At 47.5% G+C, this 144179-nt stretch overlaps 2 protein-coding genes across 6 annotated transcripts; both read right to left on the bottom strand.

Annotated features, from left to right (window-relative positions):
- Positions 1-81: 81 nt before the first annotated feature.
- Positions 82-21620, bottom strand: Fam83d (family with sequence similarity 83 member D). 2 transcript variants are annotated; one of them, XM_026383347.2, is made up of 4 exons: positions 21132-21620; positions 8252-8419; positions 3196-3320; positions 82-1069 (listed from the first exon to the last, which is right to left on the bottom strand). In XM_026383347.2, exons 1-4 carry the CDS (start codon positions 21606-21608, stop codon positions 82-84), a joined length of 1758 nt encoding a protein of 585 aa, XP_026239132.2. In that variant the 5' UTR covers positions 21609-21620. The 2 variants fall into 2 exon arrangements, with proteins under 2 accessions (XP_026239132.2, XP_077656410.1); XM_077800284.1 differs by lacking the exon at positions 82-1069 and having other exon boundaries at positions 3265-3320; positions 8248-8419; positions 21132-21608.
- Positions 21621-24188: 2568 nt separating this feature from the next.
- Positions 24189-126990, bottom strand: Ppp1r16b (protein phosphatase 1 regulatory subunit 16B). 4 transcript variants are annotated; one of them, XM_026383291.2, is made up of 11 exons: positions 126946-126990; positions 98162-98509; positions 51371-51441; positions 45982-46127; positions 41148-41251; positions 39181-39305; positions 37586-37711; positions 36825-36900; positions 36005-36134; positions 35745-35913; positions 24189-28830 (listed from the first exon to the last, which is right to left on the bottom strand). In XM_026383291.2, exons 2-11 carry the CDS (start codon positions 98409-98411, stop codon positions 28321-28323), a joined length of 1707 nt encoding a protein of 568 aa, XP_026239076.1. In that variant the 5' UTR covers positions 98412-98509; positions 126946-126990; the 3' UTR covers positions 24189-28320. The 4 variants fall into 4 exon arrangements, with proteins under 4 accessions (XP_026239076.1, XP_026239073.1, XP_026239072.1 ...); XM_026383288.2 differs by lacking the exon at positions 126946-126990 and adding an exon at positions 126728-126846; XM_026383287.2 differs by lacking the exon at positions 126946-126990 and adding an exon at positions 126306-126406.
- Between the last annotated feature and the right edge of the window lie 17189 nt (positions 126991-144179).

Genomic DNA, 144179 nt, shown 5'->3' with positions numbered 1-144179 from the left:
AGTGAAAGAGAGACAGTCAGGGGCGTGTGATGATTTTAAAGCAGGAAGCTCTGGCCATACCCAGCTGGAGTCACACTGAAGTCACTGATAAGAGGGATAAAGTGCTAAATCTCTAATAGCAACCAAATTAACTGATGCTCTGGTGAAATTCCCAGGACTGATGCTAAGGTAGTTCTCAGAAAGGACCGTTCTCCTCGACAGCATGGCCAGCATGTGGTTGAGCCGGGACCTCACGCCAGCCAAGTGCAACTGCCGCTCTTTATTCAGGTTTCTGAAGGAGTCCCGCAGGCACAGCTCCAGGTGAGGGGTGCCCAGGTACTTGGTGTGTCCAGTACTGAGGGGGTCGGTGGCTCTGAGGGAAGCATGGGAGCCGATGGAGCTGGCCACCGAGCCCTGGGAAGACGTGGAGGAGGAAGACTTCAAACTGGAAGACCTCGACACAGACATTTTTGATACTGGGGACCCTTCTTCAGACTGAGTTCCCTGAGAAAAGATCCCGCTCTCATCCGAGTCAGTCTGTGTGGTGGTCGACTTGGTCCACACCACCGTCTGGGAGGTCGCCACCCTGGTGGCCACAGTGGTTTGGGTCCCGGCACACAGGGTGCTGCTGCTGGTTTGTGTCCCCACCTCCCTCACGCTCACCGAGGGCGTCTCCTCTTCCGGCTCTGTCTGGGTGGCGACATCAACAGCCTTTCTGTCCCCCAGAATGTCCCTGTGGCTATGGAAGTGACCCTCCTCGCTGACAGTGGAGGACTTGGAGTCCTGTCGCTTGGTCTCTGCCTCACTCTCCAGGGGCGCCCCCAAGCCCAGGTCTGTCTTCCTGGGTGAACTTGATAGCCTGGCCAGCCGCAGGCGCAGCAGGTTGCCCAGCGTGAGCTCTTTGGACTGTGGTTTGCGGTCAGCAAGGTGGTCAAACTTGCCACTGATCCGGAAGTGGGACAGGAGCTTGGGGCTGATGGGCTTTGATTGCGCGTACAGGATGCGGAACTCCAGATCAAAGCATTCGACCACTTGGCCAGACAGAATGACCAAGTTGCTGCTGTTTAATTTGCCATCTGTCCATGTGAAGCTGAAGGGATGAAAACCAACAACGGAAGCAGGTAAGTGTGGAATTTCAGTTCACTTACTATCAACCTGATAAAGCCCAGGTATCCTGCCATGTAAGTCACAGCTGTGGTGGTAACACACATACCATTTAGTGTGAATTCACCAGCCTTCACATTTCCATATAATAGATACGTGTGTCACCAAAAACTAAGAAAGCCAACGGTTAACCTACACAATCCTTAGCTTCTAAGTTTTAAAAACTAGAAAGGATTCTGAAATATTTGGGCCAGTACCCTCATTTTAGAGGCAAAGAAACCTGCTAGAGATGACATAGTGGAGAGGTGGTGGCAGATTCTAGACTGGGCTCAGCCCTAAGGAATCAGTCACCAGTGCCGGTTCCGTACTACCTCTTTCCCTTTCACAAAGGGAAATAATTTGTTAGTTTAACCGGAATTCTAGTACTCCAAACACGTTTAGAGCTATTGGTGGCCACGTGCCCCTGCCTGTCCAGCACCCCTTCCCATTCCTCTGGAAAAAGAGCCCATGCCCAGCCCTGTCTCAAAAGGCTTTGAGCATGTGTCCTCTACATTCTCAGTGGGGGTGGGTGTTCCAGGCTGGCCGGATTGTACGGTCCCCTTGGATTCATCCAGGGTGGGCACGTGACCCTACCAGTGCAGTGAGTTTCAGAGTGCTGAGAGAGGAAGTCAGCTACGGAAGACCATGGAAATAAGCTGGGATCTTTGCCTTCAAAGGGAGAGCCTGCTTGGGAATAGAGATCAGCCAGGGAAAAGCACAACCAGGAGACAACATTCTGATAAGTGTCCAGCCAGGTCAGGAGGAGCTGAGAGCCACTGCCCCTTTCCACACCTCCTGTTGTGTGAGCTGAGAAGTTTCATTCTGCATAAAGCAGCTTGAGTTAGCTTCTGACATTTTAGTCACCCCACTGATAGACTTGTACCAGAAGTAGGGTGCTTTAATGAGATCATAAAACATCCTATCAGCCCTGCCTCTTGCAACCAAGAACATTGCTTAATGCACACACTGCAGAGAACTTCCTTCAAAGCCTAAGAAGGAAGATTATTTTGAAAACCCTCAATGAGATAATGTAAACCAAGTGTCTACCCAACACCAGGATGACAGTATGACCTAACAAATGGAGCTGTCATCATCATTGGTGGTACCTTATTTCATTGGAAGAGGGCAGTTTTTATATTTTGAGATTTTTAGAACAGCCAAAAACCACTTGAAGCTAAGTTTTGTTGGCATGGAGAAATTCTTCTTTGGGGGGGGGGGGGGACTAGTTTTCTTCTGGTATTCAGAAGATTTTGCAAAAGGAAGTCAAGAAACAATTCTAATTCTGTTCTGATCGAAGATGGTGCTGTATGAAAGGAAAAGTGTCAAGAGCTTCTTTATCTTACTGTCTCTCTGCCAGACCCTGGGCCCATAAATTTTTATCACTCGATGATGCACATTTTTTCAAGAAGGCTTTTCTTTTCTAAACTGTACAGACACACATCTTGCACATCATTGGACCATCTATGTAGAGGGAGCAAAACGTGCAGCCAAGGAGCCACATGAGTAAAAATGGCACAACTTCCTGAGATGAATCTTAGCCACTTGTTATCTCCACCCTCCATTGAATACCCGCTACCCACCGAAGACACCATCATCAAAGTGAGACTTCAAAGGTGAATTGGGAACTTGATCAGTATTTTCTAGACTACAGCACTAACTGATACGGCTTGAAGCAAAAGGAAGGAAGGGGAGAGCTTCAGGTCTGCCTGCAACACTGATGCCAACCCCTGTAACTGCCCTTACCTTCCAGTGACAACATGGTCCAAATCCCCAAGGAACTGGGACTTGAGGCTGTGTCACTGATAACCCCAGGCCTGGGCCAAGACTTCACCCTAGGACTGGAGACTCCGTGATCTCCAAGCTAGTTTAACTTTTGCATTTTTGTTTTGTGGGGCAAAGGGGAAGTGACCCCATCTCATTACCTCCGACAGGAGGAGACTTTGATCAACCATTTGCACGTAGGTGTGCACACGTGGGAATGCGTAGCTGCAAAGGCTCTCGCTGAGAGGAACAATGTCATATCTTCATGTGAAGAATGTGGATTAATAAGCGAGGCACCTGTTGGAAACGTACCTGTAGGAGCCTGTCACCACTCGAATGCCATCAATCAGTGTGAACTTTTCGTGAACCTTCCCAACAATTTTAGTTCCTGACCTTGCGTAGTAGATGTTTCCCGTGATAGTCCGCACCGTCATCAGCTGTCAGGGAGGGAGCAGGGGATAAAAAAAAAAAAAAAAAAAAATCAATCAATGAACACTTCAATGATACTCATCCAGTAAGCAAATGAGCAGGACCAGAGGGCTTAGTTTACCATTCACAAATACTGTGCTGGCAGTCAGTGGCTTGGGGTCACCACTCTAATACCACACGTGGCACACGAGCCTGATGTTTCTTGAGTAACATTACTTCTACATTTAGTCTGTCTTTGTGTATGTTCTTTTCTTGTATTTACTTTTCTTTTCTTTTTTCTTTTTTTTTTTTTTTTGGTACTAGGGATTGAACTCAGGGGCACTTAACCACTGAGCCACATCCCCAGCCCTTTTTGTATTTTATTTAGAGGCAGGGGTCTCACTGAGTTGCTTAGAGCCTTACTAAGTTGCTGAGTCTGGCTCTGAGTTCATGATCCTCCTGCCTCAACTTCCCAAGTCGCTGGGATTACAGGTGTGCACCACCACGCCCAGCTTGTATTTACTTTTGAGACCCTTAGTTCACATGTGTGTGTGCTCTAAAAGAGCATTCACCTTTTGGGAGAGTAAATAACAGAACCAAGAAATGATTTTTTTTCCCCTAGTACTGGGGATTGAACCCATGAGAACTATACCTTGAGCTCCCTAGCCCTTTTTACTTTTTATTGCTTATAAGACTAAATTGCCCAAGGCTGGTCTTGAATTTATGACTCTCCTGCCTCCACCTCCTGAGTTGCTGGGATCACAGGCATGTGCCACCACACACAGCCCAAGAAATGATTTTGAAACAAAATGTGGGAAATAAAATCACAAAAGAAAACATGCCAATAATAAATACATTTTGACAAGGCTAAGATAAGTTGATACTTCTTCTAATCTTTTGTTTAATGACATCACTATGGAATAGTAGCCTATTTCTCTGTCCCACACACAGTAAGGAATTTGAAGACAGGAGCAGAGGATAAGCCTTCTCTGACACAGGACTAAACTGCAGCAGAAACACTCAAATCACGTGGGGTTCAATTGCAAGGTCACATCTCCTACCAGTGCATGTGTAACAAAAAAGGTGCACTGGCAGTACACTGCATACACATGCAGGCAGATTTCTATTCCTGTAAAGTGACATTTGAGATGCATATACAATGGTATGAAAAATAAGACAGTCTGCATTCCCTTTGATTGATACTGGGGATTGAGTCCAGGGGCATCATCCCATTAAGTTACAACCCCAGTTCTTTTCTTTAAAAAAAAAAAAATTTTTTTGAGACAGGCTGGCCTTGAACTTGCATCCTCCCGCCTCAGCCTCCTGAGTTCCTGCAGTCTGCATTCTTTAGAGCAGACCAGAAACTACATGTTGTTATAAATCTTACACATTCAAATTAAATGTTTAAGATTATTGTTTGACTCTCATCCATTCCACAAACTGACAGAACCCCTACTATGTGCCAAGCCCTGAAACAACAGATACTAGGCATGCTTCTTGCCCTCAAGAACTAAAATAAGGAAGAAAACCAAATGAATGATTAAAAGCCTATGGCAAGACTTGCATGAACCAAAGAAAAGAAAACCTATGGCTACCCAAAACCTCTACATGAATATTTATAGCAATTTACTTATAAAGTCAAAACCTGGAAATTATCTAAATGTCCTTTGATGGGTAAATACTGCCAAGTGTCAATGGCCAATCTAAATAGGGCACATTCTGCATAATTTTATTTATATAACAGACTCTAGAGGGCAAAATGATCAGATGGAGAACAAATTAGTGGGTGCCAGGGGTTGAAAGTGGTAGTGGTGGAGTACTGGGAGAGGAGCTATGTGACTGTATCACGGAGATCTTTGCAGTGATGGAATAGTTCTGTCTTGATGTCCACATGAGATAAAATGGGAAAGAACTACATATGTACACACTGCTCCAATGTCCATTTCCAGGTTCCAAAATTGAACTATAAATCACAAAAGAATCACCATTGGGGAAACTAGTTGAAGGTAACTTGGAGCTTCTCAGTGTTATCAGTATAACTGTATGAATCCATCATTGTTTTAAAAGAAGTTAAAAACAAAAGCCAAAACAAACAAAAAACTATGGCTAGATACACTAACACTGCTGTGGCATTCTTATCAAAATGTTATGAATTGAGCCACGAGTAAACATCAGACAAACCCAAATTCTACAGACAGCTGGTCCATATTCTTCAAAAGCATCAGACCCTGAAAGACAAAGAAAAATAGAGGAACAGCTCCAGAGGACAGGAGCCAAGGAGACCTGAGGCCTAAATGCAAGGTGGAGTGCTGGACTGGCTCCAGGGCCAGGACAAGGGCGTTAGTGGAATGCCTGGCAAAATTCATGAGGTCAGCAGATTGGTTATTAGATCAAGCTTATTTCCTGATTTTGTTATTTGTGGTGAGGTTTATAAGATGTCAACATTTGGAAAATTTGGGCAGAGTATTCAGGAATTTCATATATTATTTTTGTAACTTCTTTATAAATCTTAGTTCAAGGTAAAGTTTTTTTTAGGTTTTAGAAAATTAGAAAAGTTCCCAGAAGTCCATGTGGAATTGGCTGGAGGAGGACTTCCTGGAGGAGGCAGTGACTCAGAAGCTGTCATAAAGGATCAACATACAAGAACAGCATAAAAATACCACTATTGGGGCTGGAGATGTGGCTCAGCGGTAGTGCACTCGCCTGGCATGTGCGCGGCCCGGGTTCGATCCTCAGCACCACATACAAACAAAGATGTGTCTGCCGATAACTAAAAAATAAAATATTTAAAAAAAAAAAATACCACTATTGACAGAGTTAGGTGTGGTTTTACCTATCTTTCCCTTGGACACACATCTGAATGTTGTGCAGGCCTCTGTGATTGTGGCCAAAGCACTTCTAAACACCTACACACATTCCTACAGACAGGGCAATCCAAAGTTCTAAGCCAGCCACAGAGCCCAGGGCAGGTGGGAGTCAACCCTGACTTCATAAGGGCACAGAATCACTAGCAGACATACCCCGGTGGGAAGGGCAAGCCGCGGAGATGGTACCTCCCTAGGAAGGAGTTGAGACAGAACAAAAACTGGAGCATCCAGAGATAGAGACCTCCTTCAACCCTTCTGAGAATCTAGATGACCATGGAGGGAGCAATCAATAGTGGGCAACTGCATCAGCACCTTTTTCCTGGGCTCCTGCTGAGAAGATGAAGGGAGCCGATCGCAGGGTCAAAGCTGTGGCTAGGGTGATTCTGTGATTTTTCTGCTGCTCACACACAGCCTTAATTATAGAAAAAGCGCCTTGAAATTACACACGGACACCTTCTATTTCTTCTCCTGGTGCTGGATGAGCAGTCAAGGACTAAATGCTCAGTTAGATGACTGCTTTTCCCAGACCTGACTTGTGTTTTCCTCCTGATCTCCCTTTTAAGGCGACAGTCACGTGGCTGTCCCATTTCATTTGGTCTCTAAGTCCCAATCCTACCTCCATCATCTATTTGCCTGTGGCACTAGTGACAGGTTAGTAACTACCTAGTTAAGCCCAATCCTCCACTTTGTCATTAGAGGAAACAGCCAACAAGAACTCTATGGGAGAAGTTAAACAGCCAAAATTTTTCAAGCCAAACTGCTTGATAATAACAAGGTGTTCAGTTAGTGTCTCCCATGCGGAAACCTGGCGTAGCAAAGCCCGAATTCTGCTTGCTTTGCTGAACGCTTTATTTCTAGTACTCACAATAGCATGTGGCATGGAGCTGTAGGTATTCAAATAAGTGGTGAATAAATCAATTTCTGAAGGTCGAAGTCTAGGCTGCTTAATTTTTAGAAAATGAATTCTAAAATAAATACATCTATTTGTCTTGCCTTTCTCTACTAAAGAGACCAAGCCAGCTAAGTCGTGCATCCTTACATTTAAATACTTGAATATTTTCATGACCTGAGAAAAGGACACGCGGTCTAATTTTATAATAATGAGAAATGAGCAGCACAGGACAGTGATTATGCATACAGGATAGGAGGCAGACAGTCGGGCCCCAGGGCCACTACTTGTGACCTGTGGACACACGGGCTCTCTGTGTCACCATTTCCCAGTCTAGAGCATCAGGACCCTGCCACTTACCTGACAAGGCTGCTGAGAGGAGCAAGTCATGCGACATTTGTCAAGAGCAGAGAGCACTGAGCGGTGCCCAGGACAGAGCCCAAGTGAACAATGGTGGGTGACAGGATGAAAAGTGGGGACTCCTGGGGCTACTGTCACAAGCAGCAGCATCCAAGGTGCCTGCAGGATGGAGCTGATCTGCGCTCTGTGTTAGGAGAGGCCAAGGTTTGAAGCTAGACGCTTTTCAACAGCTTGAGATCGAATTCTCTTACCATTCAGCTTACCCACTTGCTGTACACTTCTGTGGTTTTCCTGTGCATTCATGGAGATACGCAGCAGTCGGCCAGTCTAAGCTACCACCTACCCACCCCCACCTGCCTCCCCAGTCCTGATGATCATCTGTCTTCAGTCTGAATAGATTTCTCCATTACAGCCTTTCACATAAATAGAATCATAGAATATGTGGTCTTTTGTCAGCATTACATTTTCGGGCTCATCCATGTCATAGCATATGTCAATACTTGCTTCCTTTGAAGGCTGAACAATAGTCTACTGTGTGAATATATGTTTATCCATCTATCAGCTGAGGAACGTTGGACTGTTTCCATCCTAGGCCCTTATGAGTAACACTTCTGTAAACATTTATACCCCGGTCTCTGTGTGGCCCTGTTTTCATTGCTCTTGGGTGAACACCTAGGAGTGGAATCATGAGGTCATAGGCACTGTTCATTTTCTGCGAGATTCTGAGCAAATGACTTTGCCTACAGCCTCAATTCCCTCACTTGAAAATGGGGACACCACCAACAACCACTTTGTCGATCATGTTTATTGATTGTGGCGAAACTGGAAATAGCAGACTACAAACCTTTTCCTGTTCGGGATGAACTTTCAGATCCATGCACATGTCCAAAAAGTGGGAAAGGAGAGCCTGGTCCAGAAGGATGTACACAGCCACTCCCCGCTCCCTGCATATTTCCTGAAGGTCTCGGAAGATGTCAATGTCTGTGAAAACATCCATTACCACGGCAATCACCTACAGGGAGGCAGAGGGAAGAGAAGCCGTCAGCTCACCCGGACACCACCTTACAGCATGCTGCCTGAACCTTGGAGCCCATCTCAGAGCTGCAAAAGGATGCCCACCCCACAATGCCTTCCTGCCCTCCTCCTTCCACAGCATAGCTTCCCCCACCCTGGACTATTTTCCTTCTCTTAGGTTACCCAGGCCCCCCGTAGCCTGCAAACCTTGACCTGGCCCTGCTGCCTTCCAGTCACCCTCCTCCTCACTGGCAAATTTCCTAGTAATGTGGACTAAGCTGCCGCCTCGCCTTCCTGTGAGCCTGCTCCGTTCAACTCTTGCTCCTTCACTAAACCTCGTCTTCCAGACTCCATCTGGACGAGCAAGCTGTCCAGCTTCTGGGCTACCACACTGTCAACAGACATGATGCTTTCCCCGCCAGGCTGCAGCTTTCTGTGTCTGTAAAGCAAACAAACCTTATATTCTCTCTGAGGTCTCCTCTGGGTAGAGCATCCTCCAACTCTGTGATTTGGATTATTGTCTGATTTTGAGTCATGCTTTCTGTTTTTACTTGTTACTCTGATTTAGAAAGGCCACCCCATCCACCAGCGACACATGGCTTGAAATGATCAAAGGAGACTCACAGATTCTCCCATCTTCTGCTTCCCTATTGCTGAACACCCATCTTAAGCTTGGCTCTGTCCACCAGCCAGGCCTTTCTAACCAAACAGCCTCTCCTCACTAAAAGATGGCCACAAGAACACAGAAATTTCCTAATGATTCTGCCCTTACACTCACACCAGTTCTTTTCTGTCCCCCAGTAGCCTGGCTCCACTTGTGCCTGCTAATTGATTTTCCACACCCAGTATCACACTGCAGTTAAGAGCTGACTCTCAGCCATGCAATCCTTGGGCAAATTATAGTTGTTTGAATGGTTGATTCCTTTGCCAAAGAACAGGTCTGCAGCAAAATTAAATGACTCTGCATAAAGTGCAAGGTACAAAGGACCCCTCAGGACCTGCTCAGCTATTCCCTTTCCAGTCCAGAGCTGCAGCTGGCCAGACAGTTCCACGCAGGGAGGGAGCCGCTGGTTCCTATCTCTGCTTATTAATTTAAAGACAGGCTGCTGAGGCCTCAAAGCCTTTAATCACCCCTGTATGGGGTAAAACCACAGCCCTCAGCTAACTTCTGGCCAGGTAGTTGGGTGTCAAAACAGCTTAGAAACAAGCTCCTACAAACCAAGTCAGAAGCCAAGGTTCAGGATTCTGTTGCAATCAGGAGCTGTCAGGGCTTCTCCCACTTCAACAGTAAAATACCGTGTCTTTTGGAATCACATTAACCCTTTTTTCCTGAAGGTTACAGTTATCTGTAAGTCTCACCCCATCCACTGCAGCAGATGCTCTTGAATGGGGATGGATTCATCTCTGGTCCCAGAGGACTAAGGACACTCATTACCACTTAAGGACACGGGGGCTACGTGAAAATGCAGAGACAAAGGGGCAATTTTGCTGTCTTTCTACAACACTCCAGGGTCCCCAGGGACTACTTGGACGAGGGACCTTGACATGCCAGGTCCTGGGATGTCACTGCCATGAGGAAGCCTGGGAAGACCAGTTATCCCCCTTGCTGCCTCTCTCTCCCCTCCCTGCCTGACCTTTATGGTGCCCTAACTGTGAGCTATTATTCTTGGGAAAGGACACAGCTAAACCCACTGGGCATGGGATTTAGAAAATAAAAAGTCTTTCTGAATTGGTGGCAGCTTCAGTTTTATACCTCCTCTTTGCGAGCTGTATCCATCCCATTCATTTGGGGCACATAACGGTTAGTTAAAAGGCCAAAAGCCTGAGCACAGAACTCGGACCTGCGCCTTGCTAGCTGTGTGACCCCGGGCGAGGTGTTTAATCTGTCTTAGTCTTGGCTTCCCCTCTGGAAGATGGAGATATTAACAGCCCTCGTGTTAAAGGGCTGCGTGGAGATTAAGGGAGACACACACTGGAGGGAAATAAGCGTTCGATCATGCAGCCGGCACCTTTTTAAGTCTATCTCATGTACTGGGCACAAAGATGGCTGTAAAGAATCTGACCGGATGTCAGAGACAGGGAAGTAAAATGACATGTACTGTGAGAAGTCAGTAAATCTGGGCAAAACTTTTTTTTTTTTGGAGGGGGGACATGCAAATTTTCTTCCTTGCAGTGAGTGGCAGTCACACCAGACACTCCAGCAGGGAAGGCTTCCTGGAGGAGAGGGCATCTGGGCTAAATCACAAATAGGATGCAGACATGCGGGCAAGGAGAAGTGAAGCCATGGTGACGGAGAAGAGGTGGAAACAAAGGGCGCATATCAGTTTGGCTGGAATGTACAGCATGTGTGGAAGAGCCACGGACGTGACTGGGAAAGATGGATGGATGAGCAAGATGGCATCGGGCCCTGAATGCCAACCAAGGAGTCAATACACTCCTCTCTCCTCACGCGCTGCCTGCGTGAGCAACGAGTTCAGAGTGACAGCAACAGGACAAAAGAAACTGATGCCGAAGAGAGTCTGGTGTGGGTTGGAGACCTGGCCCCACCTCCTCCAACACAGAGCCATGCCACCCAAGGCCCACGGCACTGCGGCCACGTGACACCCGCAAATGTTTAGGGCGACAGACTGAAAGAGGAAACCCCAGTGGCGGGTTGTGGGGACAGGCCAGGCAAGAAGCAATGAGGGTCGCAGAGGCAGCAGAGGGGTTGGAGGAGGGAGAGGGGACACAAGTCCACAGAAAAAGAAACAAGCTTGAGACGGGCTTTGAGACGGATCTGGAGGTGGCAGTAAAACCTTCGTGAAGGAGTTGTGGATACACGGGTGAGAACAGCACTCGCAGAGACAGCACAGAGGACAAGACCCGCCTGCCTCCCTCATCTCGCACTCTGCTTTCCAATACTTGGTGGGAGCCCACCGGAGCCAGGCAGTGTCAGGCACTGGGGACATAAGTCAATCCCTGTCTGCAAGAACCCAGGCTAACGAGACAGCAGATGAGCTGGGGTGACATGGTGTGATGGGCCAGTGGACACGCCCAGGGGGCTACGGAAACAGGGACCGGAGGAACACAGCCCAGCCAGCAGCCCAGCAGCCGCCTTAGGACTGCAGGAGTCGGGAACCTGGAGCAGGGCCCAGCGCACCAAAGCCTGCCAAACTGAATTTTGATTCATCACTTAATAAAACCATTGTATAACACCTTTGTTATTTGGTAGCTAATTTGTTATTCCTTCATTGGTTTTTTGTTTTGTTTTGCGGTACTGGAGATGGAACTCGGGGCGCTCCACCAGTGAGCTGCACCTCCCGTCCTTTTTATTTTTAGGTGGGGGTCTTGCTAAGTTGCCCAGGTTGGCCTTGAACTTGCAATCCTCCTGCCTTGGCCTCCCAAGTAGCTGGGATTATTGTTCAGTTTTAAGGCTGGCCCTTTCCAGTGTTGGACTTATAAGCTGGTCCCTGATCCCCTCAGGACTTCAGTGGCCTGGAGCAGATTTTCTTCCCTGCTCCCCCGGTGCCCAATGTGCCCTCCTTTCTTATTAAAGCAGGACTCTTCTTGAGAGAAGACCTCTTCTGGAGAGGGCCAGTCCTCCTCCCAGTGGCTTTCATCAGGAAGGCTTTCTTTTAAGACCCCTCCCCACCTCCTGCCTTCAAGAACCCAAGCCCTGCATGGCTGAACCAGCCCTGGGGCTTTTCACATCCCTGAAGACACAGACTCTTCACTGAGCTGGGCAATGAACTAGTCTGATTCACACCAGCTAAGCCCCATGTTCCAGGGTGGACACATCTGCAAGGTGGAGGTGTTCGTGCTGCAGACTGCTGAGCCCCAGATGTGCACCTGAACTTGAAGGATGGCACAGACATCAGCCATTCCATCTGCTTCCAGAGGCATAAGGAGACACCTCTAGAGGATGGCAGCCCATGCCCAGTAAGTGCCTGGTCACCCTGGGCATTACCTTCTCTCAGCTCGAGCTGCACACAGGGCCTGCCCACTCTCTAAGGCTACAGAGCTGGGCAAACAGTGATTTTTTAGAGTCTATTCCAGGACCAACACCCATCTGCAAATCAGTCCCAAGACAGTTACTACAGAAAAAAACACCCAGCTGGTTAGAAGCTGCTTGAACCCCACACCACACCTGAGCTTCTCCAGCCATATCCAGAGCACCCACACCTGGGCCAAACCCCATGTCTTCATCTCAGGCAACAAACCCTCTCAGATCCTTGCTGGACCCCTCAGTCCTTCTAATTTTCCTTTGCCGATTTGCACCAAAGGACTTGAGGACCCATGTGTTTGAAAAGCAGAGATCGCTGGCATGTCTTTGGTGGGGGGTGTGGGGGGCAGGGAGTGTCAGAGCCTGGTCACATTACTTGTCATGTAGAACTGGAATCTTTCCCATTTGCCTTCTTGCACAAAAGAAACCAAACAAGACATCTAGAGATTTCAAAACCCCACTATTATCCTCAGTTTACAGATGAGGAAACTAAAGCTTGGAGAGGCTAGGTAACTTGTTAAGAGACACAAGTAAGCAAGTGTAGGAGCTGGAATTTCAACCCAGGTCTGTGCAACTCCAGAGCCATCTACAAGAAAAGTGTTAGGCTAATTATTATTCCAGACAAGTCTATGGCCCCATCTTCGAATGACCGAGAGCTTAGAATGAATCCTGAAAGGATCAGCAGAGTATAGAATAAGAGGACAATTTACAATAACACGAAATACTTAACAGACGTCAAGGAACTTGGAACTCCCTGGCCCACAGGGCACCTTCCCTCTGCGGCAGTACTGCCCACCAGGAAACCTGAGGAAGTGCAGCTGTTCTGCGAACAGGCTGTAGTCAGACCTGGGCTTCCTCTGGCTCCCCACTCTTGAGACCCAGGTACATAATGCCACAGCACATTAAGCTGCACTGACCTCTGTACTACTCTCTACCTCTTGGTGATTCAATGAGAGACTCCATGGGCAGTTTCTGGCATATAGAAAGCCCTCAAATGAAACTACTTGCTCAGGTTCTTAGTCCTGATTCTGCTCTATCCCTGGAAGCTCATTCCACTGAGACTCAGTATCTTCAAAACAAGGCCTCTGTCTAGTGAATCATGCGCCCTCCTGCTAGGCTGGTCCAGTTCTGACCAGCAGCTCCTGTGAGGCTCCGGTGGCCGCTGGGGGGCCAGTCATTCCAGTTCTCATTCCAGCTCTTCTACATGAAGCAGGAAGCACATGTGGATCACCCCTTCCCTGTGCTCCCCAGTTTCCCTCCCTTCCCATTCAGACTCACAGAATAAAGGCAGGTGTGCAGCGTGCTTGGAATTCAACCAAAGGTTTGCACACACTCAAAGATGTGTCAGCACGGGCAGCAGTCAACAGCAGCCTGGCCACTAAGCTCCCGGCACTGACCCATGACACCACCAATCCCCTTCTTGCCATCTACGTCCTGGAGGCCCTGGTGCCTAAAAGAGCACCATTTGTTATATGTTTTAATGCAACTGAAATTATCTCCTGGGGATTTTTCTTAAAGATCTTTAAATGATTGCCTTGACATCATCTTCAAGGTTTAAAAACAAGAAAGAATGGAAATTTCCACAGCAAAACCTAAATTTGTGGGTGGATGTTGTTCTCCCTAGATTTCATAGGCTGTTAGTATAAATTAACAATTTAAGCACGAGGTTACAGTGTGACAGGCCTCTGCCTGTGGAGTGGCCGGGTGCCTCTCTAGGCAGGGGGCAGCGGCTGGTGGGAGCCAACCTTTCATACCCTCCAAGGGCCAGACCACATGGGGGCACTTCCTCTTCACTGTCCAGGTGGGCTGGGCTTTTCAAAAGCCGGAAAAGCATCAAGAGAGGTCTTTCTGAGTGGCGGGTCATGAGCATAAAGGAGGCTCATCATTTTTAGTTTTTATAATGGTATAAAAATCCAAAATCCAATGCACAAAACAAGGTACATTCAGGGACCCCTAGTTTCCATCCTTATCCCTTCCCTCCTATTTTTCTTTTTCCTTCCTGCCCTTCCCATTAAAATAACTGTCTCAATTATTCACTTTTCACTTAGTCTTCCATTTTTTAATGTAAACAAGTATATGCAGGTATTATGAATATACGTGTGTATATAAATGTTCATACCCCCCCCCCCAGGTAAAAGGAGAATATGATCACATCATTCTAAACTACTGCAGTCCAACAGAACCTTCTGAGATCCCAGAGGAACTGAATTTGTTATTTAGTTTTAACTGATGTAAACTTAAGTGGGCACAGGTGGCTAATGCTCCTGCCCTAGGCACTTTGAATGACAACACAGAGCTGGTCCTCACCTCACTCAGAGCTGCAGGGGACTCCACTGCAGAGATGCAATAATTTGTTTACTAATATTCTACTGGCGGACATGGAAGCCCTTTCCAGGATTTTGCTACTAGAATTATGCTGAGACAAATAGCCTATTGCATATGTCTATGTTTTTGCCAGTGTATCTTTGGGTTAGAAACATATAAACAGAATTACTAGGTCAACACGCAAACACAACTGAAATTTGCTGATATTGCCAAACTCCCATCCAGAGGTTATATCATTTGCAGCAAGATTTTAAAAAATTCTTATTGGTATAGTTCAATAGGAAAGTGCTTACTTAACATGCACAAGGTCTTGGGTTTGAACCCCAGCACCCCTAAAAAAATCTTCTTTTGGGATACTGGGGATTGAACTCAGGGCCACTCAAACTACTGAGCCATGTCCCCAGCCCTATTTTGTATTTTTTGTTTTAGAGACAGGGTCTCACTGAGTTGCTTAGCGCCTCGCTGTTGCTGAATCTGGCTTTAAACTTGAGATCCTCCTGTCTCAGCCTCCTGAGCCACTGGGATTACAGGTGTGCGTCACTGTGCCTGGCAAAAATTTTGTTTTTAAAAGTCACTATACACACTACATTTTGTTCTTTTGGTTTTTGTTTCTTCTGTGAGAGCAGATTCCATACCTATACAGGAGCCAGAGACTAATCCTACAGCTTCCTGATGAAGACTTGAATAAGGAGATAAAGCAGCCAACCAAAGAACGGGGCTGCCAGAGCCTGGAGGAGGGAGGGGAGGTACTGTTTAGTGGTCAGAACCCCTGTGTGGAGTGAAGAGCTCTGAACAGAGAGGAGATGGAAGCCACAACACTGGGAAGGTCCTTAAGACCACTGAATTGTGCACTTAGGACTGTTAAAATAGCACATTTTATTTTGTATGTTTTATGATTCAAAAAATAAAAAGTCTGGGGGTGGGAGGGAAAGGGAGGGGGAAGAGGATTAGCAAGGATGGTGGAATGTGATGGTCATCATCATACATGTACGGAGATTTGAATTTGGTGTCCACATACCTTATATACAGAGATATGAAAATTGTGGTATATATGTGTATTAAGAATTGTGATGCAAAAAAAAAGAGTATATGCATAATGGCATAATTTGTGCTTTATATGGGTAATAATGAGTGTAATACATTCCACTATTTTCATGTATTTAAAAATAAATTAAAAATAAATACAAAGGCTGAAGTTTCTAAAATCCTTACCCTAACACATGATCAAAAGGAAGAGATAAAGGGCAGCCACACTGGGTGCTGGGTGACATCCTATGATGATGCCTTACTGAGAACTCCCAGGGCAGTGGTTTTTCACCTAGGGAAACCAGGCGATCCCTGCCCCTCCAACCAGGGGCATTTGGCAACTGTAAAAATTAGGGGTAAAATATATATAACCTAAATTTGCCATCTCAATGCATATGATTTGGTGGCAACATTAAGTACATTCATGTTGTACAGCCATCTCCACGGTTTCCAAAACTTTCCATCACCCCAAACAGAAACCAGCCCAATTAAGCACTAACTCTCATTGTCGGGACTTCCTAGGGGGGAGGCCTGCTACTGGTATCTAGTGAGCAGGGCCAGGAATGTTGCTCAGCATCGTACAAACCTCAGGACAGGCCCCCGGACAAGCAATCATCTTGCCCAAAGCCAACAGTTGGCAAGGTTGAGAAACCTCTGGATGGATCCAGGCATCTGGGACAGGAACTGACCACATTGCACAGGAGCTGCTGCAATGCAGGGTTGAGCAAGAGGAGAGCCTTCGTCCAGTACAACCTCACACACACCAGGGGCCTCTGACAGATTCCTCAGCTGTCATTCCTCCTGGCAGGGCTCTGGCTACACAAAGATCCTCACCACTAATGCATCGAAAGGATGCCCAAGGGTGAGGTCACAACAAAAGCAGCCTCTTTGGAACAAAAGTGTCTAGGGAATGGTAAGAAGCACGGCTGTGAGGAGTGCAGAATCTCCCGGTACTGTGAGCATGGCCAATGGACTCCCACTCAGAAGCCAGCAATAGCCAGGCAACCACATGAGAAGAACATCTCCAAAGGAGACCAGGACTTCCAGGCAGCCAACCACTGATTCACATGGCGACCAGGGACTGAGCCATTCATCAACAGATACAGTAAGATAGGGGTAGATTCTATAGCAAATATGAAGAAAAAAATCCCGTGTTAGTTCAAAACCATCCTAAAAAAATCCCTTAGGAAACAAACATATGAGCTCCCAACAGGGCAGGTGCAATATTCCCTCCAACTTTGATGAAGTTCAAGTGAGCAACACAGAAATGGCAGCTTGAATTCAAGACGTACTATTGGCAGAATGCCTGTATTTGGAAAGGTGCACAGAAACTGAGCCAATGCAAATTCAGAGTCCCATCCTACCTATCCAGGGATGAATACTAGTTAAGTGGAAAGGCAGACAGAATCACATGACTACTTAGTTTTCCTACTTTTTCCTTCTCCCCCCTCCAAAAGTATGAGGCTCAAAAAGTAAGGGCTCTTACGACAGACCTCCACAGTATTTACTGAGCACCCAGGGTATATGTGTCAGATACCCTGGGTGATTCTGTGTGGTCAGTGAGCTGCTCCATACAACCTATCCCATCCATTCAGGCTGTGATGTCAGGATTAGGTCCCACCCTTTACCAAAGGTCCCTGGCTTCCTCTGCCCCTACCTCTGTCATGGAGCTTCACATCCAGGTTCCTTCCAGAGCCACACCTAAGGATGGAAGTTGGTACGAAGACCTCTGCAGTGAGGATAAATAAAGCTGCACAGGGCAAACACTAAGGTCTGAACCTGCTCTGATGCAACCCAGTCCCAACCTCTGGGGTCATTTCACAGGACCCTTCGTGTGGAATTCAAAGTTCCTTCATTTGCCCCCAAAAGATTCCCACATACTCCTCTGCTTCTTGTACTATAAATAGCTGTCTAGCTGTACCTTCCCCAGGAGAGACAAAATATCTGCTCACACATTTTCTTGTTTACAGAACTTGCAACATGGAAATTAAAAGTCCAAGTCTTTAAGAAGCTGTTCAAAACTTTCAGCTTGTTGAAACTACCAAAGTATTAATCCTTCCTCTCAGCAAGGAAGCTGTATAGAGCAGGGATGAAAGGTGTGGGCCCTGGAGCCAGGCAGACTTGGGCTCCAGTTCCACTATCTCACACTGTTTGATTGGGGTGAGTTACTTAACTTCTTTGTGCTTGGTCTTTGAACTGTGGTCTTTTCCCAAAGATGGAAGGGTCAAGTGAGATAATCCAGAGATGGGGTAGAGAGAAGATGGGAGGGGAGGGGAGGGGGGATAGTAGAGGATAGGAAAGGTAGCAGAATACAACAGTTACTAATAGGGCATTATGTAAAAATGTGGATGTGTAACCGGTGTAATTCTGCAATCTTTGTAATGTTTTAAACAACCAATAAAAAAATAATAAAAAATAAAAAAATAAAAGTACTACACTCTTCCCCCCACCAGCATTAATTTTATACTCCCCAGCTTCTGGGAGCTGGTCAGGAAGGTTAAGTTCACAGAGTCCAGAAGAAAGGGTAGGAAAGAAGTCAGCTCAGTAGGGAAAAGGAAAGCAGAGTCTTTAAACGACACTTTTGTAAGTCCTAAATCTTGGTCACTGACATAATAAAAAGGAAATGTGTACCAATGGATCATGGACAAAATCCCTTCATGTTGTTTATCCAAAAAAAAAAATTATTTTACTTGTCACAACTGTTTCTATTAATATTTTTATATTTATTTTCAAATAACTTGATACAGTATTGAAATCTGTATACAAATAACTGTCTTGATTTATGTATAAAAATAATATCTAATAATAAATGACTTCATATTGTGTGTCAGATTTAAAAAAAAAAAAAAAGAGAGAATCCAGATGAAGGACCTAGCATGGAAATAGACGCACTGAAAACATTCACACAACCATCAAGCACATTTGCCCTTGAAATACAGATGCCGACATCTGAAAACAGCCTGCGACATGCACCTTTGTGGTCCATGCACCTGGTGTGGATGTAGTCAGAGTGACACAGCCCCTCTGATGTATACAGTGCACAGCTTTACAGGGTGGCAGCACCTGAGGGTCACCACAGTGGACCTCTATGACCTCTCCACCCAAAAGCTTCTGTCCACCTGAGGATGAACTCCTTGTGGACAGTTTTCTCCTCTGCATACAGGACACGAGCAGGGCACAGTAGCCGACAGTGGTCAACTTCCTGCCTCAAGCTGTCCTGTCTCCATCATTTCCTAGTCACAAGACTTTGCAGCAATTTATGCTTCTCTATGTCTCAGTTCCATCTGTAAAATGAAGAAAATATTCGAACATACTTTGGGGATTACTTAGATTAGCATTTGGCAGATGAAGCAGTTTTTACTTTTTAACAAAAGAGATGATCTTTGGGACCTCAAATTTTGCATGCCCCACCTCCCTCTAAACCTCTAATGGCTTCCCATTGCTCCTTCACTAGAATGCACAGCCCTCCACAGTCTAGCTCCAATCTTCCCCTTCAGTCTCTTCTCCTACCACTAATCCTCATGCACTTCCTGCTCCAGCTGCTGGGGATATGGCTGCCTCAAAATATGCCAGGTCCTTTTGCACCTTTGGCAAACCCCACCCCTCCTCCTGGGCTCTTGAGACTTTCTCTCAGCTCCTCCACTACTTGCAGCAATGTCCTCACCCCTTCCCACCAGCAAACTGTCCATCCTCAAGTGCATGCAAGGATCATGCCTTCCCCTGTGACCCTAGTCCCGGCAGGGTGATTTACAATAGGCAATGAGTAAGTAATTTGGCAGATGGCAGATACTAGGGTGCAGAATAGGCAGGAGCTATCCAGGAATGTATTATGAAATGCCTGTAGGCCAGGGCCTGAGCTCTAACTTTGATTCTTTTAAGGGACTGCAAAACTGCATTTATAGTTTTCCCTCTAGCCTTTAGCTCCAGTGCCCCCCACTACCACTAAAATTTGGGCCTGAGCCAAAGGCAAAGTCAATCCATCTCTCTGTCTTTCATGGAGACCGATTTTATTTTATTGGTTGACAATGAACCTTTGTTTTACTTATTTATATGCGGTGCTGAGAATAGAACCCAATGCCTCACAGATGCCAGGCAAGTGCTCTACCACTGAGCTTCAACCTCAGCCCCAAGAAACCCATTCTTTACTTGTTACACATTCCAAGTGCTCAATTCTCTTGGAGGGGAGCCCTGGGAATGCACTGCTACCCCCAAATTCTGCCTTTTCCAACTGTTTACTCTTACTGAACCTACAATGTCTTCAGCACCTAGTGCTCTCGGTCCCCCCCAACCACCATGGGGTGTGTGTGGGGGGTGCGACACCAGCCTAGCTGCAGCCCACATCCTTTCCCCCAAAGGCAAAGCACCCTGCCAGTCAAGTAAAGAAGAACCAACATCAGAAACACAGGTTTTTTCGTAGACTTGGACTGATGCACAAATATTGTCACCCAAAGTCATGCTCAAACATGAGTCCTACCAAGTGTTTCTATGGTCTGGGGCTTTACCAGCCACTTCCCTGATGCAGCCAGAAGGTCAGGAAGCTGAGCACTGCCAGTGAGCAAGCAAACAGACCATGGCTTGGACTAAAGTGCCTGTTGCCACACCCTCCCTTATTCCCAGAACCTTGCTGCCATTTCATTCTAGCTGGCAGGCATGACCTCCCACTGCACCCCAATACCTTGCCACACAATGAATGAGTCAGACACTAGGACAGAAGCCCACCATGGCTAGAGGCAGATCTAATGCAGAGGTATCTGCACTTTAAGATATCTTAAATAGTCCCTGCTCATGGAAATGCACACCCCTTGACTCAATCATTCACAGAAAGGACAAAACCTTCCCTTCCTCTCAGGCAGGAGACAAAGGAGCAGGGGTATCACTTTGCCACTTCGCGTTTATCCACTTTCTACAACATAAGACACATGGAAGTAATTAGCAAAATTGATTCCCAAAGCTCCACAGTTGTCTCTGGGGCCCATCTTTCAGGAACTTTTTCCTAGGTAAAGCAATTCCTCAGTAAGACGTGCCCTAACAAGCTCTAGAAAATGGGATCCAGTGTTGGCTGACGGCCAGGAAAATTTGCAATACGGTTTGGTTTTTAACTAACATTAGGAACGGAGAGTACTTCTGGTCCCTCCACCAAGGATATGAATTTTGGAAGTTGGAACTGTGGCACAATCCACGTTCTTGGAGACCAAAGCTCCTCTCACTTTCCCCTTCCACAAAGAGCTGCTGGGGGGAACCAGGGAATCCTACGCAGACTTGCAGAGTGGGTTCAATCAAGGACCCCGGCCCGCGCTCCCAGCAGCTCTCAATTTCCCACTCCTGAGGAGGGTCTCGGTCCGACCTTGCGCAGAGGTGACCCCGAGGACCGGCTCACCTCCCGTGCAGAGCGGAGTTGCTGGCGCAGCGCGTCCTTACAGCCGTAGGGGCCGCGGGCGTCCGTGCCGCGGGGCTGGAAGTGCGCCTCGACGCGCGTGGCGCCGCGGTAGGCGCCCTGGTAGAAGGCGGGCCAGCCGAGCTCCAGCAGCGGCGGCTCCAAATCCGACTCCTCGGGGAAGTAGGTACCGGACGAGCAGTCGTGAGATGAGCCGAACGAATCCTCGGCCGCCGCTGCCGCGCCCTCCTCGCCGGGCCGCTCCGCAGCGCCCAGGACTGCGCGCACCTCGTCGGGGTTCAGGAAGCGGCCCAGGCGCTCGCGGCGCAGGAAGGCCGCGAAGGCATCGGGGCCGCCCGTCACCAGCTCCTCGAGCGCCAAGCGCCGCGCCTCGCTGAAGAGCTCGGCGGGGTTGGGCGGCCCGCACGGCGACAGGCAGGCGGTGGGCAGCTCGTCCAAGATGTCGGGACGCAGGGCCATGGCTGCGAGGAGACCCGACCACGCTCGGGCTGGGAGGCGATGCGGACGCACTTAATAAGCATCTTTGAATCAAACAGGCCCGCGCCATTGGCCGCCCCGCCCCGCCCCGGGTGTCCCATTGGCTGCCACCCTCCTAACGGCGGGGAGGGGAGGAGCTAACTCCGCACGGCCACGCCTGCCTGTCGCTATTGGCTGCCCAGCGGCCCGCTCAGCCCGACCCACAGACTGTGCTGCCCAGGTGGCTGGCTGCGATAGCAGGCTCCGGCTCTCTCGGCGGGATTGCTGAGCGGAACTTAAATTTAGCTACTCTGTGCCCGCCGCGACTTAGCCGTTCCAGCTCCGGCCCTTCTAGACACCGAGCTCTGCGCGATCTGCTAGAGGGAACCGGCGGGCCTGAAGTGCTGTGCAGCCCCGGGGGGCGGCCGAATCAGCGAAGCTGGGAGACCCGAGAGGCCCGGACCATTCCCCGCGCGCCCCCTGCTGGCCGCCCCACAAAGTGGCCCTATAAGGCCTGGGACAGCCAAATCTATCCCAGGAGGGCGAGTTGGTGCTTGCTTCTGGGCACTGTGACCGCACTATTGCTGGGCTCTCAGAGCGTGGGTGTGGTCACCTATGACAAATTTATCCCCTCCGTCTAATCATCCATTCATTTGTTCAAAAAATACCGGACTATCATGAAAGCCACTCCTTCAATTACACCCTTCTCTTTCATCTCTCTCACTTTGTAGTTTTTGCCCAGCAAAACTTCAATTCAATCCTGTTTAAACCTCACTTTCCACCTACTTTTCATCTGCACCCAGGCAGCCATACGGGGCTGGAGGGGGGAAAAAATGCAACTTTGCTGGTGGACTGGTTGTGCTCCAGATGCATGATCTTAAGTGTGCCCTAAGATTGCCTGCCAGCCCACACTGCACTCATTCCCTCTGTCTTTTTCTCTCTCCTTATTCTCAGTGAGCTTATTTCCCACTTCACTGAGAAAAAAGTAGAAGTCAGAAGAGGTCTCCACAAGCACCCACCATTCCCACCATGCCACCTCCCTGCCAGCAACTCTGCCCACACAGGCCTTCTGTTTCCATGGGTGAACTGTGCCTATCTGACACCACCCTTTCTGCCAGGGCACAGGCTTCCAGTCTCTCTACTGCTAACCCCTATCTCTCCAGCAATTCTCCCCTCTCTCCTGAATCGTCACTGTCCATTTTTTATTATGTATTTTTCTTGTGCCAGGGATTAAACCCAGGGACACTCCACTACTGAGCCATGTCCCCACCCCTTTTTGTATTTTATTTAGAGACAGGGTCTCACTGAGTTGCTTAGGGGCTTGCTGAGATGCTGAGGCTGTCTTCGAACTTGTGATCCTCCTGCCTCAGCCTCTCAAGCTGATTACAGATGTGAGCCACCACACCCTGCTACTTTCACTTCTTTATTGATTCATTCCTAACAGTACAGTATGCTGAAGTATAGATCATCTTGAAACAACCCTCTCTTGCCCCTACATTCCTCTAGAGCTACCCACCCCCATTTCTCTGCTCACTTTCACAGTCTACAACCTCAAATAAGTGGTCTATAATGACTGTCCAGTTCCCCTTACAATTCTCTCTTGAACTTTCTAATCAAGCTAATGCCCCACTGTTCTGCCAAAACCTCTTGTCAGGTCACCATGAGCCCCCGCAGTGCTAAATCCAACAGCTGATTTTTGGACTTCATCTTCTTTGGGTAAACGGGCAGAAGGCATGTGTGTAATTGTAAAGCACTTCATCCATGTCAGCGGATTCCAACTTCTAAAATAGTTGAATGAGTTCTGCTGCTAAAACACCCCTTCCTCTCTTCCCAGCCTCTCCCCATCCCCAGTCTGTGAAGTTATTCAAGCCCAAGTGTGGAGCCTTCTGTGTCCCTGCTCTGGGAACCAGCATCCAGAAGGCTACAAGAGAACGCCCTTTCCATCCTCTTTCAAGACATCAAGAACTTCTATATGTGACAAGGGCAAGGGCCATGGTGTGGGGTTGTGCAGACACATAGCTTGTTTATGCTCATCTTGCTGATGGAGGGGGGGGGGAGAGAGAATAAAACCAGGGCTTTCTGTGTTGCTGTAATAAGGTGAAGGACTATACAGGACTGTGCTTCCCCACTGTAAGCTGAGTGAGGAGGACTGGAGTGGGTGGGGGAAGGGACAGGACAAGTCAGTGATCTCCATGCATGGAACAGAGGAGGGGGACCCAGTGTTACATATAAGTATGTCCTCAGGCAAGGTTTTGAAAATATTGGCAATATCATATGCTACTAGAGGGCCTCACATAATTTCAAAGGCAATATATGACAGAATCAAGTTCATTTCCAAATGCCTGTGTTTTCTTGAATTCATCAGTTTTCACCATCTCCAAATCTAGAAAGACATCAGCCATGTGTCGGAGTCCCCAGAACTCAGGGGCCTCCGGGGACCATGACCTACCCTCCATTCTTGCACGACTTTGCAAATTCAAGTCAGTCTGCTCCAAGTCAGTCCCCAGCAATAACCACAGTCACACTAGCAGATGTTATTAAAAGGAATTTAATAATCTTAATTAAAAACTCTTAACAGCGAATTCTGTCACAGGCCTTGGCAGCTGGAAGCAACTCCAGGGGCATGCGCCCCTTGGGGATGTGGCTGGGCCCAGTCTTGGACATGAGACCCACCGCTGCCACATGGCAAGGAGTTACCAGGAAGTTATTCAATACAATATCAAAGATCCATGAGGATATTTTTTTTAAAAAAAGTTTTAAATATATTAGACTCTCTTGATTGCCATTTTTACACAAAGCTGCTGATACAGTATACAGAGTTTTAACTTTTTTTTTTCACATAAAATACATTTTTCTTAAGTGTTCTCTGTACATCAGTGGCTTCTGGTCTGGTGAATTATTGCGGAGGGCTGGGGGTCTGCAGACTGTTTCCTGGGTGTGCAGAGCCAGGCCCCGCACAGTGGCACTTGCAATGCCCACAGGAAGCAGGCCCTCCAACCGACAAGAGCTCCCTCTGGAGGAGAGGACCACAGCTTCTGGCAAAGGGAGTCACTCCTGCTGAGTTGTCCACTGACCATGTGACCCTTTGCTCTCGTGTGCCCTGGGGAAGGGGAGGCTAACCCCAGGCCCCAAATAGCAGGGGTTACATACAGTCTTTCTGGGCATCTTGTAAGGAGCGCCCTTCTGGAAACTACCCCCGCATCTTTGCCCTGGGAGAGCAGGTGGGAGAGACAGCTCCGAATCAAACAGTCCTGACACCAAGAACCAAGAGTCGCATGTTATTACAAAGCCAGCAGACTTGTGGTAGGCCGGGACAGGGGCCACATCTTTGTCTACTTTTCTAAGCTTTTTGAAACTGACCAAACAGTGCAGAGCTGTACGTTGGATGGAAAATTATATCCTGAAGTCTTCAGTAGACCTGGGCCTAGGGTTCATTCAGGTTCCCTGAGCTACTGGCAGGAAACTCACCATCTGGAGATAACCACCAATTTCCAATTGTTTGGGGCATAAGGTGGGAGCAAGAGCCAGAGCTCACAGTGAGCCAGGCGGCACCTGCTTTGGAAATAGCCTCCTTCAATCTGCCAGAAATTGCCACCAGACCTGGGTCTCAGTGGGAGCTGGGCATCAGGTGGACCTTGCCAAGTTTCTCCCAGCTCTTTGATCCACACCTGCCAGGGAGAGAGGCTGATTCACAGGAAAGATTTGATGTTAAAAGTAGGAGCTGCTTTCCCTCCCAGTCCCCACTGGTGGAGTGGGGGGGGGGGGCTATGATGGATAAGCAAGACACAATGACTTAAGACCAGTGATGCATTTGGCAGCAAAACCCGAAGACTCCTTATCTTCTACACGATGACCTCAGACTGCTATTATACAATCCCCCCTAGGGATGCTGGCCCGGAGGCAGCTGACTCTGAAAGTTCCTGATGAACTTGGGATGGTGTCTGCCTGGGACCCTAGATCCAGCATCTTCACTCAGTGGCAAATGTTATCCAGGGTTGGCCACGAAGCTATTTCTCAGTTAAAAGGATTCACACACTTAAGGATTCCAGAAGTTGAATGGCCTGGGGCCCCTGGGCCAGGATGCAGTCCCTCTGCTCAGGTGAACCAGGTAGGGCTGCTGATGTCTGTGGCCTGAAGGAATGAAAACCAGGAAATGTTCTCCTCACTCCATCTTTGTTCCTCCTCCTTCTGCAGAACCTGACACAGTGCCTGTATGTTTCAGCTACTCATGAAGTTAATGAATGAACTGATGACCCTGGTTCACTCACTGGAGGTTGTTCTCTAACTCGTCCCTCAACATTCAGGAGACCACCACCACCACCACCACCACCACCAGGAAGAGCTCTCCAGGGACTCAAAGTCCTAATAGGGAACATTTATCCCTGATGGAAAATCAGAGCTAAAGCCCTGGAGTCATCTCTAAGGTCAGCTCCTATGGGGGAATCAGCTGGGATTCCCAGCCTTCTGGGTGGAGAGGAATGACCCAGAAGAAGGAGGGAAGGAAGGAGGGAATGGCCGGGAGGGCTCAATATGGGAAGTAGATGCCTTTAGTCCCTGGCCCCTGCTCAGGAAGATCAGAACACCTGCAGAGTTGTTTCCTGAGGAGGGGGGCTGCCCAGGCATGCCCCACCTTGTAGGCCAAGTTGGCCACAGAGGCATCTCAGTGTTAGTGGAGTTGCATACTATTTTAAAGCCAGAAGTATGTTTTTTTTGGATATTCTCCTGCTTTTGCCATATGCTGAGTTGATGGAGATTCTACTCCCAGACCCCAGAGAGGTGAGAGGTGTCATGCACACCCGACTTCAGTCTCCAATGCTGCACCTGTGCCCTAGATTCCTCTGTCCTGGAGTTGGAGTGGGGTGACCAGGTACTGGGAGATCTGCTCCTGCAGCCACCAGGGCCACTCTCTGGCCCAGCTGCTGTGCTCTTGGCAAAGCATCAACCAGACCCCTTGAGGTCCTGCTTCCTCTCTGGGATATAGGAGCCATGGGGGCCACAGACAGGACAGAGACTGACATAGAGCAGACCCCATTACTAGGTTGTGGCACAAGGCAGGGGCTCCTCCAGCCCCAGTCCCCTGACCCAGGGAGAATTCTCACAGGCTCAGAAAGAAGGTTAGAGGGATCCCTGATCTGTTCCCCACATCAGAATCTGGACCTAGAAGGCTCCTTCAGAGCTCTAAGGAGGTAGTTTTAGGATAAATAAAGGCGCACAGAGCAGGAAACAAACCTGCAGCTTGTCAGTTACACCAGTAGGATTTGGCTGAGCCTGTGGATGGCGCCTGACTCAAGGGTGAGAGTTTCAAAGGGGCTCATGAAATAATGCAATGGTGAGATGGCATCAGGGCGACCAGGGCTATGACATTGTAGGGCCAGGGAGAAGCCCACTCCTCTCCTGAAAGCAGTACAGGATGTTGGCCATGGGCACCTTGGATTTGCAGCCTTGGGGTACCACTACCCCAGTGGGAGCAGGCTGGGAGCCCTAGGGCCAGTCAGGAACTCACAAGAGCTAACTGGCAAACTCCTCTCACTGAACATTCCAGAAAAGGCAAAGCGGGGCCTGGGGCCTGAGCATTCACTCTGCACACTTGACTGATATGTAAGGCAGAAGACGTGGGGCACAGGCTTCCCAACTGCTCACCCTGGTGGCTCAGTCTGAGGAGGGCTAGCTGAGATGCACGGGACCAAAACAACCCGAATCAATTACAAAGAAGGGCTGGGCTCTGTCACTGCTCACCAGAAATGTTCTCAGAAATTAAGTCATCCCTCTCCCTGGAAAAGGGCCTCTTAACCAAAGCTCCTGGCTTAGCTTCATTTTTCCAACACCAACGGATAAACCTGATCTTGACACCATCGTGGGAGAAAGTGAATTCAGTTACTTCCAACCTGGAGTTTTACAGCCTAAAAGGATGTTTTCATCAAATGTAGTCTGGAAACACTGACTTTGCTGCATCCCTCTCCATCCCACCCCTTTATACCTCCACCTAGAGCAAAATCAGAGTAGAATGGCTTGGTTTTCCACTTAGCCCCTAGGTGGTCACACAGCTCCTGTGTCCTGATATGGACAGGAGGGCAGCTCTCAGCAAGGATGTGCCCATCACATCTCACCCTGGCTTCCCCTGAACATAGAGAGGACTTCCTGTCCCTGCCAGGTGTGGATGGTAGCCCAGGACCCTGGTACAACTCTGAACAGGACTGTGGGTCTCAGCTTCACAGGTTCCTCCCATTTAAGCCACCTGGCTGTGGTGCCAAGACCGTCTTCACTTCAGTCCTTTTGGGAATGGCCCACAAATTCTCAGCCCCCTCGGCTCTCCATGAGCCCAGGTGTCATTCCTGAACATGTGGATTGACAGTTCACGAGAGTGTGTGTGTGTGTGTGTGTGTGTGCGCGCGCGCGAAGAGACGTGGGAGTACTGATCCTCAGAAGCCTTTATCAAGAACAGAACTAAGGTCCCAAGCCCGCCCGCCCTCCCCCAGTCTGGCAGCAGAGTGAGTGGGGGCCACTGTGTTTCAGATGGCAGACAATGCAGCAAGAAGCAGAACTGTGGGGAGTGGGGACGCTGTGACAGCTGCCGAGGGGTGGGGTCCGCATTCCTATGGAAGGCAGAGCCCACCTCTCCCCGGCTGCCCTGTGATGCCTCCCCAGTCAGGGCAGTTGGGCTGGCCTGGATTCCAGGGACCCTCCCCAGGCATCTCTCTCCTCCAGCACACCGAGACTAGGAGATACGGCAGCAGCCGTGGACCTTCTCCTCCATCTCCTCCATGGGGGCCTTGAACTTTAAGAGCGGGGGATCTCCACTGGTGACCGTGTAATACACGGAGGTCCCGTTGCTGCTGTAGGGTGAAGTTCTGCCTCCGATCAAGGGGGCCTTGCCTTCGTTGCTGCTCTCCCCGGTCCTGGCCATGCTGCTGCCCAGATGGGTGCTCAGGAAGGGGTGGCTGAGCAGCTTGGCTGCAGCCCGCTGGCGCTTTAGCTCCAGAAGCGTCTGGGGGCTCTGCTCCTTGTAGCCGCTCCAGGGCGGGGTGGCGTCGGCCACGCTGGGGCTGCTGTAGGCCATGCTGTAGTCAGGCACCTCGTGCACCTTCCAGACATCCCCGTTGGACAGTGCATACTGGTAGGCACTGACTGGGCCCCGGAGGCCATTCTCAACAGGCCCATCCAGTTCACCCCGGGAGATCTTGGTAGAAAATTCTGAGAGCAGCACGGGCTTCTCCAGCCTGGGGTTCTGAGGGTGAGAAGAACAGCATTACCGACTGGCTAGAGGGGCTGCACCCACGACCCACCGCACCTCTGCAGAGGGCACGGACATTCTGATGCATTCTCCATCTGTTTTCTCTACCTGGGTCATCGGGCCTCTGTGTTCCTTTAGGGCATCACACATCCACGTGTTCTGCAAGAGCTGAACAACCCATCCTCACTCCAGGGGCTGGACCATGCCCCCAGGCCTGGCTAGTGCACATATTTTTCTACAGGGATGGGTCCAGGAAAGAGCCCTTGACTGAAGGTGATTCAGTGAAACTCTACCCCAGGACTTTTGCTAGAACAACTTGGAAGAAGAAGTTTCCGTAGGAACTGCAGGAGGCAAGAATGGTGTCAAAGGGGGCTATGGAGATGCCACGTTAAAAGTGCTTTCTCTGCTTGTGGGAGAAGCCACCATTAGGATAAAGGAAAAGAGAGAGAAAGAAAGAGACCGCATCCTCATGTTGTGCTTTGAGCTCTTAGGTCCAGTTAAGCTCAGATTTTCTCAGTTACATGAGCCAACAAATTCCGCTGGTTGCATCAGTCAATTTCAGTTGGATTTGCCCATCACTTGTAATCCTTCCTCGCTATTCTCAGCAAAGCCCCACTGCACATGATGGAGATTCCTGTCCAGGGGAGCTGGATGGTCCTTGCATAACAAGAGCTTTAAAAGCAGCCACTGCCCAGAAACCAGACACCAACAAGGACATATAAGTGACAGTGGCAAGGATAGAAAGCACACTCCACAGAGTGAACAGGCACAGGAAAAACTGGAAACATGTGACAAGAAGGGGCTAATTTTCCAAGTATATCAACAGCTCTTTAGAAGTCAATTTTAAAAGACCTAAGCACCTTTTTTTTTTTTTGCTTTGTTTTTCAGTACTAAGAGTTGAACCCAGGGTCTCACACATGCTCAAAAAATATTTTTTAAAATAAGGATCTATTTTAATGCAATTCTGATCAAAATCCCAATGGCATTCCTCATAGAAATGGAAAAATCAATCATGAAATTCATCTGGAAAAATAAGAGACCCAGAATAGCTAAAGCAATCCTTAGCAGGAAGAGTGAAGCAGATGGCATCACTATACCAGACCTTAAACTATACTACAGAGCAATAATAACAAAGACAGCAAGGTATTGGCACCAAAACAGACTGGTAGACCAATGGTACAGAATAGAGGTCACGGAGACTAACCCACAAAATCACAATTATCTTATATTAGACAAAGGTGCCAAAAACATGCACTGGAGAAAAGATAGCATCTTCAACAAATGGTGCTGGGAAAACTAGAAATCCATATGCAACAAAATGAAATTAAACCCCTATCTCTCACCATGCATAAAACTTAATTCAAAACAGATCAAGGACCCAGGAATTAAACCAGAGACTCTGTGTCTAATAGAAGAAAAAGTAGGCCCTAATCTTTATCATGTGAGATTAGGCCCCAACTTCATTAATAAGACTCCTATAGCGCAAGAATTAAAACCAAGAATCAATAAAAGGGATGGAATCAAACTAAAAAGTTTTTTCTCAGCAAAAGAAACCATCTGTGAGGTGAACCGAGAGCCTACATTCTGGGAGCAAATTTTTACCCCTCACACATCAGATACAGCACTAATCTCTAGAGTATATAAAGAACTCAAAAAACTAAACACCAAAAAAACAAATAACCCAATCAACAAATGGGCCAAAGACCTGAACAGACACTTCACAGAAGAAGATATACAGTCAATCAACAAATATATGAAAAAATGCTCATCATCTCTAGCAATCAGAGAAATGCAAATCAAAACTACTCTAAGATATCATCTCACTCCAGTCAGAATGGTAGCTATTATGAAGACTAAAAACAGTAAGTGTTGGTGAAGATGTGGGGAAAAAGGTACACTCATACATTGCTGGTGGGACTGCAAATTGGTGCAGGCAATATGGAAAGCAGTATGGAGATTCCTTGGAAATCTGGGAATGAAACTGCCATTTGACCCAGTTATCCCTCTCCTCAGACTATACCCAAATAATTTAAAAACAGCATACTACAGGGACACAGCCACATCAATGTTTAAAGCAGCACAATTCACAATAGCTAAACTGTGGAGCCAACCTAGATGCCCTTCAGTGGATGAATGGATAAAAAAAAAATGTGGCATTTATACACAATGGAATTTTACTCAGCATTAAAAGAGAATAAAATCATGGCATTTTCAGGTAAATGGGAGAAATTGGAGAAGATAATGCTAAGTGAAGTTAGCCAATCCCAAAAAACCAAATGCCGAATGTTTTCTCTGATATAAGGAGGCTGACTCATAGTGGGGTAGGGAGGGGAAGCATGGGGGGAATAGATGAATTCTAGATAGGGAAGAGGGGTGGGAGGGACAGGGAGGAGGCAGGGGATTAGGAAGGATGGTGGAATGTGATGGACATCATTATCCAAAGTACATGTATGAAGACACGAATTGGGTGTCAACCTACTTTATATACAAACAGAGATGTGGAAAAATTGTGGTATATATGTGTAGTAAGAACTGTAATGCAAAAACATAACAAATGTATAAACCATGAATTGGTGTGAACATTCTTTATATGAAAAATTGTGCTCTATATGTGTAATAAGAATTGTAATGCATTCCACTGTCATGTATTTAAAAAATAAAATCAATTAAATAAAAAAATAAGGATCTATGCTGTGCACCAGCAATACTGTTTCTAGGACTTGTTTCACAGACAAACTCCCTCATGAGTACATAAAGGCCTGCACGTCATCTCTGGGCAAGCAAAAATTGTGACCAGCCCCTGCATTGCAATGTTCTGCAACTGGTAAAGAGAATGAAGGAAGTCTCCACATGTTGGCATGGAAAGATCCCCAGGAAACATAAAATTAGGTTAAAATATAACATTGGGACAGACACTTTCCATAGTATATTTATTTATTTATTTATTTATGGCTTCTTCTGAACCAAGCAGGCAGATCAATGCCATATCACAGAAAGCAGGGGAGATGCACACAGATTTTGATGGTCCAACTCAGTGGTTCTCAAACCTTAATGTGCAAATGAGTCACCTGGGGAATCTTATTAAAATACATTATTTTGATTCAATAGATCTAATTTGGGGCCTGACACAGCATTTGAAACACTTTGCTGTTGAGGCTTTGAGTAGCAAGGACCTAAGAAACTGATTTGGATACACATTGGAATCATCTGGAGAATCAAAAAGACATTTACAGTCAGCCCTTCCTATCTGTAGGTTCTGCACCTGCAGATTCTATCAACCTTGGATGGAAAAAAAAAATTAACACAAAACAAATACTAAACATGTATAGACATTTTTCTTAGGATTATTCTTTAGACAAATACAGCATAACAATTTACATAGCATTTACATTGTATTGGGTATTGTAAATCATCTTCCATAAGTAATGGGAAGATTGCCTGGTTATATGCATTTTATATAAAGGATTTGAACATCCACTGCTTTGGGTATCAGTGGCGGTTCCTCTGGAACCAAGTCCCCATGGATACAAAGTGACAGATGTATATAATGACAATCTGAAAAGACTACATATTACATGATTCCAACCATATGATATTCCAGGAAAGGCAAAACTATGCATACAGTACAAGATCAGAGGTTGCCAGGGTTTGGGGAAGATGAATAGGTGGAGCACCATGGGTTTGGGGGAACACTGAAAGTACCCTGCATGGTATATGATAGATGCATGTGCGACACTCTGCATTTGTCAAAACTCACAGAATGTACAACCCATAGTGCACCTCCTGTGAACTGGAGGTGTTAGCTAATAATTAGTGTCCCAACATTGGCTCATCAGTGATATATATGTGCTACATTAGTGCAAGATGTTAATAAAAGGGGAATCTCAGGAGCATGAAGAAAAGGTACATAAGAACTGTCTATACTTTCCACTAATTTCCTGCAAACTTAAAATTCCTCAAAAAATATACTGATTAAAAAAAAGAAATTCATAAATACAATGCCTGGGTCCCCACCAAGGAGATTCTGATTTCATAAGTCTGGGCGATGCCTCAACATTAAGAGTTTTTGTTTTCTAAGAAAGAAAGAAAAAAATCTGTTTAGGTCACACACACACACACACACACACACACACACACACATTTGTTGTTGGATCTCTATTTTATTCATTTTTTTATATGCAGTGCTGAGAATTGGACTCAGTGCCTCACACATGCTAGGCAAGCACTCTACCACTGAGCCACAATCTCAGGCCTCCTGAGGTAATTTTTGTTGCACAGTTAAACCACAGGTTGAAGAGCCTACTGTGGTTGTGCCCAGGACTAGGGAGTTAGCTCTGCCAAAGAGTGAAGCAAAGCCAGGTGCAGTGGCACCCGCCTGTAATCCCAGAGGCTCAGGAGGCGGACTTTGTGAGTTCAAAGTCAGCCTCAGCAAAAGCAAGGTGCTAAGTGAGACCCTGTCTCTAAATAGGGCTGGGGATATGGCTCAGTGGCCGAGTGCCCCTGAGTTCAATCCCCAGTACCAAAAGAAAAAAAACGAGTGAAGCAAACTTGGCCTGGGGTGGGGGGCTCACAGGCCAGAGCCATGGTGGGAATCTAATATTGGGGGCAAGCTGAACAAATACCCTCTCAGATAAGTGGCTCTCAAATCCTTGTGTCATTAGAATCTACACCTGAAGGCTGGTTAAGCACAGCTGGACCCCAGGCCAAGGCTGCTGATTCAGTATGGCTGGGGTGGGGCTGGACATCTGCTCCTCTCACAAGTTCCCAGGTGATGCTGATGCTGCTGGTTCAGGGACCACACTTTGAGAATTCCCACCTTAGAGACTACCATATGCTAACACCTGAAGCCTTGAAAGGAATAGGGATGGAAAAGGAACAAGCTTTGAACTCTGTCACTGTGTCCTGTGATCTTGTTTCCTCCAGGATCGGGGCTGGAGTTTGCACGGGGCCCTGGATGCTGAGAGCTGCCTGGAGGTGGGTTGCAAGGTGACGTGGTCCTGCTCTGGCCATACTTTCTCTGCACCTCCTCTTTTCCCCAGGCCTGAAAAATCCAGCCCCAGAGGCAAATGAACCCATCTATTTGCCTTATATAAAATCAAACAGGTTATAGTCTTAATGAGGAAGCCCAGAGATTAACAACAACAACAACAACAGAATCAGTCCTAAGTGTGGTTCCTAGTTCCAGAACCCCCTGTGGATCCCAAAATCTTCAGATGGTCAAATTCTCATATAAAATGATGTCACATTTGCATATAACTTTCATATATACTCTTGTATACTTTATATCTTCTTAGATTACTTACAATACCTAATGCAATACATATGCTATGTAAATAGCTGTCATGCTACATTGTTTAGGGAATAATGATACAAAAAACATCTGTACATGTTCAGTATGGGCATAGTCTTCCAAAAAATATTTTCAATCCAAGGTTGGTTGCATCCGCAGATGCAGAACCCACAAATATGGAAGGCTGACTGTATTCCACAGAGCAAAGAAGAATGATCTGGTACTATATGCCACACATGGATGCAGACATAAAGCAGCCAAACACAAAAGACAACATACCGCACAGATCCATTCATACATATACATATGCAAAACCCATCGAAGCACTCAAAATTAAATAGGGGGTAGGGGAAGGGATTGATGGAGAGAGGGACCACAGGATCCTTCAAGGGTGATAATGTTCTAGAGACTCATCTAAGCACACACATTTATTAAAAAAAAAAAATTGGAAAGGGCTGGGGTTGTGGCAGAGTGCTTGCTTGGCATGTGCGAGCACCACATATAAATAAGTAAATAAAATAAAGGTCCATCAACAACTGAAAAAAAATTGGAAAACTCACTTAAGATTTGAATATTATACCATATATAAGGTACGCTTCAACCACAGAGAAAAAATAAAGCATAGCTGGGAAACATGTGAATGTGATTTTTTGATCTACAATTCTTTCCTTCCCTCCCTTAGGCTTAGGGCTGGGCAGAACAGGGCTTGCCCTTGTACCCTTTCTGCGCCCAGCATTCCCTTGGCAGGTGCCTTCACTCATGCTAATGAGACAGCCTGAGAGTGACCTCCATGGGCATTCCAGGCAGCTTATCACTTTGCATCTCGCCCTAAGCAATATCCTCCAGGAGTGTTTCATCTATTCACTGCCAGAAAGAATGATCCCTGAAAGTACAGCTAGCTCCTCCCTTCTGCTCAGCAATTCTGCTCTAGCCCTAAACTTGACCTCTCCAATTAGTAAGACAGCTGCCACGCATGGACCTGACCCTGTTGGTACTGGGTCGATCAGAACCCAGGACCTCTGGATGTGATTATTTGGAATAGGGTCTTAATTAGCTAAATTAAGACATAGTCATACTGGACTGAGGTGAGCCCTAATCCAAAAATGTCCTTAGAAGAAGAAAGAGACTCAGACACACAGGAAGAAGGCCTGTGAAGACAGAGGTGGAGATTGAAGTCATGCTAACAAAAGTCAAGGAACACCTGAGCCACCATAATTTGTTACAGTAGCCACAGGAAATTAATATGCACATTACAGGAAAGCACTTCAAAGCCCAGGCCCACTAGCAGCTTCTGGAACAGGTTTCTTAGAGGTCTCTTAGCTCCTGGGATGACTAACCTACTGAACCTGTCTTCTGGAGAGTTCCAAACCAGATCTGCTGGGGAACAAGGAGGCACATGGCAGTCACTATCTCCCTCCTGCATCCCAAACTCCCAGCTCTGACTAACACACCCGACGGCCACCACATTAACTACAGAAGCCACCACAACTGGACGGGATCCAGCTGCTTAAGAGCCAGCTATTTCCCTCTGAAGGTTCTCATATAAAGGGAAAAACCAGGCCTGGCCCTACTCTCCCAAGGCAATGGCTGACACTGGGCGAGGTGGGAGGTCACTCACTGGGTCCTTATTCTCTTGGTCTGTCCTGGTCTCCCTGATGTCCCCGTTGTAGGTGGAGGTGCGCTGATCCTCGGCTGCGCTCCGCTGCTGCCACAGTATGGCCTCGCCCTCGTACTCCTTTCTGTATAGGTTGGTCCTGTCCGAAAGGCTGGCTCGACGCACCACCTTCCTGAGGGGACAGAGCAGGGGCTGGAGGCTGTGCCCAGGTACCACAGGCAAGGGCATGCAGGGGGACCCTAGCTGCCCTGCTCCTGACTCACCCACGGCTGCCCGCGCTGGATGTCCTCCGGCTCAGGGACGACTTGTGCCTCAGCTGTGACTTCATGATCACATCATGCTTGTGCTTGAGCTCCAGCAGCAGGACCTTGAACTCCTCCTCCTCACACAGGTCTGGGGGGCAGAGAAAGCAGTTGTCGGGGGCAGAGCAGGGACCTGTGGCCCGAGAGGGTACCCCTGACAAGAGGAGCCACCACCCGAGCCCACTGAAAGCTGCAAAGCCTTTTGGGGCACGCAGGAGGGAGAAAACAAGGCCAGGCGTATTTCCTGGGCTATAACCACATCCTTAGAAGAGGGCAAGAATGGGAACCCCCAGTTTCATGCACAGTCACAGCTCCCAAGGCTCCCAGCTGGGACAGAGGGCCTCATACTCCTCTTTGATAGTTTCTGGGAGAATCTCTTGAGAGAAATAGCATAACCTCATCCTTGTGGCTCAAGCAAAAAGTTATGCAAAGAAACTGAGAAACATACACAACCCACTTTACCTAACCCTTTATCCACCTATCCATCTACCTGTTGACCTAGTTATCTATCCTTAGGTTCATCCTCTGCCCACCCATTTATCCAGCCAGCCAGCCAGCCAGCCATTCAGCTACATATTAACACATCTACCCATCAACATCATCCATCCATCCATCCATCTATTCATTCATCTGTTCATTAATCTATCATTATCAATGCAGTCATCATCCATCTACCTAAATCCACACCCATCCCACACCATTCAGCCATATAGTCATCCATTTATCTTTCACCCATTGAAACGCCGTGCCTCTGTGCCTACCAGGTACTGTCTGGACTTACCTATTGGCATCTCATCCATGGAAGTCCTTGCACTGAGACTAGCTCCGTGGGACACCAGTAGCTCTGCCATCTGCATCTGAAACACAAGAAGAAGCCCTTGTTCCCTTGACCAGGCATCACAAAGCCTAGGAGGCAGAGGGTGCCCAAGCCTCTTAGTTGTATTTTTTTAACTTGATGATGCTGGAGATCAAACCAGGGTTTCGTGGGATTTTTTTGTTTGTGTGTTTGAGACAGGGCCTTGCTGTGTTTCCCAGGCTGGCCTTGAACTCATGATCCTCTTGCCTTAGCCTCCTGAGTAGCTGGGATTGCAGGTATGCAAAGTATGGTGGATCTAAGTTGATTCCCAGGGAAGATCCTCAACCTGGAGCCATGGGGGGACCCGGGAAGATGCAATGGGTGTGGAAGCCCCTCCTCATGCCTTGGTCACACCAATGGGGAGAAAGAGGAGGAGCTGGCTGTGACTCAAGAGCTGTCAGGAATCGGAGGAGGGACTGTGTATGCTGCAATCCTATCTGGGAAACAAATGGAGAAAATACTCAATGCAGAAATGATGGGAATTTTCTACTTGGGAAAATTTGATTATCATTTCATTAAGACACCACTGACCAAACGTCTTTACAACTCCCTGAGTCTTCATCCCACGTACCTGCTGGAGTCAACACCTTAAGTGGGTTTTCTGAACCAACTGCCAGCTCAAGGACTTGTTGACAGTAGGATGTCCTTGTGCTGGCCTCCCCCACATCCCTGTCAGTGTGAACTACCTGTCCCCAGAAGGCTGCTGCATGCAGGGGCTCCCAGCCATCCCAGTCCTTCACATCCACACGGACTCCGTGGTCCAGGAGGAGCTCAGCTGCACGCAGGTATCCATGGGCTCCAGCTATGTGCAGCTGGAAGAGAGGGAAAAAGTGAGCCTTCCCTCGGAGATGGCCCCACATTTGCAGGCAGGTATCCCTCACCCCCACCAACATCCCAGAGCATCTTCGAGGCCAGCAGAACGGAATAGAATGAGGTGGGAATATCAGCTATATTGAAGAGGGTTATTAAATCTGGAATACAGATCTAGAAGAGAAGGCAAAGAGAGTTCTTCTCCTCTGTGGTTCCCATACAGAGTGCTGAGCCCTGGAGCTTGGTACTTGGCTGTGAATATAAGGCATGAGTGGGATAGTGACACTGTTAATATGAGACTGATCGTTGCTAAGATCTGCTGAGTTTATAGACTTGGTGCTGAGCACCTACATGCAGAATCTCACTTAACCTCTCAACATTCCTGGGAAGAAGATATATTATCTCAAGCTTTCTGGGAAGACTTGAGACCTAATATGTGCCTCGCCTGGGTTGGAGGGCCTCCCTGACGCCGGAAGCATTCAATCTCACTATGTGACCCTATTCTTAAGTTTCAGGCTGAGAAGATGATCCAAGCAGGGACCCAGTTCATAGAAATGAGTGTGAAGTAGGGGTCAGAGTTCTGAACCCAGGTAGGAGATGTCCTACAGTTATCTCTCCTGGCCCACCAGGTCATCCCTGAGGGGCCATGAAGGGACCTTGGTACTATGGAGCTCTACCTACTGAACTTGAGACCCCTGGATGCCCATGACCCGCACAGAGCCTAAGTTCCGTGCAGTGCTCAGCCTTTGTGGGGGTGGGATTCCAAGTCCATGCCCTTGTTTTCAGTTTAGCGGCTGCAGAAGCCGACTCTCTCTCCATAGTAGTGAGCTCCAGGATGCTTGAGGGTCTTGGAGCAGAAGACAGGGATGTTTCCCTAAATCATTGACACTTGGCTGCAAGAAGTAGAGTTAAGCAAATGAAAGTTAGGCAAATGAGAGAGGGAAGAAGGTTCCATTGTTTTGTCTAGAAAGCATGTGATAGAAGAGGTGCTCCTAACTGTGAAGTGATAGGAGAGGTGCTCATAACTGTGGTGATTGTATGGATAAAGGGTGGATGGAATGATGGATGGATGATTGGGGGAGTCTAGCTTCTGAAGACAGGGAGCCCAGAGGAGAGGCTGTTGCTGAAGAATCAGGGAGAGCTGATGAGGGAAGGCAGTGGGGGAGGAGAGGAGACACTAAGGCAGGGGAATGGACAGTGCAAAGCAAGATGGCACAGGTGAGTGGGTGAATCCTGGCATCAGTCCTTGAGAGAGGGACATCACTGGAGGAGGGGATTGCTCAAGAGGGGTACCAGGAGCCTGCAGTGAAGAAGGATCTTGGAGACAGAACGTGTGCACAGAAGATCCAAGCCTAGCATCCAGGGCTCCTGACTCCCAGCCCTGACCACCAGGGGCTGGTCCACTCCAAGTCTATGAGGTCTTGGTTCTGTTACCTTTCCCCAGCCCCACCAGCCTGGCCCATCTTCTCACCAATGTGGCACCCTGGGCATCTGTCCAGTCAAGGTCCTGGCCAGCTGCAATCATACAATGGATGTCCGAGATCATCTGCTGCTCAGGGGCTGCCCGCATCTCGTTGATTTTCTCCTGGGTGATTCCTGCAGAATGAAAAAGAGGACCAAATCAGCATCCTCATGCAGGGGCCACAAAGGGGAGGGAGGGCAGGTGGGGAGGTGTGGTTCCCGACCCCAGGGTCTTCCAGTCAAGGGGCACACAGACAAGCCCACAAACCATTGTCCCCCAGGCCCGATGAAATGAACACCACAAGTTGACCCACAGAGAAAGAGCCATTTTTGCCTGGCACTCAGTAGGCACAGTATTGATATTGGTCACTTTGCTGTACCCCTATCTAAAAGTCCCAACTACCCACCTACCTGCCTCCACCTGCTTAACTGCCTGGCTCTGTCTCTCTCTCCCTCACCTCACTCTCTCTGTCTCTCTGGTACTAGAGATTGAACTCAGGGGTATTTTTTACCACTGAGCTACATCTAGTCCTTTTTATTTTGAGGTAGGTCTCACTAAGTTGCTGAAGCTGGCCTCAAACTTGTAATCCTCCTGCCTCAGCCTCCCAGTTTGCTGGGATCACAGGCAGGAGCCACTGCACTCAGCTCTCTCTCTCTCTTTAGGTCCCAGCCTGTATCACTTCCCCACTGCTAGTTTCCTTGGTCTGGCCCACAGTTGTGTTTGCAGCACCAGGTATACAGGACTCAATATATTTTGGTTGCAGAAATGACTGAATTAATGAATCTATTACTTGAAGAGTTGAGTAAATAGAGGCAGAAGGGTCTAGAAAGACACTTGATAGCCTAGACTGCAGGCTAAAAAGTATAGCTGTTACTGGCAGCTACTAATGGTACTTAAGGAGAAGATGACATGCTCTATAAAAAGATTATTTGATTATTCGAACAAGCACCCTTGAATAAAATTCAAGAGGTCTATAAACTTGAAGAGATGAAATAAAACACATGCTTATTTTGGTTAAATTAAATTTAGAATTTCCTACATTAGAATAAAAGCAAACCCCACGATAGTCTTAGCAGTCAGAGCCTGTGAGTTTATCATGAACAGAAAGTAGGGGTTCCCTTATTGATATATTACTGTTTAACGAATTAATGAAGTTTCTACCTAATGTATTTTAAAATATTCCGGTAGCTACGTGTAAGTATAATTTGACTTCCTTGACAATTCTATGATCTCTTAGCTACGTTGAGTGACACTATTCTGAGAAGGAGTCTATAGAGTCACCAGACTGGCACAAACATCATTAAGAACCTCTGCAGAAGGTGATGGAAGTGCTTAGGTGTCAGGGAACAAAGAGACCTAGTCAGTGGTAACTGCAGCTATCTGAGGAGACTCTCAAGGCCAGGGCCAGTCAGGACCTTGGGCTGCAGCTGAGGTCTGGACTGGAGGCCTGTCTACGGGGAGGTGCTTCAGAGGCAAGCATGGTGGGGGGGTGCCCAAGCAGGTGGCCTCTCCCATTGCTGCACTGTTTCCTCTCTGAGCCTCGTTCGTGAGCTGAGAACAGCCCACATCTTGTTTATCCAGGCCCCTGGCAGCCAGCTTGGTGCCTGGCACAGAGCGGCACCCGCAAAATGTTCTTAACTTTTTATTATTTTCCCAAATGGAAATATATCTTTATGGTGACTGTTTACTGAATTGTCACAGCTGACGAAGAGGAGACAAGGCCAGCTGAGGCTGCCCGCGTGTGTGGGTGACAGGGATGAGAACAATATCTCCCTTCAGCATTGCACGCTTTTCAGGGTCCTTTCGTGTCCTTATCTTGTTAATCACACAGATAACAATAATCATGAGCAACTATCACATTGACTGCAGCCTGAGCATAAGGAGGCAGGCATACAGCTAACACGTCCACTTGCATTAATCTAAGCGACACTCCTTGCCATACTGTGCCCAATTCATAGCATGCCGTCCTCCCTTACCCTGGTACGCCATGCAGGTCTCAATGACATCCAGGGTGGGCTCGTCCTCGCAGAGGTCATATGGCATGTTCCCATCAGAGTTGACAGCAAGCAAGTCAGCCCCACTGCAGAGAAAGGGTCAGGGTGAGGGCCCGGTGGGTGTGGCTAGGGTTGGTCCGGAAGCCTCTGCCTCTGGCCTCGCAGCCACACCCCCAGCATCCATGACTCCACCATGGGCACCCAGCAAAGTGATGCTCATGGCTTTGGCATCCCAGGGCCCCAGGTAGAATAGACCAAAGTCCTAGAAGACCTCTCTCTGCTTCCTGTTCTGTTGAAGCAGCAGGTGGGCACCTAGGGACAGATATTAAAATTCTCCCTGGTGACAATACTAAAAATATAAACAGCAATGGGACCAATCACCAGGTGCCTGCTCTAAGCCCTTAATACATGTCATCCTATTTAATCCTCATAATAGTCCCCATGGGGTGGTACCTCATCTCAGGAGGGAAAAAGACTCAAAAAACTCTGTCACATCCAATGTCAAATAGCTTGGATGAGATAGGGCCAAGACTCAAACTCTGATCTCTCTTGTGTTAGCTCTTTTCACTTCTTGTTCTATGTCAGTCTTTGTTGATATGCAGACACTCCTCTAAGTCCCCACCCAAAATGCTGGCCAGGACAGGGGCAGAACAAAGCTTTGGGACTCCCTGGCAGAATTCACCTTTTGGGCCAGCAGTGTCCAAGCACGGCTGTGTGGGGGCACCATACAGCAAAATTACCTGGGGACCATTGAAATAAGAGGCTTTGCTCCAGCTCTTCTGAAACAATCTCTGGAGGTGAGGCCAGGGAATATGTATTTTAAATCCAGGCCTCAGGTGATTCTGATTCAGATCAGCATTGAGGACCCACTGAATCGGACCAGTACCATCCCTTTGTCTTCTGGGCATCATTGCAGATCCAGAATGTAGCTACCTGATGCTCCTGGCAGACTTAGCCATACTCAGTCCTCTACTGTGACCTCCCTGAGCTCTTGGGTGCCCTTGAGCAAGCTAATCCACCTATCTGAGCTGGGGAAGCAGTACTGTCACCGTCCACTCCACCTCTGGGAGCCACCTGATGGGCTCCTGCTGCTTGCCAAGACTTGTGCAAAATGTTCCCCACCCTCAGCTACTCGTCCTGGCTCCCCGCACTCAGATGCTGTCTTTGGTCACAGGGAGGCCACTTACACTTACTCCCATTGGTCTTGCTCTGTCCCTGCCCTGATATTCTGCCTGACTCCACAGGACTTTTGCATCCCCTATGTGCCCAATGCCTAGCACAGAATCTAGCCCAGTTTAGAAGCCCACCAGCTAGATTCAAATGAATACATTTAAAATCGAAGGTGCTTTCTCTGTATGATTATAGAATCTGAGAAGTCTAGGAAGAATTTCAGGGGGGAAAAGACCTTCACAGTGGTATAGAAATAAATGGTCTTACTCCTGGGAAAGACACTGCTGTATGGTGCCTCCTATACAAAAAAACACAAAACAAGTTCTGCCTTAAAGAAAAGCATGTGGACAGGCTTTGAAGGTAAGACCAAGGAGTGTGTGTGTGTGTGTGTGTGTGTGTGTGTGTGTGTTTGCATATATATTTTAATAAATACCAAGACAAACAAAATAGCAACAATGCTTTAAGAAAAGGAGATAAAGGTAGATTTATGGAGAAAAGAAAAGGAGATAATAAAAATAGGATGATATTCTGATCCTAAAGCTGGGCAAAAGCAGTATAAGAAAATTATAGACTAATTTCCCTAATAAATGATGATGCAAATCCTCAACAAAATACTAGCAAACCAAATTTGGCAAAATATTCAAAGGATGCATATCAAAGGATCCCACCACAAACAAGTGGCATTTATCCCTGGGGCACAAGGATGATTCAACATGCAAAAGTCAATCAATGTAAAACACCACATAAACAGAAGGAAGAAGAGAACCACACAATCATCTCAATTGATGCTGAAAAAACATTTGACAAAATTTAATGCCATTTCATGACAAAAATACTCAACCAACTAGAAACAGAAGAAAACTACCTCAACATAATAAAAGCCATATGGAAAAAACCCACAGCAGACATCACACTCAATAGTGGAAGACTGAGGACTTTTCCTCAAAGACCAAGAACAAGGCAAAGATGCCCACTTTTGCCACTTCTACTCAACACAGGAGGTTCTAGCCAAAGCCATTATGCAGGAAAAATAAAAGGCATCCAAACTGGAAAGGAAGATATAAAATATATAAAATTATACTTGTTACAAATGATACAATCTTATATGCAGAAAACCCTAAAAATTCTACACATACCTCCCCACACACACACCAAAAAAAAAAAAAACTGTTGGAATTAATAATCAAATTCAACAAACTGGCAAGATAAAAAGTCATTGCACAAAATCAATTGCATTTCTATAAGTTGACAGTGAAAAATCTGAAAAAAAATTAAGAAAACAATTCCATTTACAATAGCATCAAAAAGACTGAAATACTTAGAAATTAATTTAATCCACGAGATTAGAAATTTGGACAATGAAATTGGAAAAAAATTTCTGAAAAAAATTTTAAAAGACAGAAGTAAATGGAAAGACATCCCATGTTCATGGATTGGAAGATTTAATATTGTTAAGATGTTGATACTACACAAAGCAATCTATGCATTTAATGCAATCCCTACCAAAATTTCAAGAATGCTTTTTGCAGAATAGAAAACTTATCTTAATATTTATGTGAAATATCAAGGGACCACAATAGCCAAGATAATCCTAAATAAATAAATAAGAACAAAGCTGGAGAACTCAAACTTCCTGATTTCAGAACTTACAAAGCTACAGTAATGAAAACAGTGGGATGCTAGGCATTGTGGTACATTCCTGTAATCCCAGCAACTCAGGTTGAGGCAGGAGGATTGCAAGTTTGAGACCAACCTCAGCAACTTGGTGAAACCCTGTCCAAAATAAAAAACAAAAAGAGTTAGGGATGTAGCTTACTGTAGAACATCCCTGGGTTCAATCCCCAGTACTGGAAAAAATTTAAAAAGAGTGGTACTGGTCTAAAGACAGAGAAATAGGTCAATGGGAGTAAAATGGAATCCAGAAACAAAATTCCACTTAAATATTAATTTTCTATGGGATACCAAATTGTTCCATGGAGAAACACAATATTTACAATATTTGCTAAGAAAACTAAGCAACTAAGCATCTACATACAAAAGAAATAAGTGGGATTCTTACCTAATAATACACACAAAATTTAATTCAAAATGGATGCATGACCTAAATGTAGAACCTAAAACTATAAAATGCTTGGAAGAAAAACTTCACAACATTGGATTTGATAATGATTTCTTGGATACAAAACCAAAGGACAGATAACAATAATAACAACAAAAAATAGACAAATTGGATTTCATGAAAATTTGAGATTTTGTGCATCAAACAACACCATCAATAAAGTAAAAAGGTAACCCTTAGAATGAAAGAAAATGTTTGCAAATATGATATATTTGCAAGTTTCTGATAAGGGATTCATATTCAGAATATACAAAGAACTCCTAAATCTCAACAACAAAAAGAACCTGATTCAAAAATGAGCAAAGGACTTGAATAGACAATCTCTCCAAAAGAAGTTTTACAGACAATAAGCAATGAAAAGATGCTCAAGATTACTAATTATTAGTGAAATGCAAATCAAAATCACAATGAGATATCACCTCAGACAAATAATGATGACTATGTACCACCCAATAAAAAGTAAACCATCAATATCCAGAAAATAGTAAGTGTTGGCAGAGATGGAAGGGAACTGGAACCCTTGAGCACATCTGACGGGGATGTAAAATGGCACAGCCACTGTGGAAAACAGCGTGGCATTTCCTCAACAAAATTAAAAATAGAATTATCATAGGGTCCAGCAATTGCACCTCTGGGTATATACCAAAATGAACAGAAAGCAGAGTCTCCGAGAGATATTTGAAAGTTCACATTCAAAGCAACATTATTCACAATAGCTAGAATACAGAAGCAACAGAGTGTCAATTAAAGACAAATGGACAAGCAATGGAACATACATACACAATGGAATGTGATGTGAGTATACCCAAGTGTGCACACACACACTCAGTTTTAAATGAGAAGAAAATTTTGATACATGTGACAACCTGGATGATCTTGAGGACATTATGCCAAATGATATAAACCAGGTGCAAAAAGGCAAATCGTATATGATTCCATTTCAAAGAGATTCTTAGAAGAATTAAATTCATAAATGCAGAAAGTAGAATGGGTGACCAGGAATTTGGGGGGTAGGCATGGAATAGGAGGGATCATAGTTTAATAGGTACAGTGTTTCTATTTTTCTAGATAAAAAGAGTTCTGGTGTGGACGGTGGTGGTGTTTGCACAATAGTGAGAATATAATTAATACCACCGACTTGCACGCTTCTTGGTCAAGATGGTGAGTTGTATGTCATTGGCATTTTGCCACAATGAAACAAAAGGGGGAAAATGATGAAGGAGGAAAGAATTAAGTGAGACAAAGAGCAGAGAAGATTGAGAGGGACCAAGAGTGAAAGAGAGAGAGAGGTGGAGAGAGAAAGAGAGAGACACACAGACGTGGACAGAGAAAAGGGAAGAGAGAGAATGTGTCAGGCACCAACAGAGACCAAGAAAGAGTGGCAAGAAGATGGAAGGAAGGGAAGGGGGGAAGGGGAAAGGAGGAAGGGAGGAGAGAGGAAGATCAGGGAGGGAGGAGAATGAATAAACTCGGGGTGAATAAAGCAAGTGAGAGAGGGGTCTCTCTTGGGGAGAGCCGGGCACGTACTACTGAACGAGGATCTTCACCAGGTTGATGTGGCCGCAGGTGGCTGCCGCGTGCAGGGGTGTCCACAGCTCATTGTCCTTGGCGTTCACGTTCGCACCATGGGAAAGGAGCAACTTGACAATTTCCTCAAAGTTGTCGATGCAGCACTGGGAGGAACAGAGGCAGGGTGAGTCCCTGGCAGGGCCCCAGGACTTGGTGGGGACACATCATGTGCCCCTCAAGATGTCACTGGGGGAGAAGAGCAGTGGAGCCCAACTACTTGGGTTTGGATCCAGCTATTTTTATGCTGTAAGCATTGCCCGTGACCTTGGGCAGGCCACTTCACCTGTTGGAGCCTCAGTTTCCTTGTGAGTCAAAATGAAGTTAAGGTATAAGATAAAAGCATAAAGGTTAAAAAAAAAAAAACAAGCAAACAAACAACTGTCTGCTCTGAAGTGTTTTGTGAATGTTGTTGGACCGGCAACTGATATGCAAGTGAGGTTTTAAAATCCCAGAAGGCTTTCTCCAAACAACATTCTACAGGGAGCTCGGAGATAACCGGTCAACTCAAGCAGGAGTGCCCAGGTTGAAGCGGGGTATGTGTTGGGGAGGGGTGGCCCCTCCCAGCTGTGGCCTTCAAGGTGTGGCTGCCAGATCATGGTTTAGAATCTCTGATTTAGAAGCTTCTGACCCAGGAATCAGATTTGGAAAGCCCCCAAATAACCAAGTCTCCCCCAAAGAACCCAGCTCCATGTGCAGGTTCTAATCCTAAAACCATCTCTGCAAGGAGACTCCTTACTTGGGCGCCCACCTGTGTGGAACAGTGACCACACACGGGTGAGCCCAGCAGGGGGAAGGCCCAGGAGCCTGCGGCTCTGCAGAGAGAACACAGGGCACAGGAGTCTCCAGACCCCAGGGTAGTGAGAGGCTCCAAAGGGGACAGAGAGACTTCAGCCAGGGCTATGCAGGAGAGGGGGCGGAGAGAGGAGGATGTCAGGGGCTGCTTTGCAGAGTGAAGGCTGGAGGGTCTCCCCAGCAGTGAATTCTAGAGGTGCCAGTAGGGGATACAGCAGGGGACTTGAGCTCAGCCCTGCCCATCCAGGTGTGGGCTTGGTCCTCGGTGCAATCAGAAACATTGGAGAACTCTACTCAGAAAAATAGAGCAGTCACTCTGCTGGTTCCATGTGGGGAACAGATTGTGTGTGTGTGTGTGTGTGTGTGTGTGTGTGTGTGTGTGTGTGTGTTTACACCCACATTAGGAGGGGACTGTGAGAAGCTATGTCGAAGTTGGCAGTTAAGGGTGATGGTGGCCTGGCCTACAGAAGTGACGGTGGGAATGAGAGAGGAGATGGGAAGCAGAAGGAGGAGCAGGGGCACCTGTGTGAGGTGGGTACCATGTGGGTGTAGTATGGGCAGCACCACAGGACCCCCATCCCCAGAAAGCCAGGGCTCAGTGCCAGAGGGACATGTGGGAAAGGAGCAACCATTGGCACAGATGTTGTTAGAGACCCAAGTTCTTTCTGAGCCAGCCACTGTGGACAGGAGGAGAAAGATGGGTCTAGGTGTTGCCCGAGGTGGGCAGGAGAACCATGCAGTGATGTGGAATGGCCAGCAGAGGGCGCCAAAGACATCAGAGTGAGGCATGGGAGAAGGGGTGGGTCCCCAGGCTATCACTGGAAGATGGGTTTGGGGAGCCCAGGAGTCAGGGAACAGAAGGATCAGAGGTCTCACCCTTAGATACTGCAGAAAGCATGGGGGCGGGGTGAAGCCTCAGGATGAAGGGACAGGGGATACACATCCAGAACTGCAGTCTTCTGAGCCTTCTGCCCAGGGGCTGGGCCAGTATGAACCTGCGACCCCAGGGCCAAGCAAGCGCTGAGTTGGGGCTGAGTGCAGGGGTCCACGTGGAGAGGGTAGTAGGTGGCGGGGTGGGCAGGCCCTGCATTCACCAATATGGGAAATGGCAAGGGGCTCTCCACCAATTGTCCCTGCTTCCTCACTTCCCACATCCAACCTGTCCCCAGCTGTGGGTTCATCTTGTCCATCATGGCCCCATTCCCGCCGCCTTGGGTGAGGCTCATCTCCCCCTGCCTCTCTTTGGCGCCTTCCAAACACCCTCATCCAGAAAGAGCTGCCCGGTTCATCTCATCACGCTGCTCTCGGTTTGCAAACATCAGAAGGTTCCCTGTTGTCAAGACAAGCAAATCCCCACTCCTTGGCCAGGTCCGTGGAGTTCTCCATATGCCCTGGTCTCCTCTGCTGTACCGGAGCAGCAGTGACACTAACAATGACAGCAGGAGCAACAGCCCTGGCAGCAATGGTAACGACAACACGCCACGTCACATTATCTATATCAGTCAAGGCTTTTGAGAGCTGACTCGGGCCAGGCACCTTGCTAAGCTCTGGCCACGCTCTGCCACATTTAATCCTCAAAGCGAGCCTGTGAGGACCCTCTCATCCTGTTGTATAGATGGGGAAACTGGTTCAAAGAGGTCTGGGTGCATGATCCCACGCACAGTAAGAAATGGATTAAATCCAAGATTAAAATCCACCTACAGAAATGGGTTGAAATCCAAACAGCCTGACACCACGGCCCTGTTCCCAGCCTTCCTGCCATCTCTCTGAGGCTCCCGCATCCTACTTGTGCCACAATCAACCCCCCCCCCTCCAGACTTCAAATGCTGGGCCCCTCCTCATGCCTCCCCCCAAGCTGTTCCCTCTGAGATCCGTTCTTCCTCTTCTCTCTAGTGAACTCCTACTCAGCCTTCAAGACCCAGCCCAGAGCTCCTTCCTCTTGGAAGCCTTTCTCAGTTTGCATCAGCTCCCAGCTTCAAACTGCCACAGAGCCTTCTGCTTACTCCAAGCGAGGACAGAACACCCCGTGCTGCCTGTGCTGTTATTTATGTGCCTGAGGTCGCATCACACCATGAACTCAGAGTGCGCCAACATGCCTCACTCACCTCGGGAGCCCCATCCCTAGCAGAGTGCCCAGCACAGAGTCGATGCCCAGTATGAACTTGTTGAACAAATGAATTGGAGCCTGTGGAGCGATGGGGGCAGATACCTCCTGAGAGGGAACTGGGAATGGGACTCAAGGCAGCGTGATGGTGGAGGTGGGGCTGGGGTGAGTGTCACTGGCCAGCCATGAGCTCCAGACAGCTAAACTCGGAGCCTAACATGGTAGGTTCAGAAATCGACAGGAGGGAATGGGTCCTGGGAAAGCCACAGGATCCGCAGGAAAGAAGCGAGGGCATGATGTAAGAGTGACAGGAGCCCCAAGACAAAGGCAGGACACCACCAGATAGTTTGCTAAGCCTGGGATGGTGCCTCCAGGCGGGAGGCCCAGCCTCTACAGAGCAGCTAAGACCCCTTGTTTTAATCCTGCCTCTGCCACGATTCACGTGCGACCTTGGAAAAGAGACCTCACCTCCCCGAGCTGCACGGTCTAATAGGGCGGACACGACTCACTCACATTCACTAAAATTAAACTCAGAATCTAGCTTCTGGGTCCCAGAGCCACACTGTGAGAGCTCTGTGGCCACCTGTGGCTGGGGCCGATGATACTATTCAGGGCAGATACACAGAGCCTTCTCATCAGCGTAGAAAGTCATGTGAAAGACCCTGGTCCTCAGTCTCCTGAATCAGAAAATGGGAATAATAACACTTCCGAGGTTTGTCGTGAGGACTGAAACGGAATACAACAGTGAAGTGCTTTGTTGAGAAGTGGTCACATGACAAATTTTAACAATGACGGACTAACATCTCTCCAGTGCCGAGGGTGTCCTCACAACAACCCAGGGAAATGGGAACTGGTTATTCCTTTGTCAAATGAGGAAACGGGGGCCTAGTGAGCTTCAGGAACTCGTCCAGGTCACACAGCTGGCCAGCAGGGCCTCCAGGCCTTGATGAAGTCTGTCCTCTACGAAAACAGACTCAACGTCCAGAACATACCGGGGGCAGCCCGTGTATTCCATCATCACACCCCTGGCTGACGAGCACCTCCTGGCTTGGGGAGCTGCCATTTGGGTGCTCGATCCAGGGTAAGCTGGGGCAGCCACTGCCCCCCACTCTGGCCCAGTCCCAGGCACCCTGGAGGTACAGGAGCTGGGGGTTGGGGAGAGTTTCCATGAGCAGGATTCAGTGGGATACCAAGGCAGCTGCCCATGAGTGGGCACCTGAGGCCCTCGAGGACAGGAAGAGGAGCCAAGAGGAATATACAGAGAACCCCTGGGCTGCAGGCCTGAGGGCAAGACTCTGCCCCTAAGGCTGATGGGTAGAGCATGGCCAGTCTCTGTCCATCTCACCCCCACCCAGGGCCCCAGGTGCCTGGCCTCTCCCTCCAGGTCGCACTCAAGTCCCTCTACTCAGAAACTTGGGCCAGAGCCCAGGGAAGCTTCATTCATTAGTTCAGCACTCACATATTGAGCATCTACTGTATACCAACATGGAGAAAGAAGCTGGGACACACCAATGAGCAAGAGGTGCGGGCTGTGTCCTTGTGAGGCTCAGGATCTGGGCGGGGGGGAAGGGCAACATTGAAAGGTCACACTGGTGGTGGCTGAATCACTAATTAGGAAGGGGGTGCTGAGAAGGTAAAGGGCACTCTTGTCACGGCACACCCTCAGGCTCCTGCTGTGGACAGAAGCTAAGAGGAACCCGGAAAATACTCCAGGGTACCAGCCTGGAGAGGCAGGGAGCCGAGGGCTGGGCAGGGGCTCGTGGGCTCGGAGCAGAATGGCAAGGAGTTATTCTCAGTTTATTCTTTGCCCCCAGTGTTACAAGAAGACATCAAAGAGCTTTAAGAAAACTCAGGTAGATTATTAACCCGAGCATCCCTGTGGCTGCTGCATGGATAAAAAATTATAGCAGGACCAGACTGAATTCTGGGAACTTATTAAGGGGATATGGAGGAGATGGAGGTGACAGACAGAGCAGCCTGTCCCCAGGCAGAGAGGGCTGGACCTACTATGCTCCCTTGCAGAGGGTGTATGTTATGACAGCACTTGGCTTGTGGTCACAGTTCTTGGACCAGGTCACTGAATGCCTATTAATCATCTTTATCACCCTGGCAGGTAGGATGTCCTGGTGGGTATGAGTGTCCTTTGTCAAATGTCAAGCTCCAAACACACTTGCTTTGCTGGGCAGTGAGCATGCAGTGAACAAAAGCTCCCTGTGCTCTGAGCCCATCTCTGCACGCACGTGGGTGTGTGTGCACATGGGCTCTGTGGGCATGTCTGTGACGGGCACATACATCTCCAAAGCAGACAGGCGCCTTGCAGACGGGCCGCCTGTGGCTCTCCCTCCTTCTGCCCCTCTTCCTTGGGGATTCTGGACCAGAAAGTGCAAGGAAATGGGGCACTTGTCCAGGTGGGGAGCAGGGAGCTAGGGAACCCCAGTGAGCCCAGCTTACCTGGTGCAGGGCTGTGAGTCCATCCTCATTGCACAAATCGGGGCTAACCTTATTCTTCAAGAAGTAGCGCACTGCAACAGAAGGGGACAGGAGTGAGATCCCCAATGCACACGGGTGTGCACGCACGAAGCTAAGACCCAGTCTCCCCCAGATCCCGACACAAATGGCCTTGCGCATTCCCGACAAAAGACTTATGGGATAAATTAACCCCTTCCACATTCTACACATAAGGAAACTGAGGCCCAGAGCATAGGTCTTTGGCCCAGGATTTCCAACAGGTGGAAAATCTCACCAAAGGTGAGACTAACTAGTGCTAATCACTGTCAAGCCCCTCCTCTGTGTCTCTGGTTGTCTAGAGAGAGCACTTTCTCATCCTTGAAACCTCCCCTTGGAGTCCAATGGGTTGGGTTCAAATTCAGCACCATCCAAACACTTCCCTTCCTCTGCCTCATTTTCCTCATCTGTCAAATGCAGCTGGTGCTGATCTTATCTCACTTGGGTGTTGTCAGGTCGGATGGAGGTGAGTCACGTCAGGCATTCTGCACAGTGATGGGCGCGTGGTTTGCAGGTGACTGGCTTTGGCAGCTATAACCATCTTTATTTTTGGTGGTACCGGGGATCCAACCCAGGGCCTGACGCATGCCAGGCAAGAGCTCTACCACTGAGCCACACCCAGCCCTATCACCATTTTTATTCACACGGGGTCCCTGCACCAGATTGTTCATCTATGAGTGCCAGACACCCCACCTTTGGCCCCACTGAACCACAGAGAGTGAGGTTCCAACCATCCCCATCTCTGGACTTGAGCCATGCCCCAGCCCTTACCCCCGTGCGTGCATGTGTGTGTGTGTGTGTGTGTGTGTGTGTGTACACGCACTTGCGTGTGTGTTCAGAGATGGTGGATAGATGGGATAGGCCAGAGTGAAGGCCACTGGCAGCTCGAATCCCTCTTACTTAGGACAACCCTTCTCCCCTGACCACTGTGACCTTCCTTCCTACCCGTCCCTATTGCTCACCTAGGACTCAAGTGCACAGGGGAAGATAGGAGGAGCTGGTCCACCAGCCCTGCAGGTTCCTTCCCAGTCTTGGCCACTGAGTCCTTCCCTTGCTCTGGTCCTTGAGTTTTAGCAGGACCACTCTGGCCTCCAGCTATGCCTCTCCCCATGGAGTGAGGTAGCCATGGGACCAATGGACAGAGTCCACTGGAGCCTGTGGTTCTTCTGGGCCACCTCTCTACCCTTCCTGTTTAAATGGCTCTGAGCCTGCATGCAAGCTCAAACTAGGATCCCACCTAGATTGAGCTTCCCAAAGGTGGACTGGGCAGTGAGTGGGCAATTGTACCCCTAGGTCAAAGGATGAATAGGGCTGGCTGACTCTGGGGCAGGTAGTTGGACTTGGACACGGGCTGGCTTGTGTGTGAGGCCCTGGGTGAGGGTGCGATGAAGCAGGGCTAGAGGTTCAGGCCCTGCAAATGGGAGGGGCAGGCTGGTGTAGGCCCCTGTGAGCTCCTCCACCCCCACCAACCTGGTTCCCCTAAACCATGAGCCAAATCCACATCCTCGAAAGCCCACTGTGGTCACCATCTTCACACTATGGCTCACTATGCTATGGTTCCCCACTGAATTGTCTCTGCTGTAGCAAAAAAATGAGAAGTGAGATCTGAAGAGGGAGGAGGTGGCCAGCCACTTCGCAGGACAAAATGTCAGCAACCCCAACAGGTGCAAGGAAAAGATGACGATAGGTAAGCACTGGGGGGAGTCCAGATCAGTGGGCATGGGGGCCGCCCCTCGGCTCCATCCTCATTAGGCACAGCTCCCAGACCACAGCTCTGGTTGTACCCAGGGTCTCAGTGCGAACAGAGGCCCTGTGTGCAGGGGAGATTGAGGCCTCCACCCAGCAAAATGTGAGGTCTTCCTCAGACTCGCCCCAGATGCATAGCTGCAGGGGGTTAGATGCGACAGGTCTTTATCCAGTAAAACCCAGATCCACAGGGTGGCACTACCTAATATGGAGCTTCTAGCGACATTTAGCTGTTGTGGCTCTTTAATCAACATCTAAAATTCAGTTTCTCAGTCACTGTGTACTCCACAGCTGCATGTGGCTACCATATTGGAAAGTGTGGAAATAGAACATGTTTATCATCATGGAAAGTTGCATTGGATAATTCTGCTTCATAAATGGAAATTAGCCCCATAAAAAACTGCTAACACTCTTTCCCAGCCCCCAACTGCTCTGGGAATAATGCCCAAAATCCTTGCTATGGCATACAAGGCCTGCATGACGTGAGTCCTGCCTACCAACCAACTTTTTGTATCTATCCAGGGCCACCATTCACATGGTGCTTTGTTGACGGGCAGCTCCCGGAGCCCTGCAACAGATAACTCACTCAACTAAACACAGCGGTCCCAGCTGCCTGCCTCGCCAGTCTCATTTCTTAAATTCCAAACATTTCCCACAACAGTTTTTTTTGTCAGCCACAATCACCACCCTTCCTCTGACCTAGGAGCTTTTGCATAGTCTGTTCCCATCGCCTAGAAGAATCAGTCATCCACCTATCCATGAATCGGTCCATCTATTTATCCATCCATCCATCCTTCACCTGTCCACACATTCACTCATTCATCCATGTGGCCATTCATCCACCCACCCATCCATCCATGCACCACCATCTATGTACTCGTTTCTAATATACATTCTAATAGACACTTGCCTCATTCCCCAGCTTTTGGGTCTCAGCTCAAACTCCCCAGACTCCTCCCATTGTATACCCTTGTTGCTCTTATTCATCACATATGTCCCCTCATCACAAATATAATTACACGACTATTTGAGTAATTATGAGCATTGGCTCTGTCTGCCCACTGGACACGGAGCACCAAGAAGGCAGGACTGTGACCTGGTATTTATGGCTCTATCTGTAAGACCTAGCATACACTAAGTCCTTACGAACTCTTCCACGATCTTGACCGAATTGGCAGCCCCCTCTTTTAGTCCAAGGACACAGATTCGATATCTCTAAGCAAAGCAGACCACCCTCCAGTGCTGACCCCTGCAGACCCCTGTCTATAGGGTGCAGCTCTTTCTGCAGGTCCCTCCTGCATGTAGGTGAGCTCTGGGGACCTGCTCCTAGCCTCAGGGCTACACTGAGAGATTCAGGAAAAACCACTGAGCACCCAGACCTAGCCACAGAGGGTTGCCCAAAGCCTGACAGAGAGTTTTTGGGAGAGTAGAAGTGTCCATTTTGACCCTGTCCCAGAAGGGTTTCTGGAAGGTTCTGTACATCTGAGGCAGATTTAAGTTGCCTGAGGTGGGTGGTAAAACAGGCTTCCTGTCCAGGAGACTCTCTTTGAAGCAGAAAATAAACATCAGCTGCCAAAAGCAGAGTCTGTGCACAGTAATTATTGGGGTGCTCTCTGTGCTGCGCGGGAGTCCAAGCCATGTAATTACCCTGATGTCGGACAGTTATTTTCAGCCCAAGAATTGGGACAAATCATCGCCATCTCTAAGAAACCCTTAATATTCATGAGCCAAGGCCGCCTCGGCAGTCCCACTTTCCAGCTCTAGCTGGGCATCTGGAGCCTGGCACTGGGCCCAGCTCACTGGAGCAAAGTCCCTGGTACCCAGTGCACCAGACTTGCTTGCATCTGGAGTTGATCAAGAAAAAGGACTCCTCTATCAAGAGTCCCCTTACTGAACCTCTCCTAGACACCCAGCTCAGTGTGGAACCATTTTCTTTCATGGATGCACATCTATAATTATTCCAAGAGGAGCCAAGCGTTAGGAAGGGATAGCTCACAGGCACACACGCCAAGCAGAAGACCTGGAATTGGGCAGCAGACTTCCTGGATTTCCAAGTCCAGGTTATTGCCCAGTGCTCCGTGCTTCCCCTGAGGTCAAGTAGGGAACCAGCATTTGGAGAGCCCTGCTGAGCTGAGAGCTGGTGTGTGGTGGGGCAGGGCTGGAGGGGTGCATAGTCCAAGACATGCAAACATCAGAGGCCCTCGGGTCCCAGGCCAACCCTCTTCTTGCAGATAGAAGGGCTCTGGGAATCGCAAAGAGGACAGAATGATCATTCCTGCACTGGTGAGGGGTGGGGACACAGTAGGATCCATCAGAGCCACTGTCAACGGGAGCTGGCCTCTCTTTACTCTTGCCTAAAACCCTTTCACAGCTCCAAGCTACTCTTGGAAGGAGAATCCAACTCCTTCCATGGTCTTCACTGGGATTGGCAAACTGGCCCGTGGGCCAAATCTGTTAGCAGCCTATTTCTGTAATAAAGTTTGCCTTGGAGCACATGCACACTCCTCATTTACATATCGCCTACGACTGCTGTCACCCCGCAGAGCTCAGGAGTTATAACAGCAACTGTGTGACCTGCACAGGCTGAAAGATTTACTTTCTGGCCCTTTACCAAAAGGTTTGCAGACCCTGGTCTTCCAGGTCCTATGCTGGGGGCTTGCCCACAGGGCTCCCTCCATGCCCAGTCCAAGGGCACCATACTCATTCTAGTCTGTGTGGATGGGATGTCCTGATGTCCTGAGCCATACTCAAGTCCCATCTCCCTACTTCTCTGGGCTCATCTCTTGCTCTGGGAGCACTTCAAACAACGGAAGAAACTGGCTTGGGATCTAAGGGTTGACCCAGTCTCAGAAAATCAAAACCAAGAGGGCCCACCACTTCTCCTGGCCCACACTCAAGTCTGTCCCCTGCCCACAAGGCCCCCACTCCCAGTGCTGGCCATCAGCTTATCAGAGTGAGGCGTCTGAACTCAAGCATTTTTTAGCTGTGACTTTCGGCAAGTTATTCTTCCTCTCTGTGCCTTCACATACTCATCTGTAAAGTGGGGATCACAACAGCACCTCCTCTGTAGGGTTGCTATGAGGATAAGACAATGCCCAAGAGCTACTATTATCATTAATTAAGAAAATGAAAATAGAAACCAAACATGGCGCTCCTGCCTGGGCTGGGTGCTGGGTGCTGGGTGGTATGCACCCAGACCTCACGCCTCTCCAGAGTTCTTAGGCTTGTAAATGACAGAGGGGGTCTCTCTAGGGAGCTCCGATGGCACGGGTTCAAGGGTTACCATGTGCACTGGTCCAAGGGTCACCATGAAGCCAGAGTCATTGTCCCCTGCATCCCCACCATGGGCAGGACCCCACTGAAGGCAAAGAGGTGGCTCCCACCCTCCTCACTCCTGTATCCTGCTGCTGGCGCTGGCCCCGCCGCTCCACCCACACCTCCCTGGCAATCTGGCTGGAATCTGGGCCAAGCTGGGCCATCTGCTTCCCTCCATCTCCAGCTGTAGCAAGTGAGGCTGCACTGGTCCCCCTCGGCAGGAAGCTGGTGGCGGCTGCCTATGCAGGGAGAAATCAGCACTGACAAGCCTGTGTTTTCTCTGGCATCTGACCTACCCCCTCCCACAGAGCACAGCCTGACCTGGACCTGAAGGCAGTATGCAACCACAGGTGCTATTCCTGCTCCTTTCCTGGAGGAAGGGGCACTGTCCACGGGAGGTAGGCAATCTACATCCCCCAGGTGTCCCAGGGCTTAGCTGCTGTTACCTGGCCATGTGCCATGCACAGTCATGTTCATGGGGGCACTGACCACTGAGCTCTCCTCCCTTCCCAACTCCTTTCCTTTCCTGCCTGGTGCCCAGTCAGGGGGCTTCATCCTTCCACTGCCTCCAAGGCATGATCTAGTCCCTGCCCCCTTTGGACCCTACCTCACCAAATCCTGTCTCCCTCCCCGAATCGCTCACTGATCCTGCACAACTGGCTTCTTTTCATTTCTGAAAACAAAACAAAACAAGAACTGAGCATCCTCTCCTGTACCTGCAGCCCTCTTTCTTCTCAACTTGGACCAGCAAACTCCTCTTCATCCTTCAGATTCCAACCAAAATGTCCCCTCCTCAAGGCGGCCTTCCCTGATAACCCCAGTCTCCATCGCAGCCCCCTGCATTTCTGCATTTGTACTTCGCAGCAGCACCCACTTTATTACCCACGGAGCTACTTGCCCCCGGGACCATTTCTCAGTGTCATCCTGCAGACATGGTGCACTGCAAGAAGGTTACTCAAGGACTGCATAGATTATGGATTTTATAGAAATGAGAGAACAAATGCCCTTCCCTGAGCCTCCCTCACCAATGCATCCAGGCCTAGGACTGACCGTTGGGTCTTCAGCCCCACCCCGCACTGTCCCCTCCTGGGGCTGAGTACAGGCACTAATCCCTTCCCTCCTGCCCCGTATCCCAGTCCTCACTCTGTGTGCCCTGTGCCCTTACTTGTTCCTTGTATAACCCAGCTTTGACTGTGGGCTCGACATTGTGTTAGTTAAGCATTTTGCACTTGGTCAACTAGTCTTCATAATGGGTTATTGTTGATGGCTCACTACTCTCCACCTATTGTGCAATTTACCAATGGGAAAACTGAAGGTCAGGTATGAACATGTCCCAAGGGCATGTGGCTAGGAATGGTAGACCCAGGCCTGGCCAGCCTCAAAGACCGAACACTAAATAAATCACTTTGCTACAAGAATACCATGCAGAAACCACAGAAAGAGAGCAAAGAGAATAACCAAGACCACTGCTGACAAAATTAGGTGTTCTAGAACATCTCATGATAAAGAAGACAATAACCGTAATAGTTATGGCAGCAGCATCATTATTACGTTTTCAAATGAGGTCCTTGGGGCACAGAGGTGGACCTATAGCCTGAGGTCATGTGTCAATCGGGTGGCAGCTCTGAGCCCAAGCTCCCCCATGCCCTCCATTTGTCTTCTTGCTGCGTCTTTTGTCATAGGCAGACCCCTGTCCCACCCCTGATTCAGAGCACCCTGGTGGCCTGCCTCCAGCTGCCATGCCCCACCCACAGGGGCTGCACCTCCTCCAAGGAAAATCCACACCGACCCCACCCCTCCTCGAGGGCTGTCACAGCTGCAGAAGACCAGAACTCTCAGAAAACAGGCCCCTTCTCTCTCAGGTCAAAGTCCTGGGTCCTCAAAGTACCAGGCTCCAAAATCACCCCGCTGAGCCATTTCAACCTTTCCACCCACTGCTCCTCAGGGAGCAAAACAGCCAGAAATAGCTGCTGAAGCCCCACTGCCTAGGGCTAGGGTAGAGAATCAAGCTGAATAGTGGCTTCTGCAGCGACAAGTGCAGCCTGCCCCTCTGTCACAGGGTTTACCAAGATTCCGGGCGGTGACTCAGCCATGGTAGAGGGGTGGCCCAGGAAGACACGGCTTTTCTCACTGTCCAGCCCTTCCTCTCCCCCCAGAGTCTCATTCCAGGACCTTCTCAAGAAGAAGGGAGAGTCCCACAGTAACAAGTGTTGGTGAGGAGGTGGGGAAACTGGAAGCTTCTTTCAGTTCTGGTAGAAATTAAAATAGTGCAACTGCTTTGGAAAACTGTCTGGCAGCCTCTCAGACATTAAATACAGAGGTAGCCTGTGATCCACAATCCCACTCCCAGAGCATACACACAGGAATGGGCACATATGTCCCCACAAAAACGTACATACGAGGATTTATAGCAGCATTATTCATAATAACCACCAAGGGCAAGTAATCCAAATTTCCATCAACTGACGACTAGAGAAACCAAATTCCATGCAATGGAACATTATCCTGCCATAAAAAGAAATGAAGTGCTGATACTTGTCACAGCTTGATGAACTTTCAGAGCATCACGTGAAGCAAAAAAAATCAAAAAACAAAACAAAACAAACAAACAAACAAAAAACGACAAAAAGGGCTACATATCAAATTATCCCATTTCAAGGGGAAGAGGAAGATCCACAGAAACCCAAGACAGATGGGTGTCTGCAGGGTCCCCAAGCACACAGCTATAACCTTTGGCTTTCCGGAACCTGGACACCCAGGACACGAGGCTGTGCTGGACGGAAGGGGTTGGCAGATTCGCATCCACTGCCCAGAGGCCTCTCTGCATGTGTGACTTACACCTAGCATCAGGTGTGTGCGGAAGTGAATGCAGATCCTTTAGGTGGGCACACCTTGTCTGTCTTCTTATCTGGGCTGCTAAGTCTCTAGAGTTAAGTGCTCAATAAATACCTGTTGAGCAAATGAACAAATTATTTTTTTTCTTCTATGAAAACAAAATTTAAAATTTCAGGGAAGCTGATGTCAAAATAAGTTGGGAGTTAATCCTCTTGGAAAATGTAGACTTTTTGAATCTTGGAGGCCGGGGTGGGACGAGGAATCCCTTGCTCATGTGTGAGTGGACATCTACACACTAGATTTCCTTAAAAGGAGGGAGAGGAGCATTGAACTCAATGGGCATGGAGCGATGTGGACCTGGATGGTTTCTCCACCAAAGACTGCCTACAATGCTTCCCTCTCTTCCTTTTTCCTTCTTCTCCGTTTCATCCCCCACCCCGTGGGTATCTTGACCCCCTAGGGTGCTTAAACTCAAGGACTCCAGCAAAGGGACTGCTTGTCTTGAAACACGTTCTTGGAACTTCCCCATTCCATTTGGGTACACACCAGTCCCCAGCTGTGCCAGGTCTCCAATGCTCACTGACTCTGTCTTCAGAATTCTCCCAGCACCTCCCTTCACATCTGCAGGGCAGACCCAGGAACCCAATCTCCCTACTGTCCCTCAGAGCCTGGCTTGCTCCAGTGTGGGCGGACAGCCCAGGAGCTCTCCAAGGTACCTGCCATCATTCCCATTCCCCTTTCTCCCCAAATGCCCTCCACATCTCTTTCTGACTTCCTCTTGCTCTCCCAACCCCATCTCTCTCACCCCACTTTTCTTTCCACCTATCTCTCCTGAATTTTTTTAAATAACCCAATTATTTCATATCTCCAGGCAAGTAATAGGTAAAAATATTCCCAGCCCTCCAGGTAGGAGATGCATGCATACAAAGTGTTAATGGCTTCACAGTCCTAATAATATCTAACATTTATTGACTATTTTCCAGCCGTGAGGGGTCATGGTAAAATGTGACGTGTCATGTCTCAGGCAATCCCCATGACTTAGGGTTATGATCAACCCATTCCATACAGAACTTGAATGACTTGTGCAAGCTCTTTATCTTTTCTTCTTTTTCATTTTAATCCTGGGGGTTGAACCCATGGATGCTCTACCACTGATCTACATCCTCAATCCTTTTTATTTTTATTTGGAGACAGGACCTTGCTAAGTTGTTGAAGCTGGCCTCAGAACTGGCAATCCTCCTGCCTCAGCCTCCCAAGTAGCTTGAATTATAGGCATGCACCACTGTGCCCAGCCCAAGCTCATTTTGTTAATAAGTATTGAGACTCAATTCTCCTCTGGTCTATTCCCTGTGTAACCGGTGTTTTAGGCATAACTAGTGCCAAGAGACCCTCAACCAAATAGAGCCAAGAAGGAAAAAGTTCATGTCTATTAATATTTAGGCAGAGAAAAACAGTTGTCTATGAAGGGGAAAGTTCCTCCAGCTCCCACCAGTCCGCTTAGAAACAGCCTTGCATCTCTGCCTCAGTACTGTGATTCCAACAAATTCCATTCAGGTATTCCATTTGTCTGGGGAAATCAGACAAGCTTTCTGAAAAATTTAAAAGTAACCACATGAGAAATTGAAGTCAAGATTTGAACCTCTCTTCTTACCTATGAAAAAAAGATAAAAGCAAATAAACACAGAATGCATGAAAGTCACAAAATGCAGGAAACAGCAACAACAAAAATCAATGCCACAAAGCATGACACTAGATGAACCAAGACCAAACTCCCCCATAAGCATAAACGAAATCCCTTGTCCTCCTCTACACCCTCTATAGCAGAAAAGATGTGAATGCCAAAAAGGAAAAAAAAATCAACTGTGTGCTGCTTACAAGAGACAGATCCCAAACAAAATAACAGAGAGACTAAAAATAAAGGAATGTTCAAATATAAAACAGGCAAATGCAAACAACAAAGAAAGTGGGCTGGCACCATTACTATAATGCAGAATGGGATTCTGGGCAAATACGGAGGCAACCCACTGTAGGTCCATCACAGAGAGAGAGAGAGAGGGAGGGAGGGAGGGAGGGAGAGAGAGAGAGAGAGAGAGAGAGAGAGAGAGAGAGAGAGAGAGAGACTTTGAAATAAAATCAGAAACCAAAATCAGACCCATGGTTGCCTGGGCTCGTGCCTGGGTGGGGTGGGGAATATGAAGTCACAGCAGCCAGGAAGACTTAGGAATTGCATAATCAGTAGAGCAAAATCCAGTAAAGCAAAAATTGTTATTCTTTAAGTCAGAAGCCCAATTATCCTGGGAATCTTTAGTGCACACACCCCCTAAGAAAAGAGCAGAGGGTAGACAAAAATTTCCAGATAAGGACATTGTTTAGGTACATGGTTTACAACCAAGAAAATCCTGGAAGCAACTGAAATGTCTAAACAAGGGGGCATTGACAGAGTTGGTTATGGAACATTCCCATAGTGGAACACTTTGCAGTTGGTTTTGGAATTTTTAACAACCTAGGAAAGTTTTGATAAATGATATACAATAGGAAAACAAGGAATCAAAAGAATATGCAGTCTCAACTGGAAAGGAAAAAAATGTATTCCACGCATCCGAATACTTTTCATTGGAAAAAAAAATCAAGATGTTAACTGTACTTATCAGCGATTTTTATTTTATGGTTGTAGTATTTTCCAAACATTTAAAAATCTGTATGTATTATCTTGATAATCAGATTTTTTTTTCAATTTTACTAAAAAACAAAAACCCTTCACAGAATGATGGCCAAATGGTAAAAACTATGTTTCTGCTCTAACGAAATAGTGCAGAAATGAAGTCTCAAGCTAGCTGACCCTAAGTAAGAACTAGCACAGCTGAGATTCCTATGTTGGGTAGGAAGTTAAACCACAATGATAATCGGGGCACAGTGGCACACACCTGTAATCTCAGTGACTCAGGAGGCTGAGGCAGGAGGATCACAAGTTTAAGGCCAGCCTTAGTAATTTAGTAAGGCCCTAAGCAACTTAGTGAGAACTTGTCTCAAAATAAAACAATAAAAAGGGCTGGGGATGGAACCCAATGGAAAAGCACCTCTAAGTTTTATCCCCACTACCAATAAATAAATACTTTAAATAGATAATAATAATAATAATAATAATAATAATAAAAAATATGTTCAGGGCTGGGGTTGTGGTTCAGCAGTAAAGCAGTCACCTAATATGTGTGAGACACTGGGTTCGATCCTCAGCATCACATAAAGAAGGAAAGAAAGAAAGAAAAAAAGAAAAAGAAAGAAAGGTAGGTATTGTGTCCATATACAATTAAAAATGTTAAAAAATAATAAATAAATATGTCCATACAATGTAGGGGCCAGCAAAGTTGGGTCCACAGGCCAAAATCTGGCCTGCCACTTACTTTTGTACTGTATGAACATTAAGAATAATTTCTATTTTTCCTATGGTTGAAAAATATCAAAGAAGAATAGCATTTTAAGATCCGAGAATGTTCTGGGGAACTCAGATATCGGGGTCCACAGTTCACTGGAGCAGGCTCATGGGTCTCTTGTCCACAGCTGCCTTCTGCCCCTGCCGCAGGGCTGAGCAGGGAGACGGACAGCAGGGCCCACAGAGCCCGAAACATTTCTTATCTGGCCCTTTTCAGAAAAAAACTGCTGATCCCTGGGGTCATTCTCTTTGGCTAACCAAATGCATTCAAAACCACAGTCTCATTTCGCCTGGTTCCAAGTAGGAGAGGAGGAGGTAAATGTATGTCCAAGGTGGGCCCCGGCACAGAGGCCAAGGGGGCACAGGCCGATGGGCCCAGCTTCTTCACCTGCCAAGGAGTGAAGGGTGCACAGGTCTCCTGCTGTTGCCCCCAGCCCCCCCCCCCCAGTCCCTGCTGCCTCTCCCCTCTGCAAGCAGCCACATTTCCTGTCAAGAGCGTGACCTTCTGCAACCTGGATGGCGGAGGCTGCAGCTGCAAAGAGCTGGTATTTTTATCCAGCCCCTGCTTCCTGTTTGCTGGCTGGGGGTGGGGGGCGGGTTTGCTGATGTTTGGTTCTGCCGTTTATGATACAGAAATGGTACAGACTGGGCTCCCTTGTCACATCACAACAGAGGAGTCTGTCCCCTGATAGGGGATGCTGCTTGTCCCCAGGCCCGGGTCTGCACATCTCCCCTGGTGCCGCTCCATCTCCTGTGCCTGCAGATACCCTTCTCTGCCTGCGCAGGAGCCGAAACCAGGGCAGCTGGTGGGCAGAGGGGAATCGGGAGCATCTCTGCTGCAGGAAGTGGAAAAATCCACTCTCTTATCAGAGACAGCAGCCAGCGAGGAGCTGGCTGGGCCTGGAGGGGAGCGAGCAGGTTGCCCGGAGCTCCTGGAACGCACTGTTCCCAGCAAGCCCTGACCGGAGAGGACCAGGGCAGGACGGACGTGGAGGTGAGCAAGGGACTTGGAAGTCATTTGCCGAGAAGGTCCTGAGCTCGGACCTGGGGAATCACTTGTTGACGGTCCCAGCAGTAGACCAACGTGTCACTGTCCTCAACGTTCCTGTCCTCACTGTTCACACAGCAGAGACATCACCATCTAACAAGCTGGTGACAGCAAAAGCTGTCTTCTGTGGAGCGCCAGCCTCACTGCCTGTACCGAGCATGTGTCGGACGAGGTCACTCAATCCTCACCGCAGCCCCGGGCAGACCAAGGCAGGCTCTGGGATGGGCCCCGAGTTACAAATGGAGAGACAGAGGCACCGTGAGTTTGACTGACTCGTCCCAATCTACTCAGCTGGTGGGGACTCCAGGACCCCCCGCACTTGAGGATTTCAAGGCATGTCCCAGAGCTAACCCCGTCCCCAGGTTTTAAGGGCCAGGGATCTGCATCTCAGGACCTTCCTGTTTCCTGTTCTCAAGTGTGCCCAGTGCCAGGCTGGAAGCCAGAGGGACGAAAGGATCTTTGCTACACTCATTTCCATGCTGGAGAGATGCCACCAAGTGTACTGTTGGGAACACGCCATCCCCCCAAGCACAGCACCTGGCATGAAAACACAGGGGCAGTGGCTGGGAATTCAGAACATTGGTTTCCCAGCGATTCCATCTCAGGCACGTCATCTACCCTATCTGAGTCTCAGTTTCTTTCACCTGTAAAATGGGGACAATAGTCCTACCAGGTGTGGCTCAGTCTTCAGACTCCAACCAAACAGCAGCTCCAGACAGCAAGCATCTTTGGAAATCTTGGGGGCCGATTATGAGATGGGGCTAAAGGACAGCTGTGGCATGGTGGCTACTCCTCAAGACACCAGCCAAGCATCCTAGCTTCCCAGGGATGCTTTCCCACACACTTGGGCTGGTCTGTGCCACCACAAAGGTGGAGGGTGACTTCTGAGACTGGGTCATAAAAGGCATTTCCGTTTCCAGCTTGGATCACTCACTCTGGGGAAAGAGAGCTGCCACTTTGTGAAGACCCAAGTAGCCCTCTGGGGAGACCACATGTGAGGAACTGAGGCCTCCTGCCCACAGCTAAATGGGTGCCATCTTGGAAGCAAATCCTCCAGCCCCAGTCCAGCCTGCAGATGATACAAACCCTGAACAACATTGACTGCACCCTCCAGAGATACCCTGGGCCTGAACACCCAGCTACCCTCAGGTTTCTGACACATAGAAATTGAAATTAAACAAAAAAAGTTCATTATTATTACTTAAGTCACCATATTTGGGGGCAAATTTGTTATGCAGCAGACATAACTATTACACCAGAGAAGAGTTCCAACCAGAGGTAAAGAGTTCAAGCCTGGGGACATTACACTAATGGGGACACTCCCTTACCCACAGTCAGCCAAATTTCCCTTACCTAGGGAAATTCTTGACTGAACCCTACAGCTGACTCAGGGTTTCTATTTCCACTCACAGTGCCCTGAACTGCCCGCACATGTCACTCAGCACCCGGAGTCTTTCTGGCTCTAGTAGCGTGGCCCAGACTTCCCTACTACGTGAGGATGGGCCCCTCCTGAGCTCAGGGCCCACCGACCTGCAGGAGAGAGGCAGAGAAGGAGATGCATGTCCCCCGCCCCTCCGCAGCCACCTGAATGACCCTCTGACCTGCTTCGGCACCTCCCAGCTCCCCTTCCCACTGCCCAGGAGCTAGCGCAGCGGCTCTGCCGATGTGGTTCCCGGATCAGCAGCTGCACCTGGAGATTCCTTAGAAATACAAATCCTGGATATAGCCCAGGAGAGGGATAGCTGGGTCGAATGGTGGTTCCATTCCCAGCTTTCCAGGAATCTCCACACTGCTTTCCATATTGGCTGCACCAATTCGCAGTCCCACCAGCAGTGTATGAGTGAGCCTTCTTCCCCACATCCTCGCCAGCACTTACTGTTTTCTTCAAAATAGCTGCCATTCTGACTGGAGTGAGATGAAGTCTTAGAGTGGTTTTGATGTGCATTTCTCTGATTGCTAGAGGTGATGAACATTTTTTCATCTATTTGTTGATTGATTGTATATCCTCTTCTGAGAAGTGTCTGTTCAGTTCCTTGGCCCACTTATTGATTGGGTTATTTGGGTTTTTTTTTTTGTTTGTTTGTTTGTTTGTTTTTGGTGTGTAGCTTTTTGAGTTCTTTACATACCCTAGAGATTAGAGCTGTATCTGATGTGTGAGGGGTAAAAATTTGTTCCCACAATGTAGGCTCCCTGTTCACCTCACACATTGTTTCTTTTGCTGAGAAGACAGTTTTTAGATTGAATTCACTCCATTTATAGATTCTTGATTTTAATTCTTGCATTATAGGAATCTTATTAAGGAAGTTGGGGCCTAATCTAAAATGATGAAGACTAGGGCCTACCTAAAAACAGCATACTACAGGGACACAGCCACGTCAATGTTTGTAGAAGCACAATTCACAATAGCTAAACTGTGGAATCAACCTAGACGCCCTTCAGTAGATGAATGGATAAAAAAATGTGGCATATATACACAATGAAATATTACTCAGCAATAAAAGAGAATAAAATCATGGCATTTGCAGGTAAATGGATGGAGTTGGAGAAGATAATGCTAAGTGAAGTTAGCCAATCCCAAAAAAACAAAGGCCAAATGTTTTCTCTGATATAAGGAGGCTGACTCATAGTGGGGTAGGGAGGGGAAGCATGGGAGGAATAGATGAACTCTAGATAGGGCAGAGGGGTGGTAGGGGAAGGGAGGGGCATGGGGTTAGAAAAGATGGTGGGATGTGATGGACATCATTATCCAAAGTACATGTATGAAGACACAAATTGGTGTGAATATACTTTGTATACATTCAGAGATATGAAAAATTTATTCTCTACATGTCTAATATGAATTGTAATGCATTTTGCTGTCACACATAAAAAATCAATATAACAAAATTTAAAAATTTTAAAAAGAAAAAAAAAAAGAAATACAAATCCTGCGGCCAGGCCCAGTGGTGCATGCCTGTAATCCCAGAGGCTTGGGAGGCTGAGGCAGGAGAATGGAGAGTTCAAACCTAGCCTCAGCAAAAGTGAGGCCCTAAACAACTCAGTGAGACCCTGTCTCTAAATAAAATACAAAATAGGACTGAGGAGGTGGCTTAGTGGCCAAGTGCCCCTGAGTTCAATCATTAGTACCCATCTCCAAAAAAAAAGAAATATAAATCCTGGGGCCCTACCCCAACCACTGAATCAGGAACTCTGGGGATTTATGGTTTAACAATTCCTCCCAGTGTTTTTGTTGTTGTTATTGTTGCTGTTGTTTTGTTTTGTTTTTGAGAATTGAACCCAGGGGTGCTTTATCACTGAGCTACACCCCCAAGCCCTTTTTCATTTTTTATTTTGAGACAGGGTCTTGCTACGTTGCTTTGAGGGCCTCGCTTAGTTGCTGAGGCTGGCCTTGAACTTGTCATCCTCCTACCTCAGCCTCCAGAGTCACTGAGATTACAGGGGGGTTAAGTCACTTGCACCTGGCCCTCTCAGTGATTCTGATCCACCCAGCGTGAGCCTCTGAGCTGAACAGTCCCTCCGGGGTTCCTGTGCCCTAGCAACACCCACCTTCTCTCTCTCCTTCCACTCCACAAATAGTCACCAGTAGTGAAGGAGAAACACACGGGTTTGCCACCTCCAAGACTGCGATCTGCACCTTCCCGGTCTGGAGTCCCTTCTTCCCCCAGGAAAACCCCTGCCCAGCTCCCACCCAGTGCAGGAGGCATTCGATAAGCATGAGCAGAACATTAAATAAGTCGGTCAGCACCTGTCCCCCCACAGTGACCTAGAAGGCTCCACGGGGCTGGGAAAAGCTAGAAATGTGCACTGTGCAGACTGAGGTACCCAGAGCAATTAATGCCCCCCAGGCTGTGGAGCACTCGTACGGAAAAAAGAAACATAAAATATGTCATTGATCATCTTTATACAGGTTCATGTTGAGATATCTTGAGTTCATTACTTGGATTAATTTCTCCTGTTCCCTTCCTACCGCCATGCAACTATGAGAAAATGTGAAGTTACTTTGGTGGCATGAATTTTCTATTGATCAGAGCTGATTTAGACTGTAAATATTTAGTCAGGTGACTTCAGGCACAGCTGTGAGCTCTGGGAAGGTATTTCTACCCCTTCCTCCTTCTTTTTGCTTCTCTCTTTCTTCCTACACTAACTGAACATCTGTTCTTGAACCCTACCCTGAGGCTTGGCACCAAGTCTACACCAACAGGGTTTGTTGAGTGAATAAACTAACGCCCAGCATGCAGCCTGACCCAGGGCCCCCCCTCTTCAGTTCCCAGGCCTGCTTGCTGGCACGTGGTTTCCCCATTTCACTTCAAAAGGAGCCAAATTCCAAAGATGTCCTTATGTAACTGGGGGCTGGGGTCAGTTTTCCTCCTGCATGCCGGGCTCAGGTGCACTCAGGTCCCGGGACGGGACTCGCTGTGCAGAACACCTTCTTAAAGTTCCAGGAAGCTGATCAGGGCATGAACTTGAGCTTGGGGCTGTGGGGCCAAGCTCCTGAGTGAGGAGAGACGCCAGGCTTAGCCACGCACTGCCCTGTCTGCCCCACAGGGCCAGGGAGGGTGAGGGGGATGCTGGGACTAGAGGGTGCTCCAGGAACAGCTGAGGTGCATTGGGGCCTGGACCTTGGAGATCCCCTGGGCCTGGGATGAGCCACTGCATCTGGCCAAGCTGCCCCGTGGAGCTGATAGGACAACAAAGAAGTTACCCTGAAGCCCTCACATCCTGGGCGTGGCCCCTGCAGCACACGCCATCAGCCAGCCATCACTTCCCTCGTCCTCTCCCTCTGCTTTCACCTTCCCAGCTTGGACCTGAACCACCAGAGTCTTTTCCAGCCCCAGGGCCCTTGCTTATGCTATTTTGGTCTGCCTAGAATGCTCTCCTCTATCTTTCTGCATGGCTGTATCATCCTCATCCTCCAGGTCACCTAAACATCACCTATTCCAAGAGGCCTACCTTGACAGGCGTCCCTACATATATCACGTCCCTTTGTCCCCCCTCAAAGAACCCTGCCTATGCCTTCAAGTCATTTTCTCATGTGGTGCTGGGGACTGACCCAAACCCTTGTGAGTGCCAGGAGGGTATTCTACCACTGAGTACCACCCCAGCCCTGGTCATATCTTTTAAATTGAAAGTTTGTCAATTTGTCAGTTTCTTCCTATGGGTTATAAGCCCCACCCAGGCAGGGGTTCTGTCTGTTACTCACTGAGTCTTGACATCTTGCACAAGGCCTAGTACGCAGTAGGTGCTCAATTAATCTTGGCTCTATGAAGGAAGGCAGCCAGGCCTTCCTTCTATATATAGGGAAACAGGGATTTGCAGGGGAGAACGGAAGGGAGGGAAGGACAGAGATATCATCTTTACCTTAAAGAATTTTAACTTCCTCTTTAGTATATTCCACGGGTTATGATAGGATTTTTACTGGCCTCACAACATCTGCCTCAAAAATCTTCACTCTATGCTCAGTAGAAGAAGCCTCATGCTATGTGGTTCCACTCGCACAACTTCCTAAACAAGCAAGACTGACCACATACTCTACACCGGCTAGGACCCCTATGATATAACAATTTTTTAAAAAGACAATCACGAGTGCTGGCAAGATCGTGGGGAAATCAGAACCTGTGAGGATTGCTCGGGGATGCAGAGTGGCACAGCCACTTTGGAAAATGGTTGGGCAGGGTCCCCAAAAAGTTAGTCACAATGTTAGCAGAAGACCCGGCAACCCCGCTCCAGAGCACCCACCATGATAGCAGGTTTGCATTCATATCTATTTTACACACAGTCACCCAAAGCTGGAAGCAGCCCACGCGTTCACCAACAGATGGGCAGATGAACAAGTGGGAGGCGCCCCGTGTGCAGACCTCTGTAAAATGGGACATCGTGGGCCATGGAAGGCAGTGGAGCCCGATCCGCGCTCCACCCGGTCGAGCCTGCGAACGCGGTGCTGAGTGAAAGAAGCCACAAGAAGGCTCAGCCACGGCCGAGTCCACGCATCTGAAGTCGCCAGAGCAGACGAATCCCTAGACACAGAGCAGCTGGGTGGCTGCCAGGGCTGTGGGAGAAGGTGAGGAGTGACAGCTTCGGGTTTCCTTTGGGGATGATGACAACATTTTGGAACCCAATAGAGGGGTCTGGCCAACAGCGTGCATGTGCCAAATGCCACTCTTCCCTTTAAAAGTGGCTCGTTGCGTGTGTATTTTCCCTCAAACATAAACAAATAACTTCTAGTGGATTAAAAAAAAAACAAAAAAAACAAAAAAAACACCAAAAACATCCAAACAGTGGTTGCCTGGGAGCAGGTAGAAGAGGGACGGAGAAGGGGCGTGAGGGCACCTTCTGGAGTCACAGAAGTGACCAGCACTGCCCAATAAAGCATACTGTGGGCTGCGTATGTCATTTTAGATGTTCCTGTTAGAGTTTGGCTGTGGGGCGTCCCCCAAAGCTCACAGTGTGAGACAGTGCAAGGTTTAGAAGAGAGATGATTGGCTTAGAGTTTTAACCAATCAGTGACTCGATCCCCTGATTGGGATCGACTGATTGGTAGCTGAAGTGGAAGGTGTGGCTGGAGGAGGCGTGGCCTTGGGGGCGTGGCCTTGGGTATATATTTCCATCTGGAGAGCAGAGTCTCTTTGCTTCCTCATCACCACGGGAGCTGCTTCCCTCCGCTACCCTCTTCTGCCATGATGTCCTGCGTCCCCTGCAGCCCCCAGCAATGGAACTGGCCCTCTATGGACTAAGACCTCTGAAATCGTGAGCCCCTCTATAGTTGTGCTTTTTGGGTCCTTTAGTCACAGCAGCAATAAAGCTGACTAACACAGTTCTGGTAGCAACATCCAAGAAGAAACAGGTGACATTTTAATAACATTTGATTTCACACAGTGTATCCAAAGTATTCTTCACTTTTTCATGTAATCAATATTTTAAATTCTGCACCCTGACAGTGGTAGTGGTCCCCCACATCTACACGTGTGATAAGAGATTTCCTGGCACTAAACACACACGTGTGCAAATGAGTGCCTGTGAAACTGACGAAGCCTGGACAGAGTCTGCAGATTGCATCATGTCAACTTCGTGGCATTGTATTAGAGCTTCCTGCAACTGTGCAGACTGGATGGAGGGTAGAGGGACCTCTCAGTGATGTTGGTTAACCTGCACAGGAATCTACAATTCTCTCAAAACGACAAAGTATGGGCTGGGCTCACTGGGGTGGACCGGGCTCCTGAAGTCAAAGGTGTCAGAGGCACAGATGTGCAGCTGTCACATGGGCTGAGCCAGGGGCACAGAGCTGAGCCAAACCAGGCCCTGCCTTTGCCTTGTGGGGCTCCCAGGATACACAGCAGCCACCACTCAGATAGACAGGAAATCACCCTCATGAGGACCACTGAGGAAGAGGCAAGCCACGCCCCAAGGGTGCAGAGCAGGGACCAGGCGCAGTCAGTGGCTCACCCAGTCACAGTGCTGCAAATTGAGGGGGAAACGCCCACTGCCAGCATCACATGATGATGTATGTTCTGACACTTTCTGGAAACTTCCTCTGTGCCAGGCCCTGAGCGGCACATTGAGTCCCAGGATAACTCTTTAACATGGGCATTATTCCCACTGAACCAAAACAGAAACTGAGGCACACAGACATTGAACCATCTTCCCAGAGTCACCCAACAGAGCTGGGCTTTGTGTCCAGGTGGTCTTGCTCCAGAGCCCAGGGTCTGAACCATGCACCTCTGTGATTCCTGGCAGGACCCCACAGGAGGCTGATCTGTGCCTGGTGGAACCTTAATGATCCCCATTCCCTGGGGTCACTCCCTGGTGCACCCTCATGAGCACCAGGTTGAATGTTTGGGCGTTCATAGCTGATGAGCCAGCAGAGCCATGCCCACAGTGGCCTTTGGGAGCATCACCTCACTCTGACCGCTGCTGTGGGGTGTGTGTGTGTGTGTGTACACACACATGCATGCATGTTTTACCCAAACTTGGAATATTATTTGGCCCTAAAAAGGAATGGAGTACTGACCCAGGCTGCCACAAGATGGACCTTGAAAACGTGCTAAATGAAAAGCCAACACAGAAGGCCACGTGTCGCAGGAGCCCACGGATGTAAATATCCAGAACAGGTGAATCCAGAGATCCAGCTTGGTAGTGGCCGCTGGAGGTGGGGGAGGCTGGGAGTGACTGCCAGCGAGCAGAGAGTTTCCTTTCAGGGTGTGCAGAGGAATTAGAAAGAGGTGCTGTTTGCACCACCAGGCCAGGGTGCTGAAGCCCACAGACTGGGGCATTGAAACAGTTAACATCGTGAACTCACCTTCAATTTTAAAGAAAGCAGCAGTCGCCACACCATGGGGGCACTTCAGCTGAACAGGGAGGCCCACCTCCACCCCAGCTGTCCCCTGCACACTCTACTGGTGCCCTCTGCACGGGAAAGACCTGCCCTGCCTCCCACGTCCCCAACACCCATGGTGCAAGAAAAAGCAAGCAGCCACCCTCATGCCAGTACCCAGGAGGCCAAGCACACTGGGCCCAGGAGGTGCGGCCAGCAGTGTCAGCACTCACTGTGTGCCAGGGCACCTGCTCGGCTGTCCTCTTTAATCCTCACAACAACACTGAGGACTGTACTGCTAGGGTCCCACTTTTACAGAACAGGGAAGGAGGCTCAGAGAGGTCAAGTCAGTTGCTGAAGGTCACACAGTAAGTAAATGGTAAAGCCCACAGGTTCTCCCTCTTCCCTCTGCACACACAACCAATCCACAAAGGATGGCACACTCAGATTTGGGGGCAGGGGGTTTCTCTGTTCCTCGGGAGCCCATAGGCAGCAATCAACCTCCCTCCAACACCAGAAACAGGAATCAAACCTCATGGGCTTTGAAACCCAGGTAAGGCATGTGGCCTTCAAAAAAGATGAAGGTAGAGATTCTGCCAGAGGTCAGGAGACCCAGGGTCAGGATCCTGCTCTGCTACTTCTGCTGTGGGAGCGTTCTGTAGGTGGCAATCTCTCTGGGCCTCGGTTTCCTCGTCTGTGAAATGGATCCCACCCATGCAGGCCCACGGAGAAAGGGAGCCAGCCAGAAGGCTGTAGCAGCAGGTCATAGGGAGGTGCCCTGGGAGAAGCTGGGGAGGGACCTCTGCTTTCCCTCGCTGTCCCCTGGAAGCCCAGGCCCAGGGCCAACCCCCACTGCCGTCTTCCAGTCAGGAGTTTCCGTGGGCTGGGACGCGGTGGGACTCACCTCGTGCTCCAGATTGGAAACGCGGGCCAATCTGAATTTCAGTCTGGTAAGGGGACAGAGCCCGGGAGACAGACAGACCTGGGGGACTGGGACCGAGGCCACCGGCGTGATTTCAGGCCAGCCCAGCCCATTCACCAGTGTTTTCCCAGCCAGAAGGAGGCCGCACTAATTAGGTGGAGGCCAACCTCCTGCGAATCTATGTCCACGGCTGCGACTCCAGGAGGGGCCAGGGCTCTCCAAGTGGGTCAGGGACGCGTTGGTCCCTTGGAGTCACCTCCTTGTCTGCTTCCCAGAACGTGGCCCTGCAGGCGTCCCTACGGGCCCTCCAGCCTCCCCATCCCAGGCCTGGAAGATCCTCTGTGAGAGGCGGGGGACCCCAGCAGTCTGGGGGCCGAGGAGACCCCGTAGCCCCTCAGTTCTGCACAGTCTGGGCTGTGGGTTGCTGCAGTGGGGGCCGCTCAGCATGTAGCATGTGCTAAGCCCGATTCCCTGCTCAGATTCTATGTCTGTCGCTCTCCAGCTGTGTGACTTTGGGCATGTTGCTTTACCTCTCTGTGCTTTGTCTGCCCAACTGCAAATATAGGGTCATAACAGGACCTCTCAAGAGGCCTTCAGAAGGATAAAATAGGTGAATATTTATGTGGCTTTTTTTTTTTTTTGGCAGCCTTGGGAATTGAACCCAGACCCTTGTGCATGCTGGGTAAGCACCCTACTACTGAGCTACAGCCCCAGCACGAAGAAAGCAATTTCAGTCAGTGATTAGCAAGTGCTGGTTAGAAAGTTTCTTTTTTAATTCCTATCTTTTCATTTTTAATAGCTTTATTGAGAATATAATTCAGATAGTGTACATTTCACCTATTTAGAGTATAAATTCAGCAGGTTTATTATTATTATTATTATTATTATTATTTTGTACTATATTCACAGAGCTCTACAACCACTTGGGATGCTCTGCCTCAGCCTCCTGAGTAGCTGGGATTACAAGCCTGCACCATGGTACCCAGCCCTGAATCAACTTAAAACATTTTATTATCCCCCCTAAAAAAATCCATACTCCCCATTTCTCTCCCTCTGCTCTCTCCCTAGGTAACTATTAATTTGCTTTTTCTGTCTGTCTATATTTTCCTGTTCTGGAAATATCATACAAATGGAACCAGTACTGTGTGACCTTTTGTGTCTGGCTTCTTTCACTTAGCCAGGTCATTTCTTTACATGGCAGAATAATATTCCACTGTGTGGCTATACCAGGTTTAATGTATCCATTCATCAGTTGATGGGCATTTGAGCCATTTCCACTGATGAGCTAGTATGAAAACCATGGTGATAAACATCCACGGATGAGTTTTTGTGTGAACATATTGTTTTTATCTCTCTCAGGGGAAATGCCTAGGAATAGATTTTATGTAAGTAGTTGTTAAATAAAACATCTTCATCTCATCTGGGGCCACCCAGCAGAGAAGATGGGAATTGATGGGTCCCGAGGACTTGGCTATAAATATGACTTCGCTGTGCTAGGCTTGCTGAGACACACATTTGCACGGTTCCATTGAAGTGGCTATAATTGTCACCATCACTGTCTACTTGAAAAAGCTGAGGCACAGACAGGCAAAGCAATCTTCTCCAGGTCCCACAGCTGATGCGCAGAGGAGCTGGGACACGAACCTGGAAAGGACCTACTTCCTCCTGTGGTCTCCGCTGGAGTCTAAGGGGCGGGGGGCGTGGCCAGGGAGATGCAGAGGGAAATGTGGAAGGTCAACACCTCATCCTCTGCTCGCGGAGGGCGGCTCTGCAGACGGTCACTGTCACGCAGGGAGTCAAACCTGTCAAGGGGCCGAGCGAGTGGAGGCACGAGGGACGAGGGCTGTGCTTTACGGAGGGGGAGGCAGGACGTGCTTGGGTCTCTGTGGGAGACTGGGACTGGAGGCCCAGACCAACAAGTCCTGGACCCACGGGCTGCATTATGCCTTTACCCGGATGGCGAGTGGGGGACAGCAATAGGGACAGAAAGACATAGGCGAGGGCCAAGGGAAGGGTAGAGAGTTGGGAGGACAGTCACAAAACAGGGTGGGAGCACTCCCCATGAGGAAGGTCAGGAGCAAGACTGTCCAGAGGGGCTGGGGCTGGGGCCAGGGGTGGAGCGTCCGCCTTGCACCTCATAAAACAAATAAATAAAATAAAGGCACTGTGTGCACCTACAACTACAAATATATATTTAAAAAAAAAAAAAAAGACTGTCCAGATGGGATCCTCGGGCCCCCCTGGACAGGGGGTGAAGCTGCACGGAGGACCCTGGGTGCCACCTTAAGGAGAATGCACCATGAGCCAATTGAAACCCGTCTAGAAAGCAAAACGTCTTTCCCGATTGAAGACCTAGGCGAAGCCACCATCAGCCACCTGGGACATGGCAGGTGGACAGGAAATCGAGTGAGTCTGGCTACACTGTGTGAGTCTGCAGCTGGGACAGAATCCACGTTTACCAGCCGTTTCCTTCTCCTCCAGGCACGTGGGTGAAAATCCGCACCACTGTCTCTTGCAAAGATCTGGCCCCAGTCGGGGGTCCCGATCAGGGACGGTGGCCACGAAGGGACTAGGAGTCCAGAGCTGTACTTCCCACACAGTGACTGCTGGCCACAGGGGACCATGGCATTTGAAATGTGGTCAGTCTGAGCTGGCAGGGGGAACCTCGGGGTACCCAGATTTCAAAGACGGATGAAAACAAAACCCAGAACCAATCACATATAAATAAACAGATGATCAAAGGAAGTCTCTCAGGACAGAGGAAGGGGACAGGGTGGGAGGGAGGGAGGAAGGAAGAGGAGGGGAAAGGGGGGTCCTGAACTGAAGTCAAATTCCACGTGTCACGATGCTGCTACCTTTGGGACACTGCCACACCCGCCTTGGTGCCTGTCTACGGTCACCTTTGAGACCCAGCAAATCTGCATAGATACATGTCTCCAGTGGCACTAGGGACACAGACACATCTCCCTTTGTGTATGTCGGAGGTGACTCTGAGACACAGACATCTTCACTGGTACCTCGTGGGCTCAGCACATCTGCATGGCTACATGTCTACGGGTTCCTGAAGGGGACAGTCACACATCCGCTTTGGTACACCTGCAGTTACCTTGGTGACACAGGCTCCTGGGCCTTGGGATGTGTCCACAGCTCCCTTTTGAACAGTGACTCATCTGCACTGATATTTGGCTAGAGCTTTTTTTTTTTCTTCTTCAAAAAAATGTCACACGTGGCTTGTGTTATGTTTTCGGTTTTTATATTTTCTACATCTTTATTTTTATACATCTACCTCCCCCTTTTGAACAGTCGTGTCTGCACTGGTGTCTGTCTACGGCTCCCTTTGGGACACGCCCACGTCTGCATTGGTAAATGTAAACAGTGACGTTGGGGACGCAGTCACCCGTGCTCTGGTGGTTGGCTACAGCTCCCTTTGGACACTTACACACCTGTACTGGTATTATCGACACTTACGTTTGGGACACAGTCACATCTACATCTTCACGTATCTTCAGTGGGCTTGGGAACACAGACCCTCCTGTTTCAGTCTATATCTGCAGGCACATCTGCACTGGGAATATGGACATCTACCTTTTGGACCAAGACACACCTACATTGATGGTGTCTGTTGGGTTGAATCCAACTACTCTATGTAACTATAAAGTTCTCATAAAAAAATAAAAAACAAAACCCAGAATGCAACCTATTCATACATTTTTTATTGGCTGGATGTTGAAATAATATCTTGGATACATTTTCTTTAATAAAATATATCATTCAAACTGATTCATCCTGTTTATTTTTACTTTTTTTTTTTTTTAACATGGTTGCTAATGCGGGTAAAAATGTCACATGGGGCTTGTGTTGTGTTTGGTTTTTGTATTTTCTAGAGGGCAGAGTCACAAGATGGGAGGAGCCTTGGTAAGGGTCACTGTGTGGGGGACAGCCACCTAGGAGGGAGGGCTCCCCAGAGGTATGTGACCATCACCACGATCAATTTTAGAATATTTTACTACCTGCAAGAGAAACCCTGTACACGCCCATTAATCATCACTTCCCATTCCCCAACGTCACCTACAAACCCTGGGTAAGTCACAGATACCCACAGATAAACATCAGAGTGACACAGCAGTTGGCAACCTGTGGCAGAGTAAAGATGGCTGTCCACTGTGACTATCAAGTTTCTGACATCAGGAGGTGGGGTCTTCGTCCCGATCCCTTAGATCTGGGTGTGCCGTGTGACAGTACCAGGAGATGGGCAGTTTCCAGGGTCCACTTGCTCTTGGAGTGCCAAGCCGTCACCAGAGAAGATGGACTATGCCACAACCATCATGCTAGAGATAATACGGCAAGACGCCCCTGAACCACAGGAAGAGGAAGTGAGATGCCCAGTCAGTGCAGGTATCCCCTCCTGAAGAAGGATAACTGTTTAAGTCACCCTACCTGGGACTCCAGACAGTCTGTGGCAGAGATGAAGCTCCCCTGCTGGGCTCCACCTGAACTCCTGACCCACGGGAGAGACCCGGATTCCCCCCACAAAAAATGACACCTCCTGAGTTCTGCTGAGACCTAGCAGCCGTGAACACGCCTTCAATGGGGGCCTCTGGGCACTGTCCTAGCCTACTGAGGCCTCTGGGCTCCCCCTTGAAGAGTCCCTACTAATCTCGTCCACCTTGCAGGGACCCCCGCCCAGGGGCATCAAAGAAGCCAGCCCTCTGGCTCACAGCACAAGGTACCTGCTGTGACCTGAATTGTGTCCTCCCAGAATTCAATCCCTAAGCCCCAAGGTGACAGTATTTGGAGATGGAGTCCTTGGAAAATAATTAGGCTTAGATGAGGTCATGAGTCTGGGGCCCCCATGAAGGGATTTGTGCCCTTACAAGAAGAGACACTAGGGAACTCTCTTTCTCCCGTCTCTAGAGCATAGAGCCAGATGGTGGTGTGCCAGGAAGAGTCCTCACTGGAAACGAAGCATCCTGAAACCTTGACCTTGGACTTCCAGCCTCCAGAGATGTAAGGAAACAAGTATCTACTGGTGAAGCCACCCAGTGATGGCAGCCCCAGCTAAGACAGTGCTCCAGTGCCCGGATGAGGTCTTCAAGCCACGTACACCAAGAAGGAGTGATGGGCTCAGAGCCCTTCGGGAACACGGGCCTCCGGCAGTGGTGCCCTGAGAGGCATCTGGGTCAAGGCAAGGATCAGTGACGGAGCACCCTGAGTCAGAAGCAGTTCATAAGCCAGAACACACCAAGACCGGAATATCCTTGCCAAAAATGGAACTTTAAGAAATCTACAGAGTTGTGTGGGCTTGAAGAATATATTTTCAGCTGCAGAGACAAAGATGGTGCGTTTGACACGTCCCCAAACCTACCTACTGATCTATCTATATAAAATCCAACCCCCTTCCATTAGCTGGTGCTTAACCTCAAGATTCTTTCAGTGGAAAACAATTTTATCAATCAAGAACCCCCTGATGAGGCACCCGCAGGTTATTAAATGGGTACCCCATCACCTCGGAGGCCATGATTGCTTTGCTTTCATGAAATAAGAAGTACAGATGGCTCCGCAAGCCCCAGATGTAATTTTTTTCTAATTTTTTTTTAAACCTGGAATTATTGCCATACAATATTTTCCAAGCATTCTGTATCAGAAGATGCTGTTGAACATGTCAGCTAGGTCTGACCCTTGATGTGGCATCTGTCTCAGGACCTGCTGGAAGGAGGTAGTCAGAAGAGAAGAAGGTACTTCCCACATGCACGAGTCCTTCTCCACGTCTCACCCTATACACGTGCCGGAAATTCACCCTGGAAGCCTGATTCTAAACCCTGGCTAACCTGACTGACCCCCTTGGAAATGGGTCTAGAACATGGTGGTCAGGTGGCAGCAGCCACGTGGAGGTGAGGGTGAGGCCCTGAGCCGCTGGCCTGCTTCTCAAGCTCCTTGCTCAAGCAGGTGCTCAGCCTGAGCCCCTCCCAGCCCAGCCTTGCTGGCTGTGGCTAAATGCTGAATGGGGATGGCTGGGATTTTGAAAAGGGACAAATGCTCTACGGAGGTTTGACTATGACTGCAATACGGGGCTTGGTGTACAGATCCTGAGGTCAGGCAGTCCTGGCTCTGCCTCTAGGAAAGGGGACAAGTCACTAAAGCCTCAGGCCATCCACCTTTAATTTTTTTTTTTTTTTTTTTTTTTTGATGGTGGTACTAGGGATCTAACCCAGGGCCTTACACATACCAGGCAAGCCCTCTACCACTGAGCTACACACCCCCATCCCTTTTTTTTTTTTTTTTATAATTTTGAGACAGGGTCTCACTAAATTGCCCAGGCTGGCCTCAAACTTGCCACCCTCTTGCCTCTGCCTCCTGCAAGGCTGGGATCACAGGCACATGCTACGGTGCCAGGTTACCCCGGGGTTGTTCATGGCACTGGCTTCAAAGAGTAGTTGGGAGGGTGCAGCAAGCTGATGCGTGGAAAGACTCTCGCACCGTCCGGACCTCGAGTGTCCAATGGGAACTGAAGACGGAACGAGGAAAAGGAGGGCAGGAGGTGGTGGCTCGGCTGTGGGTGGGGCCAGAACCTCTGGCCAGCAGCCTGACCCGTCCCTCTAGAGGCCCAGAAAGGTGGGAGGCCCTCTAAAGAGCAGAGACTCAACCAGCCACACTGTGCCCGCCTGACACTGCCTCCGTGCAGCCTGTCCCCAGGTGTTGTGCCCACAGCTCACAGCAGCCCGCTCCAACTGACTGGCACAGACTGGGACCCAGCGGGACCTAAGATGGTGGGATGGTGGCCCAATGGAGGCAATTAGACAGGACAGAACAGGCTCCACCCAGCCCTGGGGCCTTCCTCACTGCTGTGCCCGGCCTCCTACCCAGTCACTTCCCCCACCCCCAGCTGCTCCCTCTCTCCCCAGCCCTTCCCCATCAGCCTCCCTGCTCCTTCATTAGCAGGCTCTGTCCCGCCTGGAGGATGGATGGCTGCCCCTTCCCAGCCTCTTCTCTAGAGTTGTTACCCTCCTGGAGATTTTCTTTGTTTGGGTTTTTGTTTTGTGGTGTGGGGAGTTGAACCCTGGGGCACTTTACCACTGCGCTGCATCTGCAGCCCTTTATTTAGTTATTTAGTTATATATTATTTTTAGTTACTTATTTATTCAGAAACAGGGACTCACTAAGTAGCCAGGCTGGCCATCCTCCTGCCTCAGCCTCCCAAGTTGCTGGGATTGCAGGCCCATGCCACCACAACTAGCCTGCGTGCGTGGTTATCTTCTGACCTAACAGTTTGGGCTGGGCGCTGTGTGTGGCAGCACGTATCTGTAATCCCAGCTATTTGGGAAGCTGAGGCAGGAGGACTGCAATTTTGAGGCCAGCCTGAGCAATTTAACAAGACCCTGTCTCAATTTAAAAAAAAAAAAAAAAAAAGAAAAGAAAAAAAATTAAAGGGCCGGGAATATAGCTCAGCAATGGAGCATTGCCTAGCAAGTGTCAGGCCCCGGGTTCGATATCGAGAACTGCAAACAAAACCAAAGAACCCCACCAGTTTGGAATCATCGAGTGAACCCTGGCCCTTGCCAGAGCTGACCAGTCCTTGAGAAGTCCTCTAGACGAGGTAGGAAAGCGTCTCTTCCTAGACAAGCAGCTGATGTGCAGGGCGAACGGTCCTGCCGATTATCTCTGAGGCCTTTGGTCTATGCGACAGGGGACCTGAAGGCACAGCCCACACAGCACATGCCATGCAACCGTGCCAGGCAGAACCAGAGCCTGGCCGCGGGGGAGGCCCAGGGAGTGGCTCAGGTGGGCCGCTCAGGCACAGAGCCCCTCCCTCCCCAGGGCCCTGCCCCAGGGCCCTGCAGTTCAGGGTGTTTTCTCCTGAAAGCCAGGAGAAGTTCATTATGGATCTGATTAAATCAGAAAGAATCTCATTTCAGGCCTGCCAGAAAACAAGCTATTTTCAGCATCCGTGGGCAGCCATGGAGGAGAAAGTCAAGAGCCGGAAGGTATGACTCTGGGAATCGGAGCCCAGGCAGGGGCAAGGCTGGCCACCGTGTCTCCTTGAAGGAATGCTAAGTGCCAAGTACCCTGGAAGAAGTTTTTATAAAATACTCTAGAGTTATGTGAGTTCTTTTAATAACAAGGGAGCAGATTATATTAACTCTGAAAGGTTAGAGGAAGTAATTTACAGAAACTAATTAGAGTCCCTCCAAAGAGCTTTTATAATTAATATGGGTTTTAGACACTCAAAGGGCTCAGGACAACCCAAACCGATTTTTGTGGCTACCTTAAGAGCTGACACAGGGCTGGGGATGTGGCTCAAGCGGTAGCGTGCTCGCCTGGCATGCGTGCGGCCCGGGTTCAATCCTCAGCATCACATACCAACAAAGATGTTGTGTCCGCCGAGAACTAAAAAATAAATATATATAAAAAAAATCTCTCTCTCTCTCTCTCCTCTCTCACTCTCTCTTTAAAAAAAAAAAAAAAAAAAAAAAAAAGAGCTGACACAAGGAACCCAGGAAATCCTGGGCACTGTTCTTCAGGGGCTGATCCTTTTATTTTAGGGATTGTCAAAGAGTTCCCTAATGCAAGCAGGCTTTAAGTCATACCTTACGTGGGCCGGCCAAAACTTTCCAAGTTCTCCTGATTTACAATGAAAACTGTTGCAAAAAAGGTGTGGACACTTTTATACTAAAGTGTAAATGACTATAATAAGAATACTCTCATGTGAGTGACTGATAGGAGCCGGCACTGACCAAACAGCAGTAGAGAAAAGTCGGGTAGTTACAGTGATACAGATGAGCCGCAGAAGGGTATGGAAGAAAAAAAGAGATATTGACCTTGCCTCTGGCCACCCCCTCCCTGCCACATATACGTCATTCTCTCTCATTTTACAGATGAGGAATCCAAGTCCAAAAGAGGTTAAGTAATTGGCCCACGATCATAAAACAGAAATTAAAATTTAGTTTTGCCTGATTCCAGGTTTTGTGGCACTGGGGATCGAACCCAGGGCAGTGTACCTGTAAGGCAAGTGCTCTACCTCTGCACCACATGTCCAGTCCTGAGTCCATGCTCTTAACCTTCAAAGTCTACCCCGTCTCCCCCGCTCCACTGAGGGCCCCTTAGTATTCCTTCCCCTCTGTCGTCCACGTCTTGAAAGATTTTCTTACCGAGCACACTGCATTTGCGAACTAATCATTTGTCCCATCTGGCTGATGATTATTTTTCCATTCCTGTTTCTGTTTCAACATCGATCCAGACTTTAACCCCAATTATTGAGAGTTCAACATAATATTATGAAATTCTATAAATCACTGTCATGGCTATGCAGCTAATAAGCAATACAATTAAATAAACATAAGCACCACTCTCCAACGCTACACTCTGACTGCCACAGTGTTAGAGTCAGTGCCAATCATATCTGCAACGTTCTCAACCCAGGGTCCAGAGCTCCCAGAGAGAGGACTCCAGTAGCGGTATGTAGTCCACTCAGTATATATCCCAGGCATTCAAGGGACATCAACAATAGATCATTGTGTCCCATCAATGTGACATGCTCAGGGTTATCACACCATGTAGTGAGAAATCCAGTCTAAAGCAAATCAAAGTCTAGAATGTATGGTCCATCGTAACATTAATGGTCCCCAGGGAATCTTGCCTTCACTATCCGTGCGCTTGTAGGCCATAGGACCCTGTACCCAAGGAGACATCGGCAACCATGATGCAGACAAAGGCTTGGTAAGTGCCTGTGCCTTGGGGTTGGTTACCATCTTGGAGCCCTGAGACCACTGTGCTGGATAATGGACCACACGGAGAGAGAATCCAAGTCATCCCTGCTGAGCCTGGACACTGGCTAACCCTGCTGTTAGCTACAGCCTCCTGTGTGAGCCCAGGCAAGACCAGCAGCTGCACTGCCCACTCACGCCAAAGACTCACTGAGAAACAGTAAGTTGTTTGAGCCACAAAGTGTTTTGGGGGGATCTGTCATGCAACAAGCGGATAATAATACAGTGAAGCTCTTGAGGGCAACTCACTAGAGAATTGTTATAAGGACTGGCGTGATAGACCCAGGGAACTTGGGGTTCCCAACCAAAAAGCCTGTGTCTAGAGTTTCCCTTCTAGGACTGGAAGCCCTGACTTCTCCATCGGGGTTTGAGGTTAGCTTAGCTGTTTCTCTGTTAGTGACAAAGGAAGCATTTCAGGTTTCATGTTTCCCCTTTCTTAGTCTCCACCTCACCTCGGCTCTGGAAGCAGTGTCTCTAGCCCAATATGGCCTTGACAGAGGACAAGGTGGCCCCAACATGAATGAGTATGCCAAACAATGCAATACCCAGAGAAGATTCTGGAACATTCTTCTGTTTTTAAAACCCTAGCCTTCCTCTCTGTGGTTATTTGATGAGTTGGCTTTCAAAGGTAAGAATTATCTGGATTCCAGTGAGCAGTTGACAAACCTCTCATGTGTTCCTTATTAGCACCCTGGGGAAGTGCTGGTTGAGAGTGATGTGGTTGGAGTCTGGGACCATTTCAAGGGAGTTCTTTTTTTTGGGGGGGGTACTGGGGATTGAACTCAGGGGCACTCAACCACTGAGCCACATCCCCAGCCCTATTTTGTATTTTATTTAGAGACAGGGTCTCACTGAGTTGCTGAGCACCTCGTTTTTGCTGAGGCTGGCTTTGAACTCTCGATCCTCCTGCCTCAGCCTCCCGAGCCATTGGGATTACAGTCATGTGCCACACACCCAGCCTCAGTGTAGTTCTGATGGGCTGAATCTCCACAAGACTCCCAGGATGGCATCACCTTGGTGACTGACCATGGCTGACCAGCCTACCACAGGAGGTTCCTTCTCCCAAGAGAAGTCTCATACTACCCAAGACTGTGAGGCTGCTACTCCACACAACACCGGGATCACAGGAGAATGGAAATGGCTTTGGGGCTAGAAATGTAGGTGAGCTGGTCAGCTCGTTCCGTGTTTGCAGGCAGACCTGGCAGGGATGTTAAATGAAACCAGAGGCTTCAGGAAGGTTCGTCATCATCATGTTCGCTGGCATTAGGCCAAGACAGGCTGAAGCATCCTTTATCCATAATCAGACTGTGCTTAGCAACAGGATGGCAATCTTTGAAGTTGTTGGTCACAGTGCCCTCTCCTGAGGCAAGCATTTAAAGGGCTTTGCTCCCACATGACCTCCTGGCTTTCTTTTTCCGGGCATCTGTTCCTGGCCAGGCCCTCTCCAGGATGCCTCTACCTAGTGGGAAGCACATTACTGCTGTGCTGTCTTCCAAGTGCCTCTGCTAGACTCGACGCTCCAACATGGCCTGGCCCAGCCTGTCCTGTTCACTGCTCCAGGGCCAGCCCGATGATGCCCAGGTGTGCCCTGCGCATGTCCATGCCTAATCCCTAGTCACATCTCACATGTTTTGTTGTGCTTTAACCCTCGGAGAGAAGCCTGCTGAGTTTTCGAGGCAAGGAAGGCTCTTTTTCTATAGCGGAAGCTCTTGCTGCGTCCCACATGCTAACTACAAATGCCAATAGAGTGGAGTTCATGTTGATTGCATAACTACTTCCAGTGAGTGATGACTGACTTTGAAACATTAATCTGAAGAGGATCTTTAGCAGTGGGCCCCAGGCTCTCTTTTGTTCAATTTTTTCTTTTTAATCAGGGATTTGGATAATGGAAAAAGGACTGTTTTTCTGAGAGAGTAGCCTCTAGCCCAGCACAGCTGCCTACTCCAATTACTTCAAATTAAATAAAATTGAAACTTTAGTGCCTCCACCTTGCTAACCATATTTTAAGTGCTCAGTAACCAGTAGCTAGTAGCTACCACCTTAGGCAGCACATTTTCATCCAGGGGAAAAGTTCTATTGGACAACTCGAATCTGGAAGACAAATGCCCATGGCCTTCGTGAACAGCAAGTAGAAAGTTCTGGTGAACATTTCTTTTGCAGTGGAAATATTCAGTTATGGCCTGGTCAGCATCCCCCCCCCCTCTTTCCCCCTGGAAATAGCATCCCTTTTCCTTGGTGAAGTTATAACATATTCCTTAGTGTCAGTCCCCCCGTGTGGGAAGGAGCTGATTCCAGGTGTGGGCACATGGCTGAGGTAGGACCGAGCACCACACTGCTTCCCTGATCTCGCTGTTCTGATTGACTCAGAGACAAGCATAAAGCTAATCTGAGCCAATGAGATTCAATTCTGAGACTTGGTGAATCCGGAGCACGACTGGGAAGAAAAATCGATCCTGTTGGGGTAGCTGAAAGGATAGGGCATGCATGGCAAGCTGGTGATGGTCATCTAGCTATTCAGGGTTACCTTCTGGTGATCCCTGAACCCGCCTATGCCTGGAGCAGTGAGCTCCTTGAGCTTTTCAGTTACGTGAACCCTGTTTTGCTTAAGTCAGTTTGAGTTTCTGTCACTGATGACACAAAAGTCCTAATTTATCATTCAAGAATCCAAAATTATCTGAGCAGGTGGATAATGGGCTCTGAACTTAACAAGATAAATTTAGAGCCTTGACTTCAATGTCAGAAATCAACTACGTATCCAGGAAGGCTTCTGGGTATTGGCGATGTTGATTCTGAGCTGAGGGCTGGTTATACGGTCTGCTCGGTGTAGGAAATGCGGCTAATTTTGCCCTTTTTCTATAGGAAAAATATAGTTCAACAAATAGGTTTCTAGAACATCGAGATGGGTAAGATGCTTCTCTGGTGGGAAACCAACTTGGAGGCTTATTTTCTTATAAGCTCAATGTGAGTCAATAGTAGCTATTCAAAAAGCTGATGGGTTCTTGAACCCTACTAACAGACAGACTCAACCAAGAGAAAGGGGACCATTCCATTCACTCCAGGGAGCCAGATCAGCCAGATCTGGGGGGTGGATACAGACAAAGTAGAACATGTTCACAAATCTCAAAATCATGTGTCATGAACAAACACGGTAGAAGCAACAGGAGTAGTTGGCTGGAGGAGATGAGAAGATAGATAGAATACAGACAGGACTACCCTCAGGCTCGTGGAAACATGATCTAACCTCCTTATCATCTGCAAACACGCACAGAACCCCAAGAGAACCCACTGAAAAACCAAGACTACGATGAAGTGGCTTGATAGAACATTAATATACAAATTCGAAAAGCAAAAAAGAAGTAAACAGGACTTACTTATATGGAGAAGAGGGAGCCTTACAGCTTTCCTGAAAGGACTATGAGAGAATACTTTCCCAATAAAGACACATACCATTTGCCTGCTTAGAAAATGCACCATGATATGGTGGCGCATGACTGTAATTCCAGTGGCTCTGAAAGCTGAGATAGGAGGATCACAAGTTCAAAGTCAGCCTCAGCAACTTAATGAGACCCTGCCTCTAAATAAAAATAAAAAGGGCTGGGGATGTGGCTCATGGTTAAGTGTCCCTGGGTTCAATCCCAGGTACCAAAAAAAAAAAAAAAAAAAAAAAAAAAAAAAAAAGAGAGAGAGAGAGAGAAAAGAAAAAGAAAGAAAGAAAACTCACTGTGATAAACATCAGTTTGGTACAAATTAATATATTAGTTTTTATATTACCAATCGGTACTTCCAAATTTTTTAGGTTTGAGGAAAACAACTAGTAGTCCTGAATATTGTGTGAATAGCTGAAAATAACCCAGGACTTTTGGAAAAGAGGAGCAACGTGCAGAAGGACTTGTTGCATCATATGTTAAGCCACAATCCAAGGCTTCAGAGCTGAAGGGGTGTGTGACGGGCACACAGACACATTGTTCAAACAGGATGAACAGCTTGGCAAGTCACCCTTCCTATGGATGATGCTTCAGAGTAGGAGGGTGGCATCACAAATCTGCGGGAAAGCAAAGGATGCTGGGACAATTGATAACTCTTTGGAAACAAAATATAGACAGATTTTTATTTACCAGTTCCTACTCAGATGAATTCCAGAAGAATGTTTAATTGATTTAAATAAGGCCAAAAGAGACTTGGAGAAAATACAAGTGAATAGACAATTGCTAGAAAAAAAGAAAACATTTTAGAACAAGAATCCATGAACTTTTTTCTATAAAGGGCAAGAGAGTCATTATTTTCATCTTTGCAGGCCATATGATTTCTGTTACCCAAATTCAACTCCGCCATCATAGTGTGGAAGCCGCCATAGAGAATATGTAAATGAGTTGCTATACCTGTGTTCCAATAAAACTTTATTTACAAAAATTCAAGGCGGGAGGATTTGGTCTTCGAGTTATAGTTTTCTGACTCTTGCTTTAAAGAAAAAACAATAAAGAAATGATGTAGGGAGGGGAGCAAGTATCATTAGGTTTATTGACATAAAATTAAAAGCTCCAAGGCATAAAGAAAGTCTTTGATTAAAAAAAATTATTAAAGCAAATACACGTTGTAGAAAATATGGGTACCATACTCAACAACGAAGGGTTGACATCTCTCAGTCTATTGTGAGTCCCTCTCTCCTCTTCCACAAACATGCACAATGATTAAACTTAGAAAAATAAACAGGTGAGTAGAAAAATAGACAAAAAATAGACAACTCAGAGAAAAGAGATGAATGACCAGTAAGCTTATGAGTAAGTCATCCAACTTAAAACACCTCAGTTCTATGCAAATTAAGACCATAAGACTATTCACATATCCAAGAATCGGCAAAATTGTGTTTGGGTGCCACCATCCAGTGCTGATAGAGAGGGCAGTGGTGAGGCCTGGCACACGCTGTGGACGCAAGCTTTCTAAGGACCACATGAGCCTTTTATGTCAAGACCTTATAGGTGTTTATATCCTCAGGCCTAAGAAACCTCTAAGAATCTACCCTAAATAAATACTAAATAAATAAAACCTACCCTAAATAACTAAAACTGTGGCCAAATATGTATATACATTGATACTCGCCACAGCATGATTGATAGCAGCAAAAAATCAGGAAGAATCTCAAAATACAATAATAGAGAGGATATATAAATGACGGTGCATCTAGATGGGTATATGAGGTCATCTCTAAAAATCTCTTTTCCAAGGACTCTACAAAGACAAGACAAAATACTTGACAGCTTGACAGCCTTTGACTTGGTCAACAGTCCTTCCTTCTAGAACCCTCCATCCCTAGGCTCCTGAGACACCATCCTAGTTTTCTTTCCACTTCCCAGTCAGCTGATTCTGGGTCTCCTTTGATCTCTGCTTCTTGGTTTAACTCTCGTACTTATGGAGTTGCCCCAGGGTTCCTCTTGGGGGCACCCTCTTTGCTCTATCTGTCCTTGTTCCCCAGGTGATCGCACACGGTCCCTTAGCTTTGGAAAGATTTGCACTGCTATTTCCAGAAGTGCAATATCCACCCCTGAGCTCTCCCTGAGCTCCCTACTCACAAGCTCAGTGCCCTCCTCACAATCTCCACTTGGTTGATAAAGGCCACGTCAACTTGCATAGTCCTACAGGGTTCTCGGCTCTCTCCAAATCCCAACCTCCCCTCACCCCTATCTTCCCAGTCTCAATATGGCGCCATGATCCATGAAGGTGCTCAAGTCAAAAGCCCAGATGTCATCATGGAGTTCCCCCTTTGGACACAGCCCTGTGGGCTTTCCTCCTCACTGCTGCTTCTCCATGGCTCCCACCAGAGACTCTCACCAGGGCTACTGTGAGGACTTCCACAGGCCTCCCTGCTCCTTCTCACGCCCCGTGAGAATAGACCCATGCCATCTAATCTCCACCAAGAGTCAGGACAATCTACATCTAAATCCAAATCTCCATCTCCTCCCAGAATTCCCCTCTCAAAACTTACCAGTAGCTTCTTGTTTAAATGTGCACTTCCCACTCCAGCCTTCAGGGGCCAGTAAGCTCTCCCCTGCTCACCTCTCTACCTCCCATCCTCCGACCTCGCACCTTCTTTGTCCTCAGACACACCAAGTTCATCCCCAGTGCAGGCCCTTTATACATTTCGTCCAGATCCCTCCAACACCCAGGCTCAGCCCACATCACCTCCTCAGACGCAGTCCCTGACCCTGTGACCCACACACTGGCCCCCCACCTCCGACCTCACTTATGCCATTATTTTGTTTAGGTTCTTTAACACCCATGGTAGGTGCCTCATCTTCTTGAATAGACAAGCAAAGGCTAGGGTAAAAGTGTTTGGGTTTTTTTTTTTTTAATCTACACACACTTACTCTGCATCTGTTTATAGATCAAAGACTGGATGACAATTGGGTGGTGATCAAAAGCCCCACCTGGGCCTCCAGATGCACCCTCCTCTGCCCATTTGGACCACACCAAACGCTCTCTGGTTGGGTTTGGTTATGGAAGCCACAGCAGAAGGCTGGGGGCAGCAGGAGCATGAGGGAGAAGCCCTGCTCCTGTCAGACAGCCCTCTCCTTAGGGTGCCTGCTATAAGGTGCACTGTGTCCCCTCCCCTTGACCGTGAGGCCCTCAGGGTAATAACAGCTCCCCACTTTGCTAGCCCAGATGACTGGACCATTCCTCGTTGGTTCCTGTAAATCAGTGGCTCCCGAGACACTCTCAGGGTTCTGAAAGTTAAGCTACTTTCATGATGACACTAAATGTTATTGCACTTTTCACTGTGCTGACATTTACACGGATGGCGCAAAAGCAATGGTGGGTAAAACCACTGTCACTTGAACACAATCCAACTGTGTACTAGCAGTTGCCGTGTTCCTCTCCATTTTATAAATGCAAAGAAATCAATGCCAGTTTCCTTTTCAAATGTCTTTGATGAAGCAGTAAAAGACAGTAATTTTATTACACTCAGCCCTTGAGTACATTTCCTTTTAATATTACGTGTGACAAAATGAGAGAAACACAGGAAGTATGACTGTCGTGTTCATCTGCTTTCATCGAGCAATGCAGTTTGTACGCTAAGAGGGCCTCTGTGGACACTGTTCTTACCCAGAGGCCTGTTCTCTGAAGTGAACAAAGGCATCCTCTCAAAACTAGCAGCATTTGTTGTCAAAGATACAATATTAAAAAAAATTAAAGAATTTCTTTTTTAGTTGTAGATGGATACAATACCTTTCATGCTGTTTATTTATTTTTATGTGGTGCTGAGGCTGAAACCCAGTGCCTCACACATGCTAGGTGAGCGCTCTACCATTGAGCCACAATCCCAGCCCCATAATATAAAATGTCAAGCAAAAGTTCAACTTATATTTTTATTTGTTTATTGATTTGTTTTGGGTCCTGGGGATAGAACCCAGGGCTTACTCAAGCCAAGCACATGCTCTACCGCTGTGCTGCACCCTATTATGGTTTGGATATGAGGTGTCCCCAGAAAAGCTGATGTGTTAGACAATGTAGCAGTATTTAAAGAGGAAATGATTAGACTATGAGAGCTAAAACCTTATCGATGGATTAATCCACTGGATGGATTAATAATTGGAATGGACTACTGGGTGGTAGTGAGGTGATGCTGGAGGAATCAGGTCACAGTGGGAGTGGGTACCATTGGGGGTTACATCTTGATCCTGGCTCCTTGCGCTCTCTCTCAGCTGCCCTCTGCCATGCCCTTCCACTGAGATGTTTCTGCCTTGGAGACAGCCGACCAGGGACTGAACCTCTGAAACTGTGAGCCCCAAATAAGCTTTCCTTCTCTAAGTTGTTCTTGTCAGGCATTTTGGTCACAGAGACAAAAAGATGACTAATGTAACCCTTTAGCAAAATTTTGAATTTCAGAGAATTCATATGCCATAATGAGCCTAGAGTTTTCCAATACTTAGAGAATTTTCTGATGAGATTGGTTATAATTTCTTATGTTACATAATAAATGTGTTAATATTTGGAACTCAGTGAACCACTGTTTACCAACAGATCAATACTCGTTGTTTAAAAAGTACACATGGTTACAGGAGCCATGTGAAATGTAAGACAGACCAACAAATTTTAATGTAATAGAGTAAGAAAAGTTAAAAATCAGAATGGTTTCAGATTCTACATCCCAACCAACCTTGAAGAAACTACCACCTGTTGAATTTTGGTTGGTAATCAAGGAATATCCACAACTGTCTGAAAAAGCAATTATAATTTTCCTTTTTTTTCCAACTACCTATCTTTGTGAGATAAGATTTTCTTCATTTACTTCAACCAAAATAACCTATCACAGCAGGGTAAGTACAGAAGCAAAGAAGAGAATCCACCTGTCTTCTATTAAAACCAGACCTTAAAAAGATTTGCAAAAGTATAAAACAAGGCTAGTCTCCTTATGATTGTTTGTTCTGAAAAATATTAGTATTTTTCATAAAATATTTATGTTTCCAGGTTAACATTTAAAACATGTCCAAAAGTTCTTCTTCCTTCAAGAGATGGGACTCAATACCCCTCCCCTTGAGTGTGGCCTGGACAGAGTGAATCACTTGTAAGGAAGAGAATATGGTGGAGGTAATGGTGTGTGATTTCCAAGGTCACAAAGGACATGGTGGCTTCCTCAATCTCCTCATTGTTGGAAAGAAGCCACCTGCCACGTGGAGAGGTTCCAGCAGCAAGGACCTGAGGCCTCTCACCAAGAGCCATGTAAGTGCTCCATCTTGGCGGTAGATCCCCCGGCCCTGTTCCACCTGGAGAGGACCATAACCTCAGGAGAGATCTGAAGCTAGAAGCTCCCAGCTAAGCTGCTCCTGGATTCCTGGGCCACAGAAGTTTTCTGAGACTGTAAATATTTATCATTTTAAGCTGCTAAATGTTGAGCTCATCTGCTCTGCAGCAATAGATCGTTAGGACTACAGATAATGGGTTTATTGTTCTGACTTAATGAATGATAAATATTTAATTCCTCAGCTGTGATTTCTGATACAGTAAATACAGATAGAGTCCAATTGCACGAAGGCTCTTAGGGACTCTCGGCTTTTAAGAAAACGAAGAAGGCTGGGGTTGTGGCTCAGCAGTAGAGCACTCGCCTAGCACATGCAAGGCACTGGGTTTGATCCTCAGCACCGCATAAAAATAAATAAATAAATAAAGGTATTGTGTCCAACTATAACTAAAAAATAAATATTAAAAAAAAAGAACAAAGGAACTCCAAAATCAAAAAGTGCCCCTTTGTTAAACTTTCCCTAGTTTACCCACATGAGAGCCCTACTTGGTTCCTTGATAAAACAATAAAAAATATTATCCATGACTCTTGGTGCACAGAGGGAGTATGAGTGTTTATTTATTTACTTATTTTGGTTCTGGGGATTGAACCCAGGGTCCCTCTCCCACTGAGCTTCATCCTCAGCCCTTTTATTTTATTTTATTTTTTGAGGCAGGGTCTGGCTAAATTGCCGTGGCTGGCCATGAGCTTGTGATCCTCCTTCCTCAGCCTCCCAAGTGGCTGGGATTGTAAGTGTGTGACATCACATCCAGCTAATTTTATCTTCTTAGTATTTTTTTTTTCTGTACTTTAAAATTTTTCTACAACACGGATGCCTTATTTTCATTTTGAGAAGAACCCCCACCATCACCCTCTTCTTTTTTTGAGACAGTCTTTCCAAATCACCAAAAGTGAAAGTCAGAGCCTTTTCCATCAGAGGTTTGAGTGGCCCTGGTGGAGCCCAGTGCCTGCCGGTGTCCTGAGGACAGACGTTGGCAGGGGTGACGGCGAAGGTTCCAGAAGCCCCCAACAGACCTCGGTCAGAATAGCTCTTTCATCTGTTTTCATCTGTTTTACAGCTTGAGTTTCTGCATAATATTTCACACAAAGTTTCCACTGCTTAAAAAAAAAAAAGAAGAAGGTTTGAAAACCTTTACTGTGAGAATAACACTTGAAGAGTTAAATTTAGAGTACAGAAGAATCACTCATTTTTTTCAAAATGTGAACAGAACTTCCATAAAGAAAACCACATATATTCTGAGAGAAAAACACAAGCCCTAATAACAAACATCAGTGGTTTCAAAAAAGCCTGGGCTACTGTCTTGAAAAGAAGTAATGGCCGAGGGTACAGGACTGACCTGGGGACCCCCAAAACTGAAGGCCTGAGGCCCACAGAAACCCCAGGGTCCACACAGCCAAGAGCAGCTCATCAGAAGCAGACAAGTGGTTTCCGGTTCACGGGGGGAAGCCAAGCAGGAGGTGCCAGGACCACCAGGTGGTTAAGAGCAAGGGCTTCTGGGGAAAACCGATCCGGGCTGAGTCCTGAGTCTGACACTTCGGTCCCTTGAGACCTTGTCAAGTGACTTAGCCTCTCTGGGTTTCCAGTTCCTCATCTGTGAATTCAGGTGGGAGAACAGAACCCAGTGCAGCCAACTCAGAAAACTGTTCAGCCCTTGAAGTTCAACAGAAATAGACCCCAGAACCCAGCCATTCCAGCCCTGGGTCACCACCTCAGCAAACGAAAACCTGTGTCCACACAAAGACCAGCACGCGTGTCCACAGCAGCATGTCCACCATAACCAAGGACGACCCCAGCGTCCACCAACCAGGGGATGGACAGACCAGGTGGGCACATCTGTACGACAGACCGCTTCAGAGCACTAAGAAGGAAGCGCTCACACAGACCAGAGCCTGGGGGACCTAGAAAACATCCGCCTACAGCCACAAAGCCCTCACAGTGGACTGAATGACTCCACGTGAGCTGGACTCCAGAGACGCAAACATCCAGAGGCAGAAGGTAGATTAGAGGATGCCTGGGGCTGGGGACGAGCCCTGGGAGGGACAACACAGGGGCAAGAGAAAATGCTCCAAGACTGGATTGTGGTGATGGATGTGCAACTCTGTAAATTTGCAGAGAATCACTGAATTTGTACACCTAAAACAGGCATATTTTATAATGTGCAAATTGAACCCAAGCTATTTTTTTAATGGGGCTTAATTCTCTAACCTCAAAGAGTTACTGTGAGGATTAACCAACTGAGGTAACACATGTAAAACAGGCTGCCTGGTACGAAGTAAGCACCTGATCAATAACAATGATGACAATCAGAATATATATTAATAAGAGAATATGTAAAAATAGATAATGTAGAAGCAAAATTTATATCACTTATCTACTTCTTTTCATATCATTTCAACATTTGCCAACTCAGTTTAACACCCCAACAACTTTACGAAGTAGAAGTAGGTACATTACTTCATCCTCATCTTTATAATCAGGGAAACTGAGATACAGAGAAGTTTAGTTCAGTCACTTTTCCAAGAATGCACAGCAAATAGTGATAGAACTGGAAGTTGAATCCCTGGAGGTCAAACTGCAGTCTGTGTTCCTAGCCTGGACACTACCAGCCTCTTGGTAAATGTCAGCTAGGTATTGAGTTTCGGCTCTAACTAGTGATAGGGGTGGGGTACCAAAAAGGCTCCCAGATCGTTCCCAGAGAAGGTCACCAGACCTGAAGAGGTAGAGGAGTGAGGGGAAGAGCGATTCAGATAGAGGGAGAAGGCGCAGAAAGAAAGCACTCAGGGTACCTGGGAGGAGCTAGGAGGACCTGGATCACCTGGCTGGGTAGGGGAGAATGATGTGGGAGTAGTGAGGGCGGGGCTCAGGCAGGTCAGAGGTCAAAGGCATCAGCCTAGGTAATGGGGGCTGGAGAAGGAGATTTGGTGAGTTCCTGGGTGCTGCCTCTCCCTAGGAACAACTCACACTCCCCAGGCAGGTGAGGAAGGTGACTCAGAGGATGCTGTGAGCTCAGCCAAGCGGGGGAGCTGCCACCCCATGCTCCCACCACTGTGAGCTAACACCCCCCACCCCCCACCCCCGGCAGCCTCCCAAACACCAGCTCCACACTAAGCAGAAGCTGCTCCCAGCCACTTGGGAGCAATAGGCTCTGTCACGCTGCCAGGAAGCTGAGCATAGCCCAGCAAGGTCAAGAGCTGACCGACTGATGGCAGCCTCACACCTGCCTCAAACCCAGCCACCTTGGAACCAGGGGGCACCTCCAGCCCCACCCCCATTGCATGCCACAGAGCACAGAGCTCAGGCTGCTCCAGCCTCACTTAGCAGTCCCCAGAGTCAGGGGCACCAGCCCATGGCATCTAGCTTTTTTTTTTTTTTTTAGGCAAACGGAATACCCTTTGATTCATTTCTTCCATTTTTCAACAACTGTTCTAGACAAATGTTTGCAAGTGCACACAAAACACTCACTGTGGCAAAAGAAAAACTACTTAAAAAAAAAAAACCCTCCATGGTCTTCAATAAGGAATCAATGCAAAAAATCTGGTGAAACCATCCTATGGAATACTACACAGCAGTTAAGATGAATCATGCAGAGCTATTGCACGGTGCATGTTCTGGCATGAAAATATCTCCAAGACATATTGTTGGGTGACAAAAAAAGAAAATTGCAGAATAATGTGTCCAAGATTCCAGGATGTCACCAGTTATGTAAAAGCTTAAAAAAAAAAAAATCTTTGCTCTAGATCTCTCCAAGCCCACAAATACATAGGTAAAAGAATTTTAAAAAGGCCTGGGAGGAAACACATCAAACCAGCAAGTAATGATCAGATAAGAGGAAAGGAAGAAGGGAGGCATGGAGGAGGGGAGGTGGGAAGGAGGGGGGCAATTTGTGACCCTGTACATTTCTATTGTTGGATTTTTTTTTTTTTTTTGGTACCAGTGATTGAACCCAGGTATTCTTAACCACCAAGCTACAACCCAGTCCTTCTCTCTTTTTTTTATTTTGAGACTGGGTCTCTCTCCATTGCTTGGGGCCTCACTAAGTTGCAGAGACTGCTTTGAACTTGCAATTCTCCTGCCTCAGCCTCCTGAGTCGCTGGGATCGCAGGCGTGCTCCAGCAAGCCCAGCTGTTGTTGGATTTATACAAGAAGAATGTGTTTGTATCTATTTGGGTTCTTGAAACCATTTAAGTTTGCTTTTTAAAAATTCATAGAAAAAGCATGTTACCATTACCACTATTCTGATACGGGGCTCAGGGTAATTTTTCCAAAACTGCCTGATTCCTGACGCACCCTCTTGCAAGCAGTCATTTAGAACTCCATGTTATACATTTAATAAATTGGGCCCAGGGAGGTGAGATGAGCTACTCCAGGCCACAGGCAGGGCTGTGGGGGGAGGCACGGACTGAACCTTGACCCCCAAGGCCAGTGTTTTTTCTATCCAGAGCACATGACAGTCACCAAGGGTAAGGCCATGGCAGGGGGCCAGGAGGTACATCCTCTGGGCAGCTGCTCTGGAACCACACAGCCCAGCTCACAGGGCCTCCGAGAAGCCCCTGGGGTAGGGAGATGGGGCTTTGTCAGAGAAGAATGGAGTCAACGGTGAGTGGGGAGAGAACTGATGAGCCACCGCCCCCTTCAAAAATTAGACATCATGACGAGCCCACTGAGTGGGCTGGGGCTGCCACGTCATTCAGCAACCACACATGGGAAGGAGCCCCAGGGCCATGTCCCCAGCCTGAGACTCATGCCTCTGTCAGGAGGCTCACCCCCTGCGCTCAGCCCAGCTGCCTCTAGCTGCTGACTTCCTACACCCCCTGATACTGCGATGAAAGGGGAACTGTGAATTCCGAGAGCGCGAGGACCTGAAGCACAAAGTAAACACAGGTGGAATGAGCTTCATCCAAAACACACGGGACCGAAGGGTTTCAGATTTTCAATGTTTTTTTCAGAGTGTGCAATATTTGCACATACACAATGAGGGATCTCAGGGATTCACTGGGTTTCACTTACACTTAATATATATGTAGCCTGAAGATCATTTTCTTCAATATTTTTAGGGCACCTGCGTTTTGACTACAACCCAACATGAGGTCAGGTGTGGAACTTTCCTCCTGCAGAGTCAGGCAGGCTCTCAGAAATTCAAATTTCGGAGCATTTCAGATTTTAGATTTTGGGGATGAGGAATGCGCCTCTTGTGAAATCCAGCCCCCCGTGAGTTGTAAATGCCACCACCTCTCAGCTCTTTGATTGGCTGCGTTTGCTCTGGAGCGTGTGTGGAGGGGCCCAGGAAACCCAGCGAGGCCTCTCCAGGAACACCAGAAAGGCTTAGTGTTCAAGGATGGGCCCGAGGCTACTGAGGGGATCAAAGGACATGTGCACAAACCTTGGTTGCACAATGAGCAGGCATGACCACATGCCCAGAGAAGAGGCCTTGAGTAGCAGATCCCCCTCGAATCCTTACCATGGGAAGCAAACCTACAAAGCCATGGGCAGTGACCAGAGGTTGGATCCTGGGGCTTCTGATCCTGCACTGCCACTGATCAAGGTCTTAACCCTCTCTGAGTCTCAGTTTCTCCATCTGTAAAATGGGTGTTATTACACATGGCTCTCAAATATCATGATATCTGGACCGTGGGATATATACTAGTAATTTAATTAAATGAAACGTAACAAGTGGCCCCGTGCAATGTTGCACACCTGTAATCCCAGCGACTTGGGAGGCTGAGGTATCGGGATCACAAGTTCAAGGCCAGCCTCAGCAACTTAGTGAAACTATCTCAAAATAAGAAAACTTAAAAGGACAGGGATATAGCTCAGTGGTAGAGTGCCCCTGGATTCAATCCACAGTACACCCCCAAATAAATTTAAAATATACATATCATAAGGGCTCATTTCAAGAATATCATAGGTATTACCTAATTTAATCTTTACAACAAGCCCATAAGATAGATTCTAGTATTATCTTCACTTTACAGAGGTAGAAACTAGGACTAGGAGTGAAGTGATTGGTCCACTGCCAGTGTCACATCAGAGTCTAACTTTCAGGCTGGTCTAGGCACTTAACCACCTGCTACACTAGTTATGTCCACAGGGAGGGCTAAGAAACCAGAGCAGCATACGGAGGCCAGGTGTCAGCACAGAGGAAGGGCTCAAGAATCTCAAGATCTTTCTGGTGTGGGTCTCTGGGAGGCAGAAACCAGGCCCTACTTAGTCATTACCTAGAACGGCAATGTGCAAAAAAGAGGTTGTCAGTAAATATTTGTGGAAAGTTAGGAGAATTGTTATGGCACTCATTAGCCAAAGGCTGGAATCCTGGTTTCCAAAAACTAGCCTAAGAAAGGCGCAGTGACACGCCTGCAGTTTCAGCCCTTGGAGGCTGAGGCTCTCTTGACCCCAGGAGTTCAAGACCAACTGAGGCGACGCAGGGAGCCCTCAGCTCAAAAAAGAAAAAGACAAAAGGGGGAAAAAGTCCAAGATAAGGTCAAAGGTTCTCCTGGAACCTCCTCCTCTCGGGCCACCTCTGGGGCGCAGACCCGGGAACCGGGGCGCAGGCCCCGCAGACCCGGGGAGGCAGGCCTACCTTCCTCGGCGTCGTTCCGCAGAGAGGCCTCCAGCAGCGCCACGCTGGCCTCGAAGGACACCTTCTTGCGGCGGCCCCCCGCGCTGCGCTTCCGCTCGTGCTTGCGCTTGCGGTGCTGCAGGTCCTGCTCGTACTGCGCCCACTTCTTCAGCTGCTGGGCCCGGCGCTTCTGGGCGGCACGCAGCCGCTCCAGCGTGGGCACCTTCTCCAGCAGCTGCAGCTCGGTCAGCAGGTCCACGTGGCTGGCCATGGCCACCGCGCCACCCAAGGGCCCGGCGGGCTAGCGCGGTGCGCCCAGGGCCGGCAGAGCACGGGGGCTCCGGAGGGGCTGGGGCCTCATGGTGGGACCTGCGGCAGGGAGACAGGGACATGCTCGTCAGACTCCCAAACTAAGATCTGATTATTAAATGACACCCTACCGCCCCACATTCAAACCCTTTTGAGATGTTCTTTCCATGGCTCCTGGGACAAAAATGCAAATCCTTAGCGTGGTCTGATTGTATTGCAGCTAGAGTCACTGTGGCTGCTCAGATTAAATCAATGAAAATAAAATAATTCAGTTCCTCGGTTGCACTAGTCATATTTTAAGTGAGCAATAGCCACATGCTTCCAGTGGCTATCATGCCAGATATCACAGAGAGAGCATTTTCCCATCATTCCAGAAAGTTCTATTGGATAGTGGTGGTTGTCTCCTCTCCAGTCACAACCATCTAACAAGAACCATGAATTTCCAGTTTTCTTATATGAAGTCATTGTACTTTAAGGATTCAGGTGTGTGGGTATTGGAAACAGAGGGTTGCCCACGGGCTCAGAACATAATGGGGGCTGCAGAACCCAGAAAATCTGGAGACTATGCAAGCACCCACATAGGAGCCAAGTCCCTAGAAATAGGAATATCTAGTACTTCTGCACAAGGCTCTTTTGTTTTGCTCATTATGGGATGCAAGGTGTTGTGGAGATAGGACAGGCAGGACCAGAAGGAAACCAGAGGATATAACTACTATTGAGGTGGTTCTTAAAATATGGCCTGGGAACACTATGGGAACATCCTGAGACCCTTTCAAACCATTCAGGATGTCAAAACTATTTGAGTAATTAGATTAAGCTGTTATTATTAACCTTCTGCACTCTCATTATCTCACAAACATACAGAGGTTCCTAAAGCCACATGACAGATGACGTGACAACAGATTAAATGTGGATATAGATTATATGAGACATTGCTAGAAGAACCACAAATTTCCTCCCCTGGGAAACAGTATGGAGATTTCTCAAAAAACTAGAAATGCAACCACAATATGACCCAGCTATCCCACTCCTTGGTATTTATCCAAAAGAACTCAAATCAGCCTACTCTAGCAATACAGCCACGTCAACATTTATAGCAGCACAATTCACAGTAGCCAAATTATGGAACCAGCCCAGGTGTCCATCAACAGATGAGTGGATTAAGAAAATGTGGTGTGTGTGTGTGTGTTCCCTTTATATGTATATAAAATGAAGTTTTATTCAGTCATAGAGAACAATGAAATGATGGCATTTGCCAGTAAATGCATGGAACTAGGGAACATCAAGCTAAGTGAAATAAGCCAGACTCAGAAAATAAAGGGCGGGATGTTTTCTCTACTATGTGGAAGCTACAGCAAAATAAGGGGAGGGGAGAGGGGGCCGAGGATATCACAACGATATGATACAGTAGAATAGGAGGAGATTTTGAGGGAGGAGGAAGGACAGGAAAGGGGGGGAAGTGCAGAATGGATTTAACAAAATCGTGTGATGTGCACGTGTAAATATACCACAGTTAATACCACCGTTACGTACATGTGTAAAGCATTATTTAAAAACAAATAAATAAGTGAAAGGAAGCTCAGAGCAGAGCAGAGGAAGGAGAATAGTGGGTGGGAGGAGAGGAGGGAATGGGGAGGCCACGGGGACTGAAGTAAAGAAAAACAAATTCTGTGCATGTATGATTCTGTCAAAATGAACCCAACTATGATGTATAACTATAATGCTCTAAAAAAGGGGGAAATAAAGGTATAAGAATCCATCTATGAAGCCCAACATAGAGACAAAAGTTTTTAAACAATGCCACTTTACTCAGTAACTTTTTTTGTTTTGGAAAATAGTTAGTTTTTCATCAAAATGTTACATATTGTTATATTTTTAGAACAGTCTAATAAAATATGTTGTAGGTTGTCATATTGTTATAACATATGACAGACTTATTATTTTAAAGGCCTTGATGCTATTTTTTAATTTCAGTATTTATTTATACTAGGATCAATATTGATGGATATGGTCCAGATAGATAAAAATTCTTCAGGATCCTCAATTTAAGGGAATCAAGTGGCCCTAAGATCAAAAAGTTTGATAAACTATGAATTATTGGGACCTAGAAAATCCTACTTGAAATTTCCCTTTTTAAATAACTTTAAAAAGGAAGAAGAAAAAAAAAAAAAAAGCACACCTCTTGCTCTCTTGAGTCCCAAACAACATAAGATCAGCAGAACCTCAGAGTCTGGACCCAGCTGTTCTGCATGGCAGCACAGACAGTGGTGAAAAGGGGTCTGATGCGGAGAAAAGGGGTCTGAGGACAATCACCTGCACCTCTCTAAGCCTGCTTTCCCACCTGCCAAATGTTCTGTCACCTCCCAGAATGTTCAGGTGTTCAAGAAATAAAAAGAGCTGCCCCCAAATCTTATAGACCTAGTAGCAAAGAGAAAAGAGCTTGCAGGAAGAAGGGAGGGAGACGTGAGCACAGCAGGCCAGGCTGGCAGCGGCTGCTGGGCAACAGGCAGAGATGGGCACAGGTCTCCATCTGTGCAATGTGGAGGTGCCGCTATCTCAGAGAGGACAGGGACAGCCCAGGGTCCTTCCTCAGAAGGCTAAACACCGGAGTCCAGCTTCGGTCTGGACCTCGGGAGCTCGCAGTGGGTGAGATGGTTCTTTGGGTCTCTTCCAGTCCTAAGACTCATACCAGCAGATGGGACAGGGTAGCTTGGCAAGGCTCACGGGGCAAAGGTTTGAGGGGTCAGAGTGGATGTGACCTCAAGTATAAATAAGCCCATGGCAAGCTCAGCAGGAACAAGCCAGCCAGCTCTGGTTGCCTTTCGTTTGGTTTCCTTTGGATTTTTGTTTTGAACACCTTGCAGTCCTTCTTAAATGAATGAAATAAACTTTTTATTTGCCTAATCATAGCTTCACATGCAGTTGTAACAAATAACACAGAGAGATCCCAGTATGCTTGACTCAATTTATCTCAAAAACTACCGTGCGGTGTCACAGCCAGGAACCTGACATTGATCCAATCCACTGATCTCATTCAGATTTCCTCAGCTTACCCATACTTTTGCTAAAATATTTTTTTAGTTGTAGTTGGACACACTACCTTTATTTTATTTATTTACTTTGATGTGGTGCTGAGGATCGCACCCAGTGCCTCACACGTGCTCAGTGAGTGCTCTACCCCAGCCCCAACCCCAGCCCCTTACCCGTACTTGTTTGAACGGTGTGTTTCAACCCTGTTTATCCCCTTAGGGTGCAAACAGCTCCAGGGTTACAAGGATGTCTCTGTCGATCCCCCATCTCCTTTTCTAAGCATCCAACCCACTCCTGTCCCTGCTTGTGGCAATCACTAATCTGTTGTCCATCTCTATAATTTTGTCATTTCAAAATATATTACATAAATAGAAACAGCAGGTAGCCTTCAGGGGTCTGCTTCTTACACTCAGCACTACTTGTTTGAGATTCATTCAAGTTGTCGCATGTATTCATAGTTCACTTCCTTTGGTTGTTGAGTTGGATTCCACTTTAGGGATGGATATACCCTAATTTGTTTAACCATTCATCCCTTGAAGAACATCTGGGTTGTTTCCAGTTTGGGGCTCTTACATTCATGCACAGGGTTTTGAGTGAACAAGTTTTCATTTCCCCGGGGCACAGCTGTTGGGTCGTCTGGAAATTGCAAACTGAATTTAAAAAGAAACAGCCAAACTCCTCTTCAGAGGAATTTGTTCCCTCCAGCAATGTCTAAGAAATCTAGTTCCACAGCCAGTGTGCCATGTGGTCACTGGCTTGTATTTTAGCCATTTAGATTCATATTTTGTCTACTTTTTCAGATGGAATTCAAGTGTTCATTTCACCACTACACGGTATTATTATAATGGTCAGACCCCACTGGAACCGAAGGGCCACTGGCTTATTCTGCCCCCATCTATCAATGAATCCATTTAGTCTTCCCAACAACCTAATGAAGTTGGTATCATTATCATGCCCATTTTCCAGATAAAACACAGAGAGATTAATTAATTTACCCAAAATCACACAACTAGGAAATGAAAGTGGCTGTGAGCCAGACTTAACCAAAAACACCCCGTGGTCCACATCCATCACACTTGTTGGTTGGCTTGGCTTTAGTCCACACCAGGTTCTGCAATATCTTAACTCATTGCTAACATTGAAAGCATGGAGATTTTATACCCAACAGCGGGGTTTCAGCATTTCTTAGAAACATTTCAATATCTGGTCATGCTGTGCTCACTTGGCAACCACCAACTGGGGCAGAGAGGGCTGCTCCCTTTAGAGCACACACCCTCTGATTCACCAAAGTCCCCAGGCTCCCTAATTCTCCCACTGACCTTATCTATGACTTGTCATCAATTAGTAGCTCCTACAGTCCTCTGAGTCTGCAAATCCTGTCTTAGGCAGAATGACGGACTCCAAATAGCCAGAGCTCCAATTTACCCCAGAGAGGAAAGACAGCCTGAGAGTCTCCCCAGCACAGAACAGGACGAGGAGACAGGGAATGTACACCCCAAGAATAGACACTGGCCTCCAGAGCTGTCCAATGAGCCCTTCCCCCGGGTGCTCACGGTTCAACACAGCAGCTTTCTCAGGAGGTAGCAACTTCTCCCACACCCACGAAAGGATTAATTCCCATGGTATCAGGCAGACCTAAGTATTCTCTAAGATTTCTTTCAGCCTTGAAATTCTACACAGTTATTCATTTCTTCATCATGATTACTGATCACCAATGAGGTAGGAGGTCCTCAAAAACATGCCAAGCGTAAAGATAAGAAAAATCGAACCATTCATTCACACCGCTAAAGCACTTGACCCCTTTCAAAGACTTTCCCCAGCCATCATCTCAGACAAGTGCTTCCCTAAGAGTACAAAAGAATCTACCCCAAGAAAATTATCAAAAGCATGGGGATGAGAATCAGTATAATGTGGACTTCCCAGAACGCTGTGGGTTTTTGTTTGGTTGGTTGGTTTAGGCTTTGTTGTTGTTGTTATTGTTGTTGTTGTTGTTGGTTTTGCAGTAATGGGGATTGAACCCAGGAGATGTTGTAGATGCCTGATAAATATCTGTCAAGTGACTATTGAGTTCTTCTCTTATAAGATTGCTGCCATGAGACTCCATGGTGAGGCGGGTTTCCCAAATGTCAGTCACTTTACCACTGAGCTACTTCTTCAGCCACATTATAATAATAATTATTATTTTTTTAATTTTGAAACAGAGTCTTGCTAAATTGTTCAAGGCTGGCCTTGAACCTGTGATCCTTCTGCCTCAGCCTCCCAAGGCAAATGGGATTACAGAGGAGAATCCCTTCTTTTTTCATCTTCCAGATTTTCTGAAGAAGAAGGTGTCAGTCTTGTGCTAAGCAGTCCTTCCCATCTTCACAACCATGCCAGTCTCCCTAGTAAACAAAGAAAAAGGTGGCCTCAGGCTCCCAGCCCCAGGCCAGCCACAGTTTGCAGGATACAATGAAATCACATTGTCTTGTCGTCTGTGGATTTGTCTGCCCAGTCACTGTTTATTTATGGCAGTGATGTAAAATTTCCTTTTTAAATTAATCTATTTCAGCCTAAACCTATCAAGTTAGTAGTAAAGAAAAATTAAATAATGATGGTATTTAAGTGTCGGCAAAAACTCTGAGTGACTGACATTTGGGAAACCCGCCTCGCCATGGAGTCTCATGACAGCAATCTTACAAGAGAAGCACTCACACAAGCTCACCAGGCACTTGACAAACATTCATCAGGCATCTACCACATGCCTGGAGTGTGCTAGGGCTGAGGATGCGGCAGGGTAAAGGACAGACACAGCCTCTGTCTGACTGATGAATGACAAAACAGGGACACCAGGGAGCAGGTGACATGCTCCAAGGGTACAGAGAATGAGCAGCCACTCAGCCTGGGGCCTGGTCCCAGCACAGTGCTCCCTCAGGGGCCCCAGGCAGACAGGAGGCCCTCCCTGCTCTAGGCAAAGGAAACAAGGGCAGTCGCCCAGCCCCCTGGAGAAGGGTGAGGACAATGTCTCCCAAGGGCCAGTAAAAGGGGCCAGAGCATATTTTTTCTCTGACTTTGCTCTCTCCGCCAGCCCCTCCCATCTTGCCCCTCTGGGTTCCCTGGAGCTGGGGCTCCAGGACAGGTCCCTCTTGACTGCTGGTTTTCAGGTGACCTAGTTTCCCCCAATAGACCCACACACCTCCTCCCACCCCTGTCTGAGAAAACCCTGCTTGGTCTAATTAAAGAATTGCCTGGTACTGCTTGCAGCAGCTGGGCGGCCCCCGAGACAGGGCACTGGCCTGGGTGCTGGGGCAGCCACAGAATCTGTGGCTCCAGTGGGATGTGGAGGGGCCTCCTTGTGAAGCCTGGGCTCACCAGTCCCCACGTCCAGAGATGGCCCCAGATGGCAATGAAAACATAGTCCAAGCTGCCCAGACCTGGAAGACTGATATAAACACTCCACAAGGATCCCCAAGGAAGGCCACACTTGCAGGAAAACCAGCTGTATGCAGACATTTGAAACCCAGCGTGTTGTGGGAATATCCAGACACCATCCTGCAGAAATGGACATGAGAACCCTAAGTCCACCGAGGGACGGGACTGGCACTTTGGGAGGGGTCTGCAGAGGCCAGGTCAGGCGAAGTCATCCAGGAAGTGTGTGAGATATAAGAAGAGAAATCAGAGGACAGGGGAAATTGGGTGGGGTATCTAATTTTTCCAGCATCTGGGCAATGAACCAAAATAGCTTGATTGTGGCCAACAGGAAGTTTGAGGCCAAGGCACTTGACCCTTGGAGAAGTAGGAACGGGCTATGGAGGTGTCCGCACCGCTTCCCCCAAAGCCTTGATGTAGCCAGTTGTCTAACAAAGGCTGAACTTGATTCCTCTTCCTGCAAAAACTGACCCTTGCTGTCCCCAGAGAGAGAAACAGTCAGTGTACCTCTAGAGACACGGAGGCTCAGCTCCAGATGACTGGCCCTTCCCCCACCCACCCTGCACTGGGGATGGAAACCAGGGGTGCTTCACCACTGAACCACATCCCCAGTTCTTTTTATTTTTTTATTTTGAGACAATCTCTCTAAGTTGCTGAGACCAACCTGGAACATACCATCCTCCTGCCTCAGCCTCCTAAGTCTCTGGGATCATAGGCCTGTGCCACTGCACCCAGCTGCCCTTGTGAGGGAAGGCAAGGAAGTGTACCAGGACTCGGTGGGGAGGTAGAGCCAGGGGGTGGGCCTCATCATTACCCCAGAATAAAAAGCTATTGCAGGGCTGGGGCTGTAGCTCAGTGGCAGAGCACTTGCCTAGCATGTGTGAAGCCCTGGGTTTGATCTTTCACCACATAAAAATGAAACAAATAAAATAAAGGCGTGCTGTCCATGTACAACTACAAAAAAAAAAAAAGTTATGAAAAAAAGGTAACACAGAATGTTGTCTGGGGAAACAACGAGGGCACGGCTTTGGGTGGGAATCTGTGCAATTTTTCCATTATCCTTCCATACTAGGCCCTGATTGGCCAGAACTTATTATCACCAATGGGCGGAGCCCAGCCACCAGTGATTGGCTGAGGTGCAGGTACCCATCCTGAGTTGCCCCAATCAGATGCTCTCCCTTCCCACTCTATGTGACCTGGAAGCATGAAGCCCAGTTGCTGCTGGAAGCCAATCTTGGATGTCACCGACACTTGGGAGTGACAGTTGAGAAACAGGATCTTTAAGGAGCCTCAGCACTTTGGCTATCCAAACCAACAAAACCTCCTATATTATTTAAGCCAGTTGAATTGGTTTTTTTCCTTTACTTATGTCTCCAAGTCACCCTAACAGAGAATAATGACACTTTCAGGGTAGCAGGCATAGGGACCCCAGGAGGAACTGTGGCCTATAGCAAAATGAGTGGCCTCTTGCTGGGGCACATTACCAGATCCTCCCCTCCCCTCTGCAATGACCATTTCTGGCCTTTCAGGCCCAAGTAGAGGGCTATCCTTGAGCGAGGATGGAAAGATCAAAGCCAGGTCCCCACAGCAGCCCTGCCCACCGAGGACTACACACGGGGATTGAACCCAGGGCCTTGTGCATGCCGGGAAGTGCTGCGCCACTCAACTCCATCACCAGCCCCTGTTCCTCCTTAATTCCAGGAGAGTCTCTGGGCTGGAGCCAACTGCTTTGAGAAAAACAACGTGAAGGAAGGTGAATTCAAATTGAAGAGACTTTCAAACATGAGTCAGAAAGCATTTCAAAGTTCACACCGTTAAAAGAAAATGCTAAGATTTTGTTCCTGGTTCTTCAGCTATTCTTCCCTGCACAATCTTGGCAGCTGCCTGGGGGAGGGCCGGGAGTGCTTTTCTCCTTGTGTTTCCTGCACCATTGAGCACGAGGGGAAAAGGAAAACAAAACAAACAGCCCAGCCCTCCTCCTCCTCTGATCTCACTTGGGACCTACTTTCTCTCCTAAAGGACACACACCCCCGCCCTCCCACAACACATGTCTTTGAATAACAATCATTTTTTCAGCGTAATGATGCTTTACTCATGAGCAAAGAGACTTCTGGGGCTCTTGGTGCTCCCAATATCTGAATTCGAAATTATCCTTGTCCCCCCCCCCCCCCACCCTATTCTCACTGACTGTCCTATTCCTGCTGGGGCAAACCTTCTATCACCCTACACAGGCCTCCCAGTGTGGTGTCAGTTGTGGGACTCAGTTAAGGCCAGCTCCTTAACTCTGCTTATCCAGCTGTGCTTCATTCATTCCCGTCTCTGAATGGCAGCCCAGGCTTGGCCCTGGCTTGTCACTGCTCACTGAAGCCTATTGTCAGGACTTTGTGTTTATGGTAGGAGAGGGGAGGCAGGATTCAAAAGTCAAGAGTCCAAAGGGAACAAAGAGTGATCCAGCAACTGATACCCCTGAGCTGTCTCAGGAAAAGAACCAAGCGCAGCGATTGGATAATAAGGCCCCCTGTCTGAACTGCCTGGGTCACACTGGGAGCAGAGGAAGAGTCAGGGTCACATACAGGCAGCATGAAGAAGCAGGAGCAGCCGGGCACGAGGAGAAACCATCTAACAAAGCTAACAGTTCACAGAGCCTGGCCCCGCTACTCGTGAGTTTGCTGAGAGAGAAGATCCAGGTCAGGTAGTAGACAGGACTGCGCCAGGGAGCCCCAGTTCTGGCCTGAAGAGAGATGATCATATGGGGAGTGAGCATCTATCATGCATGTCTGCAAGATGGCATTTGGTGACCAACAGTCAAGACAACCTGGAGGGACCAAGTAGACGCTGATTGACATTTTGGATTGGTTCTGCCTGTGAAGGTGAAGCAGCCTTCTCAGGCTCGTTTCCAGGAAAACTTCAAAGACAACCACAGCACACACCAGGACCACACCAGTCCTCCATGCTGCATCCCCCACCAACCCAACCCAGAGAGGTGGGCTAAGAATACCAGTGTGGAGAAGGCTGCAGGGGCCAGAACGTAGGTGCTAAGGACTAAGGGCACACACAAGGCCGAGAGGATGCCTACAAACATCCCACGTGATCGTGTCAGTCACAGTCAAGGTGCTAAACCAAACCAAAGAAGCTTATGTAAGAGCTAAGCACCGGGAAATGGGAGTCGGGTTGCAAGGGTGGTTTCTCCAGACGCAGGGGAGTGGGGTTATTTTCCAAAGGAGGCCACCTGTGACCACAAGACATCCTCCTGGGTCACAAGGTGAGTAAACAGGGGTGGCTGTTCACGTTGGCTAGGCCTGGAGTGGCCTCGGTCTCCTCTGCCGAGCTCTCTCAGCTGACGTCCTTGACTAGACTTTCTTCTCTGTGTCAACTCTGAAGTTGGTGGTGGCTGTTTGGAGCACGGGGAGGAGAGGAATCAGGAAGCCACGTGTGTAACAGGAGAGAATGCCGTGAGGGTTAACAATGTCTGCCAGGGCTACAGACGTGGGAAGCAGGGGTGAGCACGCAGAGTGTGTGATCGTGCCACATCACGTTCCCCTCAACCTGGCTTTCAGTACTGGCCTTCACCCCAGGGGTTGGAACACTCTAGTCTTAAACATAAGCATCTGGAATGTTATCAGACAGAGTGGCAAGACCCCTCAAATCCCAGGATTTCATCCAGACAACACCACAAAATCGCTGTGGCCTCAGTCAAGAACACCTGAGGCTCACCTGCCTGGGGGGTTGGAGGGGGGGTGAATGAACAGCTGGTGCTCATCCTGCAAAAGGGACTGGACCCAGCTCCTAGGAAGCTGTATGCTGAGCCAACTCAAGAAAGGATGGCAGCCCCTGTAGCTGCCTGCCGTGTCTCCCACACCCTCCCTGGAGTAGAGGGAGATGCCATGCCAGCGGGAACTGAATGAAGTCCACTTTTGAAGGGGAGAGGGACAGAGTGCTGCCACCAGCTGACCCACCCCTCGCCACCTAGATCCAGAGATCACTGTCTTGTCAGTTCCAAGCATCTTGGGCTCCACATCACAACCAACATAAAAGAGGAAGGGGCCTCTGGTCTGATTCCTGATCAGATCTCTCTCCACTCCAGGAACCTCACAGACATCCCTAGCAAGCCATCTCCTCACCACCTCCACTACCACCATCCCCCCCCCCTTTTTTTTTTTGGTACCAGGGATTGAACCCAGGGATGCTAACCACTGAGCCACATCCCCAGCCCTTTTACTTTTTATTTTAAGACAGGGTCTCACTAAGTTGCTGAGGCTGGTTTTGAACTTGCCGTCTTCCTGCCTCAACCTCCCGAGTCACTTACACGCATGCAACACGGTGCCAGGCTCTCCTTCCATCAGCTAGGGGCATTCTTTGCCAGTTAGGAAGTAGTTGAGGTGGGAATTTTTCAACTTTTCATAGAGATTATTCACTGAGGATAATTCCAAAGAGGAAAGGGCAATAGCAAGCATGGAGTTCAATTTGAAAGAGAAAGTCCTAAATTTGAAGGAGGAAGAAAGAATGAGACGGAGAAGGGAGACAGCGAAGCAGAAATCGATTCCAATTAACTTCAGCCAGTGAGTGCAGATGTGTGATTCAAACCCAGGTCTAACTCCGAAGCCTTCGTATACTACAGCAGAAGGAGAAGAAATAACTAGGAAAAACTCTAAAGAACCATAAGGGTTTTTTAAAGACCTTCCATGAGAAATGCAAGATTTTAGAAAATCCATAGTATTAACAATCAGAAAGAGAAGAGGCATTTTGGCTAAGAAACCAGATGGACCAATTTGTAATAGAAAAAATACTTGCTGAAACCAGTGTACAGTAAAATGTATGCTAACGAAACTGTAAGTGAGCATTGTTTAAAACTATGTGCATGAAATGAACCCAGAGAGAAGAGAATGTTCGATAAGAAGGAAAGCTTTAGGCACAATGTCCCTTCCAACTGTCTAGTGCTGTGCATGTGACATTGCCTGGAATCTTTTCACCAACTCTAAAAATGTATGTATTATCCCCATTTCAAAGAGGAGAAGACTGAGCCTCAGAGAGGCCAAGGCACTAGTAAGTAGGGGCAGGTGTTTCAGCTGTTTGCAGTAGGAATAGCCCAGGATCTGTGTGCTGCGTCAGTGCCCAGGCCATCCACTAAGCATAAGTAATACCTCTCCTGCTTGAAAACACAATTTTTAAAAAGTCAGGGAAAATGGGCCACAATAGTCTGACTGGTAGCAAGAAAGAGTCCTTGAAGGAAAATAAATAAAATCTATGCAGAGTAAGAAAAACTGATTAAAATCATAACTTCTCTTACTGTTGGAGCTGTCCTTGCTTTTGGAGGCTTGAGCCGGAGATATATGTATCTCATTCTAAATTCCATTAAATGCGCCTTCCAAATCCCTGTGGGCCCCGCCCCCACGGCCAGCCTCTCCTTTCCGAGGAGAACTTCCGCACTTTCACTTCACCCCCCAGCTCCCAAGCCAGATTCATAACTGCTCCTGCCCTTCCTCCTCTCCTCTCTGGGAGATGAAACTGTTAGTGGACTAGATAGGGAAGTTTCCAGATGCTCTACAGTTTGGTCAATAAAGTTTTCATCCAATATGCAGGTTTTGAAGTATGCATGCTGGATCTGTGACCTTGCAGGTCACCATGCGGAGAAGCGCTCTGTAGGTGACTGCAGGTACGGTTCTACTTCTGTCCTTTCACTTTGATTCCCTCCTCTTGGGTATACAGAATGCTAAGCATACCTCTGCTTCCCTTCTTTCCTTCTAACAGGATAAAGTCTCCATGAGCCAGAAGCCCCATCCCACAAAAGTGGTGTTATTATCAGAACTGAATTTATCTCCCCGTGTTACAATCTCAGGTTGCTCTGCTATCTGGGATTCTGACTTCTCCCTACGGTCTGATCTTCACCAGCAAATCACTGAACACCCTCTCTGTTTCAATCGGGTCACCAATGAAGAATTAGTTAGGGGGTTTTCTTCTGGCAATTTTCTCTGCTCATGCATTTCCATTGTAAATTTAAAGCCTCATTCATTTAGTCAAGAGATAAGTATTTATTGCCACCTACCACATGCTGGGCAGTAAAGGAGGCTGGCTCCCAGGATCCCTGAATGAACAAACCTCCTGATCAGAGAGGTTCTGCTTTAGTCATGCTGGGCCAACCTTCCTGTATATGGTTACTATGAACTCTAGACACGCCCTCCCCCGCCAAAAATAAATAAGTTTATTGGAATTCACTAGATTTGTTTGACCACAAGTGGCACAAACTGGAAGGAAGTCAACATTAAAAAGAAAAAAAATGGCACCAAGTAACTTTTGCAGGTTTGTAACTCTTTACCTGACGGAAGGCCCCAGTGGATGTAGTGGCTAAGCTTGGATAGAAAACTTCTCTTTCATCATTTGAGCAATTAAAGGATAGAAATCAAGTAATCACAAGCTGGAGAGTGAAGAGAAATATCCCTGAAAAGACAGAGTCACAGAAGAGTATCCCCATATGTTGAGGGAACACTGTGCCCAAATCTCCCTCAATGGTAAATGTGCAGGGCAGACTCCAAGCAGTGCAACTACGGTCAAATGACCTGGACAAAGATTTCAGATGTTGTCCCACCCAAAGGAGACTGAATTTGGAGTTTGACTTGGTTCAAGTTAACAGCTAGATTTAAAAAAAAAAAAAATCACTATGTTCTGAGAATCCAGAATCTCTTCAAGTCTCACTCATCCTCAGCTTTCAGGACATAATCTAAAATTACTAGACAGATTTTTAAAAATAGGAAATGTGACCCAAACTCAAGAGAAAAGGCCATCAAGGAAGACTTATCTCAAGATGAACCAGACCTTAGAATCCAAAGACAAGGATTCCAAAGCAGCTATCATAACTTCACTCAAGGCTATAAAAGAAATTATGTTTGTAATAAGTGAACAGATAGGAAATATCAGCCACAACATAGAAATGACAAAAAACCAAAATAATGAATCAATTCAGCTAAATCCTCTCTGACACCTTGCTCTGCATCCATGTGAATTGTGCTTCCCACTCAGGATAGTTATATAGTTCTAATATTTATTTCAATGATCCCTCTTTTTAGCTTTTTCCAAATGCCATGTTCTGGACAAGCTTCAAGGTATAAAAATATGACATAAAATTCTAAACTCTGGTTCCAAAGACCAGATCTCCTCTGACAACATCTATATGGTCATTTCTCATATCTTCCTGTCTCTGTCAGGTTTTTAATCTCTCTCTCTCTCTCTCTCTCACACACACACACACACACACACACAATTGAAGTCCCACATGTCCTCTTTCCAGAGCTTTGTGATGCTTCAAGCTCCATCACTCAGTCATTCGGCCCACGTGAAGCCTGCGGGAATGAGGGGCAGCCTGCCAGGTTCCATACACCTGAACATCTGTCCTTCACAGCAAAACGCCTTCCACTGACTGATCAGCCAGGTCAAAAACTCTGGCTACACCTTCAGTAGATGAATGGATAAAGAAAATGTGGTGTATATACACAATGGAATATTACTCAGCATTAAAAGAGAATAAAATCATGGCATTTGCAAGTAAATGGATGGAGTTGGAGAATATGATGCTAAGTGAAGTTAGCCAATCCCAAAAGACCAAATGTTTTCTCTGATATAAGGAGGCTGATTCATAATTGGGTTGGGGGTGGGGAGCATGGGAGGATTAGGTGAATTCTAGATAGGGCAGAGGGGTGGGAGGGGAAGGGAGGGGGCATGGGAGTAGGAAAGACAGTGGAATGAGATGGACATCCTTATCCTAAGTACATGTATGAAGACACAAATGGTGTGACTATGCTTTGTGTACAACCAGAGACATTAAAAATTGTGTTCTATATGTGTAATATGAAATGTAATGCATTCTTCTGTCATATATAACAAATTAGAATTAAAAATTTAAAAAAAAAAAACCCTTTGGCTACAGACAGTGTAACATCCCATTCTCCAGTTCCACCAACACTTTTCAAACACATGTTAGGTAGAAGGGTTTCAAACATGACTATGCATGGAATCAACTGGAAATTCTGGGCATACACAAGAAGACCACAGAGCAAGACTACTACATAGCTACCAGAATCATCATTTTTTTTTAAGGACAGTATTCGGTAGTTTCAAGGTGGGGATGACTGACAAGGGACACAGTGCTGCCACTGGATTGCTGGATGTCTCTTGAACATGCCCTGTTTGTGAAAAAATTCATTTACTTGGGATTTGTGTGCCTTCGTGTGTATGTTCTTCCACAGTAAATCATTGCAATTTTTAAAAAGCATACTACGTCTGAGGGTCCCACCTCGACAGATTTTGGTTTAATTGGTCTGGAGTGCAGCCAGGAACCGACGTTTCTAACAGCTCCCCCAGGTAGGTCTGATGTGCATCCAAGAACCACTGTGTCAGAACTTGGCAACCCTCCTCACTATTTCTTGGAGCAGAAAATGCTGCTGCTTCTCCAGAAAACCTAAATCAGGATGTTTTCTGGAAAACACCAGGAGACAACTATAACAGGCCTTCCATGGAAAAATAGGTGATATATTTCACCATTATAATTATTAACTTTTATTGAACATTTACTGCATTCCAAGAGTGAGCAAAGTGCTACATTATCCCATTTAACCTTCCCAACAAGTCTGCAGGACAGGTGCTGTTGACTCCCATTTTAAAAGGAAGCTCAGTGGGGTTAAGTCACTGCCCAAGGCACACAGCCAGAGAGCAACAGGGTGGGACCCTCGGACAGGGATAGGGTTCAAGTCCAGATTGGCTTTGACCCCGAAGTCCCTGCTCCTTAGCCACCACCCAAACTGCCTCTCCAGTCAGTTCTTGGCTGCAGGACTTCACAGAGCCTTTATTTGCTAATGGGAACTGTGAGTTGCCAACACAAGAATGCGGATGCCCCAGTTTCCAAAGTCCTTTGCTTGCTCTGTCTCAGCCCATCATCCACACGGCTGGCAGAGTTCGCCTTCCTAGGCTGAGTCTGATTCTGTATTTCCCTTTTGGGGAGATGTGATGGCTCCTACTACCTGTTAGAGTCAAGCTCAAGCCCTCAGCCTAAAGTCCAGACTGCCCAGCCTCTGGCCTGGACATTTCCTCTTTCTGCCTGGCCATCCTAGCCTCCATCCCCCCACCTCCAACCCTTAAGTACCCGATTTTCCAGCAACGCTGAACGGGCCTGATGGCTCCCAGCTGCGCAATGGTACCAGCATCTGCTGAGACTCTACAATGTACCAGGAACCCTACGGCCATCCCCACAACGAGTCCTAAAAACCATCACCATTATCCCCACTTGACAGATAGGAAAGGAAGGCTCAGATTAACACACCCAAAGTCCCAGCCAGGAAGCGGCAGGTCTAGGGTTGGACCCCAGGTCCATCTACATAGAGCCCATGCGGTTCTCTACACCACACTCACCTCCGTCCCCACACGTGTGGTTCCGTGGGGTGGCAACACCGTGCTTTCTCTCCACCTGGAAAAGGCTCCATGCTCCCTGAGAGCTGACTCCAGTGCTGCCCTGACAATATCCATCCTAAGTACGTTCCAGCGTCATTCAGACAATGTTGTCTCATTGCTCTTTATTTTACTTTATTTATTTTGGGGGTGCTGGGAATTGAACTCAGGAACACTCTACCTCTGAGCTACACTCCCAATTATTTTTTTTATTTTGAGACAGGGCCCTGCTAAGTTGCCCAGGCTGGCTTTGAACTTGCAATCCTCCTGCCTCAGCCTTCTGAGTCAGTGGGACTACAGGCGTGTACCACCGTGCCCAGCTCTCACTACTCTATATTTCCTCTGAACTCTTCTTCTTTATTTGCCCTCTCTAGATCCTCTCTCTAGTTCCAAGGCATTTGGCCACATCTCTACAGGGACACTCAATGCTCAGTTGTTGGCTTTAGACTGCCTTCTGCATTTGACTGGCTGCTCTTGGAAGACAAGGGATACTTGCTATTCACTCTTCATTACCTTCGCAGAGCCATCCAGCACAGAGGAGGTATCCAATAAATGGGAGAGAGTGGACGGGAGGGTGCGAGACTAAAAATTCACTAAGATCATCCCACAGTCCCAAGGCCAGGAAGTGGCCCTTCAGCTTGGAACAAGTGCAGTAGCATCAAACCAGACAGAACAGATCTGGATGATGGGGGAAAGAAGGCAGACCACTAACTTTCCTTCCACAGGCAGATAGAGTAGGGATGCCCTGGCTCACCCTTTCTTCCCTCTGCATCTCCACAACTGGTTCCATGTATCCCTGCCTCTGGGATTTGTTATGAAAGTAATGGTTGGGCTCATTCCATAGCCCTGTCTCAGTTGATATTCTCAATGGCTCCTTGCCTTGTGTTGCTCTTAAGATGTCCCAAGTGAATGAAGAGATGTATGGGACAGGTAGGTCCCAACTAAGTGGTTAGATCAGCTATCAGATCCTTTTCTAAATGGACCTATTTCCTTACAAGGCGCAGACAGATCTTAGGCTTGCTTATTCATACAACACCCATCCTGTGCATCTGCTCTACGACAGGCACATCTCCTTGTAACCCCCGGGGTAAGCAGCATGTTTATGTCACCCACGCGCAACCTCCATGGGCCCCAAGAGAGAGATTTTTTTTTCATATTTTTTCAGTTATAGTTGGACACAATATCTTTATTTTACTTCTTTTTATGTGGTGCTGAGGATCGAACCCAGCATCTCGCACATGCTAGGTGAGCGCTTTACCACTGAGCCACAACCCCAGCCCCAAAGCTGTGGATTTTTAAAGCCAGCCCCTGATCTCTTGCTCCCTGTCCTGGGCTAGCTCTGCCCAGGTGTAAGTGATCAGCAACCACACCCATTACAAACTGGGCTGGGTGTCTGCACAGGCTCTCTCCAACAAACCACCTCAATAAACATGGAAAACACCAAAGAGGCTATTTAAAATTACTCAAGACTCCCTAACTTCTCGCCTCGCCTCTTCCCACCGGGGAGTGATACCACTTTTCTGCCTCTAATCAAGTTGTTTTCTTCTGAGAATTTTAAGTGCCCCAGACCCAATGCATTCCAGGACATGGTGCATGCTGTATTTTATGGAATCGTTGCAATGCTCATTAAGAGGGGGTTTATCAGACCACTGGCTTATGCCTTCTTCCTGCACAAGGCCAACCACGCTGCTGTGCTCTTGTTTTATTCATCCACGTTACTGCCGACTCCAGGAGATGGGATCAACGTGAGGACCAGGACTGGTTTAATTTAATTTTTATCTCCAATACAAAGCACAAGACCAGATAAAATGTGATCTTGAATATTTAACAATCTTTATATAGACACATCATAAAATCTGAATTACTGTAGAATCTGACTCAGAAATGTTCTCTTCTATGCAGGCTGAGCATCCCTAATCCAAATATTTTAAATTCAAAATACTCCAACATCTGAAACTTTGGGAGCACCAACCTGACACCATAAGTGGAAAATTCTACACACCCTCATGTGACAGGGCACAGCCAATATGCAGGCACACTAAAAACAATGTGTCAAAGAATCTATGTACCTAAGGTATATGTGAAACATAATTGAATTTTGTGTTGGAATTTGGGTCCCATCCCCCAAGATATTTCACTAAGAACATATATGAAAATACACCAAAATCTGAAAGAGAAAAAAAAATGCTTCCAAGCCTTTAAGATACAGGATACTCAACCTGTACCTACCAGGCTGGCAAAAATTAAGCTTCCTTAAAGCTCAGTGTTGGAGCCAAGCATGGTGGTACACTCCTGTCATTTCAGTAACTCAGGAGGCTGAGGCAGGGGGATCTCAAGTTCCAGGTCAGCCCAGGCAACTTAGCAAGACCCTGTCTAAAAATAAAAAATAAAAAGGCTGGAAATGTGGCTCAATGTTAATAGTAATGTGCCTTGAATTCCATCCCCAGTACCACAAAAAAAAAAAAAAAAAAAAAAATTCTCAGTGTTGGAGAAGAATAGGAAACAGGCAGCCACACTGAGGAAACAGAAATTGGTTTGGTCTCTTGGGAGGACAATTTGGCAATATCTGCCCAGTTTCAACTGTAATAAATTTTCCTTATGGATAAAATCATACCATTGTAAGAAGATACACACTGTACAAATGAGGGTTTTATAACCTTATACATCTGCATTAGGAAAGAACTAGGAACTATTTCAACCTCAGCAAGGGACAAGAAAGTAAACGATGGTATTTTATTTTATTTTTTTTAATCACTGGAATACCACCCAGCCTTTCCAGGTCTGCTGGGAGTAGCGGTACACCCCTGTAATTCCACTGACTTAGGAAGCTGAGGCAGGAGGATCTCAAAGTCTAGCCCAGTTGAGGCAACTTAGTGAGACCCTATCTTGCTGTCCCCTGAACAGCCATTCAGATAGCAGGGAGGGGCAATGGGGGATTAAAAAAGACACACAAACAACAAGAAAGAAAGCTGGGATTAGGTGGGAAACTGATCTCCGGTTGAGAACAGTGACTCAGAGCTGTTTGGCATGTTTATTATATAGGTTTTATCATCAAAAGGTGATTTGTGGAAAAGTTTCTGCAAAGCAGGCAGGCTTGAAGGTCACAGTACTGACAGACATCACAGTTATCTTGTTATGCTCAGAATCCCCTATCCCTGGGAGTTAGTGTCTGAGTTTCAAGGTCAAGACTGATAGCTCTGAGCCTTTGCACAGACTTTCCTCAGGCAGGGCATCACCAAAGCAACTGGGCAATCTTAACCTCTACTTTAGCACAGGGGGTTCCCAGCACAAGTGCACCACAACCACAAGGCAATCAAAAACCTGATCCACATCACTGTGCCCCATACTATCTCAAAATAAAAAGTGAAAAGGAGCTGGGGGTGTGGCTCAGTGGTAGTGTGCCCTGGCTTCAATCCCCAGTACCAAAAAATTTTAAAAAAAGACGCAGGCCTATGCATATGTGTTGACAGGTGCTCAGATACATTAGTTGAAAAAAGAAGCCTCAGAAGAGTGTGGCACAGATGCATTAAAACGAGAAAGGGATAAATATGCAAATGGATATGAGTTTGTATATGCATCTGAAATTTATGGAAAGATACAGAAAACATTGAGGGATTTTGTCTGGGGAAGGGTTTGAGTGGCTGGGGAAGACAGGGAAATTTTACTTTCCATTTTCCACTTTTCTGTACTGTGTGAATTTTTTATGATGTGCTTGTTTTCTTTTTATAATTAAAAAGCATAAAACATGGCAATAAGAAAACAAAAGCTTGATTTCATATGTCAAAGGAAACAAACAAATGACATTTTGGGGAAAGTCTTCCATATTTCCTAATAAGGCTATAGGTAATGTTCCTGCCTACAGGTGAGCTGAGGACAGCAAGAGTTCTAACGGGACCCTCGAGACATGGAAAGTCACCAACAAGAGCCAACAACCCTGAAGAGAATGTCAGAATGTGTACCTTTTACTTGCAACTGGATGACAGCAAATAAAACCAGTTCTGATGAAGACACTGAACCAAGAAATTCTGAGAACTCCCCAGCCTGGCATGGACACTGGGGATGCCCAGGTAAATGATGGCTATAAGTAACCTGGTGAACAACTCAGCTGACCCCGCCCCTGGGAATGTACTGACACAGGGCTCTGCTCACTTGTCCCTTCTGCTCTATGGCCAGCTATTGCTCCCAGAAGCTGACTTTAAAGATAACAATGCAATAGTAACAGTTGATACATAGCAAGTAAATCTTACACCACAAGCAAGGACTACCTGCTTCATTGTATCCATATCATTGTACTCCTGTCCATCCTGTTTTACACCTGGGGAAACCGGAGTTCAGCAACTGAAGTTAAGCAAGTGACTTCTCAAGATTGCAGTAAGTGGTGGAGACAGTAATTGAACCCAGGTCTGACTCCAAAGCCAGTCAGGGTCACTTCTAGCCTCCCTCTCCCATCTGAAGAAAGGACTACAAAAAAAGCACTGCCAGCCAGGCATGGTGGCGCACACCTGAAATCCCAGTGGCTCAGGAGGCTGAGGCAGGACGATGGCAAGTTCAAGGCCAGCCTCAGCAATTTAGCAAGGCCCTGAGCACTTTAGTGAGGCCCTCTTTCAAAATAAGAAGTAAAAACAGTCTGCAGATGTGACTCAGTGGTTAAGAACTGGGTTTAATCCCTGGTACCAAAAAAAAAAAAAGGCACTCCCTGAGAGGAGGGACAACCCCACAGAGAAAAGGCAGCATTTCTGTGCAAAGAAAAGCCAGAAAGTGAAATAATTAAGGGCAAGGGCCTTGAAGCCAGAGGTGCTTGATTCAAGTCCTGACTGTATGACCTTGGGGATGTCCTTGAACCTTTCTATGCCTCACTTTCCTGTGCAATAGTAATTAGGGTGGGAATAATGCCACCTGATTTGCCAGGAGAATTAAAAGAGTTAAATAGACAGTGCTCATAATAAGTACCAAATGTTAATGATTATTACTAATATTAAGAAAAGTTCACCCTTCCCTCCAGGCAGAGGCAATCCTGCAGGGAGCAGAGCTTGACCAGTGGAGCACAGGCTCGGTTTTAGCTTCTCCCTTAGCCCAGTACCCTTGGGCAGTACCTAGCTCTTCAACCCTAGCCCAGTCCTGCTGAGCAATTAACCAGTGCTTGGTGCCAGTTCTTCCTCCCACCTTCTCCTCCACCATGTGAATCAGAGTCACCTGGCACACCTTTTTAAACAGATCCCCCCACATTGGCTGATTCTGACGCAGGTAGGCTGGGCTAGGGCCCAGGGATCTGTATTTTTAACAAAAGCCCCAGGTGACCAGTTGACCTAGGAACAACGTGTTCCTGGACACATGTTTTCGGAAGCACTAGAGCTCATCACACAAGTGCTGGCTGTTTCAGCTGCTCCCTGAGGCCAAGCATCCCGTCTGGTCCTAGGTCTGGGCACACAGCAAAGAGGTGCAGTAAACATCTGCGACTCTGCAAGCCAGCCAGCAGAGCAGATGGCTGTGCAAACAGGCACACAGGCTGAATTTGCTTTTGTGCTTGAGTGGGTCACACCAGGGACCCTCACCTGTAGGCTTAGAGTTCTCCAGCTTGCTGCTACTCAAAGTGCAGTTCACAGACCAGAGGGATGGCACCCTGGGAACCTACTAGAAACACAGAAGTTCTGTCCCCAGCCCCACTGAGTCACACTCTGCATTCTAAGATGAACTTCAGGGTTTGAGGCATACACCCCAGGCATACATCCTGACCCCTTCCCCTCATCTGCATAAATTCTAACCCATGTGCACATCTAATGGGGGCCAATCTTGTCCTTCAAACTCCTACAGAGACCTGAAAAAACCAGCGTATTCTTTTCAATAGCTAGATTCATGCTCAGCAACCAGCCGGAGGCTCAGAGGGAACCATTGCTTTAATGAGTTATTTATTTCAAAGTCCATATTAAAATAAGTCTTCCCAATAAATTATTTAGAAAAAGAGAGAGACAACGCCGGCCTCTATAATTCTGGGCGTAAAACACTCCCTGCCTTTAAACACAGTCTCAACCCCTGCTTCCCTACCCAAAGCCATCCGAAGACATCAAACAGCAGAAGAAAACTAGCACCTTCTTCCTGTTGGCCAGGCGACAAGACATCAGGCAGATTTCACGCCACAGCTTGACCTCATCAGTCCAAGGCCTATCACACCGCTGTAAAGGGCAGTGGAAAAATAGCCATTCAGTGGGCTTCCTTCAATCCACCAGAAGGGAAAAAACAGGAAGCTATCTCAGCTGCGCCCGGCCTGACAAATCCCAAGGGCCCAGCGGACAGGGCGTTTCTTGTCAGCACCTACATCCCCCAGCCCCGGCAGCCTACTTGTTCAGGCTAAGGTGGGCCCTGCATCTGCATAAGCAAATGCAGAGGTGACTGCAGCAAGGATCCAGATCAAAAAGCCCCACACACCTGCTGGGGAGGGAAGACAGTGCTTGGTCTGAATTTCTTTGGCCTGCATTCCAACTGGCTGTTTGTCATTCAGGTTCACCTAAAATCTCTTCTGCCCATTCAGAATGTCCCGTAAGCCAAACCCCTGGGGCTCCAGGGCACATAGGCCTTCCAAGTCCTCATTCATTCCTTTAATGCATATTGGTTGTCTCCTGGGCGCTGGGCATCACACTGGGCAACTGGGGACACAGGGCTGAATGGATTAGACAGTCTCTGACCTTATGGGATTTACAGTCCAGTGGAGCTTTCTCAACCTTGGCACTATTAACATTTGGGCTCCGATCTCTCTCTCTCTCTCTCTCTCTCTCTCTCTCTCTCTCTCTCTCTCTCTCTCTCTCTCCCTGTGGGAGGCTGTGCTGTGTACTATAGCATATTTAGCAGCATTCCTGGTCTATATGTGCTAGAGAGATCTTTGGTCAGTAGCTCCTGTCCCCCTGTGCCCTCCCTCCTGGGTTGTGACAACCCAAAACACTTCTAGATGTTGGTAAAGGTGCTGTGGTGGGGCAAATTTTCTCCAACTGAGAACCAGGAGACTATAAGAATACTGACCACCATAGAACGTAACCCTATAATCATAACTAAGTACCACGGAGGAAAATTTGATGGACACTGTACCAATGTTACCTACAACTTGAAAGCCAGACATTTTACATGCATCTTACAATCCTTAGGACAACTCTGAATTGTGCATGTGTGTAATATCTATAGTAAATATGGCCTAAATTTCCAGATGAAGAAGAGCCTTTTCCAAGGCTCAGGAAGTGAAAAAATCGCCCGAGGCCCTAAAGCTGGAACCCTAGACCTAAACTTTGTCTCCATGTAAAGGAAACTTGAGCCTTTGTTTGGATGCCTTCTTTAAAGGGCAGGGTCTGAGGTCATGTGATGTTCTGAGCAACCATCCTAAAAGACTCATTCCTCCCTGGGGCCACTGTGGGGCTTGGCCACCACCTGCCACATCAATCAGGCTGCAAACTGCCTGCATCAGGGCACATTTGTGGAGCACCAGTGGGCTGAGGAATGACATTCTAGATTCTGACATACTCAAGAACACCTCCCCCCACAAGTACCTGCACACAGCAATTTCCCCAAAATCATGGCAGGTACTCAGAGCACACCCCACTGTGACCCATCTCCAGAGTGCCTACTGACCAGCATCTGAGGGTACAGCATGAGACAAGCCAGACTTTCTGCAGTCAGCTTTAGATATTTACCAAGAGCATGAAAGAGGAGGTGTGGGGCAGCACAGGGCAACTGTGGAGACTCCCCACATGTGATTTCTATACGAGTGGCATGCATTTAGCAATGTGCCTCAGTTTCCCCCTCCATGAAATGGACAGGTGCATCACTCCAATAAATTGATACAAGAACTCAGTGGCAATGCAAGGCCATGAACATGACCAGAAAGGCATCTGGTACAATTTTGTGATCAATAAGGGAGTTGGGTCAGGACACTTCCTCCACCCATACCCACTCCTCCATGTGAGACACTGAGTCCCAGGAAGAAAGAAACAGGTGCAGAGGTCGGGGAAGCATCTCAGGAAGAGGAAGGGGACCTCTGTGCTTCCTAAGTGGAACCCAGGGAGGAACAGCGACTGCACTGGGAAACAAGCTCAGGCCAGTCCTTGCAAAAGTCAATCCTGAACTTTCTCCGATGCTACAATCAAGACAGCCCTCCTCAGAGACCTGCCACCTGACAAGGCCACCGTGTGCTTGCTTCGGGTCAGTGAGTGTTTAACCATTCAAGGCCCTTGGCAGGATGGCCTCTGCTTCCCCCTAGGCCAGGCCTCCTAACCCCTGCTCCCTCATACTTGGTGCTGGCTGGACTCCAGCTGTGACTCCCGCCCACGGCTCTCCAAAGACACCAAGTGCTCTCAAGCCCATGTGCCGTTTTATATGCACAGCGGTTCTCCCTGCAAGAGCTGCCATCCCTCTGGTACCCACCACCTGGAAAACTGTCACTGAAGGGCTCAAATATGCTCCTACAGCAAATTTTGTCCACCTGTTATTGGTAATAATAGACTAATAATAATAGCAACTAACATCTGTGAGTACTTATTCATGTCTAGAAGGTCCTGAGCTAAGTTGTTACCCACATGGTCTCTTTTCTCCTTGTATCACCACCTTCAAAAGGTAGCTTATCCACATGACAGGTAAGAAATCTGTCCGTCATCACTCAGGGATGAAATGGCAGCTTGAAGGTTCACACCTGGCCAGCTTCAGCCCACCTGTTCTCCCATGCTCTTAACTCCTGCCTCTTGCTTTTGAAGCTTTTCTTTCACAGGGTCCTCACTGTCTGTCTCCAGGCCTGCCTCTCCCCCAGATGAGAGCCTGGGAGCTGCCTTGGTCATCTTGAAACCCCTTGCTAAGCACAAGGCCCGGAATGGACTGAACATCTGTTGAAGGAATCAATGAGCCCTGGAAAATCATGGCCAGCTGAGAAAGGCTTAAGTGGATGTTCAGACTCCGTGGGGACAGACTCATGCTGGACTCAAATTCCCAGGAGAGAGCCCCACCCTCAACCCAGGAGCCAGGCTCTAGGTTTTCCCTGTCCAGATAGCTAGAGGCAGAGGAGACATAATCTAACTCCCTGAACAGAAGGAAGCAGGGCCTTTGAGAGCTCAGTGCAGGAGAGGAAATGGTGGTGATGGTGACAATGATCATTTCCTGCATTCCTCCTGCACCAGGTGATCTACTAAGCACTTTATACACTTTATATGTGTAAGATCTCACATGATCCTCACAGCCTTATGAAGTAGGCATTAATATGAGTCCCATTTTTCTGGATGAGAAAACTAGGGCTCAAGAGAATAAGACCTTTACAAAGGGTCCCAGAGCTTTTGGGTTTAGAGTATAATGTCACCTAGACCTGTCTGGCTTCCTTGCTCTTCAGACTTATGGCTTTCTGTAAAAGACAGAATGCTTTTTGTGAAGGCCAATCTCTAAGATGTGATGGGACAGAGAAGTTTGTACCAGTCTTGACTGGGAGGATGCCAGTTGGGACCCCCTGTCTACTGAATGCTATAAGGGTTCTGGGGACAGGGAGTGGGGTGGCTATGTTAGAAGAGGTGGACAGAGGCAGGAGTCCTGAGAGTCTAAGCACAGCATGGAATCAATGCATGTGCCTTGACAATCTGAATCAATGCATGTGCCTTGACAATCTGCTAAACCAGGCTGGCTCGGCCTCTGTTAGAGAAATTTCACTCTGGGTATGGAGCTGGTTTTGAGAAAAACCTAGGTCAGACTTTTCTAAGAGGCCAAATGAGCTCAGCAGAAAGTTCTAGCCTTAAGGGAAAAATGCATCTCTGCCTCATCGTCCCCCTCAGGCTTCCAAAAAGAGTTAACAGCCAGATTAGAATTTAACCTCCACTCTGGCTCAATTAGCAGAGAGAACAAAGTCTGAACAGGCCCCAGGCATCAGCCTTGCCCACCATGTACTTCCAGGCCAGGGACGGCCCAGAGAGCAACAGGAAGCCGGGCCTCACCAGAACCACAGAGCTACAAGTGAATGTCACAGCAGGAGGATACCAAAAGAGGCCAAGGAAAGACTGAGTGGTCTTCCTAAAGGAAGAGACTGGGACGAGCTGGGGAGACACTGTTGGTCAGACCCAATTGACAAGCAGGTACCTTCTTGAAGGTCCACAGTGGCCTGGACAACACCTTGTCTGAAATAGCCTAGGGACTGGGGCAGAGAACATGGGATTTGGGTGACAGGTGGGAGAGAAGGGGATGGGGGATTGTGTGGGAAAGGCCCTGTGAGCAGGCAGCACTCTGGAAGGATTCACCGGCCCCCACCGCCTCCTGCAAGCTGGCTCTTTGTGACAAAACTAGGGAGAGAGATGCAGAAACTCCCCCAGCCCCTGCAGAACCACCCACTAGGGCTCCACTCCTGCACCTGTCTAAGAGACACGCCCAGCTCTAGCCAGTATCGAAGGCGCCAGCGTTTGCTAGGAGGGCTCACCTCCCATGCTCCACTGCACCAAGCACTTGGCAGGCCCCGCACTCATCATCCCCACGGCCTGGGTAGCCCCATTTCATAGAGACCTCTGGGGCTCAGGAAGCCAAGTGCCTTCCCTGCCCGCGGGCAGACAGTTAGTCGCTGGCTGAGCTGAGAAGCTTTGTTAGCAGCCTCAAACGAGACCTTTCAGATGGAAGGTTTTCTCCACCAGCCGCAGGAAATGGCAGGGCGCACAGGGAAGTACCCCCCGCGGACCGAGGCGGCTAACTGCAGGCCTCTTCCAGAGATCCCAGCGGGAAAGGGCGCCTGGTACCTCGGGGCTCCGAGTCCTCCACAGAGGGCGATTCAGAAGCAGCACCTGGTGCTCGGAGCCGCGGGGAACTGGTGGGCGCTTCTGACAGCCAGAACAGGGGCCCATTATGTGGAATCTAATCACATGGGCGCGCAAGCAGCTCGGCTTTCGGTTCTGAGAAGCGCTTGTGCAGCCGCATCTCTCTCCCTCCGCTCTCGAGATTTCAGGCAGCGCAGGGTCCTGGGCCTGGCGCGTGGCGGCGGCGCACCGCAGGCTCCCAGGAGGGCCAGATTCACAGCTCGCCTAGGCTCAATTATCCGCCCGGGACTGGGAGCCGCATCAACAGCATTTCCAGGGAAGCCGCAGGCCCGGCCCGGGAGGAGAAAGCAGAGGAAGGGAGTCTGTAATCGGAAAGCAGGCGGATAGCGAGCGCCGCCCCCTCCTGGCCCCCCACCCGGGGCGACCTGGGCTCTCCAGGTGACCTTGGGGGAGACCCCTCTGCGCGACCTTTCCATTGAGAGGATCGTACGGCTTCTGCCGACCCTAGGCGCTCGGGGGCGCTACTCCCTGCCGGAGCCGACGCGCGGGACTCGGCGGCAAGGCAAATAGCGCTCCCGGCGCCAGGGACCCGGCGGCCAGCGCACAGCGGCCCCGGGGAGAGGCAAGGCGGCCCTGGGGAGAGGCCCGGCGCACGCCTCCCGGGGAACTACAACACGGGTGTCTGCCCCGGCCGGCCGACACCGGGGATCCCGCAGCGGGGCAGGTCTGCTCGCCGTGGCACCAGCCCTGGGGACCTTTCCCGCCCGGGCAGGAGCGCTCTCTGCGCCCTGCCGCTACCTACCGGGACCAGGCGCCACCACGCGAGGGGGCGGCGCCCCCAAGCCCAGTCCAGAGACTGGGCGCCGGTGGTGTTTAGTGCTCTGTGGCTCCCGCTGGGCATTGCTACCCCCGCAGTCAGCGGCCCATCAGTCAGAACCCACCGAAGACCACTCCCCACCAGCCCCAAGATCGCGCCACTACAACCCCAGCCAACAACCTGCCAGTGCACTCCTCACCCCAGCCTAGACATGGAGGCTCCAGACGCGGGAGAACGCCCCACTCCATCCCCAGTCCTGAGCTCTAGGTACCTGCTTTTCCAGTGCCCCCCACCAAATTACCTTAAGTCCCTCGTCCTCCACCAGGTTATCAGAAGCTGAGACCACCTCCCCGCCCAGATTCTTGTCCTTCGCCCTGTCAAGCCGCAGAGCGCAGGGAGGAGGCGGCGCCGCCGGGGAACTCACCCGTTCTCTTGAGCCCTGCCCCGGGCGGCTCCCGGCCCTGGCTCAGTCAGTAGGTCCCCAAGCCACAGCTGCTGGTGCGGCGACAGAGCCAGCTCTGCTCCGCGGCGAGCCTCCGCGCCGCCTTTCGGCTCCTCCCCCGAGGCGGGGCCTGAGTGGCTGGCGTGGGGTGGACCGACTCAACACCAGCCTGCTGGTAAAGGGTGTCGGTGCTCCTGGCGTGGGGGCCTCTTTATGAACAAGAGGAAATTGAAAGGAGATGAGATGGACTCTTCCTCCCACCCGCTCCCCCCATGGAAAGGAGGAAGTCAAGAATGGCATTCTTGCTCCCATTTGACAGATGGTATCATGAAGCTCCAGAAGGAGTAGTAACCTGCCCGAGGTCACATAGGATAGTACCAGTGCTCGGAAGTCAATTGTCCTACCTGGAGGACCCTCGCGTAGCCTGTCTGAAGGCTTCACAGGACGTCCGGGGACGCGACCAGGTCTTGCCCTAGGAACAGGTCTGTGGGGACAGGTCTCCCAGCGGAGGAGAGCAAGACAAGTGGGAGCACGTGGGCTGTGACCTGCGGTGTGGGCCAGCATCATATCCTCTTTCTGGAAAAAGGGGAGGTTAAGTGAAGGAGGAAGGAAGTGGTTGTACCTCGCTGACGTCTGCCGGTTTGAAGATGTGCAGGATCTAGACCTGGGCTGCTTCCCTGAGATTTCATGCTAAAAATACAAACGCAATAAAATAAATATGCAAAACATAACGGGTGGCTTCTTTCTCTCTTCGAACCAAGCCTCTTCTGGGGCAGAAGGCCCTGCACCCTGTGCCTTTCTTTACACAATGAATTTAACTATCTTTAAGTTGCTTTTGAAAACCAACCCTCCTCCCCCCAGGAAGAAGAGAGAAAGTTAATAAACACAGGGGGAAAAAACCCAGCCCAAAACATTCTCTGGAATCCACACTCCCTGAACAGTGGCCTTAGAACAATAGAGTTCTCTTTTCAACAAAGGGCTTTGTTTCCTGAACTTTCCTCGGCACCCGATTAGAGCCTCAGGCACCCTTGGGCCAACCAGCTGAGGGGGGTGGCAGATAAGGTTTAAGTTTAGGGAGTCTGGGGATCTATACTGTTAATTTGATTCCTCTCCTTTGGAGAACTCTGGGTCACTATTTGTGAGCAATATTCTTTTGAGACTGAAGACATCACCTGAATTTAAGTGATTTCTTATTTGCTAAGAAAATTCAATAACTTTTCTTGAAGGAGCAAAAAAAATGTGGGTTAGGCCTATTCTAGGGCCACAGGCCCTTCCCGATCCCCTGAAGACCTCCTTCACTTGCCCTGTCTCCCTCTCAGTTCAATAATAATCCAGTTGTGAATGACACTGTTTGAGTAGGAGCAATTAGAGAGCAGAGCAGGTGGGAAAGACTTACAATGATGTTTAAAATAACCCAGGGGGACCATTGTTCTCTGCAGAATGTTTCCATTGATTTATAATGAAGAGGTGTGGGCTGAGAAGGTGATAATCCATCTCTCCAAGGCATGTGTAGAACCTGGAGCCAGTGTCCCTGAAATGACATCTTCAAGAGGAGGGGATGTCCCAAATCCCCATGTTGTGCTGTTCATTCACATCTCTCACGGGGTTGATATCGAGAGCTAAAGTATACTGTACAGTAAATTGGAGGGCTCACTCTTTCTGACTTCAAACTAAAGCTACCATAATCAAGATAGTGTGGTAAGGGGGGAAAGGATCGACACATGGGTCAATGGAATACAACTGAGAGTCCAGACATAAGTGATGTATATGGTCAATCAGTTTTTAATAAGGCAAGTTAATGAAGAAGGAATAATCTTTTCAACTGAATAGAGCTGGGACAACTGGATACCAGGTGCAAAAGGACGAATTGGACCCCTACCTCACACCATATAAAAATGAACCACAAATGGACCAGACTCAAATATTGGAACTAAAATTATAAAACTCTCAGAAAACATAAGCATAATCTTTGTGTTCTTGAATTAAGCAATGATGCCAGATGTGGTGGGGCACACCTGTAATCCCAGCAATTCAGGAGGCTGATACAGGATAACCACAAATTCAAGTCCATCCTGGGAAACTTAACAAGACCCTGTTTCAAAATAAGAAATAAAAAGGGCTGGAGTGCAGCTCAGTGGTATAGAGAGCTCCTGGGTTCATTTCTCAATACTGGTGTGGTATTTGAATAGCCATTTCTCCAAATAGGATACATAAGTGGCCAAGAAGCACACAAAAAGATAACATCATTAACTGCAAGGGAAATGTAAACCAAAACCAAAATAAAATACCATTTTATACCTACTAGGTTTGAGTTCAGTGTGCTCAGGGACAATGGGGACAGGGCAGGACTCTGGTGCCTTTAGGATCGGGGAGCTGGAATTCTGACAGCTGAGATGGGGTCTGAGAGTCTTCCTTTGTAGCTGCAGCCCAAACATTGATAAAAAAAAATCAATCAATCAATAACAAATGTTGGTGAGGATACGGAGAAAGCGGAACTGTCATATATCACACTGCTTTGAAAAACTGGCCTTTCCTCAAAATGTTAAAGTTACCAGATGACCCAGCAACTCCATTCTTAGGTATGTTCTCATAAGCAATAATAACATGCAGACACACAAAAACTTGTTCCCAAACGTTCAGAATAGCCAAAAAGAAGAAACAACCCAATGTCTACCAGGCAATAAATGATAAATAAGGCATAGTCTATCTATACAATGCAGTATTACTTGGCAATCAAAAGGGACAAAGCACTGACACATGTTGCAACATGGATGAGCTTTGAAAGTAAATTGCAATGTGAAAGAAGCAGCTGCAAGCCACATGTTGTATGATTCTGTTTGAAAAGTCCAGAACAGACAAATGTACAGAGACAGAAAGCAGATTAGTGGTTGTCTGGAGCTGGGAGAGTATTTGTGAGGGCAACTGGGAGATGACTGGTAAAGGGGTGTTTCTTTTGGGAATGATGAAATGTCCTAAAGTTGATTTTGGATGGCCTCACAACCATGAGGCCTCACAAAAAAAAAAAAAAAGACATTGAATTGTGTACTTTTTTGGTGGGGGAAGTGAACTCAGGGGCCACTGAGCCACACCCCCCAGCCCTCTTTTGTATTTTATTTAGAGACAGCCTCTCACTGAGTTGCTTAGGGCCTCGCTTTTGCTAAGGCTGGCTTTGGACTCTGGATCCTCCTGCCTCAGCCTCCCAAGCTGCTGGGATTACAGGCATGGGTCCCAGCTGCATTGTATATTTTAAATGAGTGAATTGTATGATGTGTGAATTATCAACAAATTTTGCCCTTCCCCCCCAAAAAAAGTTAAACTATACTCCAATCCTTGAAAGCAACATTTTCAGTGTCCTCCAAATCCCTCTCTCATCTGTCCCCAGTCAAGAAAGTTCCACTCTTTGTTTCAAGGTCATCTATGGTGCCATCTATAATAAGATATTTAGGAATCGTTCAAGACCAAAAAATGTTCTTTTTTCCCCTTATTTTTTATTGGTATTATAGTGGTATATAGTGGTGGGATTGTTGTTACATGTTCAGATATGCACACAATATAACAATACAATTTCAAGGCCAAAGAAGGTTTTAAAAGGCTATGCAAATATCTGTGGACCTGATTTTATAAACACAGAATGAACTACATGGCTTTAGGCCTACTCATCAACTACAACTTAACCAACGTGTAGTTGCATATACCTTCCTAGGTGACTCTTGTCTCCTTGCTGATGCCACTAGCGATGGTGTTGGCTCCAGGCCAGATCCCGGCAACAGCAGCGCAGGAAGTGCAGAGGGTGCCACGTGGTCTGGCATAAAACTGAGCCAAGTGGGGAGAAAGGCATTCTGGGGAAGAGTCCCACTCTGGCCTGAGCTTGCTGGGCGGTCATTTCCTCTTCCACAGTGTCGGTTTCCTGCTCTGTAATCTCCAATTGTACAATACTCTGTGTGTTTGTATGTGTGGTTTTTTCCCACGTCCCACATGCTTTTGAGGGAAGTGACCTTTTCTCCACCTCTTCTGTGCGCTCCACATAACTGTCTGCACAGTGGAGCCCCACAAGCAGCATGGAGGGATCAGCAGATGTTTGGGCCTAGCAGGTGACCCCTGTCCTGGGACTCTGTTAGAATGCAGTAACTAGGAGTAGGGGTGGACTGGTTTTCTTTTCCTTTTAAATTTTATAGATTTTCTTTTTTTTTTTAATATTTATTTTTTAGTTCTCGGCAGACACAACATCTTTGTTGGTATGTGGTGCTGAGGATCGAACCCGGGCCGCAGGCATGCCAGGCGAGCGCGCTACCGCTTGAGCCACATCCCCAGCCCTAGATTTTCATTTTTATGTTTAATTTATGGGAAACCCTACTCTGTTGCTCTCAGTCTCGGCAGAACACTAGACTCACTACAGAACCTTTCAAATTTTTTGATACCTAGACTCTACCCCAAACCATTTGAATCAAAATCACTGAAGGTTTAATTTGAAACACACACACACACACAAACACACACATACACACACACACACACACGTCAACAAAGCAAAGCAACACTCCCCACAAGTATGGCAAATACAACTTGCCAACATATTCAGGAGTCAAGATCACTGTCTAAGTCCTGTTTCAAATTAAGGGGGAGCACAGAAATGTTTGAAGAAGAAGAGGTGGAGACAAGGTTATTTAGAATGTTGCTTTCTACTCTTGTCCTCTTTGGCCCCAGAATGGAATGTGCATTTCAACCAAGTCTAATGAATAGCTAATGCCTTCAAAGTTTTAGTAGCAAAACCTCATCCTCCTGCTTACTTTTTTAAAATAGGGCTCCCCAAATTCCCTGCAGTAAAGAGCCATTAGGGTACTTATTTAAAATGGGGGTTCCATTTTGCAATCACCAATACTATAATTGATTGGAGAAAGAGGAGTCAACATTGGATACTAAAGCCACGAGTGAAGGGTCATTGGGTAACATCATAGCAAATTATCATGCCACAGAGTACTGAGTAACTATAAAGGCGGCGTCATGTACCTTTACTGTGGAAAGCTCTAGCAGTCTCCTCCTTAACTGAAGGATCAAACTCAGCATCACCCAGATGGGGACAACCTGACAAAATTCTCCCCCTGATGTGATGCAATAAGATGTACCCAGCACCTTCTATGTCATATTCTTGCCAAAAATACTTAACCTGATTTTAATCATGAGGAAAATTTAGACAAATCTAGAATGTGGGACATTCTACAAGCCTGGAGTTAATATCACTTTTTGAAAATAGACAGGAAGTTACTCAATTAAATGGGGCTAAAGGGAGATAATGAAGGTGGGCCCCTTGACAGGATCCTTGATAGAAAAAGTAAACAGCTATAAAGAAATGTTGTGGACAGCTAGGAATTTAAATGCTGTCTGCATAGTGGAAGATATTGCTGAATTGATGTTAATGTTCTTGGGTATGACCGTGACATTGTGGTTATAGAGGCACAGGTCCTTATGTTTAGGAAATGCATGCTGAGAAGAAGGTGAGGGAGGGGGAGAGAGAAAGCAAAAATAAGCCAAATGTTAACAACCGCTGAATCTGGGTGAGGGCAATTTGATATTTTTCAAGATGAAAAAGTTGGGGGGAGGGGCAGAAATGCAGACTCCTGGGTCCTTCCCCTTGGACATTCCGATCCAGTGGACTGGGATCTGTTTTGTTTTGTTTTTTGGTACGGGGGATTGAATCCAGGAGCATTTTACAACCGAACTCCATCCCCAGCCCTATTTTTTTATTTTGGACAAGCTGTTGCCAAGTCGTTGAGGGTATCTCTAAGTTGCTGCCTCAGCCTCCACAGTCACTGGGATTACAGGTGCGCACCGCTATACCTCATGGAATCTGTATCTTTAAAGAAGTGCTCAGAGCTGGGTACCATGGCACCTGCTTGTAATCCCAGTGACTGGGGTGGCTGAGGTAGGAGGATCTCAAGTTCAAGGTCCGCCTCAGCCACTTACCAAGACAACAAGTTAGCAAGACCCTGTCTCAAAATAAAAAATAAAAGGACTGGGGATGCACTCAGTGGTAAAGTGCCCCAGGGTTCAATCCCCAGTATCAAAAAAATTTAAAAAAAATTTTTTTTCAATCCTTAGCACCAAAGAAAGAAGGAAAAAATGAATTTCACTATTGTGCATGATTTTAATGCACAAATAAAAAGGAAAAAATGAAAAGACAAAACAAAAGAAAGAGGGCAGTTCTCAGATGATTTGTGTCTGACGTTAGTTCCACCATCTCCAGCATGACCCACAGATGTCCCCCTCAGTGCAGGGACCACTCACTCAGAGGCCCAGGTGGGCATTACCGATGTCATGGCACATTCTGTCCCCCCTGCCCAACCTGCTGTTTGTTCCCTCTTTCCCTGTTCAGCTCTGCCCTTCTTTCAGGTCTCAGATCAAACGTCATTCCCTCAGGGAAGGTCTCGGGAGCCCCTCAGTCAGAGCCTCTAGGGACTATGCTGTGATCTTATGTCCAACTGTGACTACTTTCATTAGCACGGTGGCTGGATGGGTCCCTGACTCCAATGTGGAAGTCCTAACCCTCAGTACCTAAGAATGTGAGATGTTTGGAGATGAGGTCTTTGCTCTGATTTAAACATAGGCACGTGTCCAAGTGTTAAAGGCTTGGTCCCCAGGGCAGAGCTGTGGGGAGGAACTTCTTCTGGATGTGGGACCTTGTGAGAGGGCCATGTGGGAGGTCCTAGGTCATTGTGGACATGTCCTGTAGGCATGTCCTTGAAGGGGCTTGTGGGAACCTGCCCTCTCCCGCTTCCCTTCTCCTTCCTGGTGCACAATACAAATGGTTTTGCTCCACCATGGCATGATGTCCTTGCCAGGGGACCCCCTGACCACAATTGGAACCCACAGAACTGTGAAAAGCTTTTCTCTTCATAAGTTAATTGTCTAAAATATTCCATTACCACGACGACGAACAAAACTGCCTAACATTAAGAAGGTGGCCAAGGTCAAATGAGCTCATGTGGGTGGCCCCAAACCCAGTGGGACTTATAAGAAGAGATTAAGAGACAGAAAAGACCCCCATGAAGACAGGGGGGAAGACAGCCATCTCCACACCAAGAAGGAAGTCCCTGGAAGACCTAACCTGCCAACACCTTGATATCAAAGTTCCAACCTCCAGAATCATGAGAAAATAGATGTCAGCTCTGTAGGTCCCCAGTCTGGTGGCCAGGGACACTAAAACAGAGTATGCCACCAATTAGGGACTAGGTCTGTTCTTATTTACCACCAACATCCAGTGCCTTGTGACACTTGGCAGAGTGAGGAGCACAGGGGGGATCTGCAGAGAGAACGAAGTGACCTGCTTTGTGATGCCATCAGAAGTGTTTAGAGGGACGCTCTATCTCTCATACACTGGGCTCCAGACACAGCGCAGGAAGACAAGTGAGGTCCACATTTTGGAAATCACAATCTGAGGCTCAAGTTTCCCTTTTCCCATCTTTGACTAGTTGCTGCTGCTGCCCTTGCCCTCAGCCCTCCACCCATTCAGCCCTTGTCATTTGTGGCCTCTGGTGGGGCTTAGATGCCACCTACAGCGAACAGAAGTCATTCCCCAGTCCTGAGGGGCAAAATTGAGTCGGAAACATCTGCAGCACAGGAAGTGGCCTGAAAGCCAAAGCACGGTTGGTGTGTTCCTGCCTGGGACGGGGAAGCAAGGTCTTTGGGGTTCTGGAAATCCAGGCTGGGACAACATACAGGCAAAGCTGAAGTAGGAAGGCCAGATGTTTATTCCCAGGTAGTAGCTGATTGAAGAGATGCCCCACTTCTGAAGTATCAGGAAGATGTCAGTAAAACACCAGGAGGCTAAAGTTCACAGCCCTCTGATCAACAAAAAAAGCTCTGTCCCTATTTGGGTGGGCTAGGACCATGGAACCAGAACCCCTCAGGGTGGGAAGAACCAAATGCTGGTACAGCCACTTTGGAGACAAATTTGGCACTATTTAAGAAAGTTAGATGTGCGTATCCTGTGGCCCAGAAGGCCCACATTTAGGAATGCCTGCTAGAGAAAAACATCTCACCTCATGTAGGAGGAGTGACATCTAAGGATTCTTATCATGGCTTTACCTGTAAGAGCAATAATGGCAACATCCTAAATGCCTGCCAATAGGGGAATGCAAAAATGAATTAAGAAGCATTTTAATATAATGGAATTCTAAACAGCAGAAAACAAACTGAAATATATACCTATATATGCTACCTATATAACACAGGCAGATCTGGAACACGAAGCATGGGTTGAAAAAAGAAAAAAAAAAGCAAATTACAAATGGAAAACTTGCAGTACAAGACTTTCATATTTTTGAAATACAATAGCTATGCTGGGCCCAGTAGTGCATGCCTGTAATCCAGCAGCAGGAGGATCGCATGTTTGAAGCCAGTCTTAGCAACTTAGCAAGGCCCTAAGCAACTTAGTGAGATCCTGTCTCAAAATTAAAAAAAAAAAATAAAAAGGGCTGAGGATGTATCTCAGTGGTAAAGTACCTCTGGGTTCTATCCCCAGTACCAAAAGGAGAAAAGGAAATAAACTCAATGGCATCCATTTGTGATATGCACATCTGCAGAAGTAGAAGTATAAACAACAGGGTGGCTGGCTGTCCTCCCTGGTCCCCACGGAGCCATCCTCCCCCACCCCTCCCTCAGTGCAGTTTTACCTGTAGGGATTCCTTTGTCCTCTGACTTCCTAGGATATAACCAAAGGAAGTAGCAGCAGGAGATCCCCAGGCTGAAGAATGAGGTCATGTGACTAGGTGGTGTCCCTCTGTGTCAGGCTCCATTTCCTGTTGGGGAGATGGAGGGGCTTTGGTCATTGCTGGCTCCTCTTATCTCAGTTTCCCCAGTTATAAAATGGCAATGAGAAAAGCATCTACCTCTTAGTCGCTGTGTGGACTTGGCACAGTGTCTGGTGGGTTATAAACACTGAAAAAGCTTCTGTTGTTACTAATCACAACCTGTCTCCATTTTTGCAAGGGACCTCTGCACCATTTTTTGAAATACAAAAATCGCATGACTTCCTTTAATGTCACTTAAAACTTCAGAATACAGGTCTGAAAGTCATCTCTTATCTTAAACCATAGGGACCAAAGTGCTTTTTAAATTCTGAAGTTTCAGGATTGTGTAAATGGAACCTAGTGCCCAAGCTTGGGCCAGGGGCTGGTGAGGCAGTATCACTGCGAGAACACAGGTGGGTGGGACCGTCATGGATACCTGGTTCCCAGGTGATGCAGATGCTGCTGGGATGAAGACCACAGGAGGACTGCTACTGTCTGAGATGTGACCTCCCTAGGAGGTCTGGAGCCATGGCCCCATGACCAAATATTAGTATTTCCCTGTGAAATGTTCATGGAAGATTATAGATAGCCTTATGTCAGTTCAGATTAGGGTTTGATACTGAGTGAGCCTGTGTAAACTGATGGAAAAACTTTCAGTTTTCAAAGAATTTTGGATTTTGGAAGAGAATGTAAGAGACTAGATTTGTAAACTGAATCATGAGCAAAGATAAAAACATTTTTTTAAAAAAAACAGTGATATTATGCTTGCTTTTGGGGGGAGCTCTGGGAGTCAAATCCAGGGCCCTGTGTGTGCTGGGCAAATGCTCTACCACTGAGCTGTACCCAACTCCTTTTTCATTTTATTTTGAGACAGGGTCTTGCTATGTTGTCCAGGCTGGCCTCACACTTGCAATCCTCTGCTTCAGCCTCCCAAGTATCTGGCATTACAGGCATGTGCCAACATGCTCAGCTATAATATAGTTTTAAAACTAACTGGACTCACCACCATCAGGGATTGTGAAAGTTTGTGGAATGAAAATGTTAATAGCTCTTAAAATCCAATGCAGATTGTGCAACGCTCATATTGGCCACCAGGTGACAGCACCCACTCTGTGTCCAAACCTGGAGAAATCTGGAGGGTGTTTTGGTTTAAAGAGCCCGGCTGGTGGTGGCTTCCTCTGCAAGAGCACTTGGAAGTGAACAATGCTATGTAATCAACTACTCCAAAACTCAGTGGGGTAAAGCAACCATTTCATTACGCTCATGAGTTCCGTGGATCCACAACTTAGAAAGGACACAGCTGAGACAGCTTTCCTCTATTCCACATCTAGGACATCCGCAGTAGTTTCCATGGCTGGGACCTGGAACGTCTGGAGGGGTCTTCTCTCGGCATGCTAGGCCTAACACTGGCTGTCAGTGGAACACCTACCTCAGTTCTGCATGATCCCTCAGGATGGGCTGGCTTGGGCGTCCTCACGATGTGGCGCCTGGATTTAAAGGTGGACTTCAAGGGGAGAGGACACAGACCACCCCTGGATGGGAGGTACAGGAAAGCCACTGTGTTAAATGCTTAGCATTTGTTAAGGCTGCTCTGAGCGTCACAGGGTGACTTCAACAACAGAAATGTATTTCTCAGAGTTTATCAGTCAGATTGGATTAGGGCTCACCCTAACAGCCTACTTTTAATCACCTCTTTAAAGGTCCTACCTCCAGGGCACTGGGGTTTGGCTCAGTGGTAGAACACTTGCCTAGCATGTGTGAGGCACTGGGTTCAACTCCCAGCACCACATAAAAAATGAAAATAGAGGTATTTGTATCCATCTACAACTAAAAAAGTATATATTTAATTAAAAAAAAAAAAGTTTTTACCTCCAAATACAGTCACATTCTGTGGTCCTGCGCTCAGGACTCCAACATGGTTTTTTGAGGGGAACACAGTTCAGCCCTTAACAGAACACTGTCGGAAGATCAGGTGGGATGGGAGCAGTCCATTCATCTTGGAAAAAATGCCATCAGCTATGGTACCCCCTTCCAGCTACGTGTCCATGGCTTTACTGTCCGTTAAGCACACCATCCTTAACGGACAGTAAAGCCATGGACACATAGCTGGAAGGGGGTACCATAGCTGATGGCATTTTTCCAAGATGAATCTATCCTATCTCCATGCCCTTAAACATGCTTCCTTAGCCAAAGGGAGCAGGAGATCACTGATAGAAGGAAGAGGCCATCTCTGCCTGCCCTCCTCTAATGGATCACACCAGAACTCTGTTCAGCCAGAGCATGGCTGACCCCTGTCCCAGTCATCATCTGCCATCATCTTTGCCACCACTCTTGTCTCACTGACCATGACCACTGCCTCTATAGACTGCTTCCTTGGGCCAGGCTCACTTAATGTCCACAACATCCTTATGAGGTAAGTGTCACAGATGAAGAGACCAGAGGTCAGAGTGGGGAAGTTACTAGTATAGGGTCATAGTGCCAGTAGGTAGCTGAGCGAAGACCAAACTCAGGTTGGCCTGTCTTCCAGAAGCCTGTTTGTAAACCTCTAGCCTCTGGGCCTCTCAGAGTCTGGCACTGGCTATTCCCTTCCTCTGCCCTAGCCCCGAATTCAGTCCTCACCTGGGAGCATCATCTTCCACAATAACTCACAGCACCTGCTCTGCTTCTGCATGGGCCGCCTGTGGGGAGGTTCCCCTGAGCTCGTGAACAGGCAGGGGGTCAGCAGGCCTTGCACCTTGCACCCTGTCATTATGATATCGATGGTGCCCAGTGTATCCACAGGTTATGCACCCCCTCATGTTGACTCAGGCCTTGTCCTTGTGACTTTGACCAGTCACTATATATTAAATATACTACATACTTTATTATATATATTGACTTTCAGTCAATCTGACCAAAAGGAGCTTAAAAATCTCTTACTGGGCCTGGCTCTCTTGGAACATGCCACCTTGTGGATAAGACCGGAGTGGACTCCGAGGATGAGAGCCCCCATGCAGACAATGATCCAGTCACCCCACTATTCCAGGGACCCCTGTGAGGCCACTTTGGACCACTGTCCCAATCACGCTGTCCGATGACTACAGATCTGCGGATGACTCCCGCCTGCCCTGCAGACTAGCTCAGCTGGGCTCAGCATGCATCGCTGACCCAAGAATCCTGAGCAAATGCAACAGTCTTTCCTTAAGTCAGTGAGTTTCAGGGGATCGCTCTGCAGCAACAGATAACTGACCCCCTGGAGTTTGTTCCCTTCTGCACAGGGTCCCTTCTGTAAGCTTCTAGAAAGATTTTACGGTTGCCCCTGGTGTCTACCACAAGAGTATTCCTGAAGTTCCCAAAGGTGGTTGATGTACCAGGTACCAATTTCCTGTCCCCAGTTCTGGTCTCACTGAGGCCTGATCCAGTGACACTCACTTGAAGCTCAGGTCAGGGAATTCAGCTTGGAAACATCTTCAGGCAGAGCTGGAACCAGGGCCTCAGATGACACCTCAGGGCTCCGTGTCTCTCGGCTCTTGGTTCCATTTGGTTCTGCTGGGATTCGTTCTGTGGAGAGGAGCTCCCCACACCCCACCTGTTGACTCAGTACACAGCGGGAGCCTTTGGGGTCTCCATTGCCTTGCTCATTCTGTGCCTGCAGCAGGGGGTTTCCAAGTGTCACCAGCAGTGTGAAAAGCCCCAGAGCAAAGCCTTAGTGACTCATCATGGCAACCTTGTCATTTCTGGTATCCAAAGTGGAGACCACCAATGATTTTGCACTTGTGTCCTGTGTAATAACCATTTTACTTTTTTGCTATGATCTTCTATTTAATATCAAGGCAGTTGCCTATTTCAACCTTATTTTGGTGTATTCTATAAGCTTATCCTCATTCTTTTTAAAAACATTTATTTTTTAGTTGTAGGTGGACACATTATCTTTCTTTTATTTGTATGTGATGCTGAGGATCAAACCCAGAGTCTCATGCATTCTAGGCGAGTGCTCTACCTCTGAGCTACAACCACAGCCCTATCCTCATTCTTTTAACAATAGCACGATATTCTTTAATTCTTGGTTTCTCTCTTTAAATTAGCATGACCCTTATTATCTTATTGTTTTTTAATCTAAAAAGTGTTTTGTTCTAGCAACTTCATTTGCAGCAATATCATTCCCAATTACATGCCCAAATATGTGTTTGTGCAAGGATATTTTGTTGTAGCACTATTTATAATAGAATACATTTGGAAACATTTATTCAAATATCAAAGGTGGAAAGATTAAATAAACCATGAAATTAAACATAATGAAATACTATTCAAATGTTAAAATGAATCAGTTACTTCTCAAGAAATGTTCAGGAACTATATGAATAATCCCTTCAGAGTGTATTATGTGACATAACAGCCTGAATAAAGGAAAAGGCACATCCCATTTTTGGCTAGAAGATTCAATAAAGAAAAGATACAATCTTTCTATCTTTTAATTTATAATTTTAATGGGAAGCAAATATATATATATATATATATATATATATATATATATATATATATATATATACAGGATTATTTGGGACCTTGAAAAACTGATTCTAAAACTCATGCAGGAAAATCAAGAAAACTCCTGAAATTAAAAAAAAGAAGAACAACAAGTGGGAGAGAAAGAGATCTGGGAGGACAAATCTGTCAGATGCTAAAGCGTGTGATGATGAAGTGACTGCAATAACAGCTCGTGATGAACTCAGAAACAGGCAAAGAGAGGAGGACAGCTGAGGAGTGAGTCTGGAAGGAAGCCAAAATATATAAAGTCATTTAATAAATAATAACATAGCATTCAAATCGGACGAAGATGGATTACTCAATAAATATTGTTGGTTCAACTGGCTAGTCATCCAAAAAGAAATTCAGTTAGAGCCCGATGGCAAACCTACAGCAAAATAAATTCCAATTAGATAAGTAAATTATGGTCTGTGCCTGCAATAAAATACTATCCAGCAAAAAAAAAAAAAAGGAAAAAAAAAGAAAAAAGAAAGAAAGAGCCCAAAATACTATACAGTAATGAAAATAAATGAACCACAGCTACATGCAATGTGGATGATTGTTTGTGTGTGTGTGCGCGTGCACCTACACTCATGCACAGTGGTGGGGATCTAACCCAGGGCCTCAACGCTTGCTAGATTAGTGCTCTACCACTGGGCCATGTCCCCAGCCCAATAACATTCAGGGATGATAATGAGGTGGTGCTACAGTTTGGCTCTTAAAGGTTATGGACCCCAGCCCCCCTCTTTCTCATTTCCTAGCCATGAGATGAACAGCCCACACTGACCCCCACCCCCGAGCTCCCTGCCCTGATGTGCTGCCTCTCCACAGGCCCCAAAGCAACAGAGTCAACCAATGGTGGAATGAAACTCCCAAAACTATGAAGCAAAAATCCTTCCTCTTTATAAAAAGTTGATGATCTCAGGCAGCTTTTACAGTGACAGAAAACTAACACAAATGGTAGCACTTTATAAAGAGCACAGAAAGGATACTACAGATGTTGGTACAGTGTTGTTGTTTTTTGCCCCCTAAGGAGAAGGAGGGATTCGGTCAGGAGGGATGGATCATACCAGGGACCTTCTGGTGGCACCAATCATCAGTTTCTTGACCCCAGGGTGTGGTGGTGGTTTGACTGTACATTTGTGTTTTGTGTTATTGTGTGTGTTTACAATAAAGGGACATAAAATAACCAAAAAATAAAACTTTTTTCATGATTTCAGGGCAAGGCCTTTCTAAATATGACCTAAAATTAAAAAAATAAAAAACAATTTTAAAGTTTGCTTGATTTGAGCCCATGAAAGATTCTGTGTGGAGCTGAGCCTGTTAACTCACCATATAATCCCAACTACTCAGGAGGCTAAAGTGGGAGGATCACAGTTCAAGCCTCAGCAACTTATGGAGACCCTATCTCAAAAATAAACAAATGAAAAGGGGTGAGGATGTAGTTCAGTGACAGAGCACTTGCCTGGCATGCCTGAGGCCCTGGATTCAATTCCCAGTACTGAAAAAAAGAAAAAAAAAGTGATCTTTCAGAAACTTGTATTGTCCATTAGGTAACCTATTAAAATAAAAAATGTGGAGATTCTTTTTGTATTGATATAGAGAGACTGCCAAGGTACATTGTTATTCTATGTATACCACTATCTGAGCAGAAACTATCGCATGAGCCATGGATGTGCTGACTGCATCCCTCTGGTGTTTATCATGTGCCATGCACGCACAGGTTGAGCGTCCCTTCTTGGAATGGGATTTTGGAATATTTGCATATTCCTAATGAGCTACCTTGAGGAAGGGACCCAAATCTAAACATGAAATTCACTTATATTTCATATATACCTCATCCACATAGTTGGAAGGTAATTCTGTGTGATATTTTTAATGCTCCTGCATTTTGATTGAGATCCATCACATGAGGTCAAGGGTAGAACTTTCCACTTTCGGCATCATGTTGGTGCTCAAAAAGCATCAGATTTTGGAATGTTTTGGATCTTGGATTTTCAGATTAGGGATGCTCATCTTGCACATTAAAAAAGAGACAAGAAAGAAGCAGCTCCCGGCTGGGGCAGTAGCTCAGTGGCAAAGCGCTTGCCTAGCACGTGTGAGGCACTGGGTTAGATCCTCAGCACCACATAAAAATAAACAAATAAAATAAAGGCATTCTGTCTATCCAAATTTTTTTTTAAAAAGAAGAAGAAGCTGCAACTTTACATATACTGATGCTAAATAAGGTCCAAGATACGTTGCGATTTGATAAACAAAGCAAGACTAGACAAGAGTGCTACTATTTTGCAATGGAAAACTTTAAACACATACAAAAGCAGAAAGAAGTGCAATGAGCCTCTGCGCCTGATTCCCCATATTCCCTTTATAGCCCCTTCCCCACTCCCCTCTCATCCCACCAAATTATTTCAGAGAAAATCCCAAACATCATTTCATCTGCAAATATTTCATTATGCATCTCTACAAGATAAGCTCACCCACTCTTCTCTATTTCTCCCTCCCTCCATAACCACAAAAATCACAATGACGTTTTAAAAACTACCAATAGTTATTTCATGTCAACAAATGTCCAGACAGTGAGGGGATGTGGCTCAGGGGTAGAGTGCTTGCCTAATATGGGCAAGGTTCTGGGCTCAATCCCCAACATAGCAAAAACAAACAAATATGCAGACAGCGTTTACATTTCCCAGATTCCCTCTGAAGCTTCTTTAAAACAATAACTATAATAACAAAACCAGTTAATTTATTAGAATTAGGATCCCAAGAAGGCCCACACATTGTTTCTTTGTTGTGCTTCTTAAATTTATTTTGATTTGTGTGCTATTTTCCCCAGTGGCCATTCATTTGATGAGAACTAAAGATTATTTGTCCCAGAACATTCTGGATTTTGCTGATTGCATCCCAAAACGATGTTGTCTATCGTGTTTGCAACAGAATTTGACTGGTTTGCTCCATTTAGATCACCACCCTTCTTGCCCTGGCCTTTGCACCTAGGAGGCTAACCTAAGTGAACTACAAGTGGGGCCCTCTTAGTCCTCTGACTTCAGCTACGTTTGGACAATAGGGAGTCCTGGCAGGAATGGGAAGGAGAGAGGGAGCAGAATGAGGTCAAGTGGAGCTACCCCACAAAGTCACCCACCTCAAGTGTGGCTGGCTCTTTGACCAAAGGACTGTTCCTCTCATGATGGCTACTCTACAAAACCTCTTCTCCTTCCAGCTTTGGGGAAGGTCTCCCTCCAGCTGGTAAAGGTTTCTCATCATCCCTGGATTCTGCACGGTCGTTTACTGGTGCCTTTACTGTTGTAAGTAAACCCTCCTCGAATCATGCTGATCTAAACACACCATCTGCCTCCTGTCACGATCCTAATTTCTACAGTGTTCCTCTGTTCCCAGTATTTCCAGCAAATTGGAGATGCTGATGAAATCTACTACTGGGAAATACGAGTTAAGTCTTTTTTTGGTTGGTGCTGGGGATTGAACCCAGGACCTTGTGTATGCAAGGCAAGCACTCTACCCACAGAGCCAGCCCCTAGCAAAATCTTACCTAGTTAAATACTAGTTGAATCTGAGGCTTGGTCAGATTCAAGTTCGAATTTTCTTGCAAGAATATCTTAAGGATGACATTCAGTACACCCTACTGTACCACATAATACCCATTCACTATAAAGATCCCTTCATCTTTTCATCAAATGGCTTTAGCTGTCATCAATTGTCATTGTCTCTTGCCATTATTTCATTAGGAATTAAGAAAATTGTGGTATTGCACCATTCCCTCCCTTATCAGTCCAGAGATTCTCTGAAACGTCATCATCTATTTGGTTACTATGGAATAGTTTTCCTAGGAAAGGTGGGACCAATGCCAGCTTTTTTTCCTTTGTTAATTAGTTGCAGAATTATGAAGGAACCATTGATGAAGGCATGGATTTTATTGTGTCCCAACCCTTCATTATTATTCTTGCTGGTGCTTAGATTGTCCATTCCTGGACCAATGGGAGCCTCTTCAAATTGGCTCCCAAGCCCTTTTGATAGGATTCCCAGAATCTTCAGGAGTCTCCCATAGTTTCCTTGCTTTCTGATGCAACAAGATAGCCAGGCCTGCCAGGCTTATGGCACACATCTGTAATCCCAGAAACTCAGGAGGCTGAGGCAGAAGATCACAATTCAAGGCCAACCTGGACAAGACCCAGTCTCAAAATAAAAAATAGAGGGCTGGGGATGGGAATGTAGCTCAGGGGGTTCAATACCTTGTGCCAAAAAAAAAAAAAAAAAGATATCCAGGCTCATTTTACACACTTTCAGGACTAGAAACAGTCACTTCCCCAAGGAACACTGGTTCCTTTAAACAGGAAGTAGTGTTGAGAAACTATAATGTGGGCACTAGGGGCATCCCCTGTTATGAGTTCTCCATTATTTCCAGATTATATTTCAGCTAAGAAAGTAATAATCAAAGAAAAACATATCTTGCATTCAAATTGATATTTGCAATTCAAACTTGAGATCTGATTTTATATTTCTACATCTTATCACACTGAAATCTCGGCTTCTGGTATTAACGTAACTATTT

The sequence above is a fragment of the Urocitellus parryii genome, chromosome 6 (assembly GCF_045843805.1).
Source record: "Urocitellus parryii isolate mUroPar1 chromosome 6, mUroPar1.hap1, whole genome shotgun sequence".
NCBI classification, from domain to species: Eukaryota; Metazoa; Chordata; class Mammalia; order Rodentia; family Sciuridae; genus Urocitellus; species Urocitellus parryii.
This window is presented reverse-complemented; position numbering and strand designations above follow the sequence as displayed.

Bases quoted from the DNA above. Each gene is read 5' to 3' on its own strand.
- Fam83d (XM_026383347.2), bottom strand. From the start codon at position 21,608: ATGGCCCTGCGTCCCGACATCTTGGACGAGCTGCCCACCGCCTGCCTG. The intron at 8,420-21,131 runs GTGAGCCGGTCC...GCCTCCCTGTAG, and splicing joins AACTCCGCTCTGCACGGGAG to GTGATTGCCGTGGTAATGGA. The intron at 3,321-8,251 runs GTTTGTAGTCTG...CCTCCCTGACAG, and splicing joins TTCATCCCGAACAGGAAAAG to CTGATGACGGTGCGGACTAT.
- Ppp1r16b (XM_026383291.2), bottom strand. From the start codon at position 98,411: ATGGCCAGCCACGTGGACCTGCTGACCGAGCTGCAGCTGCTGGAGAAG. The intron at 35,914-36,004 runs GTGAGTCAGGAG...CTGTCCCCTCAG, and splicing joins TCCAGCGCGGGCAGCCGTGG to GAAGGTGGTGCGTCGAGCCA. The intron at 28,831-35,744 runs GTGAGTGACCTC...TCTCACCCTCAG, and splicing joins ACCAAGAGAATAAGGACCCA to AACCCCAGGCTGGAGAAGCC.